This window comes from Glycine max, chromosome 20 (genome assembly GCF_000004515.6).
Source record: "Glycine max cultivar Williams 82 chromosome 20, Glycine_max_v4.0, whole genome shotgun sequence".
NCBI lineage: Eukaryota > Viridiplantae > Streptophyta > Magnoliopsida > Fabales > Fabaceae > Glycine > Glycine max.
The window spans coordinates 44,895,765-45,019,552 of NC_038256.2; the positions used below are offsets into that span (position 1 = coordinate 44,895,765).

Consider the following 123,788-nt stretch of genomic DNA (forward strand, 5'->3'; position numbering starts at 1 on the left):
AACTTCAAGTATTATATATTTTTTAAGTAAAAATACTGAAGTTGTGTTTTAAATCAAAACTTCAAGCATTTTATATTAAAAAAAATGCTGAAGTTGTGGTCCACGTTAAAAAATATTGAAGTCGTGTCTTGGAAAAGTATAAACTCTTATTTTAATTTTTTTTTTATATAAAATCATATTTTAAAATATGACTTACTCATAATTTGTACCCATTCTTGTAATTTGTTTTAAAAATTAACCCACTCCTGTAAATTTGCCAAAAAATTAGCTTTGATGATTACTCAAGCTACTAATGAAGGAACTTGGAAGCCTGTTAAAATTTATGCTCAGGTGCCTCATATTACTCATCTGTTCTATGCAGATGATGTTCTTCTCTTCACTAAAGCAAAGGCTTCTCAGGTTAGAAATGTTGTTTCTGTTCTGGATAATTTTTGTAAAATGTCTGGTCTGAAAGTTAACATTCCAAATCTCGAGCTTGTTGTTCTATAGGGGTTCCAACCTCCAAAAGAAGAATTATGATGTCAATTTCTGGTATTCAATTTGTTAGTGATATAGGAAAATATTTGGACTTTCCAATGTTTATTGGTAGAGTGTTTTATCATTCAAAAGTTTGAAAACAGACTTGCTGCCTCTTTGAAAGGTCGTTTGCTTAATAAGCCAAAGAGGATTACTCTTGCTCAAATTTGTTCTCTATTCTCTTCCCCTTTATGCTATGAGTATTTATAAATGCCTGAATGGCTCTGTTCTAAATTGGATTCTATTATTAGTAATTTCATTTGGAAAGGTGGAACTGGTAGAGGTTGTCATCTTATCAGCTAGAAGAAAATCGCTAGGCCTAAACGATTTGGGGGGCTTGGGTTGAGAACGATGAGAGGAAGTAACACTGCCATGTTAGGTAAATTGATTTGGAGTCTCATTAATCATGGCCAGAAACTATGGCATTGTGTTTTAGTCCAAAAATATTGTCCTAATCAATTCCAGTCTCCATCCTTTGTTGCTCCTGTGGGTAGATTTTCCCATATTTGGTGAGCTGTTTATAAAACCTTTAAGGTGTTTCAAGCTGGCTTTACAATCAGGATAGGGAATGGTGCTTCCAGAGTCTGGTATGATAATTGGTCAGGAAAAGGTCCCTTATGTTTGAAAGTGTCGCATGTGGACATCCAGGACAGGGATCTTCGGATTATTGATCTGATCCAAGATGGAAAATGGAATCTAAATTTATTAGCTACTCCTCTAAATGATGAAATTAACAGATTGTTCCTTCAACCTCCCCTATAACTCATCCAGAGGTCCCTAATTCCTTTGGTTGGGCTGGCAGTAGGAATGCTCTTTTCTCTGTTCACTCTGCTTATGTTTGGCTACCAATACAGATGTTTCAATATACTTCCTCCAGCTGAACTTCAATTGGATTTGGAAGTTGAAGATTCCTCAGAGTGTGAAAGTTTTTTTATGGCAGATTTGACATCGATCTTTACCTGTCCTTTCTGAGCTGAACTATAGAAATAATATTTCTTCTTATACCAATCCGAGATGCTTACTGCACCAGGAAGATGTGATTCATTGCTTGCTATTATGTCTAGGGTTGAATTAAGTTTTTTATCTCCTTAAACTGAGCTTTCAACTTCCTAATTCTCATAATCGATTCAGAACTTATATTATGGTGTTCTTTTCCTTGTAAACTATCTAGAAAACTAGATGTAAGTTTATCTTTGAAGGTGCACCTTTTAGTCCGCATGCCATAGCCTCATCATCAGTAGCTCTAGCACTAACCATTTAAAAAGCCTTTTCTTTAGAGGCATTTCACTCTCATTCTTAGCATTTAGTTTGTTGGAGACCTCCTATTCAGGGTTCAGTGGCTATAAATGTGGATGAGAGTGTTTGTGGTGATCTTAAAAGAGTTTGATTTGGTTGTCTTATACGTGATTCTTTGGGTAATTGGCCTCATGGATTTGCAGGTCATATTCATGGAGATGAGGTAGTTCAAGCTAAACTAATGGGTATTTTCAAAGGTCTTCAGCTGGTTTGGGAGATGGGATTTCGGAATGTGATTCTATATTCTGATTCCACTTATGTTTTGTTCTTGATAAATAAAACCAATGCTCTCATTTTCAGCTTCAAGCTGTCTTTGCATTATACTGTTAAGAGAAGGAAATTCGTCATTTAGCCAAGTTTACCTTTGCTTATTGCGGATGCTATAACTTCATTCGTGATTAATTCTTTTTTGTTTCTTTTCTTTGTTTCCACTGTACCAAAAAAAAAAAAACTATCTATTTTCAATTAATAACAAATTTATCCACGTGAAAATATTTTATTGTTATCCCTAAATTAAGTTATATTTCAAGTCTCTTGTATTTATAATTATTCCCTAAGACGCTAAATTAGATATTTGATATATCTACATATATAAATAAAGGGATGACCCAAAAATATCATGCTGGTGGATATGGAGAATGAATCAAATCAAATTATTTTACTTTAATTAAATCTTTATTTTTAATGTTTTCCATCTCAATCATACAGATTGAAAGAAAAAAAGAAAAAAAAAATCATTCACAGCCGCTAGTAAAAGAACCTTGGAAAAGTTAAGGATTAGTGATAAGATAATAAGCATAAATGTTTGCAAGACTTATATGAATGAGATCAATCTTGCAGCCCAAACAAGAATTTATCCAAGGCCGGAGACGAAATGGTGGTTGCGAGCTGTTGGTGTTCATCTTCATCTTCATGGCTGCCACTGTCATTGCCACTGCATTCGAACTTGAAGGCAGCATCAACGTCACTGTCCCCGAAATGGAAATATCACGCATTTTCTGAAGCCTCCTCCTCCTCGTGTTCTCTCGTTCACAACAACCAAGACGACGACCTTCAAGCTCTCTTACAGATCCTTCCATCTGATTTGCATCACAATCTCCTCAATCAACCTAACCGCCCTCAACTTCTAGAGGTTCATCACTTCTCAATTTCATCGCCTACTTATTTATTTACTTACCGCTTCTCTTTCTACTCAACCTTTCCTTAATCGTTATCCATTAGGTTATTTTGGATTTGGGGCGTTTTCCAGAAGCGCGTTATCTAGGAAAACACGGAGGCCATTCTTTAAGGAACACTGAGGTAAAAGTATACCATGCACTTGCACTTCTCATTCAATTGTATTATTTATGTGAATGTGATGTCCAGAAATGTGTTGTATTGTATTGTGTATTTGTGTAGCTTAGGTAACAGTGAAGGAGTTGGAATATGCTGAACAAGCTGTTGGTGAATTTGGGAAGGACAATAGAGCTGGCATTGAGGGTACGTTACACCGAATATCTGCAATTAGGAGTAGGAATGGTCACATAGTTGGTTTGACCTGTCGAGTTGGGAGAGCTGTCACTGGCCAGATTGATATGGTTTATGATCTGCTTCAGTATGGGAAGAGCATTTTATTTGTTGGAAGGTATATAACACACTGTTCCCTGCTTGGTAACTCTTTCTTACTGATGTTTTAAGATACTATACTAGTTGAAATGTTGACAACAGGAACCCCTGAAATGAAATTAGTTTGATTCATTCATTATATTCGATAAGAAATAGTTCTGATATGTTTCTTTATCCTTGTCTTACTTTTGGTCTAAATGTCATGTCATTTGGTATTCTCTTAAAATGTAAAATACTTGATGTAATCCGTGTGCGTGTGTGTGGCATTGTTAATTATAATAAATAATCTAAGTTGTTCGTTTGGACGTTTTTTTAAAGTTATGTTAGGCATCAATCTAATAAATGCTAACTTAAAAGTCACTAATCATGGTGTGTTGGTTCATTAATCCAACAACATAGTAGAATGTTCAACTCAAAGATTCACTGTGCACAGTTTCTCAACAAAGATTTGATGTTTTTTTTTTCTTTTTCTCTTTTATCTCCTATAATTCGGATTCTCTCAGGCCTGGGGTTGGCAAAACTACTGTTATGCGAGAGATTGCTCGTGTACTGTCTGATGAGCTTCACAAAAGAGTGGTATGCCAATTTTTCAGCATCTTGCAGTATTCTTTCTTCCTCAAAGTACTTTTGTAGACTGGCTCATGTTTCAATAAATTCTTGCAAATTGGGTAGGTGATTGTTGATACCAGCAATGAAATTGGAGGTGATGGCAATATTCCACATGCAGCAATAGGTGGTGCACGAAGAATGCAGGTGCCTGAGCCATCAATGCAACATAGAGTGATGATTGAGGCAGTAGAAAATCACATGCCTGAGGTGATTGTAGTAGATGAGATTGGCACAGAAGCTGAAGCTCATGCTTGCCGATCAATTGCCGAGCGAGGAATCATGCTTATTGGGACTGCTCATGGACAGCAGCTTGAAAATATCATCAAGAATCCTACACTGTCTGATCTGGTTTGTTTTTATTTTTATATGGTTGTGCCAATAACATCTGGTTATGCCAATAACATCTAAGGGTGTGTTGGGAAAATGTTGGGTTGAACGTAGCCCACATTTTTTCCAATCCACTGATATACTTCTCCCTTTTGAGCTTTGGAATGCGTAAATGGACGTTTGGTGCCTTGCAAACTGCAAACCAAACAAACACTAAGACTTTTTAGTTTTTGCTTTCAAAGTCTATCTATTGCTTTCTTGGGTGTAAAAGGCCTTTAAGAGAAAAAAAAAAAAACTTATGATAGTTCACTGTTTGCTCTTATTTAACTGTTCCGTTAGTTTAATTTTAGTATTTTCATGTGAACATTAATGCATCATTATTGACCTGCAAGCTTTAGGGGGGAGGGGCAATCAAGTCATTATTGAGCATGACAAGTGTGCACTGAATTCTATTATGTATTTAAACTAATATTTGTAACTGTCTGTCTCTTTTAACCTTGCTTTATGGTCTGCATAAGTAGTTCTGTAGAAAAGGCTTGAAACTGAATCCTATTTTATGGTGTAAAAGAGTTTTCATTGACGTTTTAATTTTCAAAAGTATCCTGAAAAATTATATCACCCATTCAGTTCAATAAGCATTTAGTAGATTAATATTTGATGTTAAAGATTTAAAGATTTACTTGATTTGTGGAGCCATGAATCATTGTGCAATATAATCAACAGTAATATTCAAGATTCACCTCCATTTGCTTTATTAGATTGGCGGAATAGAAAGTGTTACTCTGGGAGATGCAGAAGCCAGAGCCAGAAATTCTCAGAAGACAATTCTTGAGAGGAAAGCACCTCCAACATTTGATTTCTTAATTGAGATGAGAGATAGACACTACTGGCTTACACATCAGGTATGTTAATTGAGCATATATTACTATGATAGTAACAATAGTCTTACTTATCCCACTAGGTGCAATTAGTTATATGGATCACGCGACCACATCAAACACCGTAAAAAACTAAATTATTAGGGATATTTATTATTCAACATGAGTCCCCTTCTAATAATTTCTTCCATTTTTTTTTCACACACACACACACATGTATATCTCCTGCTGATAAAAAAAAAAAAAAACACATGTATATCTCCCTCAACAGTTCCTTTTATGGCCTTATTACACATGCCCAAACTATGTTAACCAATTTTCTATCATTTTTTCTTTGGAGCCTTTTTTTTTCACTTTATACCTAGCCTGTATCTTGTGCATGCCATCTTCATTAATTTTCCATCGTTTATAATTTTGATCATAGATACTTGAGCCTAGAAATCTGTGGCTTAAAATCTTCTCTAATTTTTACTTTTAAGTCATTTTTCTCTTGTTTTTCATTAAAATCATAATGCATATATCTTGTCTTATTCCTACTCAAGCGAAAACCCTTTGATTCCAATGTTTGTCTCCAAAGCTCAAGTTTAGAGTTAACCTCTTTTGATTTCTCAATCAAAATTATATCATCTACAAAAGAGTATGCATTTGTGGATAATCTCTTATATTCTCCTGGTAATGTTGGAAATACTATCACTAGTACTTGAAAAATGTTGCGCAAGTGATTTATCTGAGAGACAAAATGGGTTCACTCCTTCCTATTACACCTTCCATTGCTACAAGATCCCAGCAATTGTGTGATAGATCACAGATGACATATTCCTTTACATTTTAGTGGCAAGTTATTTCAAAATCATGTTTTAAAACAATTTTATTTGAAGCTTTTCTTTCTTCGTACTAGTTTATATAAAGTCATTTTTGTTATTCATTTTAACTTTTCAGAATACATTACTATATTATCCAGCCATTTGAATATGAAATTTACATAACACAATAAATGTACTAAAATTCATGAGGGGAATCACTCAACTTAGAAGGTGGTATAGATGTTCTTGGTTCAAAGCTCAATGTGAATTTGAATCCCGTGCCTCATGATTTAGTGTTGAAGTTTTATTGATATTTTTTTTTGTTAATGACAATTACTCGAGCAGAATTATATGGGCCAATTAAAGGGCCAGGGAGGCTAGTTTCTGTTAATCATTAAAGGCATTGATAAGCTAAAATGTGAGTTGGTTTTAATTATGACTTCTTTATATCTTGTTTTCCTTTTGCAGACTGACAAAAGTGTAGATATGTTGCTTCGAGGAATAAGTCCACAGGTTGAGGTAATTCTTTAGTCTTGTAAAGCTTTTCTATTATTGTTGTTGTTTCGGCCTATACTCCGTAACACTTCTCATTTGTAATGGTTGCAAGTGATCATTATGCCTGATCTATTACTAACAAATTCCTGGATTAAAATGACCATTAGCTTTTTGGTTGAGGCCAGATGAAAAAGCTTTAAATTTTAATATTCAGTTTCCTCACTATTTTCTGAAACTATTTAATAAAGAGCAAAAGTCATTATTAGCCTTCTGAGACTGGACAAACTTAAGTAACTATTTTCATAGAAATATAGGTTCGCGCCTGGCTTGTTCTTTTCTTCTTTGGTTTCTTCCCCAGTAAGTTTATATAAGTGTGAGCCAGAGTGAATGTCCATTCATACTTTCCAGAAGCCCAAATTTGCAATAATTACATGAATTTTGTCTTTGAACCTTTCTCTCCAAATTAATAGAAGCTACAGATACATCACTCTTTTCTAGATAAAAATTACACGGATATTATGAATGCCGCCTTCAACTTAACTTTAGGTTCCAAATATTTGGACTCTGGAGTAACATTCTGTAATTTGAAGAATTCTGTTCAAAGTTAATTTGGCGCATGCTTAAGTTGTCATATGGATGTTATTTTTCTTTTAAATTTGGTTCGTAGGCTCTGGTGCAATAATGTCTGACCAGTGTATAAGGAGCTTCTTATGGATCTTTTATATCATCTTTCCAGAATATTCATATTATGACTGATGATATCTCTAACTTTTTTTGCAGGTAAGAAAAAGAGATGAAAAATGTAAGGTCGTGATAGAAAAGTCTAAAGCATATGATAAATGCCAAATTTGATTTTCCCCTTGCCTATAATATAATTCATTTTGAAGCAGTGTAGGATTGTTAAATTGTTTAAAAACCAATTCATGTTTAAAGCTATAAAGGTGCTCAGGATTATGTAAATTATGTATTTTTTTTTTCATTGACATTACAATGTATATGTTTATATCTTCGCTTTGAAGTTACATCCATGTGTTCTTCTTTCTTTACCTTATTGTTCCGGATATAAACAATTTAGAACATTACATCCGATTATACCATGAGGGGAATCACTCAACTTTTTTGCTTCTGCCAAGATCTTCCCAGCCTGTTCCATCTCAACAGCATTTGAATAAGCACTAGCAAGAACAGTATACGTGTAGCCATCCGGTCTAAAACCCCTCATCATCTCTATAGGTGGCAAAACGGTCTACCTGTCCAATGTATAATGGATTGGGTCAAAATAGCCAGGGTTTAATTTGGACCTAAATAATAAAACCCAAGTCCCGTAAAAGTCCCTTTTTTGTGGGCTTTTAACATGTTTTGCAGAAGGAAAGTATCAATTCATTGAGAATCTTATTCTCTCTAATCTCCTTAACCAAGTCCCACATCAAGTAAACCACATTGTTTTATGAAAAATCCAGTGTGAGGGTAAGGGTTAGAGTGAAGAATTGGTAAGTGAATGTTGGCAACAAAAATGGCACGTGAGGCTCGTGCGAGTATCCACCTCCTCATTCTTCTACTAAAAAGCATGTTGATGCAGGCGATGTTTCTTCTGCCTTCTACTTCTTTCCCACTGTACGGTGTAACCTAAATCCCACCTTTAATGACACCTTCTTCTTCCTCCTCACTGTAAAGTGCAACTTAAATCCCACAATGAAATCGTTTTCTACCTTTGGGAGGTAATTTGGACTGGGAATGCACTTGCTTTCCATGTTTGGATGAGCATTAGCAAAAGTGACTTTGAATTAAATTGATTTTGGTTGAGATTGATTTTGAAGTGATGTAATTTATGTTTGGATGTTTCTATTATAAAATTAAGTTAGAAATAAATTTATTATAAAATTTTCAATCTAGTGTGAAAGCTATGCAAAATTGTTTTAATTCATAATCAATTTTAAACCTCTAAAATCTTCTCTCAAATATGTGAAAATTCATCTAAAATTAATTTTGAACTTTGGAATTAAATTTTGTAATGTGAAATCAAACACACACTAGTTGCTTTCTATTATCCTAGTTATTTCCTCTTGCAACAACATTGATTGATTGCAGCCTTTTAAAACATTTTGTGCAAAATAAAAATAAAAGTTAAATTAATAAGAAAGTTCTAAATTATTTAAGAATTTTTAATTAGATTTTCAAATTATAAAAAAATTGTAATTGGGCTTCTAATTTTTTAGTTATTATTAATCGAGACTTTAAGTTTTATATACCACAAATTGTCATTTTCTCACAGCTTCAAATCGTGTAAACTAACCCATGGAGTTGAGGTAGTGGTGTAAAATTCCTTCATATGTCATGAAAAAATTCTAAATTAATTATTGTTACCTAATATGACTACGTTAGAATTAAGGTCCAATTAGACTAAAATAAAACAAATAAATATATGTGAAATTTAAGATTAAACCAAAATTATTAATTTTCAAAATTTGGAAAATATAAATACTAGGTTTTAATTATTTTATTATTAAGTATTGAATATTTTTCATTTATTTAATAATTATATGGTAGGTTTGTTTTTATTTATTTAATAAATTTCACTTACATGGCTTTATTTCATTGTCAGTTTTTATTGCATATTTTTTTTAGTTTTTATTTTGTTAATTTGTAGGTATTGGGAGAATTATAATAGGTTTTAATGATTTTTTATTATTTTTTATCGGAAAATTTTAATGATTTCATTATTGACCATTAAAATCCTTGTATTTATTTATTTTTATTTAGTAATTCTCTTCCTTTTTATTTGTTTTTTAAGATTGTTTTATAGAAATCAATAAATGCTACAACAGTTTTTATTCTAATAAAATAGTCGTAGAATTTTCTATTTTATCCATTTCTCTTTTCACTCTACAATATATGTGTAAATTAATTACAAATAAGAAAATAAAAAAGAGTGTAATTAATAAAATACTAATTAATGTACTATTGAATTTTGTAAGCGAAAGATAAATATGAACAAAAATTCTCTAAAAATTTCAACAACTAAAAGAGAATAGAGGGAGCATTTAATAAATTATATTAATTACTATGAAATTTAATACATAGTGGGTTTTTAATTATACTTTTTAAAATATTTTTTTCATTTTTAAATCTCTTATATAATTTAGTTCTTACATAATAAAGAAATGAAGTTTTGGTACAATGTTTCCCACTCAAATTAGGGGCACTTTAGACGATTCATTCTTAAATATTTCATTTTTATTTATTTAATAAACTGTATTAACTACTATCAGATTTAATACATAGCGGGATTTTAATGTATAACTTTTTTAATTACCGTATTAGGTAATGGGATAAATGTACTGCTCTGTATTTTTTTTATATCTATTTTTAAAGATTTTTACATAGAAATTAATGTAATAAATTTTCTTAATTCTAATAAAATAATTGTTAAGTATCTTATTTATTTATACTCCATAATAAATACACATGTATCAACTAAAATCTCTCTCTCTCTCTCTCTCTATATATATATATATATATATATATATATATAGATTGTGTGAATATATATGGTGGTAGCTTAGTTTGATTATGTTGTTGGATGATGAAGTTTGTGGATTGTTGAAGTTTTGATTAATAACGCAACACTTGCGTCACCGATGCTATAGGCTCATATATATTATTAGCATTAGGTTTGAGGATAATTTCTTTCTTTGTTTACAGAGGGATATGTGCATCTTTCAGAATGATGTATTACTTTTATTCTTTTGTGTTTTTATTTTATTTTTCCTGTGATGCAGATTTTTTGTTCTTGGATGGACGGATAAATAGATTGTGAATACTTTTGGTCATGCCTTAAATTGACCATTTTGCTAATGATTGGACAATGTATTGATTGGATGAAGTTGTTTTGATTCTTGTTTTTATTGAAAGCTAGATTGTTTTCTTTTGATAGCATACTAGAGTGTTTTTAAAACATTTCAGGTTGAAGCATGCAGTTTTAGCTTAACTCAATTTCTCCCTTGGTCATAGTTTAAAACTTAGCTTTTTATGTATATTAAAAGCTTAAAGATGCTTTTGCAAATTTCAAGTAAGAAATGCTTCAACGATTTTTTTTTCTTAAATTATATGTCACAAATTGACATAAGGAGATTTTTATTTTTAATTTATAGTTTAATTGGCCTGGTCTTTTGAAGTTAAAATATGCATGCAATAAATACGAAGTATTTTTCAGTTTTTGGTCCTTGACCTAGTGGAACTTATGGTTAGTTTGTTTGCACCTGTCCGAGCACTTCCATTGAGGTATGGAAGCAAGAATTGGATCAGTGCTTTCTACTTCAATACCCCGTAACAGTGAGATGCTTTCGTCATCTATGCTATATTGAAGCTAATTTCTGGCTTTGTTAACAGAGGGATAGGTGCATCTTTGAGCATGATGTATTTATTTATTTTCCTTTGTGGTTTAGTTTTATTTTTCCTGTGTTGCAGTTTTTGATGTTCTTGGTTAATATTCCATTCAGTTATAAATTCTACTTTCTCGTGAAATAGAATCTTATATCCCTTTGAATAAAATATTAGTTGGGAGTTATTTGACGTACGTGTGCCCAAACTCAACTTTGAAAAGGCATATGTTGTGTAAATGTTGGATCTCTCCAATCTAGTATCTCAGTGTTTAAAATTTAATTTCTCTGTATTCAATCTTGCCTTTCTAAATTATACCCATCTAATACGTTGACAGTTAAAAAAACAGGGTTCTTTCTTTCTATAGATACGCAACCGGCTTCAAACACAACATGGATTATGGTAGGAAGACAAGAAGAAGCGGAAGAAGGGGCATATTATAGGAACACATTTTTCTTGATTTCTGAACTTCTCTTCAGTAAAAGACATTCAGGTTCTCTGGGTCAAAATAGTAGTAGCAACTAGTGTAATGATAAGAAAAAGATTTTGTAAGTAATTAGTTGCAGTTTTGCAGCCCCATTTAGGTATATTAACATTGGTGTAAATTGCGCCATGATCTTTCTTAACATTATATTTATAATACATGGTTGAATGGATTTCTTTTGATGACTCCTTTTTAGGTTCTTTTGAAAAACAAATGTAGCAACTTGTGTAATGATAATCATAAGGTTTAAGCTCAATATTTGATTAATTGATTGAGATGAGAGAGGTAGACACTACTGGCTTCGACACCATGTATGTTAATTCAACATTTATTACTACAGCATTAACAATAAACCATTAGTCTTATTCCACTATATGTGTAGTAAGATATAAGGATCACATAACCACATTGGACTCAATAAAATCTAATTTCTTAGGGATATATGTGTGTATCCCTCTTCCCCTTTTCATAGGATTAAAAATCATGCAATCTCATGAGCATTAAACAAATTCCTAAAGTGATTCACAAAAGTAAGGGCAATTTAATCTTGGAAGGAAGTGTTATGCCATCCTCTAGCCTTATGGCAGTAATAAATCGGCTGTGTCTGTTGCGCTTGATTAAAGCATGAAAAAATTTGGAGCATTTATCAGCCTGCAGGAGATATCTGTTTTTGATGAGCTGAGTAAATTTCATAGACTCCGCTTTTCTAAGCATATAGTGGAACAGGGGTCCTAAGGTTCCATTTCGATCTGCAACAGGGGTCCTAAGGTTCTCACTAATTGCTTTGCGGCCTTACTTTGTCCTACTTCTAAGCAAGAGGTTTGGAACGTTATTTCTGTGATGGATAACAATAAAGCTCTTGGGCCAGATGGTTTCAATGTTTTATTCTTCAAGAAGGCTTGAAATATCATTGGTGATGATATCTTTGCGGCGGTTAATAAAATCTTTACAACTGGAAAAATTCTAAAACAGATCAACCATGCTATTATTGCGCTTATTCCTAAGCATGATCAAGCCTCCCAGGTTAACCATTTTAGACCCATATCTTGCTATAATTTGTTATACAAGATTGTGTCTAAAATTCTGGCCAACCGCATAGCCCTAGTGCTTGAGATTATTATCGGGGAAACTCAAACTGTCTTCATTAAGAACAGAAAGATGATTGACAACATCTTCCTAGTTCAAGAGATTTTGCGCAAATATGCTCGGAAAATATCCTCTCCGAGATGCCTCCTGAAAATTGACTTGCATAAAGCTTATGATTCCATTTCTTGGGAATTATTGGATTAGATGCTTAAGTCCATTGGCTTCCCAGCCCAGTTCTGTACTTGAATCATGGAATGTGTTTCTTCCACTTCTTTTAGTGTGACAGCCAATGGATCCATTTATGGTCACTTCAAAGGGCAGCGGGATCTTAGACAAGGGGATCCTCTCTCCCCTTATCTGTTTGTGTTCTGTTTAGAGTACTTTTCCAGAGATATGAGCAGCCTCAAGGATGATGCCAATTTTAAATTTCATCCCAACTGTGCAGGTATTCAGCTATCTCATTTGGCTTTTACAGATGATATTATGCTTCTATCTAGAGGAGATATCCCTTCTGTGTCAACTATGTTTGCCAAGCTTCAGCACTTCTGTAAGGTTTCAGGGCTTTCCATCAGCTCTGATAAATCTGCCATATACTTAGCCGGTATTAGGCCTCATGAGCTTTCTCATATTCAACAGCTTATTGGATTTAGCTTGGGTGACTTCCCTTTTAGATACTTGGGTGTTCCCCTTTTATCATCTAGATTAAATGTATGTCATTATGCTCCCTTGCTTTCCAAGATTACTGGCCTGATTCAGGGATGGAGCAGAAAGTCTTTATCTTATGCAGGTAAGCTAGAGTTGATCAGAGCAGTTATTCAAGAAATTGTGAATTTCTGGATGGGGATTTTTCCTTTGCCGCAATCTGTTCTGGATCGGATCAACGCTTCGTGCTGTAATTTTCTGTGGGGCAAAGCGAATATTGGCAAAAACAAGTCCTTGGTTGCTTGGTCAGTAGTTTGTTCTCCGAAAAAAGAAGGGGGTTTAGTCCTTTTTAATCTCAAGGACTGGAACCTTGCGCTTCTTTCCCGTATCCTGTGGGACTTTCATTGTAAGAAAGATTCTCTATGGGTTCGGTGGGTTCACCATTACTATTTCAGAGGGAGCGATGTGTGGAATTACAATACTTCTTCATCAGATTCAGTTTTGATAAAGAAAATCATTCAAATAATGGACTTTATTATCTCTAAAGAGCTAAGTACGGAAGAGGCCAAAAAGAGGATTCAATCTTGGAGCACCAATGAACAATTGCTTGTTGGCAAAGTCTATGAATACATTAGAGGTGTCAAGCCTACTGTTAGTTGGTGTTCTATTATATGGAACCCAACAATCCCCCCTAAGATGTCTTTCATTCTATGGCTTGCTAAAATGAACCGACTGCTTACTCTTGACAAAGTTGTTTTTTTGAACAAGGATTCTCTCTGTCCTTTATAGGCTGACTGGCTGAGTCAAATGCTCATTTATTCTTTTCATGTAGGAAATCTCTTCAAGTTTGGGCTCCCATTCGTGATTTGACTCCTTTTCGCAGGCGTTTCACTTCTTTGCAGCGCATTACTGACTCTTTAATTAGGGGCAGATCCACATCAGGTGTTCAAGGAAAATTACGTTGTCTGGCTATAACAATTACAATCTACTACATCTGGCTGTCTAGAAACAAGCTGATTTTTGAAGATTATCAATTTTCTGTAATAGAGGTTATTAGTAAGATTAAGTTTCTTATGTATAGACAAGCGGACCTGTTGCATTTGTTTTAGCATCTTGATATAGGTCTTCTTGTATTAGGGAGACTTTTGATTTTCTCTAGCTGCGGAGTATGCCCTGTTTATTGTTGTATCATTTTGCGTTTAATATAATTTATATTTTTTCCAAAAATCATGCAATCTACCTTTTTTATGATTTTTTTATACATATCTAAATTATCTTTATCGATTTTCTATCATCTTTTCTCCAATAATGTCACACCAATATCTCCTCTTATATGATTATTTTGGTAGTGATTGAAGTTAATTAATGTTGTCTCCTCTTAGTTTTATTATTGTCAAAAGGCATATCATGGTATTGTACAGCTGCCCGGAGAAAAAATGTATTGATGAGATTTTCAGTAATATAGATTTTAAGTTGTACTCTTGTGGGTGCATTATCTCTTCTTCGTTCTAACATCAGTTTTCTTCTGTCTCTTTTTTTTGTTATAACAGTAATAATGTAGTTTGAGCTTATGATCTCATTTTAACTACTCAAAGCCGCTCCCCAGTATACCAATCCTAATGGCTATCTCTACTTTATGAATTCAAATCCATCTCCCTTAATCAATTTGAAAAAGATATACCACCAATATAATGCTATTTTTTTGGCTAGTTATAAGGCCTAATCGATATATGTAGCGGACGGTTGTTTCCATAAAGATGCCAATGAGATGGCATATGCCAATAACATTAACGTGTGGGAAATATCCTAAGTTTCAAACCACGCAATTTTGTTGGCTTCTAGCACCATCGACGGAAATTGACAATTATATTTTGGCTTGTGTCAAAATCAAGGTATTGTATACAAAGCAGTTAAAAATGTTTTTTGGATTGGGATTACCTTTTGCATGACATGAAAATTATGATATTTGCACTTCTGTATCTTGCATCTATTTTTTTGGCACATAATTTTGCATCTAATTTATTCTTGCAAAGGATTCAAGCTGACCTATTCTGTTTCATTTTCTTATTTCTATGGCTCTACCAAGTCTGAACAGTGAAGGTCTCTGAACATGAAAAATCTCCATTTTTACTCTTTTTCCAACGTTGGGGTTACCTGTTATATTCATTGCAATTTTTCTATAGCTTCCTGATATTTTTGTTTTATGAAAACTTTTGTTTTGTAAAATAGACAAACTTAACATTTTGTTGTATTTATAAGTAACAGCCAAACTTTATTATTTTTTATGTAATTTTAACTGTTTTTAATGAATGTTTATACTTACATTTATATCACTATTCAATGGTATATTTTTAAAAGCCTTCTGCATTGATAAATGAAGTAAAGACAAATGTATAATTTGTTTGCATAGGATTTCAACAAATAGCATGCATATAATGATAAAATTCAATGCGTGGATTGTCGCAGGCCTTGGTTAACAGAGCTAAAAATAACACAAATTTGAGTTTACATTAATGTTATTAAAAAATCAATTAGATAAATAGCTAACATGGCAGGCCATGGCAATTTGTGTTCTTTACTCAGCCGGCAAACTCTTTTGTCTGTTAGTTAGTCATCCTAGTATGTAGCCACTCTCTCACGCAAACCACCTACACTTCAGTTTTATTTCTCAGATGTTCCCATTAGTATTCTTGATGTTATTCTGTTTTTTTTTTTTGTTTTTGTCTGCTTTCAATGATAAAGTGATTCTATAGCAGTGTTCATGTTCACTCTGCCACTTCCAAATTCCAATATTAAACTATGGCCGGCCACAACATATGCATGGTTGCTACGTTTCTCCATCCTTTTGTCTTAAACTATCATAGCCATTCTCCAATGGCCATAAACTTAAACTAGTTCTACTCCAATTACAGACCACCTTGCTTCTAGTTCTAGCAATCAAAAGCTTAAACCATGTTCTACTTCCTCAAAAGATTGTGCCTTCTATGCTTCCTCTTGTTATCCTTTGCTGTTTCACTGTTTTCATGTGCTTCACTCAGAGGCTTGGCTTCTTGCTTGGATAATCACAATATCAAAAACTTTACCACGTTCCCTTACAAAGAACATGATCATTCCTCTGCCTATAGTTACTTCAAAATTCTCAATTTTTCCATCCAAAACCTTCGGTTTGCAGAACCCGTGATTCCTAAGCCAATAGCCATTGTACTGCCAGAGAGTTTGGAGCAGCTGCAGAAAAGTGTAGCATGCTGTAGAGAAGGCTCCATGGAAATAAGAGTAAGATGTGGTGGACACAGCTATGAAGGGACTTCATATGTTGCTGATGATGGCACTCCTTTTGTCATCATTGATATGATGAATTTGAACCATGTTTGGGTGGACATGGAGACAGAAACAGCATGGGTTGAAGGTGGTGCAACATTGGGAGAGACTTACTATGCAATCTCTCAGGAAAGCAATGAACATGGATTCTCAGGTGGGTCATGTCCAACTGTTGGAGTTGGAGGGCACATTGGTGGTGGTGGATTTGGTTTGTTGTCTAGAAAGTATGGTCTTGCGGCAGATAACGTGGTGGATGCCCTTCTTGTCGATGCTAACGGAAAATTGTTCGACCGCGAAACCATGGGAGAAGATGTGTTTTGGGCCATTAGAGGAGGAGGAGGTGGTCTTTGGGGGATCATTTATGCCTGGAAAATCCAGGTGTTGAAAGTGCCTCAAGTTGTAACTAGTTTCACTGTATCAAGAACTGGCACAAAAAGTCATGTTGCCAATCTAGTGCACAAATGGCAATATGTGGCACCAAACTTGGAAGATGACTTCTACTTGTCATGCTTGGTTGGTGCTGGTCTGCCCCAAGCTAAAACCACAGGGTTATCAACAACATTTAATGGCTTCTATCTCGGTCCTAGGGCCAGTGCCACATCCATCCTAAACCAGGCTTTTCCTGAGTTGAGTATTGCAGAAGAAGAATGCATAGAAATGAGTTGGATTCAGTCAATTGTTTTCTTCTCTGGCCTAAGCGATGGAGCCTCGGTCTCTGACTTGAAGAACAGGTATCTGCAAGAAAAAGAATATTTCAAGGCCAAATCAGATTATGTAAAGAAAAATGTTCCTCTTGTGGGCATAGAAACTGCACTAGACATCCTAGAAAAGGAGCCTAAGGGATATGTTGTTCTGGACCCTTATGGTGGCATGATGCATAATATAAGCAGTGAGTCCATTGCTTTTCCCCACAGAAGAGGAAACCTGTTTACAATTCAGTACCTGATCTATTGGAAAGAAGCTGACAATGACAAAAGCAGCGATTATGTTGATTGGATAAGAGGGTTCTATGCTGCTATGACTCCCTTTGTTTCATGGGGTCCAAGGGCTGCATATATTAATTACATGGACTTTGACCTTGGAGTGATGGAGGGGATTGGTAATGGTGCTAATATGAAAGATGCTGTGGAACATGCAAGGGTTTGGGGTGAAAAGTACTTCTTGAGTAACTATGACAGATTGGTGAGGGCCAAAACTCTGATTGATCCTAACAATGTTTTCACCAATGATCAGGGCATTCCTCCCATATCTTTGACCAGTCCCTATGCCAAAGCGCAGAGCAAATAAATGATAACATATGTAAAAGGGATCATCATATTCATTTGAATTGTGTGATATCACTGTGATCCTGTGCATTTGTGTGGAAAATGCATTTCATTTTAGTTGAGCTTCAATCAATGGCAGTAACTACATCAAATCTAGCACTAGTCAGTTAGAAGTTGAATTGCATATGGACCACGTGCAAACTCTAGATTGGTTGAAACATGAAATGAAATATCTCCCACTGTCCTTCTTATAGTGATGTTATCTCTACAACAAATTTTTTACAACAATATCTACACAAAAGAGGGGAAAAAAAGAGAGAAAAATGTAATAAAATTAGTGATGTAGCAGAGATATTAAAAGAAAGTGTGTAGAAATAGAAGTAAAAATATGGGATTCAAATTATCTCTTTCCAAATTGTGTCTCTATCTCCGACTAATTCATAAAAAAAAATTGACATGCCATTTAAAATATTAACTTGTATTTTTTAGTTTTACTATATTGTCCTTAAACAATTATTTTAGATAACATATAACTTTTTTGTCGGTGGGACAAAAATAATAATACAATTAGAACACGTGATTTGAGTCATAAATATATAACAATAAATATCTATTTTGGTTTTTGAAGGTAAAACGATAATAAATTAATCCTTAAAAGATGAAAATTTAAATTTAACTTCTGAATGTAAAAAAAGAAACTGACAAAATAATCCTACGAACAATCTAATAACCAACTAGTCGCTAAACTTTATTGTTACTCACTAGGATTGGCGTGCTGGTAGGGCTTTTGGGTGAGATATTGTAAAATGTACCAAAATTAAAATTTTGAGTTGTATGATTCAAAAAAAAAATCAGATGATAAAATTTATCAAAATAAATTGGATAGTAAAATGTATAAAAATTTAAAAAAATTGATGTAAAATTTGAAAAAAAAAAGATGGTGAACTTTGTAAAATCATGATAGTTGAATGGTAAAATATATAGTTAAATTTTTATTTTTTTTTACTTTTATTTTACACGATAGTTTTAAATTATATTAATATTTTTTTTCTTAACTCTTCTCTTTATAAGAAAAAGAAATCTTATTTGATTGGAAAATAAGTAAAATTTAATAAAAAATTATTTTTAACAAGGATTGAACTCAAATATTATTTAAAAATTCAAATTTAACTTCAATATATTAATCACTTATATCTATCCCTTGTTTAAAGTGAAATATAAATACAATAAGCATATGGTGTTATCAAATAATGAAATTGCTCTATTTAGTTTCCTTCTAGAATTTTGGATTGCCTAGAAAACGCAGAAGATAAAAAATGAGTGAAGGAAAACAAAAGACAAATTTATAGAAATGGTGAGGAATCTAACTAAACTGGTGTTCCCACAAAGCAAGGTATAGCTCAATGGCATCATCATTTGTGGGTACTTTATTACCCAACCACTTCACACAAACCAAACACTCAGCTGTTCCTGCAAGTAGATCAGGTGCTCCAAGAAGGAGGAGAGTGCACTTAGCAACAACAAGAGCAGAGACCATGACTACTGTCATAGAAAAACTGGGCATTAAGATTGAGAGGAACCCTCCTGAGTCCAAGCTCACTCAACTGGGTGTTAGGCAATGGCCCAAGTAATATACTACTTCTTTTCTTTACTATATAATAATATTTCTCTTTTTAGTTTCCTTGTAATTTCTTTTTTCCATTTGATTTCAATTATTCTAGTGGTATTTATTTAGTTTCTCCTTTTATTATGCCTATGAGGTTAGGATTTTTTTTTCTTTCATTTTTTATGAATTAATCATGCTATGTGCCTAGGTTTTTATGGGAAGTGGATCGTCTCCCATCCAAAATAATTGGAGAGTCTCCAATTAGAAAAGGACAGACCTTCCAATTAAGTGTGTGACTGAAATCAAATTGAAGAATTACCCCTCAACTCACCTTCACTTACACACTCTCAAACGTGACTGCTTCTCTTTTTTTCTCTTCCCCTGAACCTTGTGTTTTTACCCGCGAATTCAACGCGCCGACTGTGATAGCTGAGAAACAGATGATAAAAAAAATGAACAAAGTTTAAGATCTGCCACAAGCAATAACAATCACCAAACCAAATCAGAGTCAACCTATGAATGCTTTGTACCATAACAGAATTAACAAGCCTGAAATTTTCGCCGCCACAGATAGCTGGTTTGGTGATGTGAAAGTAAATAGCCGTCACCGTCGCCACCGCCACCACCGCCACCGCCACCGATACTGGTGTATTGATTTGGAAAGGGGGAAGCTGGACTCGCTGGAATGAATTGGGGAAATTAGGGTTGAGAGTGGCTGTAAGTGAAACGGTGAGTTTAGGGGTAACTTTCTAATTTAATCTCAACCACACATTTAATCCGACGGTCTGTCTTTCTCTAATTTAAACTCTCCAATTATTTTGGATGGGAGAGGATCCAAATCCGTTTTTATGGCCTTTTCTCTGAGTTATACTTATGCCATGGAATTGAGATTGATTTTGTTGTGTTGTTTGTATCGTAGGAAAGGAAGTTGTTAAGAAATTTAAGAGGTTCTTACTTCTTAGCCATTTAACAAAATTAAGTGGACATGAAAGAATGTAGCTATCTTTCTGATTGACTCTACAGAAGTTGCAATATACAGGCTTTTTATCTTGGAAGTAAATGTTCCCAATCAAATATATGTTTTATTTTCTCCTTGCAAATGTGTTTGATCTCTCTCTCACTTGGTGTGACATCCATTTGATGTTATAACAGATGGGGTTGCCCTCCAAGTAAGTTCCCATGGACATATGAAGCCAAAGAGACTTGCTATCTTCTGGAAGGAAAAGTGAAGGTCTTTCCTAGTGGGTCGAATGAGTCAGTTGAAATTGCTGCTGGTGACTTGGTTGTGTTTCCCAAAGGGATGAGTTGCACTTGGGATGTGTCTGTTGGTGTTGACAAGCACTATAATTTTGAATAAATCCTACAAGGGGTGCCTAATGAATGAAGAAGAAACAGAACTTCCATGAATTGATGATTTTGTTGGATATAATAAAAGAACTTTGGAGGTGTTTCTCTTTGCTTCTGTTTCTCTCGTGCCTTTTGCTCCATTTCACTTGGTTCCCTTTAAAATCATTAGTGATACAGCATTAACAATAGTTTGGGTTGGTTTCAAGTCTTTTTAGGCTCCAACCCCATTCAACTTTTCGTCAATATTGATGACCAAACATGTTCAGTTGGACAAGAGTCTCCTTGGATTAGAATTCTTAGTAGCTCAAACAGCTTCCTCCATGGAAGCAATATTTTGACATTCCATGGATATTTAAAGAAGGGTGAGTATTTTGAGAAGTCAAAAGAAGCATCTGCTATACAAATGGGTCGAGTTCTATGAACCCAAATTTAACGGATTATGGCTATTTGATAAGTTTGTGTGGTGGTTTTTAATTGTTCCCTTTCAAAAGCATTCATTCTCGGGCTTTTTTTAAAAAAAAAAAAAAAAAATTACCTCTTTGCCTTCCTTGTTGATACGAGTGAGTGACGAGTTTGGGTTAAGCACCAAGTGTCATCTTTGGTTTGTTACCATGTTTTCTGGTATCACCTAACAAAATGGCAAAATTTACTACTGACTTTGTCAAACTTTTTTTTTTTTTTTTACTAAATCTAAATCTGTTTTAGTGGACCTATAGTTCTATTGGCAAATTCCTTGTATTCAAACCCTCACTACAAAATAATTTTTTGGTATTTGAAGAGAACAAGGTTTATTTTAGTCAGCAATCTATGTGGAACTTAATTAGCAACCTTAAATTCTTACAAACCTACTTTATAAAAGACTCGGTTTCATTTACTCGGGACTAATTAAGAGCCTGTAATCGCATGAAAATAGAAATGAAACCATATTAAAATTATAAGAAATAAAGATTGAGTTTAACTTTGACACATGGATAGATATTGTGAAGATTTATAGTAATAATTATTATAAAAGTCAATAATTATATCATATGCAACAGTTCAAAAATTAAATGACTAATTTTGTTTAAAGTATTGGTACATATATTCTAACTAAATTTATAAGGATATACTTATGATAATCCAACTTGGATAAATCTAAACAAATACACTACCTAAAAAAACAAAACAGAAATACTAACAGTCCTAATCCTACGTTGAATCATACATATGCCACCTGCTGTAGCATTGTTAAGATTTGGCCCTCAAATTATTTTGCTACAATTCAACTACAGAAGCAGTGACAGAAAGAGGAGGAGATGACAGGCTCAGCAGATCCATTAGTGATATCATTTGGTGAGATGCTCATCGACTTTGTTCCTGACACATCTGGTGTCTCCTTGGCTGAGTCTTGTGCCTTTATCAAAGCCCCTGGAGGTGCTCCTGCCAATGTTGCTTGTGCCATATCCAAACTTGGTGGTAACGCTGCCTTCATTGGCAAGGTTTTTAATTTCTTCAAACAAACACTCCCCATTTTGCATTGAGATTATTGATTATCAATCAAGGTTTTAAATTACAGTCACGGTCAAGGTTTCATTGTGTTTCTTGATATTGTGGGTAAATGTAGTCTGATGTGGTCACAATTGCAATTGCAGACACCCCAAAAAACTTAAGATTGCGGCCAAAATCGTAGTAGCAGACTGTTTTTTAAAACCTTGTTGATTATTTTCTTTTATCCTTAAAAATAAAAATAATGATTTTAATGTGACAGGTGGGAGATGATGAGTTTGGAAGGATGCTAGTAGACATTTTGAGGGAAAATGGGGTGAACACAGATGGTGTTTGCTTTGATATGGAGGCAAGAACTGCATTGGCTTTTGTGACATTGAGGAAGGATGGAGAGAGGGAGTTCATGTTTTATAGAAACCCCAGTGCAGATATGTTGCTGAAAGAGTCTGAATTGAATATGGGTTTGATTAAGCTGGCTAAGGTATTCCATTATGGTTCTATTAGCCTGATAGCAGAGCCATGCAGATCAGCTCACTTGGCTGCCATGAAAGTTGCTAGAGAAGGTGGTGCTTTGCTGTCCTATGATCCAAATGTGAGGCTCCCTTTATGGCCTTCTGAAGAGGCTGCTAGGTCTGGGATCAAGAGCATTTGGTTTGATGCTGACTTCATCAAGGTACATACAGCTTTTTAAAGTTTATTACCTTTTCTGGAAGCCTAGAACATAACGAATTGCAGGGTGTGACAGAATAAAGGAATTTAGTTCTTGAACTTGTTATATTCTTTTGTTGAGTGATGGGCCATTTGTAATTGTTAGCAAATCAATAGAATAAGCGGATTCCCTACTCTCAAAGCTTGCATTTTTCTCGATTGTACAAAACAATTGATCATTGCCTATGTAGGTGAGTGATGACGAAGTACATTTTCTAACACAAGGTGATCCTGAGAAGGAAGATGTTGTGATGTCCCTGTGGCACGACAAGTTGAAGATGCTTCTTGTGACTGATGGAGAGAAGGGTTGCAGATATTTCACCAAGGTACTATCCACCCATGTTTTGAAAATAGAGCTTGTTTGACTAAATTGATTTAATGAAGATTTTATGAAGGAAACTGAGATAATACCTTTGATCATTAACTGGTTGGTTACGTTTATGTAATAACTAATGATCTTTGGCTTGAGGTTTGTTTTACCATTCAAGGTGGTTTTTATTTTTTTATACACATTTGAGCTGGATGTCTTTTTATGGTGTGGTACTGTAATCTAAACTTTACACCTTTGGATGTTTTGGTTTACTGTAGAACTTCAAAGGAAGGGTTACTGGATTCTCAGCCAAGGTAGTTGACACAACTGGTGCTGGTGATTCTTTTGTTGGTGCACTCCTCACTGCTGTGGCCAGGGACCCTAACATATTTGATGTATCTCTCTCTCTCTCTCTCTCTCTCACACACACACACACACACACACCAACATTAGTTTTCAAGACTAGGTTTCATTATCTTCTCATTTGGCTGATACCTTTGCTTTACTGAATCTAAATATGAAGAACGAACCAAAAATGAGAGAGGCTTTGACATTTGCAAATGCTTGTGGAGCAATGTGTACAACACAGAAGGGAGCAATTCCTGCACTTCCAACCGCTGCAGAGGCTGAGAAGTTTATTTCTAACTCTAAGGCCGAATAGACTCTCCTTCCAAATTTGATAGTCTTCAGGAGACTAGCCATTCATTCTCATTTTAGAGTTTCGTTTTATAAGCCTTTGATAACCAATGACTTAAAATTGTTGTTTCTGTTTATGAATAATAACCAACTTGTTTTTCCTTCTTTGTACAATGGGTGCTTGTAGCATCCTAGAAACGAAACTTATCCAATCAAAATATAACAAACCGGCTTAACACAAAAGATTAATAGATCATCAAACTAATTTATCAACTCTCAGGATGCCATACGAATATAACATACTGGTTTTGTCGCACGATGTTGTTGAGCACCTATTATAAATGATAAGAAATCACCTCCTGATATATATATATATATATATGTTGTGGTATGTTTGTATGGTATCCCAAACTTCAATCCTACCCTCATCAAATCTTCGCCTATATAAACGACTAAACTTTTCATAATCCACTTGGATAGATTTTTCATATTTGTATTGAGAAACAACTTTTCATGTGAAACATAATGAATTTCAACATTCGTCCAAATAAAAAGGGGGAGGTGAGCAATGATACTTCATAGTCATTGTCTGTATTTTTAGTTTTTAAACCTTCGAGAAATGTTAACACATTTTCTAAAACTCTTTTTAACACATTCTCCTGCAAGGTGAAAATTATGTAGATCTTACTAAATATGTAAATTCCATTCTCCATTTCGTAGATTTCATTTCCAAACTAATGACACCCATGTATATTTCATCCAATAAAAAAACATGTTAAAAAGAGAGTTAAAAAGTATTTTGCTAGCACTCCTCCCCTTAATATTAGTGGGGCAGCAAAAGAGAAAATCGTCTCAAAATAGAGTTTCATCAAAATCAATTGAAATTTTGGATGACGTGATGCCTAAATTAGCAATGCTACATCCTTCAATTTTCTATATCCTTCCTATCCAATGTACATAAAACAGAAGCTACACCGTTATACAAGGGATAATTACAGCAGATTATGAATGTGATTTTTACAGATAACAACAATGATATATTATACACCTTGATTGTGGTAAATATAATATATAATATTACATGCTCACGGCTCTTGATGAAATCTCTGATTCCCCTTCTTGTAAGTCTGGCTCAGCTACGGCACCGTTAGCCTACAATACATGAAGCAAATCGGGTCAAAATCACCTACCACATTCTCATAGTTCATCACTGTTGCAAATGAATGAAAAACATCTGTATGAAATCCTCTATTAGCAGGGATTTCACAAGGCAACTTGGACAGGCAGCCAGCACAGAAAAATAAATCTAAAGCATCAACAAACAAGTATTTAGACACTATCATACCACTGAACCCTCCATCTTAGCTAGGTACAGTTCCAAAGCACCATCTCCACAAAGAATTTTTCCTCCACAACCAGGGGCATTTACTGATCCTACTGACTCCTCATCAACAACAACTGCACCAATGAGTTCATTTCCTGCTTTAACATCTGGAATCTGATGCATACAAGCACTCAATGTATTAGTTGAAGATCGGAGGGACCACTGATAGTCATAGATGCTTGAGGACAGCAATATATTTTAAAAATAAAAAAGACTTTTTCGTACCTCAAACATGGCTTCAGTTAAAATGCTTTCCAGTAGTGCTCTTAAACCCCTGGCACCAGTATTTTTGGCCATTGCTTTCTTTGCAATCAATCTCAGAGCTTTCTCTGTGAAGTGTAGCTTTACCTGAAGTTTAGGGGTAAAGTTTCAGACAAATTTACATACCTCTTACCGTCCACACTCCCCATCACTTGCTTGCACTCATAAGTCATAACAAGTACAGTAAACACTCATACAACTCAAAATTGGTGGAAGGGTAGAAGGGAGTAGCTTGAATGATTCTGAAACATGCTGATCATTTAGTTGATTGGGACGATCCAGATAATAGTGATAACTGCTTGAGTTTTCATACCACATACAAGCAAACAAACTCACAAAATGTATGTATTTGAGATAGAGAGAATAAGGAAGAACTGCTTACATTATTCATGTTAAATAATTTCTTGTACTGCTTAGCAAGAGCATTTTTTGGTTCTGTGAGGACCTGTAAAAGCAACATTTCAATAGTCATATGACCAAATATCAGTGCAAAATCTAGAAATTTAATCTGAATTCTAAAATAGGCTTATCAATTTTCATTTAAAATTAAATATATGACAAGACAAAAATCAAGAATTTTAAATTAATAGACACCAATGCAAGCAGCATATCCAGAAAACATCAGATTTCTCAATGCCAGTCACACTTCTTTTTTATTCAATTAAAACGATAAAAAGAATATATGGATGACAAATTATAGGTCCAGTGGAGAGAATCTCGTACTTCTTTTGTATATGAGGAAATCTTAAGTTCTAAACAAATCAATACCCCAAAGTTACAAATCCATTTTGAACTGTCATATCCTTAACCTAACTTCTTGTTTCTTTTGCAACCCATAAACTAAATGTGAACCAAGCGCTTGCACATGTCAGATGGCCATATTGTCAATTTGTCACTCATTATATTATTTATTAAATCCAAAAGGCAACGACCAGATTAACATCCAGCTTTTTGAGAAAATATATTGTTTGAAAAAAAATCCCTTATACAATTGGAGATATTCATAGAGATTTAATGCCTTTAGAAGGCTAAAAGACCATAAGGTTTCTTGGTCTTGTATATATGTGTGTATCAACAATGACTGAGAAAACAGAATGATCATCATAAAAAGACAAACAGAACTAGACCTTGGTGCAATAAACTGCTAGAAAAGGCAGGAAAAGCTACAATAAAATCAAAGATATAAACAATGAGTATAATACCTGCATAAGTTGGTCTTCGGTTAGAGCTGACAAGCTAATTAAGATTGGAAATCGTCCTATAAATTCGGGTATGAGACCATATGCAATAAGATCAGCACTTTCCACCTGAAAATTACTAATGCTACTTTTAGATGCATTTGGAAGGGTATTGGCAATAATAATTTTAACTCTAACTTTTGTGTTTTTCTCTACTGATGTAGAAGTAGGGGAAGTGCACAACATAATAGCTAAGTTCATGATTTATTAGGTTTAATTGCACAAAGTATCTACCTATCTAGTTTTACAGGAAGGAGAATAAAAAAGTTTTAGTCAGACAATCATAGTTAATTCTCACCGACTCAAGTAAAGATGATGTGACTGCAGCATTTGTAACTCCACCAGTTCTCATATTGGAACGGACTGGTGATCCAAAACCAATTGAAGAATCTTGTCGTCTGGTTTATTTCACAAATAATCAAAATATGATGAAAAAACAAAGACATAAAAAGAAAAACAAAATACCTCTCTGAAATGGTTTTCTCAAGATCAATAAATGCTCCACCACATATAAAAAGAATATTCTTTGTGTCAATCTGCATATCATAAACAAATGAGTGGACAGTAATGCAAAAAAAAAAAAAAAAGACTAAATGATTCCAGAATCATATGCGTACTGCACTAGGTGATCATTGAAGGTAACTGACATTGACAAAATTTTGACAAATACTTGCTAAGGGGATGAAAGACTTCCTAAAGAAAGAATCCATCTTGTATTTTCATCCTTCTAATTATCCTTGAACCACCTATATAGCCTCTGATGTGTCAATGCATTAGTGCTCTTCAGTTAATTAGATGATCGTAAGGTCTTTAAAAATGATAACCAAATAAAAATAAATGCATAATTCTAAAGTGTTTCAGGATACAAAGACAGCCCCCAAAAACATACCAGACAAGAAATTTTAAAACCATATCATATCATATCATATCCAACTACAAACAAGAAAACAAGTGACAAATATTGCACTTTCCAAAACAACATACCTGTATGTTATCACCCCGTGGATGCTTCCTTGCTCCTCTCTCAGGAACGTTTACCATCTAGACAAAAAGAAATCATTCCAAGTTAAGGATACAATTAGATGGCACTAACTCTCCTACAAAGAATTATTTGTTCAGAAACCTTTAGTGATTTGTAAAAAATGACAATGTTGCAAGAAACAGACAGGTGATGTCACAAGAATTTTATCCACTGATAGATACTGGATTAGAAACTAGAAAAGAAATTTTTATTGAATATTTAGGGTATTAAAGAGATCTAGTCTTCTCCCCACTCTAAGAGTATAATCCTTTTTCAAAATGCTGAATAGATCTCTCTCTCAACCTCTTGTCTTATTTATAGGCACACTATTGCCTTGTTCAAATTATTTCAGCACACTAACCTAAATAACTAGCTAATGTAACTAATTAATTAATGACTATGGGTATCTGACAATACTCACCCCCGAAAAGTTTCACCTTGCCCTCATGGTGAAGGGCTAGAATAAGGAACCGAACATATCACGGAGTCCCAAATGAATCCTCTTGAAAATATATGCCTAAATATCTGTAATTTGAAAATAGATAATTTAGTTTTTAGAAATTTTGGTTATGTTTCAAATTCTTAGGACATTGTTTATAGATAAAAGTAAGGATATTATTATTATCTTTTAGATTTTGGATATTAGCAGTTTGATTTTAAGATTAGGATGACGCTAGTATTTGAATTTAAGTTACACTTTTGAGCCCATGAATAAGAGTTCAATAAGCTCCTCCACATAATACATCTCCCCTTCTTTTAAAAATATATTTTCTACATAAAAAAGCAACAACTCCCACTGAGGTACCATTTCCTGAAACTTAAGGATATAATTCCCAAGTCACTGAAAACCTCCTTTGCAATACTAACAACAGCAGGGTCAAGAAGCACGGGATTGATCATTGCAACAGTATACTTCTCTAATTGCCCTCCCATAACTGAAAGATTTGCTGCTAACAACCATTAATCCCATGTTCAACCAACAATTTGTAAATACTACCTCAAGAATTTTAATTTCTCATGATTAATACTCAAATTCTACCCAGTATGTATGTCTGCAGCATAAGTTTGTCGTATGAGTTTGCAATAGAAATCTCAAAGATCAGACGGCCTTACTAAGAGAACATATGCAAGGAAATTACTTATCATGTTGAAGAATTTAGGCGTAGAATATACAGGATATTACCTTCTTATGGTCATTATTTAGGGTTATTAAACAGGAGATAAGTACTCAACGAGTTCACTTAGAACTTCATTTACATAGAAGCAAACCAATTATCAACAATTACATTTTGGAATTATTTTACTTACAGTTCCTTCCAGCATTTTTAATAATGCCTGCTGAACACCCTCACCAGAAACATCCCGGCTAATATTCAAGCTCTCAGCCTGTAATATTTAACAGTTAAAAATTAAAAGCCATAGCGGACACATGTTTATGAACTTAGCCAATTAAATTAGCAAAGAACCTTCTTAGTTATCTTGTCCACTTCATCAATGTAAACAATCCCTTGTTGAGCAGCTTGGACATTGAACTCTGCTGCCTATATGAGAAAAATAAAAGTCATAACAAGAGATGGCAAGTAGAACTAGTAACAACATAAGATATCTTCTGAGAAGTATAAAAACAAATTTGACAAAGATAAATCTAGAATTATATGTAAGTAGAGTTTAATAACAAAAAGTATTCCAACCATCACAGATCGAAAAGAAAGCAAATGTAATATGTACATAACAGTAATTATGACCAAAAAATATTTGTACTAAATGCATTTGTATAGCAACACATCTTGAAAAAAGACCATGGACAGTCCTTTGTCACAGTTGATGAGGAGCTTAAGTAAAACTATCACTAGCTTCCAGACATCTACATGCAGATTATCTGCTAGAAACAAGGAAAAACACCAAATATAGGGAACATCATCATTACATAAATTAGCCCAGAAACAAATATGGGGGAAACATGGCAAAGTTCATAAAAGAAGTGCTGAAAGTGTGATATATGTTTGTAAATGCTACGTATTCTTAGGCAGGTAAGTGGACATTTTTAATGAACAAGAGAAACTTGTTCATTTCAATTTGTTCAAACAACATTATACTTGTTCACATACCGCAAGTAGTTTATACAATATTGATTCGACATCTTCCCCAACATAACCAGCCTGCAAATTAGAACATTTCCCATTTTAGATCAATACCACAAAAAATTTTGTCCAAAGACAATGAAACCTTGAGTGAACCACGGAACCAAATCAGAAATAGCTAATACTATCTGAACATCCACATTATAGAAGAAAAACTTGTATTCCGATTAGCATAACATCTTATAACTCAATAACTCGAAAGAATTCACATATTAGGCAAAAAAAATCACATATTATCATTTGACATGATCCTGCTCAACTCTCAACCTCGTGAACGAATACATACATACTTGCCTGTGTTAGGGTAGTAGCATCAGCAATGACAAAGGGAACATTCACAAAACGAGCCAGTGTTTTCGCAAGTAACGTCTTCCCTATTTGATAGCACAGCAGTCATATAGTAACTTGAGAACTGGTAAGAAAAGGGAAAACAATGTATATGCAATTCTCAGTCGTATAATAAGTAAAAGCCCATACCTGAACCGGTTGGACCCATCAAGAGAACATTACTCTTTTCCAGCTCCACATCATCCCCATCATCCAATCCTTGAGAGAGTCCTTCATCTGCCTCTGACCTAGTATTATATTAAGCAATTGAGTCATAGAAAACAATTACAAAATGAATAAAGAAAGTATGATAGCGAAAGAAGAAAGAAAGAGACCCCTGGTATATTCTTTGATAGTGGTTATAAACAGCTACAGAGAGCACCTTCTTGGCCCTGTGCTGGCCAATAACAAACTTGTCGAGTCCCTTGCAGATTTCCTTCGGAGTAGGAAAATCCCTACCCAAATTGGACCCTCCGACCCACCCGTCCCTGGGCCCAGAGGCCCGAATGAAATTAACACTAATAGGAGTTTGCGTAGCAGCGTAGTGATCGTGAGGCCAATCCTCTGGTGGCTCCCCATTGCTGCTGCTACTACTACTACTGTAGAGCCTCAAACTGGGCCGGAGAAGCCCACTATTGGCGGCAGCGAGAGCGTCGAAGTGAGTGTGGGAAGAAGAAAAAATAGTGGGGATTAAGTTGAGATGAAGGTGCAGCTTCTTCTTGTTCCATGCGGAGAAGATTCGAGACATAGAGACCAGATGAGAGTGTTAGGATAAGGAAATCAGCTTTGGGATCCGTTTCTTGGTCTTAATTCCATTTATTTATGCAATAGCTTGCCAGGAGATTCACATCAAACATAGATTCATCCTTTTCTTTACTGAATGTCACTCTAAAAATAAAAATAAAACTTTGATATATAACTTTTACTTAAATTTTATATATAACTTTTCTTTTCTTTTTTTTAGTAAATTTATGCATTAAAAGAAAAGTTGTGCCTTCCTCCATCCATCTACTTCATCCGATATCTATTTTTGTGTAAGAAAAATTTGGCAATGCTAATATTTTTCTTTTTAAAAATATATTATTCAATTTTAAATTATATTTTTAAAATATACAAAACTGATAAAATTAGATTTCAATCTGTCACTGTAACCAATTCAATTTTATTTGCTAGGATTGTACCAAAAGAACATTTGTTGTTAGGATGATCTGATCTATCTTTATTCCCATTATAGTGTTTGAATTAACAATTCGTCTCTTTAATTTTAAGGATTTTTTTTAAAAAAAATATTTTCATTTTTTGTTGTAAAATATCATTTGATTTCCTTTTTTATTTTGAAAAAAAAAATTAAGAAACAGAAAAAACATTATATTCTATTTATATCCTATTTATACAAACTTTTGAAATAAACAAAAAAAAAAACTATATTTTTTTATATTAAAATTAGAAGAGTTTAATGACTCCAATTTTTTTTCTCTCTTAGCTCAAAATTAAACATAGATCCAAGACATTAAAAGAGGTGAAACTGAAATATACTATTGTAACCGAAGACAAAATTTGGTCCAAATTTTAGAAGGAAGATATTATATTCTCTTTTATACCTTTTTATACAAACTTTTGATATAAAATAAAAAAGTTATAATTTTACATTCAAACAGGGGTGTGTGTTTATGGGTATAAGTAACCTATAATCTTGAATTGACCTAAATTGATTCGAACAATTTGAATTGGGCCATCTATGTATTTGGGTTAAAATCGAACCGAATCGAATCGATGAAAATTATTCATGTAGTTGGGTCACCCCTACATTCAAGTTTATAAGTCCAATCAAAAAAATATTACTAATATTGTGACTCCAAATGTTGGAACGACAAGTTTTAGAATTACTAGTGTTAAAACTTTTTAAGATATTACTTTGAGATACATTGTTATTTGTTTCACCTTTTTTCATATTTATTTTTTCTGTCATGTTTATAATATTAATTGGATCATATTTTATTCATTTGTTTCAGCAGTTGTAACAAATTTAAGGGTAGCAAATATTATTACTATAAATTAATTTGTAGGAAATAATTGTAATTCATACTATTATAGTAAACCTCGTTTGTAGAATATTTTGTTTTAATTGATATTAGTTTATTTTAGAATATTATGTTGATGATATTAAATGAATCAATTTTATTATTTTCAGACATTTGATAATATTGTGTTAATTGTATTAGATATTTGAATGGATTATGATATAAAATAATAATAGTTCTAAGAAAAAAAATCAAATTTAAATGGATAACTCGTTGGTCCGAACCGAACAAAATTATTTATGAATAGGTTGTGTTGGATTTCAAAAAAAATTATGAAAATCAAACCAATCAAATTTGATTATACTAAATTTTAAATTTGATCAAAATTAATCTGAACTAGTCCGTCAATACCCTTACCTTCAAAGTAAAAGACTTTAAAAGACTCTTATTTTTTTCCCTCTTAGCTCAAAACTAAACATAAATCCAAGACACTAAAAGAGGTGAATCGAAATATGTTAATGTAGCCGAAGACAAAACTTGGCCCAGAATTTAGAAGGAAGTAAATGATAATTACACGCCTAAATCAAATAGGTGACCAAAGAGGATATACACATGACTCATGCTTAATTTTTTACAAGTGTTTATACTTTTTGTGCGATGCGCAAAGAATAATTGATAAAATACTAATAATTTGAGGGTAGTGAAAGTAGAGTCACATAGGCACAATATCAAAGAGTTATAAATTAAAAAAATTGAAAGTTACCAGTAAAAAAAAATTGTCCACATAACATGTATTCAAAAAACATACGCAAGTAAAAATATTTATATTTTAATTTTTTTAATTTTGAGACACTAATTAGCATTTGTATAATGTATATAAATAAATTAAAACGAAAAGGATGGGGAAAAAATAATAAAGTGATGCGGATAAGTGGATAACCTAAAACTTGTTAGCTCCGCCGTTCCGCACCAGCAAGCGTCGCTGCTCTAGACTGCACCATGGCTCCGTCATCATTCCCAACTCGAAGCACTTTATATAATTCTTCTTTTTCAATATCCAATAGCATTCTCTGAAGACACCATTGTTTAGATGATAGTTTCAGATTTGATACGTGATTAATTGATTACGGTGTGATCGTGCTCTACTCTTAAATAAGCAAACTAAATGGGTCCCTCTACGAGTACTCCAGGAGTAATTAACAGAAGAAGAAATTAGAAATCACAGAACAAAAACAAAAATCTCAATTACAGATGCATAAGATAACCAAACATCTCTTGCGCCAATCGATCAATCAATAGAAATTAAAGATATGTAAAATTTATAATAACTCACGCACTTTGTTGAACTAGTTAGCTGAATTAATCTTAGTTGAAAGCAAAAAGGATTAAGGCATGAGCATCTCTACTAAGGGTGTCTTTGCTGCTACAGGGACTTTTGTTGAATGAATATTCAACATTCTTCCCTTCAATTAAGGATTTTTAGGGTGTTCAAAATACCCCTTACACGGATATGAACTTATAATGGATATCCAAATCCATCTCAGTTGTCCAAACATCCCCGAAATCAACACTCAACTCAGGCTGGGGTCCTTCTTCTTCCTTCTTACAAATTCATCTAAGTTAGTTCTTGCTCTGTATATTTTTGTTCTGCCTTGATGATGGTTTAATTATATATATAACAAATCTTGTATAGATATATAAGTAGCGGATCTAAGACTGAGGTAAGTGGGAACAAGGACAATGTATTTAAAAAAATCTAATAAAAAAATCTAAAGATAAAACAAATGTTAAAATCATAAATTTCAATAAAAAGTTGTCTATCGATCGCTTAATTAAGATATTTTTATGCAAGAAAAAAGATAATTATATCAACAAGTCACAAGTCGTGAATCAAACTACTTAGTTGCATAATGTAAAATATGATCACAATATCATAAAAAAAAAGAAAGTCATAAAAAAAAAAGAAATGTGTGAGAAGAAAATAGAGAGAGTGATAGATGAAACAATAATCTAACAACTAATTTTGTTTTAAAAAAAAACTACTAACTTTATTGGAAAAAAGATAAAAATAAACTTTCAAACCAAAACTATAAATAAAATAATGATAAACATATAATAAAAGTGAAAAAAAGAAATAATATATCCAAACACATAAAGAAATAAAAGGTATAAATATTAAAATAAAAGAATGAAGTTATTTATCTTCACATGAAAATAAATAAGAAAGTAGCATATAAAATCTAAAATGAGGAATTACATCGACCCTCAAATATATATGGGTCCCTCTGTATATTGATGGGAAATGGCTTGTGCTTAGGAGATCAAGCTCGAGCAACGTGAATATACCAGATTGTTTACTTTCTTTAGTTAATTTGCATTTGTTACGGTGCAACTTTGTTATAGTTTGTTATTCGGTCTCTGTAGTTGCATTATTAAATGTTTTAGAGTAGGAAGAAAGGGTTGTTACTGCTAGGTGGAGAATAATCTAGTTTGTCTTTGATTTTATTTTTGGGTTTCATTTCAGGGAAATAATATTAATTAAGAAATAAATTTTTCTGTAGTTCGGAAAGTCACTTTTCCTTTTTATATAAAAAAATTAAATATATTTTTAATCCTTTAAATATAAAAATTTTCTTATTTTAATCCCTCAAATTAAAAATTATTTTTATTAGTCCTTCAAATTTGATAAATAATTTTTTAACCCCTAGTTGACTACATAACGCATAAGATTGGTCATATAAAGAATATATATATATATATATATATATATATATATAAAATTTGTGATAATTTTTTATCTTTAATACGATTTTTAGAGGTTAAAAACTATCATAAATTATAAAAAAAAATTGTAAGAATCATATTCACTATCCAAAACCTCAATCAAAGCCCATACATGTGGATCATCTTTGTCATCTCTTGAACCCATATCCATTGTTATGAGATTTGCAATAAAGAAAGGACCCCAAAAATGAGAGATTTCCATATCCAACATAAATTAGAAAAAAAAATATCAATTTTTATCACATCATAAACCCAAGTGAAGTCACTGATAGCAATTTTTTATCACCAGACATAGAAGCTATAGTGTTTCACTCCAAAAAGCAATGAAGCTCTTTGAGGGTCAATCCCTTTTGTACATGCAACTATATGACCACCTAAGACCTACGTGTCTTACGTGGGCTGTTCAACTAGGTATTCCAGACATAATACAAAATCATGTCAAACCCATTACTTTTTCTGACTTGGTCTCTACTTTTCAAATTCCACCACCAAAGAGGCTCATTTTGTGCAGTAGTTCATGTCACTACTAAAAAATGCATTTTTAATGACGCCTATTTAAAGACGGTTGTCTAAAAACTGTCAACGTTTGGGTAACGATGACAATTTTGTAAATACCACTAATATTTCAAAAACGTTTTTTAGAAAACGTCTTTAAAACCTTAAAACGACATCGATTTTTTAGGAAAATCGTCGTAATGGAATGTGAGTACAAAGACGCGTCTTTTCCTTATCGGGTAGCACAAATGACATAAACTTCTTCTCTTGTCTCTTTCTCTCCCTCTCCCTATCTTGATTTTTGGCTTGAGGGCTAGGGTTTTGTAGAGGGACTGGTGACGGAAGGGGACGAAACCCAACCCAATTTGGAGCAGCCAGAAGCAGTAGTGTTGTTGGTGAAGAGCCTTCGCTCGCGAGACACGCTCGAACTCCTCGACGCATGAGGTCACGTACGTGAGGTATGGCAAGACGAGCGCATGGCGGTGGTGCTTTATGAGGCGGAGTGTGAAGCTGTGCCTCTCCTCGAGCGAGTCCTGCACAGTTTCCATGTGGTGCATCCACATGATGCAGTGGCCGCGGAAGGCATCGTGGACGGTGTGGTTCAACGCAACGGTGAAGGAGATGCAGTTCAGCGACGGCGAGCGGGAGAGTTAATCGGCGGCATGCGGCGACGGGGGAGTAGTTCGTGGCATTGAGGTAAAGGTCCTTGAGGTCGACGCCGCAGTAGTCGTTGAACTTAGGAATCTCAAAATACGAATACGAAGAAAGTAAATCTTGCAAGGATTTGTATAAAGAATGAGACACTGCGATGGAAGAGCGTTCTGGAGAACTTATTCTGGAGAACGGTAAGTAACCCTAACAGAGACCACATTTGTGATAATATCTCCATTTCTATGTGTTTTAGTGTTTTGGTTTGGTTGATAATTTGTTCGTGGAATTGGAATTGAAGGGTTTGGGTTTTTAGGGTTCTTATACGATGAGTAAAAGGAGGAAGATGGTTCTGATCCAAAAAAAAAAACACTGGGTTGTGCATATGATATGGTAGAACAAGCAAAAGTTAAAGGTAAAGATGATGATGAAGCTGACCACTTTGCTTTATGCTTTTTTGCCTTTGAGGTTATACATAAATTTCCATGGGTATAGAATATCAGATAAATGCAGATTTTTATTTGCCAAAGGTCATGTCTTTTATTTACCATACTATTCGGTCCATCGTGTTTAATTTTAAGGTTAAAGATAGGTAAAATTGCAAATTTGGTCCCCTAGTTTATCTCTAGTTTCGGATTTGGTCCCTTAGTAATTTAATTCACGAATTTGGTCATCCTATTTTGTAAAATCGTGCAATGTTGGTCCCCCATGCCACAATTAAACGTTGACCGTTAACAAGTGATGTTGACTGTCACGTGTCATGTTCTTATTTGATTATGATTGTCATGTGTCATGTTCTGATTGGATGTCAACTCCATGAAAGATGAAATGCATTGTTGTTTTCATTGACCAATCAGAACATGACACATGACAGTTATCATCTAATAAGAACGTGACACATGACAGTCAACATCACTTTGTTAATGGTCAACGTCCATTTGTGGTCTGGGGGACCAACATTGCACTATTTTATAAAATAGGAGGACTAAATTCGTGAATTAAATTATTGGGGGACCAAATCCAAAAATAAACATAAACTGGGGGAACAAAAATACAATTTTACCGCTAAAGATATGGCTTGTTGCTCATGTAAGTTCAATTGTTCAAAGGGAAGATTGAACCAGATAAGCTATATAAAAGATATGGCTTGTTACGCTTGTAGCTCATGAATGTTCAAGTGTTCAATTAATCTTATATTAGGTGTACAGTCCTTAAAAATTATGTTAAGAAGAATGGAATGAAATAAAATGAAATAGAAAAAAAATGTTCATTAGTTTATATGTTATGGTGAAAATGAACAAAATCTTATTGTTTGGGTTATAATCTTAATTTTAAAATTTAGTGTGTAAGTGCTAATATCTATTGGTGGGTTGTGTGCTTTTACTCTTTTCCTTTCAATTTTATTTGGTTAATCCCCTCTTATTGTCCAAATTAAAGGCTTGGTGGGCTTGTACTAATGGTAATGTAAATTTATTTGTAAATAGGAGTATTAGTTTGTTAGTTTATGTTATGGTATTGCTACAATGATTTTCTAAATCTCTCACATGGTTCTTTTCCTTTCAGACTTTAATCATTTCACCGGATTCAACCGCTTGCCATCACACTGTCTAGGTACCGCAACCGCAATGCATTTCAGAATTATTTCTTTTTTAAATTATTATTTTATGTTAGATTTGGCGGAGAAGATCGGCGGCGACATTGGCGATTTTTAAGAAGCGATGTTTGGCGATCGGAAGTTTTCATATCCAATAATATTCGATTTGTTTTTATTAAAATTAACGTTGTACATAGACATAAACAAATTAAATAGATAATAACTACCCCGGCAACGCCGGATTTGCACACCAGTACTTTTTCAAAGATCACATGCAGATCGATGAGGCCAATTTGTTAGATCATAATATAATATATAAAAAAATCAATTTGCATGTGAGAGAGAGAAAAGCTCGCTAGGTTCTATTTGCATGGAATAAAATTCATATATACAAGTCGAGGGATTCAGATTAAAACATTATATATATAAGTCAAGCTGATTGAGCTGTATCCTTAAATATTTTTATCACGTGTATCATACTCAACGTGTTATTTGCATTGTGTGTGAACATCCTTAGACATCGCTCTAATACATTATGTTCCTCACCGCCATGTGGTTCACTGTTGTGTGTATCGATTTCTCATTCCTATTTGGCCAAAATAAATTGAGCCAACTGAACATGTAATGGATTTAATAATTATGCAATGTTTTACTATGGCTTTACATCTTTCCGTGGCTTTTGTTTCTCGTCTTTTCTCTAGGGATGGATTCACATTAATTAACACTATAAGAACCAAAGTAAATAGTTATGGAAAATTAGCTTTGGCCTCCACACGGACATTAAGATGGTTTATTTTATCTTTTAGCATATTTTTTTAAGTGTTTTTCAATAGTTTGAGTCATGACGGACACTGTTAATTTTTGTTACAAATATTTTTTCACAGGACAAAACTTACATACATACTATAGCTATTTTGTGTATTATTATTCAATTAGAATTGGAGTTTCTTATTGATAATAAGCAAAAAAAAGATTTGTATTAAAGGATTATGAATATTAACGAGATAAAACTTTAATTATAATTGGACGACCTCACATATAGCAGCTACAAAACTATATGCAAGTTTTGTCTCTCATGAACTACTTGCTTTCCAAATTTCAAATAAAAAATTCTATTATTTAAAAAATTAGAGGAATTAAAAACAAACAATTTTTTTTAGAGTGAATAAAAATGAATTTTCAAATTTTAGAGGAAACACATTTTATCCAATTATTAATGTAAACATTTAAAACTTATATTTTTTTGAAAGAAAATCTGGCCAAAATAAATAGACAATCTTCATAAACAAGTATACATATATTAAATAGTCAATAAAAAAAAGGCTGCTAAAACATTAGAGACCCTTATGAAACACGTAGAAAGAGAGCGCAAAAAATACATGTATAGTAAAGTTCATGATGCCATAAGAAAAAAAAATGAAAAGTATTAGTAAAATATTTAAAATAAGAATTTTATTAATATCTTAAAAATATTGATAAAGAACTTAAAAGAAAAAAGTTTCTAATATATAAATCATAAAAGAACGAAAAATACAATTCTGTGCCTTACAATAAAAATAATTTTATTCTTAATTTTTTAATTAGTATCCACACTTATTATCATCAACCTTAAAATAGTAAAATGTATATCATTACTCAACATTCATTATATAAAGCAAACCGATGCTACTCATGGAAACAAAGCAAACTTGTTGAAATAAACAAATATCGATTGCAGCTATGGGTTCAATGAATAACCAAAATGCAATGGAGCTCTTTGAGGGTCAAGCTCTTTTGTACATGCAGCTACAAGGCCACCTAAGAACTACGTGTCTTAAGTGGGCTGTCCAACTTGGTATTCCAGACATAATACAGAACCATTCCAAACCCATTACTCTTTCTAACTTAGTCTCTACTCTCCAAATTCCACCATCTAAGGCTTGTTTTGTGCAGCGGTTCATGCGCTTTTTGGCACACAATGGAATATTTGATATCCATGAGAGACAAGAAGATCATGAACCAACATATGCTCTCACCTCTGCTTCAAAGCTTCTTGTCAGTGGCAGTGATCACTGTTTATCTCCAATGGTTCTGTTGAAAACTGATCAACTTCTGACGAGTACATTCCATCAGTTGGGGGAATGGACTCGTGGGGAGGACGCCACATTATATGAGACAGCCTTCGGAACAAACATTTGGGAATTTTTTGAGAAAACACCTGCATATTTTAGTCTCTTCAATGAGGCTATGGCAAGTGATTCCCGAATGGTAGACTTGGCACTCAAAAATTGCACTTCAGTTTTTGAGGGGCTCGATTCCATGGTGGATGTTGGTGGTGGAACTGGAACCACAGCCAGAATTATCTGTGACGCATTTCCTAAGTTGAAATGTGTTGTGTTCGACCTTCCTCACGTTGTAGCAAACTTGCTAGGAACCAATCATTTAAGTTTTATTGGTGGTGACATGTTCAACTCTATCCCTCAAGCTGATGCAGTGCTACTAAAGGTGCAAATATATCTTAATGTTCATTTGCTGATTTGATTTTGAAAAGAATATTGCAATCATAGAGACTTAATTCTTAGTTGTTTTTTTTTTCTTTTGTACTTTCGTTGCAGTGGATTTTACATAACTGGAATGATGAAAATTGCATAAAGATCCTGGAAAAGTGTAGAGATTCTATTTCAAGCAAAGGCAACAAAGGAAAAGTGATCATCATAGATGCAGTAATAAATGAAAAGCTAGACGACCCGGATGTGACTCAAGCAAAGCTTGGTTTGGATATAATTATGTCTGCTATGAATGGGAAAGAGCGAAGTGAAAAAGAATGGAAACAAGTGTTCATGGAAGCAGGATTCAAACACTACAAAATATTTCCCATCTTTGGTTTCAGATCTCTGATTGAGCTTTATGCTTAAATATGTTTATCATGTGTGTATCGTACTAAACGTGTTATATATATGTTTTTACATGCATCCTTAGACATTGTTGTAATGCATTTAATAGCTTGCATGTTGTGAGTTGGATAAAACTAAGATGGTATTGTCAACTTCTGGTGGAATTATATTATGTTCCTCACCTGTTAAACTTAAATATTTTGTGTATCGATTTCTCATTATTATTTGGTCAAAATAAATTGAATGAACATGTAATGGATTTAAAAGTATACAATGTTCTGGTTTGGTTTATTTTATTTTATTATTTTTCAAGTCTTTTCAATAATGTGAGTCACGGACACTAATTAACAATTTTCATTAAGCAAACTCTATTCCCATGAGAGAAGAGGTTGGTATATGATATTTTGAGGGGAATATATGTTGTTTTCTATAATAATTACCTATTTTCATTATCTTCTATTATATTTCGATTTTTCTTTTACTTTTTGAATTTTTTAATTAAATAAATTTGAAAATTTTCTATAATTACTGAATACCAATCAAATATGTTTATGTAAATAATATTCTTAGGCATAATATTTTCAGAAATATGATTCCGGAAAATACAAAATTATGTTGTGAAACAGAGACCTCCAAGAGTTATATATATGAAGATCCTTAGACATCGTTGTAATATGTATTTAACAGTTTGCGTGTTGTGAGCTGAATAAAGCTATATGATGGCATAACATTGGTCAACTTCTTCTGGAACTACATTATGTTCATCGCGCTGGGTGGTTAAATGTTTTGTGTAAGGATTAATTCTCATTCCTATTTGGCCAAAATAAATTGAATAAACATACAATGGATATACAATGCTTTAATATAGCTTTACATTTTTACCTGGCTTTTGTTTCTCGTATTTTCTAAAGATTTGGCTAACTTTTAAAAATAAATCTATGGTTAAAATTTTACTTTTTTACCTTATTAAATTAAATTTTTATTCTTGTAATAAACTGATTATTGTTGTAGATATTTATGAAATTTTCCAGCACATATGGGTTCCCGTGAATGACCGAAAAAAAAATCAAAGAATTAAACTAACTTTTATTTATATTAATTATTATAATATTTTCTTAAATTTTTAATTTAAAAAAACTCAGTATTTTCTACTTAAATATTTAATGATAAATATTATTTTACTATGTGTATAAATCTAGTCCACTATTTTTCCATAAATATTATTCATATTTATGATGTATATTTTACTTATTATTATTATCATTATTTTATTGAAGTAAATTAATTTAAATTTTAAATTTTTGGTATTATCCTTTTAATTAGATATTTTGTCCAGATTTTTAATTTATTTTATTTTTATCACTTAAGGGAAATTTTGGTCTTAATTTGACCAAGTTTTCAATTTAAATGTATGGTTAAAAATAATTTTCCTAAACTATTAAAAATAAAACTTAACTTGATAATTATCTAAAAAAGAATAGTAAAAATAGATAAAGGTAGCACTTACTTTAGCATAAATTTTGGTGCCTAAAGTGAAAGTTAATATATGTTTTCATTTACTAAATTTAAATTTTACTTCATTCGTACTAAAAATAAGTATCATATTAAAAAAATGGATCCCAATATAAGTGTTAGGTAGCTTTTCAATGTAATATTAATTATATTTTTATTCATAATATTTCTAATAATTATAACTTTAGTTTTTCAATATAATATTAATAATAAGATTAGTTTTATAAATTTTTTACTCTTTTTTATTTATTTATTAAGTTTTTTAAGTTTATGTAAAACAATATACAACGACACTTATTTTTAAGAAAAAAAATAATTAAAATTCTTGACATTACATCCAAAAGAGTTGGTCACCAAATTACAATAAATGCAGTAGAGTAAGCCAAGTATTCCTAAAAAATGTGGCTATCGAGATTATTAAATTTTATCTTAAAATAATTACTAATCAAATCAAATACTAATAAAAAGGTTGGTGTGGAATTTCAGCACTAGGGGAGTCTTACCTAAAAAAACTAACGGGTGATGCAAGTTTTTTTTTTAATATCAATCTTTATCTATCTTTGTGAATGTTTCTCCTAATAGTATTAATTATCTTGTAAGAGTAATTTGCTCATTTTTGTAATTATTTAACCCAGTACTCATTATTCTAATTGTATCTATCTGCTTTTGGAGAAAACTATTAGTGGTTCTAAAATAAGTACACAATAAATAAAGAAACATACAATAAAAAAATGTTTAATGACACTTTTTGCTTTTAACTTTTTATTCTTTGACAAATTATACCTTTAACAAATTAAAATTAATTTGATGTATTTTAAAAAATTTAAATTTTATATATAAAAATATGTTTTATTACTTAAGATCCTCTTAAAAATTAGTTTATAAGGGGTGACCTATCCAACTATATAAACAATTATTATTCCATGTTTATACATGTGGGACTCATAACCGTTGATACATGTGAAATTTGCACCAAATGCACTCCATTCAAGATGTAGTATCAGGAGGTGTCATTGTGTATGGCATATCTTGTATGACATATTTTATTGTTTTTAAAGCTTTGATAAGTCGTTGTCACTTTCAAGAGATGAACAGATGTCATCTAAGATGACGTATCTTGAGTAATTTTTTGAAAAATAAATGATTTGATTTGTCTCTAGATGATGCATGGACTCAAATTTCTCAAAATTTGTTTTTTTTTTTTTTTTTACAATCATACTAAATTAGCACCCCAAAAAGAAAAGACAAAGAAAAAAAATAAATTAATCCAAGGGTTTTAAAACATTATATAAGCCAAACCGATCGATTGAAGTTCATTATGTCTTCCATGGATAACCAAAAAGCAATGGAACTCTTTGAGGGCCAATCTCTTTTGTACATGCAGCTATACGGGCACCTAAGACCTATGTGTCTTAAGTGGGCTGTTCAACTAGGTAAAAAAAAACTTCGTACCCCATTGCTCAGAGACTCTTCGCTATGCGAGGTATGGGAGAGGGATGTTGTACGCAGCCTTACCCGTGCATATGCAAAGAGACTGTTTCCGGATTCGAACCCATGACCAATAAGTCACTAAGGCACAACTTTACCGCTACACCAGGGCTCGCCCTCGGGCTGTTCAACTAGGTATTCCAGACATAATACAGAACCATGCCAAACCCATTACAGTTTCTGACTTGGTTTCTACTCTTCAAATTTCACCATCTAAGGCTGGTTTTGTGCAGCAGTTCATGCGCTTTTTGGCACACGATGGAATCTTTGATATCCGTGAGAGCCAAGATGATCATGAATTAGCATATGCTCTAACCCCTGCATCAAAGCTTCTAGTTAGTTGCAGTGACCACTGTTTATCTCCAATGGTTCGGATGAATACTGATCCACTTCTGATGACTACATACCATCACTTTGGGGAATGGATTCGTGGGGAAGACCCCACAGTACATGAGACAGCCTTCGGAACAAGCTTTTGGGGACTTCTTGAGAAAAACCCTACACAAATGAGTCTCTTCAATGAGGCTATGGCAAGTGATTCCCGAATGGTAGACTTGGCACTCAAAAATTGCACTTCAGTTTTTGAAGGGCTAGATTCCATGGTGGATGTTGGTGGTGGAACTGGAACCACAGCCAAAATTATCTGTGAGGCATTTCCGAAGTTGAAATGTGTTGTGCTTGACCTTCCTCATGTTGTAGAAAACTTGACAGGAACCAATAATTTGAGTTTTGTCGGTGGTGATATGTTCAACTCTTTCCCTCAAACTGATGCAGTTCTACTAAAGGTACAAATATATATTAATGTCCATTTGCTGATTTGATTTGGAAAATAATATTGCAATCGTAGAGACATTATTGTTAGTTTTTTTTTTTTTTTACTTTTTGATATTCTTGAATTGCAGTGGGTTTTACATAATTGGAATGACGAAAATTGCATAAAGATCCTGAAAAAGTGTAAAGATTCTATTTCAAGCAAAGGCAACAAAGGAAAAGTGATTATCATAGATATAATAATAAATGAGAAGCTAGATGATCCGGATATGACTCGAACAAAGCTTAGTTTGGATATAGTTATGTCGACTATGAATGGAAGAGAGCGAAGTGAAAAAGAATGGAAACAAATGTTCATTGAAGCGGGATTCAAACACTGCAAAATATTTCCCATCTTTGGTTTCAGATCTCTAATTGAGCTCTATCCTTAGACATATATCCTAGCTTGTTATGCATTTTATAGTTTGCGCATGTTGTGATGAGCTGAATAAAGCTATGATGGCATAGCATTGTCAACTTCTGGTGGAATTACAATATGTTCCTTACCACTAGCTATAGGTGGTTAAATGTTCAGTGTACGGATTTCTCATTCCTATTTGGCCAAAATAAATTGAATGAACATGTAATGGATTTAGTAAATATCCAAAGTTTTGGTATGGCTTTTATTTCTCGTGTTTTCTCTCGGGATGGATTTACAATATTAGTTAACATCATAAGAATGAGAGCAAATAGCAATGGAGTTTAGCTTTGGCCTCCATACTCGGACATTAAGATTAATTTGTTTTTAAGTCTTTTCAATAGCGTGAGTCATGAAAGTAAATAACAATGGATTTCTCATGGTCTTGTATTCTAATCTCTATTTAAGCTGATTTCAGAGAAGCATGAAGATTAATTACTATCAAATAAGGTTTAAAGGGTAACATATATGATCGATGATAAATGCAAAGGCATTGACAATTTTGCCAAGACTATGTGTCTCTAGTACAAGTATTGATCTGAAGGGACTGCTAAAGAACATGCAGCTTCAACCTCTCTGCCCATGAGTCAACAAAACCAATTAAAATACACTTCGGACTGTTTGTCATCAATGCAAAGTGTAGTATATATAATCACTTAAGAATATATCTTAACCTTTAATTAAACTCTTGTGCCAAAACTGCTGGGCGTATTTGGCTGTAGAAATTGCTTCACCAGTGAGTGATCTTTTAGAGGTGCGATAGCATGCAACTGGTTGATGTATGGATGTTAGACTAGTTGACGGGAATTACAAAATATAATTTTAAATATTTTTCATTATTAAAATTTTGTATATATTAAATTGCAAATACATTTATAAAAATGTATGTTTTTATATAAAATAATATTTTTATAAAATAATATCTTTTTAAAATACATTTTTGTATAAAAATAATATATTTTTAAAATATGTGTAAATATAATATATATATATATATATATATATATATATTAACATTCATATTTTTTAAAATATCATTTTTGGTGAATTATTATGATAATTTGTCGTCTTTAATTAAGAAAAATGTTTGTGACACTCTTTTCAGTATTTTCTCTGTGAGTGACTGAAATTTATCACTAATGTTGGTGGATCCTTCATCCAAAATATGAGAAATAATCATTAAATGATAATTAAGATCTATTAAGATTAATAAATTTTAATCAATCATAAAAAAAATACATGTAACATTTTGTAAAGTTAAAGACTAAAGTGATATACTTCTAATAAAAATTGTGATTAATTGACACCTTAACTCGGTTACTAGCGGCAAGCTAGGTTATGTATCTTTTTTTGATAGGATAGATTTTGAGTTATACTAATTAACTAGGTTCTATAACTTAATATATTAATCATTGATATCGATTTTGAGCTTTAGAAAATACAATTACATTAAAACTCACTTGGAATAGATTTGTTATCATAGTGGTTGTAATCGGTTCTAACTGCTAGATTAATATTTAGTCAAATGTTTAAAGTAATGTGTTGTTTTATATATGCCTAAGAAAACTATCAGAAAATTTATAATAATTTATACACATTATTTAATTAATTGAGATAGACTTTCTTTATATTTAAAATAATGTTTAAATACTGAAATTTGTATGGGGAAAAATAAATTTCAAAAAAGAAAGATAAGCCTGAGACAACAAAAAATAGAGGAATATATTTTTAATTATAATAAAAAAAAAAATTTAAAGGAGGTGGCAAACTCCCTAAAACCCGAAAACTAATATCTAACTACCCTATACCAGTATTAATTACAAGAATCGTACATAATCCCAATTAAGAGGCAAAGCGTCAAAACATAAAATAGGAAAATAAGTACTAATTTTAACCAATTATGACAGTTATAACTTATATGTACCACATCAGTTTTAATGCTATGACTTTGCATTGAACCAATATGAGAGAGATCGGCCATCAACCTCAACGTCAGTACGTAATTTATGACCATAGTGTGAGGATTAATTAAACGATTTATGTCCAAATATTTCCCATATATCTTTGGTTTTAGATCTGTGATCGAGGTCTATCCTTAAATGTTTTTATGATGTGTGTGTATTACACTTACGTCTTATATAAATTAACATCCTAAAACATCGTTGTAATGTACTCCATTTAATAGTTTGCGTTGTTGAATAAAGCTTTGATGGCATAGCATTGTCAACTCTTGGTGGTTGTTTTGTATACAGATTTCTCATTCCTATTTGGCCAAAATAATTGAATGGAAATGGACATCTGAAAAACGATGAGAGAAAAACGATGTTGTTCACGTACGTAAAGTGACTAAATGACTGCATGTTTTTTATTATAGTATACGTGAAATATTTATACACTTGAAGGAAAGAGAAAGCACCGTTAAACTAGTTGTTATACCAGAAAACTAATTGCTAACCATTTGTAACAGCTGAGCCTAACTAACTTAAGATACAGACTCACTAACTCGTGCTACTCACTCACTAATATTCGCTAAGAGCCCCCCTCAAGCTGGGAATGGATATTCATCATTCCTAGCTTGGAACAGAGACCTTGAAATAGAGATGACGAGAGTGGCTTCATGAGAATATCAGCTAACTGCATGTGCGAAGAAATGGGAAGCAGTTCGAGTAGTCCTTGATTGACCTTGTCGCGCACGATATGACAATCGATTTCGATGTGTTTAGTTCGTTCATGGAAGACGGGGTTAGAACCTATCTGAATAGTGGATTGGTTGTCGCAGTAAAGGGTTGCAGGCTGGATGAAGGATACCCGAAAATCGTGGAGAAGATACGTGAGCCATTGAAGTTCGCATGTGGTAGATGCTAAGGCTCGATATTTTGCCTCATAAGAGCTTCGAGAAACTGTGGGTTGTTTCTTTGAACGCCAGGGAATGAAGGAGGGACCGAAATATACCGAGAATCTTGTGATGGAACGTCGTGTATCGCGACAACCCGCCCAATCGGAGTCGCTGAAAGCCTTGAGCTGTAGGGTACCGTGAGCAACGAGGAATATGCCAGAACCAGGTGATCCCTTGAGGTATCGCAAGATACGAAAGGTTGCTTGTGAATGAGCAAAGGTTGGGTGAGCCATATATTGACTAAGTTGTTGAACATCATGTGTGATGTCGGGACGAGTATTGGTGAGGTAAATGAGTCGTCCAATCAAACGTTGATATGAGGAGGAAGAAGTCTCTGATAAAGGAGTGCCCATCGAAGCCGTTAATCGTGTGGAATAGTCCATAGGAGTGGAAGCTGGTCGAGAAGCAAGCATGCCTGAGTCAGATAATATGTCCAGAACGTACTTGTGTTGAGATAAATGGATACCCTGGCTAGTGCGAGCAACTTCAAGACCGAGAAAGAATTTCAACGTGCCAAGATCTTTGATGCTGAAAGCTTAATCAAGGAGCTTGGTGATATGCGCAATAGTGTCAAGATTGTTACCTGCTAAGATGATGTCATCAGCATAAACAAGAACAATAGTGATATCATTATTATGGAAGTGTAGAAAAAGGGAATGATCAGCTGAAGATTGTCGAAAGTCGTGAGAGATGAGGAAAGAAGAGAGCCGAGTGAACCATTGACGGCTAGCTTGTTTGAGTCCATATAATGAACGTTAAAGACGGCAACCAAGGTTAGAATCAGGCACAACAAGACCTGGGGGAAGAGTCATGTAGACCTCTTCATCAAGATCCCCATGAAGAAAGGCGTTGTTTACGTCGAGTTGCTTGAGGTGCCAATTGTGAAGAGCAACAAGAGCAAGAAGTAATCTTACAGTAGTGAGCTTAGCCACGGGAGAAAATGTATCGAGGAAGTCCAACCCTTCTAATTGTGTGTACCCTTTTGCTACGAGGCGTGCCTTGTATCGTTCAACAGTGCCGTCAGCTTTGTATTTGATCTTGTATACCCATCGACAACCAATAGCTATCTTATGTGGTGGTAGCGGTGTAAGAGTCCAGGTTTGGTTCTGTTGAAGAGCTTGTATTTCAGCCTGCATTGCCTTAATCCAACAATCAAATTTAGAAGCCTCAGCATAAGAGTTGGGTTCAGTGTTTACCGATATTGACATAACAAATTGTCGATGTGAGCGAGAAAGGCGGGAATAAGAGAGGACCGAGTGTAGAGGATACTGAACATTACTCGCAGTGATATCAGCTTGAGAAGTGAGTGCACGGTGGTAATCTTGGAGGTAGGTGGGTGCTTGTTTTGGTTTCGTGGAGCGTCGTAAAGGAGGGTAAGTGGTGTGAGGAGATGATGGATTGACACTGGGTGGGATGGGAGAGTCAAATTTATCGGGGTTACTTGAGAAAGGAATTGGTGATATAGAAGTATGAAGGGTGGGTAAAGTTTGGTTATCAGGAAAGAGGGGAAAATGGTCTTCATAGAAGACAATGTTACGAGATGTAGTGATGCTATGGGAATGAAGGTCATATACGAGATATCCTTTGGTGTGTGGTTTGAAACCAATGAAGATGCATGGGTGGGCACGAGGGTCAAGCTTTTGTCTGTGGGATTTGAGGGTACTCATGTAACACAGGCAACTAAAGACTCGAAGATTCGAGATATCACAAGGATGCGCATATAACTTCTCGTAAGGAGATTTGTTATTTAAGAAGGGAGTAGGAATGCAATTGATCAAGTATGCTGCATGAGGTAATGCAAAACACCAAAAATTAAGGGGAAGATTTGCTTGAAATAAGAGAGATCATGTAACATTCAAGAGATGTTGATGCTTACGTTCAACAATGCCATTTTGCTCGGGAGTCTCAACACAAGTGGTTTGATGGATGATTCCCTTTTGAGCATAAAAATCATTTATAAGAAATTCAGCACCATTATCACTACGTATAACTTTTATGTTTTTATTAAATTGTGTTTCAACATATGTAACAAAGTTAATAATGATCTTTCAAGCCTCAGCTTTTGTTTGCATTAAGTAAATCCATGTAAAACGAGAGTGATCGTTCACGATAGTTAAAAAATAGCGATGCCCATGCATAGTAACTTTTGAACATGGTCCCCATATGTCTACATGTATGAGATCAAAATTGTTTAATGCGTGTGAAGTGCTTGAAGAAAAGGATGATCGTTTATGCTTTGCATAGTGACATGTAGTACATACGAAATTCTTATTATTATGCAAAGAGGGATAATAGGATTGCATAACTTGCAGTCTTTCTAAAGAGGGATGACCTACACGAAAATGCCATAAGTCTATAGGAATGACATTACATTTTGGATGAACAATGGTGGAACATATGGTTCGTGAGTTGGGTAGTTTTAAGATGAACTGATAAAGGCCATGACTCACTTCAACTGTACCAATCTTCGCTTTGGTGTTGGTATCCTGCAAAACACAAGTATTAGAAGAAAAAATTAGTTCGTAATTGGTTGAAGACACGAGTTTGGATATGGAGATGAGGTTAAAGGTAAAGGATGGTATGTATAGAACATCATTCAAGATAATAGAAGGGGTAAGGTGTACTGTTCCTGAGTGGGTAGCGTGAACGTGGTGGCCGTTTGGTAGTTTAACCATGATGGGACTGACTTGGTGATATGAGTGAAAATTGGTCAAGGAAGAGGAGACATGGTCAGTGGCTCCTGAATCTAATATCCAGGAGATGGAATCTGCTGTTTCGAAAGAGAGAAGTGTACCTGGTAAGGTGTTATTGGAACATGAAGAGATGGAGGCAACCAGGGATTGGGTAGAGGCTGAGCTTCCTGAAGATGGCTGTTGTATTAAAGCGAGCAATGCTTGATACTGCTCTAGTGAAAAGCGAACCAAATCTTGAGACTCATGGCGCTGCATTTGGTCACTCGTGGCTTTTCCTTCTACCGCCACAATGTTATTTTCTATCACTTTGCCATTGCCAAACTTGTATCCCGGAGGAAATCCGTGCTTCTTATAACATACATCTATGGTATGTCCTACTTTCCCGCAATGAGTACAGGTTTTTCCGTTTCTTGTATTATAACTTTTGCTTCTTCCTTCATAGCTTGAAGGCACATCGTGTTTCTTGTAACAAACACTCTCGGTATGGCCAATTCGTCCGCAAAATTCGTAAACAATCTTGACAGCATTGATTGAAGCGTTTTCTTTTGATTCAAGGTTGAAGTTTGGGAGGGGATTAGTACTTGATAGCTGACGTTCTTGTTGAGCTACATAAGAGAAAATCTTTGATATTGTGAGCATGGGTTCCATGAGCAACACATGAGATCGTACGTTGCTGTATTGCTCGTTTAATCCTCGTAAAAATTGCATGGCTCAATCTTCTAACTTTCGTTGGGCAATGATAGTGAGGATTGAGCAGGTACATTTAATGGTGCAAGAACAAGTGGGATCGGGTTTGAAATTTTCAATTTCATCCCATATGATGCGGAGCTTTGTGAAATACTCTGTGACAGAGAGGGTACCTTGTTTCATTGATGAAGCTTCCTGTTGAAGATTAGAGATTCTCAAGAGATCTCCTTGTGCGTATCAGGATTTCAGATCATTCCATATTTCCTCAGCTTTGTTCATCAACAAAATGCTTTGCCTAATCGGAATTGATACTGAATGCATTATCCACGATACCACCATGTTGTTGCAGCGGCTCCATGCTCCATAGGTCCTATCGGTTTTCAGCGGTTCTGGTGCATTCCCATTTATAAATTCCACTTTATTTTTGGCACTCAGTGCTGTTACCATGGACCTGCTCCATGAATGATAGCTGCTCGAATCTAAAGTTGGCGAGACAAGGGCTACAGCTGGGTTTTCGCTTGGATGAAGGTAGAGATAGCTCTCTGTGTTTGGTGTTAATTCGTTCATGGTGAATGGTGCAAAGAAAAAGAGAAGGTGAAATGTGGATATGAGTGCGCAGCAAAACTCTTCATGAGAAGAGCTCTGATACCATATGAAATAATTTAATGGCCATAAAGAAGAGAGAGAAAACAATGTTGTTCACGTACGTAAAGTGACCAAATGACTGCATGCTTTTTATTATAGTCTACGTGAAATATTTATACACTTGAAGGAAAGAGAAAGCAGTGTTAAGCTAGTTGTTATACCAGAAAACTAATTGTTAACCGTTTGTAACAGCTAAGCCTAACTAACTCGTGCTACTCACTCACTAATATTCGCTAAGAGGACATGCAATGTATTTAATAAGCATACAATATTTTGGTATGGCTTTACAATTTGGTGGATTTTGTATTTTTTTTTAGTAAAAAAGGTGAAGAAAAGGCATTCTGGATTTGGGGTTTTGCACAAACAGGGCAACCTCTCTTTTTTTGCTGATTGGTTACTGTTTTTGTTTTGTGGCTTTACTCCTTTTGATATCATCTGATGTGGCTATTTTTCTTTATTATTATTTGGCTTTTATTTTTGTGTGCTTTTAGTCTCTATTTTTCTTAGGCTTGTATTGTGATATATTACAGTGACATGGTGTGAGGATGTGAGCTCATGGTTTTGATATTGCAGGCAGGTGGTGTTCGTGGCGTGGGTGAACAAAAAGGGAAGCTAATCATGATCCAAGACAAGAGGGAGGGTGAGTGAGTGAATGGGGAAGAGGATAAAATAAAATAAAATAAAGTAGGCATGAAAATAAAAATAAAATATTAGCGTCAACTCTTCTTAACTAAGGCATAGAGCATCGACTTGGCTGAAGTTAACTAGTGTCAACCTTTTTTTTTTTTGGCTAACACTGACTTAGAATCTGACGCTTGGCTACAATGAATTAGTCATTAGTGTTGACTTTTCGTGATGAGTGTAATTTTTTTTACCACTACTAATATGCATTTTTCTTGTACTGATAACAAGCATTGGTCAAATGTTCATAGACATTTTATAAAAGCCAATTTTGTATAACTTAATATAAGATGACATTATAAAAAAATATTTATATACTGGATAAAATATTCGATCAAGTCAAAAGAACGCTGGACACATCTAAATCGAATATATTCTTTAGGCGTAGGTTATATCTCGGGAACAACTATTCTGAACCCCTCTTTTCAGGATTCAACATCAAAATTCAACAGTTGACCGATAAATTAATTCTACGTCAAGAACCTTTTGACACGGCACCGACATCAATATAATTGTGAAACCGTATATCAAACTCCAAAATTTCATAAACTTTTACGCATTCATTTTCTTCTTACAAGCACGTACTTAAGTCGTCGGAGATAAAATATTACCGGAGTTTAGCTCGTTTCACTTGAATTGATGTTGAATACATACACAAAAGAATTGTCTTAAGAAATATTCTAACTTTTGATCTCTTACTTTTTTGTAGTATATCAATGGAAAATAAACCAATTAAAAAGTAATTAAGGACCATTTTTAAATCATAGATTAAAGCTGACATTCAAGACCTTGTTTCTTTTATTTTTCCTAATAAAAGATATATCCTGTGGTACCATTGTATACTTTACCATTAAATTAATTAAAATCTATGTCAAGCTCCAGTGAATTTCTTCTGCCAATTAATAAATGCCGTCGACCATTGAGTGTTATATATTAGTTTTTTTAGTCTTCATCTATGACTATTAATTATTTTTCTGTATATATATTTGCTGGCAAGCATTGACTTAGGCAGATGCTGGAATAATGTAGACCAATTCAACATATAAGCAGCATTGCAGTAAGTTCCTGTAAATGAAATTCCATCTATCCTTTTGTAATTCTTCAGTGCAAGTAACTAATTTTTATGTTAGATATCTGAACAAACTTTTCTATATATATATATATATATATATATATATATATCCTTAAAGCAGTGCAAAAAAAATTGATCCAATCCCCCCTATAATATATATGCAGAGCTTTTCTATAAGATGTAACTGAGGAATTTATCTAATAACTAATTTTTCATATGGGTCGTATGATATAAGACTTTCTAGTACTCCTCGAACACACATTTTATAGTACTCTCGTCATTCAGTGAAACCACCTCCACCAAGCAGAAGCTACTCATATTACGGGATGCAGACGTGAAGGGAAAACAAACATATATATGCCAATAATAAATCAAAGCGCAGCCCCAGTTACATAAGACAGAGAAAAACTAGCTAGACTCTTTTTGCATGCAATCAAATTCATTATAGTGTTACGGTAGTATCTTAATTAATTAAAATTCAGATATTAGAGTTATGCCATCGCTTTCTCCTTAGTCAAACAATTATTTTCTAGTGGTGGGGCAATTTTAGTTGACAATGTCAAAGGATTTAATTATTCAGCTTCACACGTCTGTGTAACGTGGCTGATTAATCAAAACATTATATAAGCCAAGCCGATGCTATGGAAACAAAGCAAACGAGTTTAAGCAAACATAACTTGCAGTAATGGCTTCAATGAATAACCAAAAAGAAATTGAGCTCTTTGAGGGCCAATCTCTTCTGTACATGCAGCTATATGGGCACCTAAGACCTATGTGTCTTAAGTGGGCTGTTCAACTAGGTATTCCAGACATAATACAGAACCATGCCAAACCCATTTCTCTTTCTGACTTGGTCTCTACTCTTCAAATTCCACCAGCTAACGCTGCTTTTGTGCAGCGGTTCATGCGCTTCTTGGCACACAATGGAATCTTTGAGATCCATGAGAGCCAAGAAGATCATGAACTAACATATGCTCTAACCCCTGCATCAAAGCTTCTTGTCAATAGTAGTGATCATTGTCTATCTCCAATGGTTCTAGCGTTTACCGATCCACTTCGGAACGTTAAATACCATCACTTGGGGGAATGGATTCGTGGGGAGGACCCCTCAGTATTTGAGACAGCCCACGGAACAAGCGCTTGGGGACTTCTTGAGAAAAATCCTGAATATTTTAGTCTCTTCAATGAGGCTATGGCAAGTGATTCCCGAATAGTAGACTTGGCACTCAAAAATTGCACTTCAGTTTTTGAGGGGCTAGATTCCATGGTGGATGTTGGTGGTGGAACTGGAACCACGGCCAGAATTATCTGTGACGCATTTCCTAAGTTGAAATGTGTTGTGCTTGACCTTCCTCATGTTGTAGAGAACTTGACAGGGACCAATAATTTGAGTTTTGTTGGTGGTGACATGTTCAACTCTATCCCTCAAGCTGATGCAGTGCTACTAAAGGTACAAATATATCTTAATGCCAATTTGCTGATTTGATTTTGAAAGAATATTGCCATCATACATAATTCTTAATTTTTTTTTTTTCTTTTTTACTTTCTTTGCAGTGGGTTTTACATAATTGGACCGACGAAAATTGCATAAAGATCCTGCAAAAGTGTAGAGATTCTATTTCAAGCAAAGGCAACAGTGGAAAAGTGATTATCATAGATGCCGTAATAAATGAGAAGCTAGATGACCCGGATATGACACAAACAAAGCTTAGTTTGGACATTATTATGTTGACGATGAATGGAAGAGAGAGAACGGAAAAAGAATGGAAACAACTCTTCATCGAAGCAGGATTCAAACACTACAAAATATTTCCCATCTTTGGTTTTAGATCTCTGATTGAGGTCTATCCTTGAACATTTTTATGATGTGTATGTCACACTTAACGTTTATATTTATGAACATCCTCAGACATCGTTGTAATTGTATTTAGTGGTTTGCGTGTTGTTTGCTGAATAAAGCTATGATGACATAGCATTATCAACTTCTGGTGGAATTACATTATGTTCCTCCCCGCTATGTTGTTAAATGTTCTGTGTACGGATTTCTCATTCCTATTTGGCCAAAATAAATTGAATAAACATGTAATGGATGCAATCAATATACAATGTTTTGGTATGGCTTTACGTCTTTACCTGGCTTTTGTTTCTCTTGTTCGCTTCTGATCTCTATTTCATTGGCCTGGTCTAGTATTGTGATATTACAAAGACATGGTGTGAGCATTTAAACTGATTTCAGAGGCATGAAGATTACTATCAAATAAGGCTGAAAGCGTAACATGATAAGATAAATTCATAAGCATGTTAACAATTTTGCCAAGACTAGTGCCTCTAGTTCAAGTTATTTGACTGCCTAAGAACTGTTTCTTAATTGGACTGTCCAACTTGGTATTCCAGACATAATACAGAACCATGCCAAACCCATTACTCTTTCTAACTTAGTCTCTACTCTCCAAATTCCACCATCTAAGGCTTGTTTTGTGCAGCGGTTCATGCGCTTTTTGGCACACAATGGAATATTTGATATCCATGAGAGACAAGAAGATCATGAACCAACATATGCTCTCACCTCTGCTTCAAAGCTTCTTGTCAGTGGCAGTGATCACTGTTTATCTCCAATGGTTCTGTTGAATACTGATCAACTTCTGACGAGTACATACCATCAGTTGGGGGAGTGGATTCGAGGGGAGGACCTTTCAGTATTTGAGACAGCCTACGGAACAAGCGGTTGGAGATTTTTTTTTGAGAAAAACCCTGAATATTTTAGGCTTTTCAATGAGGCTATGGCAAGTGATTCCCGAATAGTAGACTTGGCACTCAAAAATTGCACTTCAGTTTTTGAGGGGCTAGATCCCATCGTGGATGTTGGTGGTGGAACTGGAACCACGGCCAGAATTATCTGTGACGCATTTCCTAAGTTGAAAAATGATTGTGTGATGCAGATCTACTAAGTGTCCATTTGCTGATTTGTTTTGGAAAAGAATATTGCTATAATAGAGACATAATTCTTAATTGTTTTTCCAGTTTTACTTTCTTTCCAGTGGATTTTACACGACTGGAATGAGGAAAATTGCATAAAGATCCTGGAAAAGTGTAAATATTCTATTTCAAGCAAAGGCAACAGAGGGAAAGTGATTATCATAGATACAATAATAAATGAGAAGCTAGATGACCCGGATATGACTCTAACAAAGCTTAGTTTGGATATAGCTATGTGGACCATCTTTAATGGAAAAGAGCGAACTGAAGAAGAATGGAAACAAGTCTTCACTGAAGCAGGATTCAAACACTACAAAATACTTCCCATCTTTGGTTTTAGATCTCTGATTTAGCTCTATCCTTAATGCATTTTTATGATGTCTGTATCACACTCAACGTGTGTTATATACATGAACATCCTTAGACATCGTTGTTATGTATTTAACAGTTTGCTTGTCGTGAATTGAATAAAGCTAAGATGCCATATTGGAGGGGTTGTTTGTGGGTCTACACAGTTACATGATTCTAGCTCTTCTTTTTTATTATCTCAGGTGGCTAATTTTTTTTCATTTGGCTTTTATTTTTGTGTGCCTTCTAATATCTATTTCTTTTGCCAGGTCTTGTATTGTGATATTGCAGAGACATGGTGTGAGGATGTGAGCTCAGGGTTTTGGCCTTTAGCTCCATAAGAAAATAAAACTACAAGACATCATATAGAATATAGAACAAGAAAACTCCTCATTCATTAGGATATAGGAAAGCCTGTACATTACTGGACACACACACACTCATCACCAGCAAAGATCAATAAGTAACCCCTTCCACCAGAAATGTCTTGGTGGAACGCTTTTATTCACAAATTAAACATACTCACAGATCATTTGGTGATAGTACTCAGAAGGACTAACATAACATGATCATTTTAACAGCAATTCAAAGCTCCTGCTTGGCCCCATCATTGTTGAGATTACCTTGTTGGTGATCCTCCCCAGCAATGCTGACCACCCTGGGACCTTTGATCTTACCAGGTGACAACTTGTCAAGTGTCAAAGTGAGCACCCCATTCTCCAGCTTGGCCTTGACAGAATCCAAGTCTACATTTTGTGGCAACCTGAACTGCCTCCAGAACTTGCCATAGGATCTCTCCACTCTGTGCCAGTGATCCCCCTTCTTCTCCTCCTCCTTCTTCCTTTCACCACTCACTCTCAGCACCCTATTCTCTTCCACCTCTACCTTTATCTCTTCTCTCTTCAGCCCCGGCACGTCCAGCATTATAACATGCCCCTCTGGGGTCTCCTTCCAGTCCACTCTAGCAGGTGACATGGCCATGGATGCTTCATCTTTGTCAACCCCAAACGGAATATGTTCCAGCACGCGAAACGGGTCTGGGAAGCGATCGGACCAGAGATCAGCCAAGAGAGTGATGGGAGGATCCATGAATGGGAGCAGAGACCCGTTTGCTTTGGCAACACAAAGCAACAGAAAGAACAAGTTGAGTTGTTGTAGCCTCATTTCTAGTACTAAGGGAAGATGTGGCAGACAATGATGGATAGTAGAATAGACTTGGTTGGACTATGGTACTGAAATTTTGTGTCTTCAAGCAAGCGATGACGCCATAAATGCAAGTCTGTCATATATAAAGCATGTTGAGAGACAAATGTGGCCAAAAGTTTGCCTGGTTCTTGAAGAATCCATGCCATATGGATGCTACAGAATGAAATGAATGTGTTTTCAGTGTAGAGAGATGAAGAAAGTTCTACGTTAATTTGGAATATGATTTGGGAACCGTAAAGAGGGTGCAAGAGTTTCCAACATGTTCCAGAGGCTTCATGTGTTAATTTTGTTATCATAAGAAGAATCCTCCAGTATATTTTCTAACACACTCCACCTTGTATCACAGACTCTCCTTTTATTCGGATGAAATTTTTTGAAAATCACAAAATCAAAGAGGATTCATTAAATGAGATATGTAATCACACAAATTTATATTTTTTTTTATAAATTTTAACCAATAAAAAAATATATTTAAAAGAATATATAACATTTTTCACATAATAATGATTCCCTAATACTTTCTTTGATCAGATTATTTTTGTAATTTTTTTAACACATTCACACTGTTGGACTTTACTCCAATATCACCAATAGTTCAATACCATACCTAATACTAGTAAGGCGACCATGAAAGATTAAAGTTGAATTTGATTAAACTTAAAAGAAATAATTTTAAAATAAGTATTTTTTTAAAAATAGTGTTTTTCAACAATAGTTCAATACTCTACTTACTACTATGGTTTTTTTTTTATGAAGCAAATAGAAAAATGTTTATTTTAAGTAAAAGTAATTTAGACAAACACATAAAAAAATTATTTATTTTATTAAAAATATTTATTTTAAAAAATTAATGCAAAGATGATTGACATTACTCGGTCAACAAAGTATTTTTCATATGAGAAATGCTCAATGTTACGAAAGCATTATGCACGAAACATTGTGCGAAAGAGGAGTGATTGATTTGTGCACCGCTCCATAAGTACTATTTTTAATCTATTTTATTTAAAAACTTCTCCCGTTGAATTTCGTCTCATTCGTAGAATAATATTTCGTAGTATATAACATTCCTCTTTTCATATACATGATAAGGAATAAATTCTTGTCAACACTCCAAAACAAAAAAAATATATTGTGAGCATGCTTAAGGTACTCAAATATTTATTAATTGCGCCAAACTTTGTTTATATTCCTAATTTTTGTTTGAATATAGGTTATATAACATTACCTTCCGATTTGTATTGTTGTGGTAGCACTTAATAAGGTCGAGCGCATAAAATGGATGAGGTAAACTTTACATATAAACGGCGTTACGGATCTGAGAAGAGTCTAAGATCAATGAACAAAATGAAGAAACTTATCAAGGTGAAGACAATGTTATAACCATGTATTTTGAACATAATCTATCTTCGAAGACTATTTGTAGTGTAAATATAAATACAAATAAAATTATGAACATAATAATCAATACAGATGGTATATAAGGGGCTGATAGAGTCACCGATTAATGGATGAAAGGTTTCAACAACTGTTGCAGCTAGTGAGTACTTGAGACTTTACTCTGAATTTGAAATACTGGCCAACCAGGGAAGCAATTTTTCATGTACTAAGTCAGGCCTGTCATCATGGGGACAATGTCCAACCCCTTCAAGCAAGAAAAGTTTAACATTTTCTTTTTGAGAAGGCAATGAAGAAAAGTACTTGCCAACAGGTCCATCAATTGGAGTAAAGGGATCATTATCTCCCCATAAAAGTAAAACAGGCAAGGAGATTTTTGGCATCAACAACACCGGATTGGGCCCCGGCGGGCCCGTTACAATGGAAACAAATGCATCTAAGGCCCCTGGAGCATTAGCTGGTTCCCTAATGATCTACATATGGAATCAAAATGCAAACTCTTAAGTAAATGTTGTCTAAGAAAGGGAGATTAAGAACAAAACAACTAGTACCTCCACCAGTTCTTCATCCACAGACTCCTTGTTTCCATACACTGAACTCAAAACATTTCTTAAATTCTCTCTGCATATTAGCATTACAATTTTAGATTTCCTCTTTAAACATTTGAGGGAAATTATGGCCAAACCTGACGAGAATACCTTTGTTTAACGCGCCCAAAAATTGCTGAGGCAATTCCCTTTTGCTTTAATAAAAAATCAATCAGCCAAAGCAAGGGTAATAGTAACTTGATCCTCCAGTCATCAACAATTGCTTTGTTATTCATGCCACCAGCACAATTTAACAGCACAATGCCTCTAACAAGAGTTTGACTTGAATCTGGTTGGAGACTATAATTCACAGATAAGGCAAAAAAGAAGTTTCGGATGCAAACTCTCTATATGTTTAACTGTTTGACAGAAATTTAGGTTACATCTCCATTAACTAGGGGACGAATCAAACATACCTGAGGCAGCAATGACACAAGCAAGGCTTCCAACAGAGTTTCCTATTAGTACAGTTGGCTTCTGAACAACTTCATTCAAGAAATCCAAGATCAACTGTTTACGGTGAATACCGGGTACAAGTTGAGTTTGTAATGCTGGAAATTTCACACACACACAAAAAAGCTGGAGAGTTTATCTCCAATTAAAACCTCAATAAATAAATACCTGAGCCCATGTTTCCATGGTATATTGAAAGCCTGGAGGCTTATCTGAAGCCCCAAAACCAAGAAGATCAATAGCATAAACAGTATAATTCTGGGCCAGTGTGCTGATATTCCTGAAGAAGAAAAACAACAAAAAATACTTACCTACTGGTTCAATTCGATGACTACATTGTTAGAGAGTAAATGAGAAGAAAAAAAAGGTGACTTTTGAGGATTTGTTATGTTGAAAAAGTTTTATGTTGATTATGGAATTTATATCATATGAGGAAAAAGAAAAAGAAAAACTACAATAGTAACCAAAAAATGCTTGATTAGAATCTCACATTAACTGAGTAAGAAAATTCATTTAGTTGGAATTGAATATGCTTGAGGGTCAACTGTCAAGAACTCAAAACCAGAGTTCAATATATGGTCAGATAGATCACTACCAACTTAACAAGTACAAGCATTCCAGCATTTTTTTCCATCAGTCCTAGTTTAACCGAGATAGTGGATACTCAGATTCCCTATAGATTCTAATGAATCCTGATAGGATTTAAGGTCTGGAAATTGAAATCGGAATATCCTGCCAAAAATTTCCTAAAGCAATTTAATGCAAGCTCAATGAGAACTTATAATTAACATGGTCAGTGGTCACAATACTAAAGTTTCTTCTTTTCTTCGTCAACCCTTTCTGCCTTTCAGATACTTGAAGCTGGTGATTGCCAGTGGAATTGGAAAAGGGAGGAACTTGAACACAGGGAGGGGATTCTTCACCGTTGCTAAGAAAAGGGAGATTGACAATTCCGATATATTAGGTTCTAAATTTGAACAAATTTTAATTTGGCTCATAAATCGATGTTATGGGATATAATTTAAGGGAAGGGGGTGATATTATCAGCTTCTTCTTGATGCAGTAATCCATTGCGCCTATCCAATTACTAATCACAGAGTATTATTTTTTATCATCCCTTTTTTATGTGGCTACCAACGTACCATATGAAAGTGATAAGCAAGGATAAATAATATCTAAAAAAGAAAAAAGCAAAAATGGGTGGATGAGAACACAGCAACATGAGAAGTGATAAGACTTGGAGATATGAACAAGTTATGGTGGCAAATTACCTGCGCCAGTGAGGAATGGAGGCACCGAAGCCATGAACAAGTAAGAGAGGAGGGTGGCTGCCATGCAACTGCTGAGGAGAATCAGAAGAAACAAAGTAGTTGATGGAATATTGACCCTTCCACTGCCATGTAAGGCACTTCTGCTTTATCTTTTCCACTTCAGAGAGGGACCCCGCAGCAGAAGAAGTTGTGGAAGTAACAGAAGTGGAGTTGAGTATAACACTTGTTCTATCACTGCAAGCACCAATACCGTTGGTATTGCTTAAGTGGTTTAGATGATGATGGTGATGACAAGGAAGATGAACCTTCACTTTTCTTGGTCTTGTGGAGAGGAAGAAAGCTCTACCGTTGAGCCTTTCAACGTGTGTCTGTAAATGCAGAAACCCAACTGAGTGAAGGTGAACAGCACTTGTCACTTCCATCACTTTGCTGTGTTTTTTGTTAATGGGAAATTTGAGCGTCTTCAATAAACTGGCCCATATGGGCTTATATAGTTATATTATGCTTTGTCACACAAAGATATGTGTGGACGTGGAACGTAAGGATATAGAAGTCACACAAAAAAAGGATAAAATTGATAATCATGCAAGTTTAAAAATCGATGAACAAATGTACTTAATATTTGTTAAGGTTTTAAGTTAAGATATTGTAATTAGACTCATTAGCATGGTTGCTTACCCCGTTTGGTGCAAATCTTTCCTTCCCGGTAATTCCTATGTTCTTGTTTCTTTACGAGTCTAAATTTTCAGAGTTCTACATATGATGTCTCAAAATTATATGTGATGCATCTGTTAAGGTTGTCCTTTGCTGTACCTAGTCCGTCAATATATCACATACTTATACTTAATTCAAGATCATTAATTAAGATAAACTAATCCCGAACTAGTTGAATCATACCTTTCTCTTAGTGGTAGTATTAGAATTTTTTTATTTTATTCCTGCTTTTTTTTGTTAATGTCGTTTTGGCTAATGTAAATCCTACTGAGTTTCTGATCGATTTTTTGTTTCTTGCTTGAGATTTTTGCGCTTACATTTACAAGAAAGAAAAATTGATCCACGCCCTCAATAATACTTCTTTTGTGGTATGAGACAATAATCAAGATACTGATATTATTATATTTAATAAATATTTACTTCTTTTATATTTATTTTTCTAAATTCAATAATTTATTTACTTGAAATATAAATTAGGATAATAAACATACTCAAAGACATTTAATAATAAAATCTTATATTATATATTTGAAATTTGATTATTGCACATAAGTAGAGTTGTGTATATATGGACAAACTCACCCGTTTAAGAGCACACTCGCATAAGCCCACAAATCGTATGACCTGCCCATTAAGCCTGTAAAATAAATGGTCTTCATTTTGTGTAACTACTCACAACAGCACCGATCACATGGTGTTGCTAGGTGCACTAGTTTTATTGTTTGTGCACCCAGTATTTTTTGTTAATTCTAAAATTATCTTATATTAAAAGTACATGAGTTTGTGATTGATCTATATGTTTAAATTAAACTTACAGATTACATGATCCGTATAAAATATATGAATTATGTAATGCGTAAGTATAATTTAAATATACGGATCAAATTAATCCGTATGATTTGTACAAATAAACATAATCCGTATGACTCATACAGATTAACTTGAGTGAATGACATTTTTGTTCATTTACTTAAAAGGTTAGATGCATCAATAATAATGATGGTGTATCTAGCATCACCATCGACAAACTAATAGGCTGGCTAGCAATCAACTTTAGAAACACATAAAAAAAAAATTAAGACAAATTTATGCATTGTCGAATTTTATTGATGATTTTCTTTTTCTCACAAAAGAAACATAGCCCAACAGTGTTAGAACTTTTCACCCCCCCCCCCCCCCCCCATTATTTCGTTAATTCACTACAACTGTGCTGGCAAAAGAAATGGACTCCCTCCCACTATGTTAAATATCATATATTACTACAATAGAAAACCTATAAATTTTTAACGTGTAAATATTAATATTATTCATACTAAAACTAGATTCTAACTCTAAATCATTATTATCTCCAACATATTTTTAAAAAAAATTAACTTATTATAAAAGCTTGTGGTAGGCCAATAGAGACTACGGGCAAACCCTTTTAATAAGTGAATTAAACGCCTTAAATGATCTACTAATGTTTTGGTATGTGACACGTGTAAACGGGAGGTTAAATGAGTTGCCCACGTGCCAAAGACCAAATGTCTAATTCTACACACAAATAAGTCCATTGGACTCTAATTATTTTTTTTGCTATTTTTTTCCTCCTCACAATACCTATTTTGAGTATTTTATGGTCGCAATAAAAATTTGATCATCATATATGAAAATGATTTTATATCAATATCATCATCATCAGCAAAAAAAAAAAACTTCCATTTTTTATATTTTTATATTTTGAATTATTAATTATTTTCATTTTTTCCCTTTCTCATTTCTTAATTGAAAATGGACATTGACAGTGATTATGTGAACAGTGTGAAAAAAAATAATAACTGGGAAATAAAATGTTTTTAATGATGCATCACTTTTTAGTAAAAATGAAAAAAATAAAGACAAACAATTTCAATTCTTGCATGCATGAACACATAATGTTTAAAAGATAAGTTTACAAATAAAGAAAAAATATAAAATGTTATCTCAAATTCAATAAAAGAAAGATATGCATTTTATCAATTTTTATTTCTAAAAATGCAATGCATCTAGTCATTTTTTAAACAAGCTCTCTTGGGATATAAACCTTCTAACAATAGTAAAAGTTTGCCCTTTTTTTTCACTTTCAAGAAAGAAAAAAAACTTGGTCTAATATGCATGACCTATGATGGCGGTAAAGTCGGTTTTAACGGCTAAGATTTCCGATCCCTGAAATTCTCTCTCTCTTCCAATTTTCCAAAACAGAGTCTGTTTTCTCGCGATTGCCCAGAACGAATATTTCTTTTCCCCCCTTTTCCTCTTTCCAAAGACTGTAAGAATAATTTAATGTGTTGTGTGTATAAATAAATACAAAAAATACTGATCCCAGATTAATCCAACGACGACCATCAAATCTCACCATCCAAACCCTAATCTGAAACCATCGTTCCCTCTATTTCTCTCTCTACAACCTCCAAATTCCGATCTCATATTCCTCTCCTCGCTACCCGATCCAGAGGCTTCAGACCTTTCTCCTTCGAGATCTCGCCCCACGCGCCTGTTTCCGCCTCCATCATGGTCGTGAGCGGAGGGAAGGGCCTCAAACGCGCCGCGAAGAAGAGAGTCACCGCCGACTTCTACGACTTCCTAACGTTCCCCACGCCGGCGCTCGCCGAGTCGGAGAACTTCGCCGGCGGACCGTTCCGCTCCAACGTGCGCGCCTTTCTGACGAAGCACGCGCTGCTTCCGCCACCGTCGGCGCTCTTTCCGCACCTGCTGACGTGGCAGATCGTCTTCCGCGTCGGCGAACTCACCGAGGGCCCCGACGCGCCGGCGGTGTGCCTCGACGTCGTCGAGGAGGATGTCGCCAGATCCAGATCCGTTTACTGCGATCAGTGCCGAGTTTTCGGTGAGTTGACTCGCCAGTACTTCAGCCGGTTCTCTTTTTTGCATGAATCGCTTTGGTTTTATCGCTTTTTTCAGCTTTCTCTTCGGCTCCCGGTTCCCGATCATGAACTTACTTGAAAACATGCAAAATGAAAAGAAGGAATCTATTCCCCGAAATTATCGTGTTCATTTCGCGATATGACCTTTATTATTTATTTTTATTTTTATTTTTATTTTTATTTATTATATTATTTCCATTACTTCAATTGCCAACCTAATCATCATCATAAATATAATGAAGTTTATAACTATGATTAATATTCAGTTATTGAATTATTATTAGAAGGAAAGTGATTAATGACTAATAAATAACTCGAAGTGGAACGTGTAATGTATCGTTGATTTGGTGACGATAAGATCCAGAGGAGATATATTGGAAGATCAGAAGAAAAGAAGGGGTAGGTGGCTGGTGGGGCCCATAAGAAGTGGGACAGGTGGCACGGATGTAGACTGCCACGTGTCTGTCATAATTTTGTGGGACATGTTCTTGGCTGTCTCTGTTGCGTGACTGCTATGATTATGTCGTCATCTTGTTAATATTAGTATTTAATATATTTAAGATTTAAGATATTTAGCCATTGTTGTGGTCCAACTTTGCTTAGTTAGTACTGACGTGCTTCTCAAGACATGCGCCACACATACGAATCTGGATGCATACTGTTCTTTTTGATAAATCATAATAATTCTCATAATTCGTAATCATGCTCTTCCCTAGTTTACTGTTCATGATTTTTATTTCTTACTTATTTATTTCCTATAATTCATATTTATGAGGACATTCGCGTGGATTGTCAATTTTTTTGGTTAAATATTAGTACTATTTATTATTACATTGATTTGAAACTTACGGATTTATTATTTAGGTTGGAGCGGCCATCCAGTGTGCGGGAAACGTTACCATTTTATAATCAAAGCCGATGGGAGCTCCATTGGTGGGTACCACAAGCCGTGTATGTGCTGTGGAGACATCTTGCATTTGTCAGAATCCAAGTGAGTAACTTTGTGCTACCCAAGCAGCAGTTTTTTTTTAAATCTGTTTCATGGTAACCTTTGTCGTCTCTTGGATATTTTTTGCTTTTCAATTGTTGTCTAGAGTAATTGATACCCGAATAAATTTATGTCTCTGCTTTTCTTATTTCTGTCAATGTTTTGCTGGCCATTTACTACTAATTCGCATACTGTTTCTTTGATTGTAGATTCAAATTTGGGAATCAAAGTCTTGAAAATTAGCCGTTCTCTAAATGAAAACATTATAGCTACCGAGTTATTTTTCTAAGTTAATGTGGTTGATTGCTGAAATGGAATCCCCATTTCTTGTTGGCGCTTTGTGTCTTTGATCATCCTTCAGTTAATTTCAATTTAGTACGAGTGAAGTAGTTCTGTTAGTATGAAATTTCACCGTATGCTGAAGGAGAGGGTAGTTTCCTTTCGATTGAGGATCAATGCATGTTTGGATTGCCTTAGTATGAAATTTCACCTTATGCTGAAGGAGATGGTAGTTTCCTTTCGTTTGAGGCACAGTGCATGTTTGGATTTGCCTTGTTATTGTTGTTTGAGAGAGATTATCACCAAAATGATGTTAAGCAACGCTTATTTTTGGATCAATGCAATGCTGCCGTCCTTGATCTTACATTTTGGGTAATGCTTTCTTTCTATCTTCAGATGCAAGTCATGCAACCATGTGACCACCACTGATGACGTCGAAGACTGGGTGTACCACCAATTAGAAAACACAACTCATCTTTTACATGGAGTAGTCCATGCCAATGGATATGGGCACCTTCTTCGGGTTAATGGAAGAGAAGGGGGCTCTAGATTTCTTTCTGGTATTCATATTATGGATTTCTGGGATCGTCTATGCAAGACTCTTGGAGTCAGGTTAGGATTCTTGATTGTAATTGCTAATTTCTATTATTTTCTGACTTATACAAAAATTGTCCTGGAGCTTATTCTTTCTATCATATCTTATTTTATATGACACTCCTATTACCTAGTTAGCAGTGAGGTGGGGAAGAATGATGCAGAAGCATTTCTTAAAAAATTAATGATTGTTCAAATTAAACTTCATGTCACATAAGAATCTACCCTGTTTTAAAGATGAGAGATGTCTTACAGTACTTAACTTTTGGATGTCTTGAAATAACTTTTGAAATCGGAGAATATTGGTTTGGTTATATATAATTTATATGGATATGGATATGGATATAGCTGAGTTAACTCTTTTTTTTCTTCATTTTTGTTGTGGGCAGAAAAGTTAGTGTGATGGATGTTTCAAAGAAATATGGGATAGAGTATCGCATGCTCCATGCCATTATGAAGGGACATCCGTGGTATGGTGACTGGGGTTATAAATTTGGCTCTGGTAGCTATTGTCTTACTCATGAAGCATACAAGTCTGCTGTTGAAAGCCTATCCAATCTACCCTTGTCCACCTTTTCCCACGGACGGATGCCCAACTCTCGTGTGGAGGACATGATTAAATATTACCAGTCTTTGTCAGAGCACGAGCTTGTAAATATAAGGGACCTCTTTTGTTTCATAATGGGTTTGATTGGTGATGCTCACAAGACTGCATCAAATGTTGATGAGACAACCTGCAAGAAGCGTTGTTTTAATGCTTCTGGACTGTCAATGTCATGGGATAAGAGTGGCATTGAACGTGTGGAGCAAGCCATGATCAGAGTGCTGTGTGCAGTGTCTGAGTCCAAGTGGGTGAGCTGGCGTGCTCTTAGGGGTGCAGCCTCCAAGTTGGGCTCTCCAGAGCTGCTTGATTATTGCCTTGGAGAACTGGGAGGAAAAATGGTCTATGGTGGAATGGTTGTTAATAGCCAATGCAATCCTCAAACTGGAGTTTATGAGTTCAGGTTAGACTTCAATCTAATAATAATAACTGCTTGTCTTGAAGTATGGATGTTCTTTTCAAAGCATTGATGCTATAAGCTATATATTTGTATTATTTGCAAGATTCTCTTCTGCTTTATGTGATGTGATCATGTGAATCGGTTCTGATATTGTGGATTTGTGGTATTTTATTTGCTTTAGACTTGAGGCTGCAACTGGTGCTTGCTATGGAATTTTAGCAAAGAATAATTCTCTGGGCTCGAAGTATCCATCTGAAGAAAACCTCCTACAATGCTTGAGATATTTATACGACTCTTTGCTTCATCCTCAGATGATGGTAAACTATGAAGCAGGGACAAGGACTCTTGCAATGAACTCAGCTCAGAAGCTTTTTGACTGCAAGCAGTTTGTAAAAGATTATAATCCTGAGATGTGGCCATTGTCAGATTCGCAGATGTTTCGCCTCTCATGTCATGTTGAACTTGTAGATGAATTTGAAGATTCAGAAGCTATAACTCCACCAGAATTAGTTGTGCTGCCCCTGAATGCCACGGTGGCTGAGCTTAAGAATCAAGCAGCAAATGCTTTTCAAGATGTATATCTAAGGTTCAGAAGACTTCAAGTTGATGGGCTACATGGTTATAGCGGTGTCGACGATTCCACCCAGGTCAAGCTCTTGTTAGGATCGAGAGATGTAGTTTGTGTCCGAGGAAGATGCATCGGGAAGAATGGGTTGAGCAAGTTCCGAATGGAAAGGGGACTTGAGAGGTGGACTGTAGATTGCAGCTGCGGGGCCAAGGACGATGATGGAGAGAGAATGTTGGCGTGTGATATATGTGGAGTGTGGCGACACACCAGGTGTTCTGACATCCATGATACTGATCCTGTTCCAGCTCGTTTTGTTTGCCTGAAATGCCAAAACTGTGAATCAAAACTCAAATGTAGTGGGCACTGCAAAGATGAGACCGTGACTAACGTTAGTGGTAGTAGTTGCTTCAGAAACGGCTTGCCAGTGCCATCTGATGTTATTTGATTAGTCAGATTAGATGTGTATGAAAAGCTCCTTTTTTTTTTGCTTTGGCCTGAAAGAACATGTACATAACACAGATAGGCCTTAGAGGTAGTAGGTTCAGGGATGGGGCATGTCTTGTTCATATTTCAGCAGGTTCTACCTTCGGTTGTTTATTGTGTGTATATATAGTACTAACTGAAAGATGTGGACGGGGGTAGTGAGAGTATTCAACTTTCTTTTCTTCTGTTCAAAAGGAGCTTCTTGGTAAATTTAGAGCGAATTCTAATGATTATGGGTCTTCTTTTTATGCTAAAAGTGATTATGGTCTTCTGACAACACATTTCTATTTCAATAATTTTTCTTTATTACGGTGTAATTTTGGAAAGTTGGTTAAATAGGTTTTACAAGGCATCTCTTCATTTTCTTTTATTGTTGATAATCTTTGTATTTTATACCTTGTGATCAAGGACATTAAAACTGAATGGGCTATTGAAATGATAAAGATTTTAATTTTTTTAAACATAATATTAAGTAATCTGAAATAATAAATAATAAAATATAATAAATATATGTTGTTTAGTATTTAAATTAAAATGTGAATATCATTTAGGTTAGTGGTTTTTTCTAACATGACACTTATTAGAATGTTAATGTGTTGGTGATATGGTTTTGTGATGTGACAATAACATAAGAACATAAATTTTCTAAATAGTAAAGATGAGATTGTTATTCTTAACTCTAACATCAACACAAATGACTTAACTACTAGATTAATGGATTTCTTTGATAACTTAAATGAAAGTGATAATCTAATGCTTATTTAAATAGCAACTCTTATAAAATTATTTTTTATTCTTATTATTTATTTTTTTTAAATCTAATCGGTGTAATAAGTAATTAAAATATATGATATAAATATAGATTCCAATGACAAAAATTGTAAATTAAATACTCAATATTTATATCATATTTTCAATTGACCTTATTTTAACATATTTATGTTCATATTCAATACTATTACTTGTTTAAGTATTAATTTGTCAATAAAATTATTAATACTAATAATGCATATATTACTCTGCTCGTTCCTATTGTATAAGACATAAACATGTCTTTTATTATAAGATTTTTTTTTCTAATTATTCCTTACGATAACTATTTTTTGACAAAAATATTCTTAATCTATGTAGTCCATAAATGACAAGAAATGTAATTAATATATTATATTTCATAAAATATATCATGTAACTCTTTAATATAATCTTTATCTCACTAATTAATTATTTAGTAACAACTATTTCCACTTAGGGTATTTCATGGAAAAATAATTAATATTTCATTGATTTCATTGATTTTGTAAAACGTCATATAAAGTGAAATATATATATATATATATATATATATATATATATATATATATATATTGCTAAAACATCATTTAAAGTGAAACATAGAGAGTAATTACTAAGAATTGTTTCTTTCTTTCTCTCTTACGAGGATTGAAAAATGATTTAAAAAATAAAATTTCACTCCTATTATTCTCTTTTTGAACATTAATTATTTAAGGATAATTTTTAAAAAATATTATAATTACAAATAAATTTAATTTAATAATTAAATTTCTCAACTCTCTTAATATGCATAAACTAATTAATAATGTCTTATAATTAAAGATGAAGGGAGTATAATTTTTTTATTATTTAGTTGTAGTAAAAATATGTGCAGTGTTTGGTTCCATTGTAGTTTATATATTATAACTTCATTAATGCATTAAAGAAACCTATTAATCTAGTCGTTAAGTGTTATCAATGAATTTTAGGAAGAGATTTTAATATCATCTTTAACATTTTGATAATTTATTTTCATATTCCACGTCATCCAATTATATCATTAACACATCAAGATATGTGACATTCCCTGCATCAGCGTCATATCATTTATCATTTCATTGTTAGCACCACATCAATGAAAATCATTAGACTTAGATCTAATTTGGTTCTTATATAATTTTTTCAGTTTAGCAATTTTGGTCTCCAATTTTTTTTAATACACATTTGATTTCAATGTTTTTGAAATTGAGCAATATGGGTTCACCATTAAATTAGACTCTAATTTTTTTAACAAAAATTATTCATATAACATGTTAGCAATAACATGATCCTAACACACTGATGTGATAGATGTCACAACATATTACACATGTGCTAACATGTTGGTAGTATTAGAAGATCAAAATTACACAATGGTGATATTTTAAGGACTAATTAAATTGTACAAATATAATATTTTAGAGACTAAAATTACACACTTAACTTTATCTTACTTTATTTTATTTTATTTTCTTTATCTTTTTTTAAAAAGATTTCAAATTAAAAATTTTAAAATTTAAAATGATTTTCATAGATAAATTATGTAAAATTCAAAAAGAAAAGGGAGAAAAACAAAACAAAACGATAAGGAAAACGAAAAATATTAAAAATCCCAAAAAGAAAGAAAATGAAAGTATTAACGATTTAAAGCAAAACAAATTATCATAAAAAAGTATACATTTTATGAAAAACATAAAATTTATTTAATATTTTATTTTAAAGAAATCAAAATATTTAATAAAATGTAATTGATGTTCCTTAATAATATTTTAGTAGGAATTTAAAATAGTAATATTAATATTTAATCTTTTATATATATAAATTATAATATTTATCTTGAACAAAAACGTTTTTAGCTGCCATTCTTCAACAAAAATATTTATAAGAATTTTTCTTAACTTCTAATATCTTTCCATCTATCATTTTTAATTCTATGTTAAATTTCAAATATTTTTTTAGAAAAATGATCAATAATTAAAATAACATTATATCACTTTTCTTATAAATGTAAAATATAATTTATATTTTAAAATTATTTATTGCATATTTGAGTTTTATATAAAATATTTTATGCAATTCACGTGTTAAAATACTAGAATAATTGAAAATTCAAGATGGCATTATAATGACCACAGCCTACCAAGCTCAAGCTCTGCTTTGCACGTAAGCAAATTAATGCTTTGCAAAGTAAGCAGCAGGCTTGGAGTGAGAGCACTAACATAACAAACGTGCCTACAGCACTTGCAAACACAAGGATGCAAAATACTAAAAAAGTCTTGCTTCATGTTGGATAATATTCCCTTCTTTTTCATTATGAAGTTTCGTCCCACTTTCGCACAAAAATTGGACGACATTCATATTTTGTACTCTTTCTCTCTCAGAAATCTCAATGGCAACCAGCTAGCTGCATGAACCTTCTTAATTAACGACCCCACTTAGTCAGATTTAGTTTTGACTAAATTACGTTAGACCCAATTCCAGCTAATTAATTTATCACATAATGGACAAATAATCAGATGATAATACACATGAGTTGATGAACTTTCAAGCATAAAATTTGGAAATAAGTTCAGAAAGTTCAACGTATATAGGCGGTCCTGTAATGTCAATTAAAATACATTTTAGGTTTAGGGTCCAGGGACACTACTCTCGATCAGTTTAGTTTCACACCTAAAAAATGAGAAGATGAAAAACCTTGTAATAGATAGCATTTGAAATAGCTATGTATGTATTGTTAGCTTAATAGATTTTTATAAAAGTTAATAAATTTTTTATTAAATAACACTATTGTTGTGTAATCGAAGAGGTAAATTAACATAAATTTTTTTACTAATGAATCATGAATAATTATATAAATAAATTTGACATCATATTTTAATTTAATCTTAAGATTCAGGTTTATAATTTTTTATTTATTTATATGGTATTTAATCTTTTTATTCTTTTTAAATGTGAAACTTTACCTTATATTTATACTCTAAACATAACATATATGATATTTTAAAATAATGTAAACTATTTTCTATTAATTGAGAGTATAAGTTTCTTTTTTTTAAAGGAAATATAATTAGGACTTTTCATTCCTAATCAAAGATTCAATACAAATAGGAATATTATCAAAGTACTGACTATACAAGCGTAAAACATGATGCCTTTGCTAGAGTATGAATAATATTATTGGTTTGTCTTCTCTCAAAACTCACCCTATAGACAACATTAATAGAGTATAAGTTTTTTTTTTTATGTATAAGGAAATTAAACTCATAATTATATGGGTGTGAGTCCCTCAAAAACAAAATTATATGGGTGTGAAGAAGGCTGTTGGTGCTTATACATTTCAGCACATGTTTGACATATTAAATTATGGGTGTCCTTATGCTGCTAGGTGCTTTCCAAGTCAAAACACAACTTCTTTGACATATTAAATTTTAATATTTAAGTTTTTGAGTTGTTTACGTCTTTTTCTTTCACTATACCGTACACGTCCCTAAACAAACATTACTAGTTTACTTAGTTTAATAGAATAAGTAAACTTATAAATGAATGCTCGAGATTGTGTATAATTAAGGTATTTTAGTTAATAAATTTTAAACAACTTTAATTTGTCTTTGACTTTACAAAAAACCATTCATTTTAGTTCTTTTTTCTTTAATTTGTTTTGTACTGTTATTTTACACATATAATCCTTAAAAAAAACTGTTGTTTTACATTAAAAAAGAGAGTAAAGAGAGTAAAGTGAACAACATATTGTGTAAAGTTAAGATTAACATTTAAATCTTAAGGACTAAAATGCCTGACTCATATTCAAAAACTCATTCATAGTCGTCTATTCTTAATATAAACTTAATTTGTCACTATCGAAAAAGAATTACCAAAAAAGATATATATAGATCTAATAATTTATTATTGAAAAAGTATAAAAACTTAACAATTATTATCTCGTGTCATCAGTCAATTTCGACTCCACCATTCTAATATCAAGTTGACTTGCAATACTCTATTGATGTGCATTCACAGTGCTCCTACGAATCTAGATAAAACATATCTCAATTTTGGTTATGACTCTTATCTCTTTTCTACTCGTCAATTTTTTCCTCCTTATCTTATGTTGTTTCTGAGTTTCAACGTCGTCTTTCAAAGGTTTTCATCATTAATTTTACGGATCGAATTCGAGGTTCTTCAATATTATTGTAACTACATGAGTGCGTCGTCTTGTCGATCTGGCTCATGCACATTCGACAGTCACCGAATGTGAAATTCCTTACGTGTCAACTTACATGCAATCAACTTTCATATAGTTTTATTAATTAATTTCACAACATTTTATTGACCAATGTGTGATTAGGTATAGGATTCGAGAAATTAAAAGCATTATTGTTCCGGGCTAAATATTAAATAATAATTAAAGGGCAAACCACTATCTTGATCAACTTTCTATTTCCTTTTAAATTTTTCTTTCTAAATTTTGGCCAACTCCTTTTTCAATCATTTTTTGCATTTTCATGTGTACACTATCCCATCCCCCACTATGTAGTTTGCCAACTATTCCCCACTATATAAGGCTCTTAATTTTTGGGTATTACATATCACAAACCCAACTTCAGTATTCCTCTCACTACGTACACAACCTATATATAAGTGTCTGTGTTTTTTCAAAATGTTGTACAAATCATCTGTGAGGCCTTTAAAGGTGGTCATGGCTAATTTGCTTACAGTGTTTTTGCTAATTGAGGTGTTTGCATATGGCTACAGTTACGGACAATATGGCTTAAACACGAATTACTACTTGATGAGCTCTTGTCCTTTTGTTGAACCTGTTGTTAAGAACATTGTCAACAGAGCTTTGCAGGATGATCCCACCCTAGCAGCTGGTCTGATTAGAATGCACTTTCACGACTGCTTCATTGAGGTTTCTTCTCTCTCTCTCTCTCACACACTCACTCAGTACAGAAAGTTCACTCACATATGGATGTACTAGCACACTTTGCATGTTTTAAAGGGAAAAGAGATTTTGTCATTTTTAATTGTAGTTGCATTTTTAAATAGTGTATGGTTTCTTTTAAAAAGGGAATAAATTGCATATGAAAAGGTTGAAATCGAGTTGCTAATCCTATTGGATATAAAATTGATGTGTGTAAAAAAGGAAACAAAAATCATAAATTAAAAAACTTATATATGTCATGTAAAAATTAATTGAAATCAATAAATAAGTAAACGATAATTCTAGACCACTTAATAATTTCTCATAAGAAAAAATAAATAAAAAAATAACTAATATTTGATTGTATTTACAGCTGCGGTTAATATATAGCAATACGAAAAATACTAAATATACACCCGTTTTCTCTTCCACTCCATTTTTACCTCATTTTCATCTCATTTATTTTTTTATTTGTCTCTCTATTATTATAACTATAAAAAAAATCTATATCTTTCTTTTACTCATACACCCAAAAAAAAAGAAGTATCATTATTCTAGCAATATAATTTGAAAAATATAGCCTCCAATCTGCCTTCTACGTCATACTCTCTTAATAATATTTTATTATCACAAGTTTTAGTGTAAGTCATTAAATAACAGTATAGCACTTTAGTTTCACTATAATTTTTAAATAATTCAAACGAGTCTGCAACAGAGTTTCTAAAGATATAGTGCAAATATAATTAATCTTTGAGAACTACATACGTACACTATATTATTTCTTAGAATATATGAGTGGCCAATACGTGAAAGTGGTTACTCAACTATTTCTTGTCGCTACAATGTTCACCACTGAAAGATGTAGTGTTGTGCATGTGTTTCAACAAAGGACAAACCGGATTAAATAGTTGCATATCCACATTATTATATAGTACTTCAGAGTATTGACACATGCATCAAAATTGCTTATTATTTTGGTATTAGGGATGCGATGGCTCTGTTCTGATTGACTCCACTAAGGATAATACAGCAGAAAAGGATTCTCCAGGGAATTTGAGCCTGAGAGGCTTTGAAGTCATAGATGCCATCAAAGAAGAGCTTGAAAGACAATGCCCTGGGGTGGTTTCATGCGCTGATATTCTTGCCATGGCTGCTAGAGATGCAGTTTTCTTTGTAAGATATTCAACTTAAATAATACATTACTGTTTTCTTTGTAACTAATTTCCCTTTTTCTCTTTTGTGGTGCAATGAAGTAGTTTATTGATGTAACGTGGCTTGAAATTGATTATGATTATGAAATATGAACAGGCTGGAGGCCCAGTGTATGACATACCTAAAGGAAGAAAGGATGGAAGAAGATCCAAAATTGAGGATACTATCAATTTGCCATTCCCTACTTTCAATGCCTCTGAGCTCATTAAGTCGTTTGGTCAACGTGGTTTTTCTGCACAAGAGATGGTTGCCCTCTCTGGTAAGCACTCGCCTATATATTTATAAGTTTTGCTATCTTTTTATGTTGAATAATTTCATTGTAAACTTATTTCAAAATCAATAAAGCTTTCAGTACCGGCTTTGGTTAGCCTTATATATGTTTAATTCTTTTCCTATTTTATTAAATATGTATAGGTTTAATTTGATAGAATCTCGTTACATCATCTGTTAACTATGTAACCAGTTGATGGAAAAAAAGTTTAAAGACTTTAATAATGTCACTAATTTGGGATGATAAATGAATCCTTTTAGCCAATTGAAAGTTGAATTTTAATGAATCAGCACATTTAGGATTCGGATTAAAATTTATCCGATCCATTCATTTTGTCACCCTTTGGCCTTATCACTAATATATGGCTAAAGGTTTGTCAAAATTTCAATTGGTAACATCAAACATGCATGGTTACTAAAAACCAGCTTGTATAACTTGTAGACTTGTACGGTTGTACCCATATCCAGGATGCATGGAAATGATAGAAACCCATGTAACAAGCACTTTACCAATTCACTAGCTAGAAAGTAGAAACATGTCATTATTTAATCACATATACAGTCTAAAAACAAATTAACTAATGAGATGTTGGGCACTTGGCTCACATATGCAGGGGCTCATACACTAGGAGTGGCAAGGTGTGCTTCTTTCAAGAACCGATTGAAACAAGTGGATCCAACTTTGGATGCACAATTTGCCAAGACACTAGCGAGAACATGCAGTTCCGGCGACAACGCACCGCAGCCATTCGATGCCACGAGCAACGATTTTGACAACGTTTACTTCAACGCTTTGTTGAGGAGAAATGGGGTTCTTACATCAGACCAAACACTCTACAATAGCCCCAGAACCAGGAACTTTGTGAATGCTTATGCATTCAACCAAGCCATGTTCTTCTTTGATTTCCAACAAGCTATGGTCAAGATGGGCCTGCTTGATGTCAAAGACAATTCCAACGGTGAAGTAAGAGAAAATTGCCGCAAAATAAACTGAATCAATTGAGGGTTTGTGATGGTTTTAGCTTTAAGGCAAACTCCAAACACTAGTTAAAAGTACATTGCATGCATAGTATATGTATAAATGTGTATGCTTAACTAGTACCTAGCTCTATTTTGTATCCGTTGGGTGTATTAACATTTCTAGTTGTAATCCTTAATCATCAATATATTTCCTATATATGTGGTGTGGAAGTAACTCATCAATGGCTTTCAAGATCTCATTAGTATAAAGATAAAATAACTAAAGTTTTAGATCCACACAAAAAAATATTTATTAGTTTGGTAAGTAAAAAAGTTTGACAAATAACTTTTTTATTTAAAATAAAAAAAATTACTCAATTTTATTTTGGATCTCACTTTCTATTTGTCAGCCCTGACTAGATTGATTTATTTTCAAAAGTTATTTTTTTTTTGGTGTGTGTGAAAAAATTAAAGAATGCTTGAGTTAAATAACTAAGTATATAATATCCCCATAAACAAATTCATATAAAAATTTAATTAGTCTCTTCAATTTTGCTGCTGGGATATATGAAGATATGGATTTCTTCCGTAAGAATGATATATTCATTCATTTGGGTGGACATAATTTGAGTGATGTTTCTCAATTTGAAAATCTGTCAAATATGGTGTCCCTAAGTGTTTCTTTGAGCCCTTTTATGATTCTATCATACAAAGCGATTCAGAACTTGACAAATGACTAGCAATCCAAAAAATGTCTTGTTAAAGCGTCTCTTTCGAAAAATTTCGAGAATCTCGCACTTATCTTAATCAAATGTCTATATTGCTAAAACTATATATCCAATTGCCGTTGCTGTCAATAAAGATGTATATATAGTATAGACATGGAGAGACGGCCTCCGTAAGGATTTTGGCATTGGGCTTGAAAATAACATTTTGGACTTTAAAAAGAGTTTTTGGGCTTCGGCTTGCATGGAGACTGGCTTTTGTTTCCTGCACCTCCAATTCCATTTCCAAAAGTCTATGCCAAAATAAAAATTTGCATTTTAAAACAAATTTTCCAAAATACAATAGGAGGAGGTGCAAAATATAATAGTGAAAGTGGAGGATGCAATAGCCATGAAGGCTTTGTACCTAAGTTGAAAGATAATTACTTAACGTGTCAACATATTTGCTTTGGTGCACTCCAATTGCATTATGGATTGGACAATTGTAATACAATTGGGATGCATCAAATCAAATAAATTAATGCACTAAGTAATTATTGAGTTGGAATCATTTGAACTATAAGACTTAGGTTGTTGCTTATTGCACCTCTAATTATTATAGGTACAGGAAGTAATGATCTAAGACTTGAATTGTATATTTTGACCAAAATAAAAACACTTTAGGTTTATATACTTTGACCAATTGGTTTTAATTAATCATTTGCAAAGTTAAAGAATAATCAACATTTATTAGTCATTTTCTATATTACCGTGGGCTAGTTAGAGGAAAGAAGGTAAAAATAAATTAAAAAATTGCAGATGTTTTGGCTTGCAGCAATTTGGTGGAGTATTTCGTTGTCTTGTAATATATTTTATCTAGTAATGATAAGTTTTGATTTCTTATCTATTATGGGTCTCATTAGGATTAGAACTTATTCTTGGATTTCTTGTCAATGTTGGTACATCTAGTACATGTTTTTCATATTGGTGTATGTATGCTATAGAATGTATTAGATCATTATATTAATTATGTATAATTAGATGAGTTGATTATCCCCGGAACTAATTAAGGTTAGAATAAGTTTCAAGACTCAATAAATATTTATTGATTATTCACTAATAAGATCTTCACCATAATGAAAATTAAACACATTCACTTTCTTGTGAGATATAATTTAATTTCTTACCAATTACACCGTCCTAGATTGAAAAAAAAAAAAAACTAAACATTATTAATTTTTCATTATCTTTTTCTCTCACCTTTTATCTTTGGTAAGAAGTTTAAGATAATTGTCTTGATGCGAATCTTATTCTAAACTGTTTTAATAATGCATTGATCATATCATGGTATGCCGAAAATAAAGGAAAGAAATCAAGATCTGCTGTCAAGAAAAACCACCAGCCACCTTATATAATAATGAACTTTCAAGGTTTTTTTTTTCTTTCGTAATTTTTGGAAACTAAAGATATTTATCTACAGTCAAAGATCAATCCTCTTTAAGTATAGAGATAACTGAAGTATCCTTTGTTCGTCTTAAAAGTATTGTTCATACAAATTACTAAAAATTGAACCTTAATTTTGCATATATACTTAAGAAATCTAACTATATGTGTCAAATATATTTTGTTAATCAGTAATGAAATTCTTAGTTATCAAATGTTGTTGCTTTTCTATATCATACTACATGGATCATGGAAACATCAATTAATGCCTATGATTATCATAATTAAAACCTAATTGTATTTTAATCCCCCTCTTTTTTATACTATTGGTATCCTAAGCTTTAAGCTTAACATTAATCTTACCGGTGATATCTGCATTCCATTTATGGGGCTCAAATTACGGAAGTTAATTTCTTTCTGCGCATGCGCCCCCCTTCAAAGTTTTTTTTTTATCAATTCCACTCAGCAAGATTTAGCAATTCTTTTCTTCACGTCTGGAACTATTAGTCAATGAAGTGTAACAAAAATCTCAAGTATTATAAGGCCTTATGCACGCGTAGTTTCATAAATAAAAAACAAATTTTTATATATTTATTTTTAAAACTTGTTTTAGTAGAAATGCTTCATACTTATATTAAAAAAAGTACAATATACTCCCTTCGGACCTAAACATAAGTAACAAAAAAAATAATTTTAGATTTAAATATAAATAAATCCTAATTAACTTTTATCTATTATATCTTTCATTTAATAAAATCTTATTTCTGTAAATCATCTATTCTATTTTACAAATATTACTATAAAGAATATTTAAAAAAAATAAATTAAATGTTATTATCTAAAATTTTTAATTTATGCGTATGATATATACTTATATTTAGATAGGGGAGTATATGTTTACGAGAAGTAATAATCACAAATACTGCTTGCCAGTACTATTTCAATAACGAAGGCTATTGCAAGTTAACAACTAATATAATTAAGACACATAGCACAAAATTGAAAGGAAAAAAAATAAAAAAAGAGTTATCAAAGTATGCAACGAAATAAGATCAGCCCAATAGATGACTCAGCTGGGTGTTGTTTAATGAAGCGTGAGAGTTTATTTAGGGATTGTTGAACATCGGTCCAAGAGAAAGAATATTCTAAGGTAAATTTTCGATCTCCGGCGGTTTTCTGCAAACCATATTTTGTGTAATCAATTGCAAAGATTTTGAACTTCAAGTGAATATTTATATGAGATGGTGAAGCAAATGAGATAGAATATGTACTTGGTATTTTGCTATATTCTTACCTATATATACTTTCTGCGTGCGTTATGGTGTGCGAGAAACACTTATGTATCAAATCCTTAATTAAGGGTCGTAAGTCAGTGTTAATTTTGAAACGAACGAAATCCTATATACACAATCTCTCTTCAAATATATAAGATAAATCTATAACTATATATATTAAGGGAATATAAATGTTTGGTGTACATCTTTTTATCTTATTTTATTCTTATAACTACTTATCTAAAGGACTATTTCTCTCTCACTATTTTATTTTCCTTTTCCTCTCTTGTCTTTTTTTTTTTTTTTGCACGCTCTAAATCATCCGTTATTATTTAACTTTCATATATCTCTTCTATTTTATTTTATTTTTTATCTTTTAAAAAATGTAAAGAGACATGGAGTGATTCTTTTTTCCTAGTGTATAATTAAATTAATTAAAATATATATGCATAAAATAGCCACATAAATCAATTTTTATTTTATTCATTATATTTGGGTATTGTCACATAATATTTAGAGAAATAACAAATAATATATAAAATGTTTTTTAAATCATTATTTTGCTCTCAGTGTTCATGTGACCATTTAGTGACTTTATGATTCAAATGCTCATTAGAAGAGACACACTCACATTTAATATCTGTGTTTAGAAATAATTAAATGTGAGAAATTAAAAAAAAAATTAAATAATAGTTATTCTTTCACTGCTATAGGCCAAAATACCTTTTGAACGAAGGTATTTTGGAGAACGGCCGAAGTATATTAAGACAAAGGTAAGGCCCATGGGCCTAATAGTCCTATAAAATGAACAACGGGAGACGAAGAATACACACTAAGACAGAGGAAGAATACACTACTGTACCCTCGAATAGTACACCTTTTGTAATAAATAACAGTACATTTCAATTATTCTATTGTAAAGGATTATATATTATATATTTGGAAAATAATGATGATTATATATTATATATTTGTTTCCAAATTAGAAATTTCTCAACAATTAGTTAATGTTCAAATGAGCACTTCTATATAGGGAATAAATAACAGAAATTCTTCTACTTTTTTGGTTTGTGAGATTGTCACATAAATACAATTACCTGTAGATAGTGGTAGATGAATGGAAATGTCCAAGTGTACATGGATCATGACTTCATTGATCAACGTCATGTAATCAGTTTTTAATCGTATCCAAATTTACAACATTAATAGTTTCAGATTTATTCTTTTGTGTTATATATATACTTTCTTGATACATACATACATATATCTTTTGCAAGATCCACTTAATTAAAGCTATGCTGAATCTGAACATTAAGCTGAATGAACGGCAAATATTTTCTTTCAATTGATAACAATCAAGAAACATAAGATTGTGTGAACATAACCAACCGTACGTTTTGCAACCAATTATTGAATATCAGACCCTCTAAACCACATGACATCATGTTCTAAAAAATTAAACAAAGAAAGACCAACGACACATAGACCCAAAAATTAATATTCAAAATGTTACATTTCCTCTTCGAAAGTAAAATAAACGGGAAAAAAATAGGAAGGATAGTTAGCAAAACACAGGAAAAAATAAATGTTAAACAAATGGCTATAATAACAAGACAAAGAAAAGATACTGCCTCGTGCTAATTAGCTAGCTAGTTGAGGGATTTCTCTTGGCGAAAGTGTTCTTGTTATTGTGCATCCACACTTTGAGGACTCTTCTTTTGATTCCAATCTCTTGGCAAAACTTCTGCACCAATGATTCATCTAGCTTCTGTATCCTCCACCCTGCTCTTTCTGCAAAAGCCAACATCTTCTCCTTCTGTTCTTGTGTGAACTTGGTTCTGAACCTCTTCTTCACCTTCTCATTTGGATTTTCCACCTCCTTAATCATCATCCCATCTTCGTTTTCCTTCTCATCAGACAAATCAGAAGGACTAATTGAGCCACTTTTGTTGGGAGATAAATGAGCCAAAATTGGTCTTATTATCTGAGTAGTGTCAGGAATAATCATCAAAGGAATGGCATTAGAATCAGAAGACTCTATCTCTTTTCTGTGAAAGTTTCTGTGGCAATTGCAAGCTGAGCACTTGAGAGCTTCAAGGGTGCCTTCTTCTCCAGCAGCCATGAACTCACCACAGCCATCAGTTGCATTGCCACCAATTGCAGCTGCATGGTTCTTCAGACATTCCTTGTATCTTATAATTATCTTTTTATCTTCCATTTTGTCAGCATGAAAATTGCTAGACTCCATTTTGTAGAAGCTTCAACAATATGGAATACTGTTGTTAAAAGAATGAACAAAAGGAAAATTTTCTATGATTAGGAAGACTGATGAGAATTAGTAAAAGGTTACTGCCAATATATACACATATATATGTGCGCGCGCCAAGAGAAATAGTGGGGAGGAGAGATATTGAAAGGAAATTGGAGTTTTGATGGAAAAAAGTACACGAGGTCTTGATTGTGAATTTTGCAAGTGAAGCAACAAATGGTATTGCATACTATATATAACATAGAGGGGTGTGACTGTTGAGAGAGAATTAAAGAAGGGGAGGATGGGATGGAAATAGAAATATAGGATATTTAGGGTATTCTAACTACTCCCACTATCTCACTATATATAATTATTGTGTAAAATCGAATTTTTTCTCAAAATAATTATTATTTTAATTTTTAATATAAGATTAATTATTTTTTATTTATATTTTTTATATATTAATGATAAATTATAAAATCTAAAAATGAATTAATGATAACATAATGTTAATTTTATAAAATTATTATTCTTTTTTATTTATGTAAAATAATTTAAGACTATAATTATTTTGAAACAAGATATACTATTGTGTTGATCACTTTAATTATGGTTTAGATTTGTCTCTATGTGTAAGTGTACGAGAGAGATGAAGAGAGAGAGGCTTTAATTACAATCAAATAAAGAAAGCATAAATGTCATTAGACTAGAGAATATGTAGAGACAATTAAAAAGTTGAGTGCATGCCATTGCTTTGCTTTGCATACACTGTTAGACATCAAGCTTACGCTATTGAAAAGAGTGGTCCTTTAACAAATATTTAGATTAAATTAATAAAAGGATTACCAAACAAAAATTAAACAGGAAGCCGAAAGATTAATATTTGTGAAGAACTGTCCACTTAGAAGAAAAGCCTGTCCATTGCTTTGCAAATTGCAATAAGTACTGCATTACTTTAAAGAGGGTTGGACTGTCCTAGATTTGGACTTTGGTTGGTTGTCCCCACTCCCCATTTGTATACCAACGTTAACGTTCTATTAAGTACAAGTTACTATAAAAGGTAGAGATCATTTTCAATTGCAAAGTACAGGCAAGCTTAATAGAAAAGTCTTGATTTGTCAATGTAAGTTTTTCTACCTTACTTTTACTTTATCTTTATAAAAATTGGTCCTATTTTGTAAAAGAAACAAGATGGAATATAAAAGTTAATGATTTTGGTTCCTTCTTTTTTAATTAGTTTCATGATTTTAGTCTCTTATTTGTATTGGATAATTTTGATTTAGATGTTGGGTGATGAAAAGAAAATCTTAATAGAAATACAAAAATAGAAAATTTATATTTTTTTAAAGATTAATATTAGTTGTTAATTTGTTATTATTTATTAGTTGAAAGGATTCGAATCAACGATCTGTTATTTCCTTTTTTTTCTTTTAATCATTAAGTCAACCTTATAACTTAGAACTTTAAGTGATAAAATATATACAATAGATAATATAAAATTAAGGGTTATATTTAATTTTTTTCTATAACATATCTTTTTTTAAAAAAATAATTCTGATCGAAATACCATTCAACTTTAAATATAAACATTTGTTTGGATCAAATATTAGTGCATCATAAGAAAAATTGTTGTTTTCCTAGACCTAAGATGAGTCTATTTGTTTATCTATCTATCAATCTTAATATTTTTCATTTCTTGCTACTAATTAAATGATTATATCCGTATTAACATTTAACACTGTAAAACGAAACAAAATTAAGAAAATAAAAATCAATAAAAAGGTTTGAAGGAAAGAAACCGGGGGCGTGAGGTTAGTTCTCACTAATTAATAAGTATATATACAGTCTTGACACCAAGTGCACCGTGAATTCGATCATTAGCATATAAGCAAATGAGTAACAGTTGTAACAAGTCGTGCATATTTACTGTCAATAAATGTATACCTTTTGAATAACAATAATCACTATGACCAACAAGAAGCTGCTAAGTCATGTACCATATTATTGCTTCCCAAATGATTAAGCCCTAAGCACAAGTGACAATTATAGGCTGCTGATAATAAGTCCTCTCTATACAGCCGCTAGATCCAACACCTCCAATAATCATAGCCTATGTTCATGATAAATTCATCAGTAAATTGTTTATGAGCAATTGTATATAGCTACTTATATATAATTTGAGTTTTAATTATATCTGTTGGTGTCAAGATTTGACCTTATAATGAAAAATGGCTGATGATGGTATTGGTATAGAATCGAAGATGAAGCAATTGATTCTGAATTCAAATTTGAAAATGTGCTGCTTACTAGTATAGAAAATTAAATTCGTACTTAATAATAATTTAATTTTATGCAATTAATAATGTGATAAAATTTAATAAATAAAGTGTTAGAACGAGGATGAAATAAAGTATGAAAGGTTTTTACTTATAAATCAAAATTAAACTCATTAATTTTAAAGAAAAAACCTCTATTGAAGTTATTTGCCCTGGCTTATATATTGAAGAGGAACTGTTTTTGGCGTGATGCCAAGTGTTCTGGTTACGTGGAGTTCTCATAGGCAGTCCAAGTGGTAACAAGCTTTTGATTTGTGAGGGGCCCTGAGTAGTCCAACGCATTACTTGCATAATTAGGAACGCCACTCAACAAAATTAAACTAAGTTCTTACTAGTATTTGATTATTATCAATGATTTAATGTTAACATAGGGATGCTGACCCTATTGTAGGGTTCATAATATGTGCATATGCCTTACCACTAATTGATCCGTGAAGTCAATGAAGATTATTAATAGCAAACGACTCTAAATGTTATGTTGCATTGACTCATTATCATCAAGCAAATTAAGAATCTCTTCACCTTCTTGAACTTACATATTTATTTAATAACATTTAATAAAAAAAATCTTCTTAAAATACCCTTCATAATAGTGTTTATAGAATATAAATAAATGATTAATGAGAAACAATATTTTATTACATGAAAAATATAATAGAAATTTTATTATTAAATAAGATAAAAGTCAATTAGCATTTACTTATATTTAGGTCTAATTAGCATTTACTTATATTTAGGTCTAAATTTTTTTTTGTTGCTTATATTTAGATCTGAAGAGAGTACATTATATCTTTTTTATATTTTACTGATTAATATATGTAGAGACAATAATATTTTATTAGAACAATTTTTATATATATAATACTAAAATATTTATATTAATAATTTAATTCTTTATTTCGTAGGCATGAATATTATAATATTATTTACTATTATGTTGTAATATATTATAATGTATATAGTCATACTATTATAATATATATAAATATATATGATATGATATTATTTTAATAAATAATTAAGCTCTGCAATAGTCTCCCCTTCTGAATCATTCTATTTAAACTGCAATTTCGTATTAGGCTAACAGTGTCAATTGGGATCTACAATTAATGCCAAGTTACCAACTATGAATCACAAAAGACAACAATTACAAAACTAAATTAATAAAGGCTCATGCACAGTACATGTTCTTGTTTGTAGATTATACAACAATATCACCGTAATTTTATTTTAGTACATGAAACACAGGAGAACAGATAAGCTATACATAGTGTATCAACTAGTAGCTGCTGTAAAACCAAAAGAGGCACAAGAAATAGAACCAGCATCCCAACTATGATGGACAATTTTGGCCTTTGAGTTTTCACCAGCAGCCCCCATAGCCACATGCAATGGGAAGAAGTGATCAGGCCAGGGATGAGCCAGTTTTGCATATGGGGCCTTCTCATCGAATTTATTTACTTCCTCGTATCTACAAGAGCCATATATAAATTAACATTAGCATTAGAATACGTATCACATGAATAGTACTTCTGTCTTTTCAATCAAATCTATGCCAATGATCCTACTAATTAATCATTAGATGTATCACATGAATATATGGTTAAGCCTATGCATATGAATATCAGAATATGTATATAGGGAATGAAAAATTACTCCTTTAGCTAGGTTAATTTTATTTTTTTAATCTTTATACTTAAAAATTACTATTTTTAGTTGTTTTACAAGTATTTTCATATTTTTTTATTCTTGTTGTTACAAAGTGACAAAAACTAAAAAGTAAAGGTTGTATAACCAAATACACTAAAACGAATCTGAAAACGTTAATATGAAAACTAAAAGGACTGATTTTTAAATGTTAGAATTAAAAGATAAAATTTATATAAGTATAGGAATTAAATAAATAATATTTTCTGTAGAAAAAAAAAGAAGCCAACATATACTACCTTCCTTCAATAAGAGAGTTTTTTAACCAGGAATCAAATGCCAGAGCCCATGGAGCAGTAGGGCTATTGCGAGGCCCAATTGCTCTCAAGTTATGGAGAGCACTCCCTGACCTAATTATAAGAACATCCTGATCCTTAAGAGGAGCCAATACCTTTCCCAAGTTGTAGTGGTAAGTACCATCTCTGTGATGAAATTGAGAGCTGGCACACTGGATACATCAACATCAGAGGCACCCATGCACCATGATCATGCCCACCTTTTCTATCCTCATCCACTTTACTGAAGCCCGATGCTTCTAGTAGTTCCTTCACCCTCTTTGCCACGTGTGGAGCCCCCCGGGTGCTGGATACTTTAGCTGCCAATAAAAGGGAACAACTTAATTAAAGATACACATAATTTTTATTGATTTTGGAGATATAAAATTGACTGTTCAAAAAGAGTAAAGGAAGAAAAAATAAGAAAAAGATTTCATGAATTTGAATCCCAACTCACTTTTCTAACAAAACTAATAAATTAACATTTTTTAATAAAAAAAAAAACATTTTTATTGACTTCACATCACATTGACTTTGTCATTATCATCTATAACTAAAATTATGAAAGCAAGGACATGACATAAAAATGCAACACAAATATTAATTAATGTCTTTAGGATATTGATTAAGAAATTGAAAATAAAAATATTTTTGTTGGGAGGTAAAAAATTATACTGTTTATGATTATTTTTGTATTCTCTTATTATTTTCAAACTAAATGATTTTTTTTAGTTTCTTAATTAATATTTTAAGAGTACTAATTAGCAAGACTAAAAATGTAATTTGAAAGTATGACATTAATGCATGTTTAGATTTTGGTTAGGAGAGTTTAAAACTACTTACTCCTAAAACAATAAATTCTTCTATCTTCATTTTGTGTGTTGAAATTCATATTGTACATTGGATTTTACAAAAAATATATTTTATTTTAATCTAGACAGTCTTAAACTCTTATGGCATTCAAACGTTCCATTCAATATGATGGACTTTTTTCAAAAGCAACACCTTGTTACTTCCACGTTCATGTCTAAGAAAGTGTGTTTTTCAACGGATTCCCAATCAGGCATTTAGTAATGGTGAACAATAAAAAAGGCAACAAAAGGGTACTTGGTACAAAACATGACATGAGACAAAGTGCTAAATTACGAACCTTGTACATGACTTTGGGGAAACCATAGTAGTCATAGATGGTCTTGTTGTGATCAACAACATTGACAGTGGGAACATCGGTATCCCAGTGACCAGAAATGACAAGAATGGAAGAGAATCTCTGAGGAAGCACCTCCTTCCACGATGTCAAGAACTCCCATGCTGGAATTGAATCATCTATGGAAATTGTTGATGATCCATGTGATATGAAAAATGTGTCCTTCAATGCCATCTTCCCTTCCTATTCAATTTTATTGCCAATACAATTCACAATTTCTCTTCTCTTTTCGTTCCTTAGCGTACAATGAACACTGCTATGACCAAATCTGAATAAGATATTCATTTATATATAACTTTAATATAATTAGAGGGAAGAGAGAGATATGATTAAGCAGAGACAAAGATAGAAGAATGAACGAAAGTGACAAATGAACTATTATGCACTATATGGCTTACGCGTTAAGTTTTTGAAATTTGGGCACTGGCTTTATTGATTCATTCTTTTTCTCTATTGGCTATTCCCATTGTCCAAGTCTAATATTCAAAATAATAGGAAAATTCATGGGATCAGATTCCATTGTGTTACTGTTATCATGGGTGACGTTCATAATCCTTTAATTTACTAGGAAAAAAAATATTTGAACACCGAATGTCAAATGACACTTAGAGACAGATACACCAAAAAGAGAGCGAAATCTAGATATAATGGATTTTAGGTAAATATTAATATTAGAAGATAAAAAAACCTGTTCTCCTTTAATTTTTAAATATGTTCTCGAATGGTTACTGATAAAAACTTTCATCTTTTCATCCTTTCATCTTTTAATTCTTTAATTTGTCAATAAAATTCTAGATAATATGATGTAATAAGAAGAACATTAATAAAATATTCATTACTTAGAAGTGTATAAATATCATTACTAATTATCCTATTTACAAATCTCTATTTTTTCTTTTACATATAACAAGTTATTGTTGATTTTGTAGATGTGTATACCATGAGTTTCATATTATTATTTTTTTAAAACTTTTTTGTTTTAAGTCAGGAAACACATTTATTCTCAATAAAATAATTTTACTTGGGTGTGTGATTACTGTTAGTTCAATATTCATTCTTTAAATTAAAATATTTGACATATATGGTTAATTTTTTATAGTTTAATTTTATTTTAAATTAAAATATCAAAAAAACAAACAAAGATATATAATTGAAGTGAAGCTAAGTGGGATTTTTTTCCAGTAAAATAAAGAAGGAATTTTCTCATCACGTTATAGAAGTAGGATAAAAAATAATTTCTATTCAATTAATAATATAAAAAATTAAAATAACGGTATATTAGAATTAAATTATAATAATATCTTCCTTTCCTATCAATTTTCTGTGATGATGAGGTCAAAATGTCTAATTTATATTTTGAATAGTATCCTTGCCTTTTCAAAGTGAAACCAAGTAATTGAAAACTATTTGATTTTGAATTCTTACGGATGCAGTCGTATCTTAAGGATATTTCCGTTGACCTCTGAATCGAATGATCTCGAGACTAGAGAGGTTTTGACATCATTGCTTATTTGATTTGTTGAAGCAACATAAATGGAGAAGTAATCTAGAGAGGTCTTTTCATTAATGGAATTCACATTTATAAACTTTTATGCACATAATTCTCATAAATAATTGTTTACTTTTTCAAAATAAAATCCGAAAAAACTAATAAAAATAAATAAGCATTTCTTGAAATTAAACTTTTCCTAATGGATAAGTTTAATTTTCTTATTTTTTTTCTTTCTAGAAAATTTTTCTACTTAATCTTTTTTTTTTCATTGACACCTTCAACAGTATTCTTCTTTCAAGAACAAACGATTATACAAAAGCTCATCTTAACATGTTTTTTACGTGAAACATCATCTCAACATCTTTACTGCATTTTTTAATTTGTATAGCCACTTCAGTATCCAACATTAACTACCACATGTAGAAACGAGTTTAGATCCTCTCCATTTCCTTTTCTTCTATTTCTTTCATTTTATAAGCTTTTTGATAAATAAACGAAATGGAAATGATGCACACTTTATAAAGAGTAACATTCATTTCCTTAAAAGCTTGAAAATGAAAAAAATGAAGAGAAAAGAAAACGGAGAGATCCTAACCCACAGAAACATGCATCAAACCTCCTGTACTTGATTTTAAACAAAATGTCAATTCTCATAAAAAAAACATGTTAACTAATATAAAAAAAAGCTAAAAACAAAATCAACCACTAATAGGACATTTTCTTTTCTCTTGAAATTGTTTGTAAAATTTGATCCAAACTAGTACTCCTTTGATTTCTTTTTATGTCTATTTTATAAAAATAAATTATATGCAACTATCTTATTTATATAAAATAATAAATATGTCACTTAATTGAACTAAACGCCTACAAATAATCTAATTATCATAATTTAAAATATTCTTCATTTTGTTAATCATGTCAACATTAAACTAACTAGAATTCATGGTAAAGAGTAAAACAGAACACTAATAAAATGTCAAAGATCTAAAAATAACAAATTTTACAAAGACTAAAATCATATAATTATATTTCCATAAAACATATTTAAGTCATTGCAAATTAATTTACATTATTCAAACTCATTATATATTCCCTCATTTTGTCATCTCACATAAGGTTTTCCTCAATCATTTGATACATCATAACTGTACAAGAGGAAAATATATCAACATAAGAGCATGAGATGAAAGATCATGACATAAATGATAGAAACACAAATGGTACATTATAGAACTAATAAAAGAAAAACGATACATCATGTTTTATTGCTGACCAAAAACCAAATGCGACAAATGAGAGAGACGGCTTTGCTACTTTGCATAGGCCAATGACTTGGTGCGCCAAAATATAAGTTAGCATCTCATGGAAAAATAAATAAAGTAAACACTAAAAGAATCAACTCGTTTTCTTTGTTGTTCTTTTCAACTTCTTCCTCGGAGAACTATGGTTAGTGATTTTATTTTTAAATGGCTGTGAAGCATAATTTCTGAGCCTCTGGAGGATCTTCCTTTCATTGATGCGCAGCATCAAAGAATGATACAGCTTTCTCTCTCTAACTAAACTACACCTTCCCAATGCCTCAATATCATCTTCAATTGATTTCAAGCCATAGAGACTCTCCCTCATATCAGCAAGTGACGACAGGACATCACAAACTTTTTTAGGCAGCAAGGATTTCTTGCTCATATTAAATGCTTTACTAGGAAAGATATTACCATTCAGAAAGGTGGTTCCACTTGATTCATCACAATTTCCAGCAACCGATAGGTCTAACTTATGGTAGGCATTATCTGGTAATAACATGATGTGCAATAAAACGAGGAGTTCAATCTGTGGTTCTCCATCAAATGAGATCTCAAAATATTCAGAGTTTTGGCTGCCACATGCAGAATAGCCTAACTTTCTCCAAAGGGAAACTCTTGCTCTACTGTGGCGGTCAGAAAACACAGAAGTACACCATTGAAGTACCAGTTCCATATCTATGTTTACAATATCATAGGAATTATCTTGCTCAGTAAATCCATATCTATGAAGCAAAGCAGCATTACCCAATAGCCCATAAGTATTAAATACCTGTTACACAAGAGGAATTCTTAAGTATTAAAGTTATCTTTAAGGGAAGAATAAGAGGTGTCACACTTTGGCCAAGTATCCTACAAAGAGACTCCCGAGAGCCAGAAGTATTAAAGGAATGGCCATAGGAATGGGCGCATCATGACATCGTAAGATGTTTCGCCCGAATGAATTAGTTGGTACTAGAAATGTTAGAAAAAGTGAACGAAAAGAGAAATAAGAAGTGAAAAGGACAGATTCCCAACCAGAAAGCAAAATTCCATCTTATGGTATACTTAGTGTAAGCGAGCTCTAATATCACATGTTTGGAATAAAATCCAGTTAGAAAAGGAAATCCAATTAGAGATAAGCTGCCCATGAGCATCATGGCATAGGTAAAAGGGAACGAGGAGGCAAGCCCCCCATCTTTCGCATATCTTGCTCATCCAACATGGCATGAATCACCGTTAGATCAAGAGTAGCATAGTGACATTGGAGGTTATTGAACGTTTCAAATTGAAATGAAAAACATATTTTTCCAAAACTATGAGCGATAAACAAGCATGTAGTACTCTGAGGTTCAATTCTATGCTACGCACAACTGATCACTTATTCATGGAAGTTACGAAAATAACATAACTGAAAGGAAAATTCTCACCTCAGTTCCACTGCTGACATCTTTTATCATAATCATCTCCAGCATAGAAGTATCACCATCACTAACTGAAGAACTATCCGAGTCACTAACATTGCAGTTCCCATTATTTAACACGGTCATATCTATAGAGGAATTTTGAGCCAATGTTTCTTCCTTGACAATGCCCTCATCATCGTTACAGCCATCAACATCAGTATCAGACTCATCATTAGAGGACATAGCAGTGAAATGCACATCCTCGGCACCTGTTTTATGATTGAATCTAGAGCAGAAGACAGCATATACATATACATTATTAGAATAGGAAAATCTTCAGATCTGGATCTTATACATAAACAAGGAAGCATGGACACTTCAAAATTACAGTTGTGTCATGTTGGACATGGATACTTCAAATACTCTTAAGTTACATTTTATATTTTTAACCTTTATTTTTTAAACTTTTATAGCAATACCAATGGGAATATCACAATAATTAGAACACAACCACCACCACAACAACAACAACAAAGTCTTATATGTATACAATGATTCATTCAAAAATAAAACATCAATTTATGAATTAAACTTGTATTTTGTGTTAATTTTATATATTGTATTATAGTGTTGGGAAATCGAGAGGGATAAATATGGAAGAGATTCATACCAATGGACCACGAGCAACCATACAAGTGAACCGGACACTATACCTTAAGACTCAAGTTTATGGGTCTTCTCTTCACTTACATATGGTGTTCAACTTTTTTATTTCTACTCTATGTTGGACTTCACCTCACACTTGTACTTCAACAATCTCCCCTCAAGTGTGAATCTCTGTCACATGGTAGTCTCTCCATCGAGCGGAAGCCTATTATCATCGGCTCTAATATCAATTGTTGGAAAATCGAGGGGAGTAAATATCAGAGATATTTACACCAATGGATCATGAGCAATCATGTAAGTAAATCTAACACTACACCTTAACCCAAAACCTTAAGGCTCAGATTTATGGATTTTCTCCTCACTTATATGATGTACAACTTTTCCATTTCTACTTGATGTGGGACTTCACCTCACACTTGTACTCCAACATATAATCTGTGGTGTCCTACTATTTTTAAAATTATCTATTGCCCATGTCATATTGTATATGTATCATGTGTTGTATTTGTGTTTTCTAGCACAGAAATCACTTTATGAAAATTACACATACTCTCAGTCTCTTTGGAAAGGTTTTTTTATTATTGTTTATCTAAAATAAAAACATAATGGGATATTGATACTAAAGCAGTTCTTGAATAGTATAGTATACAAACACAAACACACATTATTTTCTACATAGAATAAATTTCTCAGCATCTTCTAAACTTGAAAAGGCTTTAAAGCAAGACCTCAAAATTATCACTCAACTGAGATTGAAGAAATGCATGCATCCCTGAAACCACTTACAAATTTGAGTTCGAGCAAAGTTAAAATGTAATAAATGGGTGTACACTAAGACTAGAAAAGAAAAACATGTTAATGACCAGAGGCTTTACTTACAGATCTGCCAAGGGAACCATGCCAAAACCATGGTAATCATCAATCTCAAAAGATCGTGAAGATATAAGACTTTTTGCTGCAAAGTATTGTTCTACGCCAAAGAACTTTGGATTTAGTTTTAAAGGTGCTAAATCCAATAGGGGTAGAATATTCTCTTTCCAGTCATCATAAATCAGAGCCTTGTCTTCTTGCACTGTCTGCCTAAAATTGTAAGAGATCAGAAAATGTTCATGAAATGTAGAGCACATAATGTTATGTTGTATTCCAAAATTCAAAGTACTAGTTTAATGCCAAGGCAAAGACTGAAAGAACGGTCATAAATTATCTTAGAAGTTTTCAATGTTGTGCCAATCACAATTTCTCAGATATTATTTAAGTCTATTTCCCTCATATGTTCAGAGTTCCAAGCAATCAGCAATATAAACTAAGTAATGTGTATCCCTTTCTCTTGTTCAACATTTAATCTCACTTTCAACGGATATAATTGTGAAAAATAAGTATAATGTAGATTTTAATGAACCCCCTGCCCTAGCAAATAAAGAACAGCAAAAAAACTATAAAACCGATTGACATAGTTCAGAATATGAAAATTTCAATGGGATTCTGATTCTAGAATCCAAAGTCGAAAGTTAAAAAAGTTAACTATACTCGAAAGACAATCTAATAAGCAAAAATTCAACCAAGAAACAAACAGCATCCTCTTGCAATTTTCACAAAAATATAAGAAATAGCAATCAAAAAACGAAAGCATGTATTGACATGGCTCTATATGGTCAATTATAATCCATCCTCTATGAATGATTAAGCTGAACAATACAAGGTATACCTGATGAAGCTCAGTACCACACAAAAGCTCGTTTACTTCATCGAGGGTCCAAACAATTGGCACACACTCTTGGTGAGGCAAGAGTTGAAGGTAGCCAGCAAAAGGAGAGTCCCCATCCAAGCTTCTCTCATACATGATAGCAAATGCAAGCCCCAAATGACCATCCAAACCAGCCTCTTCAATGATCTTACGTGCCCCACTGGTCTTTGTGGTGAGGCAAGCTTCCTTTGGCATCTTGGCCACAACATCACCTTCCTTCAACTGGCACAATGCTCTCACTTCAACTCCTTCTTCTGGGGTGTCCACAAACTCCAGTGCATCGCTCCATTCGAGCCCCTTCGACTTCATCCACCGCTTGAATGCCCTCAAACGCCTGTGCAGAAAAAAGATAGAGCGAGTTGTTCAGACACAGAAACAAACACGTTGTGTGCAATGAAAGATTTTAACTTGCAGCGTGTATGGAAAATGGGTAAATCTAGAGTTAGAGTGTTTTTTTTTTTTTTGTTTTGTCTTGTCGTGGTTCGGCAACAATGACAGAAAGTTAATGATTTTAACGGGTGAGGGTGGGAAAGCTTCGATTTTTGGCATACCCTTTGGGTAATTTCGTTCAGTTTTCAATGAAAATGGGGGAGAAAAGGAGAGAGAGAAGGGAGATAATAGTCGTACCTGGAAGCCATAGGTGGAGGGAAGGAGTGGGAGAGGTTGGCTGTGGAAAGGGTTTAAAGTTGCAAGTTGCCACCACCAACGCTGCAGTGCAGTTTCTGCCTTTCTGGGTTTGGGCTTTAGTTGTTGAATAGAAATGCTAATTGCCCAAAAGGCCTAGTTTCTTTCTCATTTTCTCTCTTTTTTATATAAAAAAAAAAAGTAAAAAAACCAAGAACGATGTAGGATACTTTTATAAACTATAATTGTATGATTAAATTTTTAAAAAATTGAAAATGAACCGGATCCGTTTTTTTTTTTATAGTTGAGATGTGTTATTTTTATCAATCTAACTTAACTTAAACTCGCGATAGATCAGATTTACGCGCAGGTTCCAACTTATTTTGACAAGTCTATACCAGGACATATGATAAAATAAAAAAAGGGGTTTAAACATTATAAGAATGATTTTTAACCCTCAAGTTAGCATGAATTTCTACAAAATGTTACATAATCCTTGCCGAGCTTCCCTCTAATTTTGAGAAGAAGAAAAAACACCTTCTAAAAATAAAATAAAAAAAGGTGAAAGATTCAAGGGTGGAAAAAGGAAAGTTTATTGTCACTTCTCGTTGATAAAGTATAAGAGGTCACACAATGCATGATTAATATAAGTGTTATTGTTGGGAACCCAAATTCCCGAACACAAGTTTGCAAGTAGGTCCAATTAGTATGACCATACGATTTCTCCAAATCAATCTTATAAGTTACACCCTTTTTTTTTTTTCTTGGACTTGCACATGCTGTGGATAATTTCATGAAGAGTTATGGCATTATATGTAATGTCTCTACCTAAAATGAAATTACTTTGACGGAGACTAATAAGATCATTCAGCAATGGTCGCAATCTATTTATCAATTTATTTGTGATTATCTTATCATGAATGTTATGGAGACTAACAGATAAAAAAAAATCCTTCAATATGCAAGGATTATTATTCACCTTTAGATTTGAAGCTAATTAAAGTTTTTTCAACAAGAAAGGGTCAAAATAATTTGAAACAAAGGTCTTATGCATAAAATTTTAAATGTCATCTCCAATAACATGGTTAAGGGAATTTAGTTTAATAGATTAAATAAGAGTGAGTGAATTATTATAAATTTTTTGACACTAATATTGTATTTGATTTTCATCAATAAAAAAAATATTGTTTAAAAAATATTACCAATAAACCATAGTGACCAGAGACCTTATAAGGTAATTAAATTATCAAATGTAGCAACAAAAAAAAAAGAAAGAAAGACTTCCATTGTTAAGGAGGAATTGAAATAAAAAAGAATTAGTCAACAAACTTCCTTTTAGGGATTTAATCAACAAACTGTGTTTAATTCTCCACTATAAACATAACATATCGGAAACTAATACTACTACTAATGTGCATGTCTAACAAGTCAAAGAAAAACAGAACTCACTCCTAGTCCACTGTAGCACACATCTTGGCAATGACACGATGTAACAATTTTAACTATGGTCGTGTCGTGGTTTGCCTGTGTTTCGTAACTTCTGGGTGGATTGCAAGCATCACGAGACACAACATTACATGATTTTTTTTTTATCTCACAATCTTCTGTTAGTTGATTAATTATGAGATTAATACTTGATTCTGAAGACACATTTAAAGTTTATCCTATCTCTTAACATTTTATTCTGTGGAAATCAAATTAGTGTTTTTTCCTACAAACTCAACCTATGCCAACTGATGTATATTTATTGGGTGCAACATTAACATAATTAAATAAGTGAAGTTAGATACACAATAGTACATTCATTCATACATTTATGCTTAAACGACAGCAAGAGAGAGTTTCTCACGCAGCCTCCTCAAACATTAGCAGAGGGAGTCAGACACAAACGTAGCACAAAGGAAAAAAAAAAAAGAGAGGGTCTCACTCGCGCTCCTAAGGTGAAACAATCCACAACTTCTAGGGTTTTCTTTTCCAATTTCCACAGTTGTTCCTTCGATCACACTTTTCTCATTTCTCTCTTTCTGTTCCGAGTAATGTTACCACTCGGAGTAGGGCTGTTTCATCTTTTCATTTTCATTTCATTGCTTAGTATACAACGTTGAATTGGGTTCCACATTTTTCTCGTTGTAGGAAACACTTGTTTCTGTTCTCCGAGTTGGGTATCCGTATTTCTCTGTGTATGCTTTACTTGTATTTTAATTATTTTCGAGATCTGCTCTTTTTTAGTTTTCACTCATCGTTAATTGTTATTCTTCACTTTTTCTTTTGCTTAGTTCATAAGCTTATTATAGCGTTGTATGTAACCGAACTTGAACAGTATGCATGCAACCAGGGATGGATCCAGAAACCTTATAAAGGGGCCCTGAATTTTTTTTTCTTCCTTTATAATTGTTTTATGTCTAACTTTTAATAAATAATAGTTTTTTTAAAAAAATTACTATTTTTTGCACATAAAATTAAAACTAATTTTTATATTAAATGATAATAACATTAATTTCATAATAGCAACAAACACATAATTAGTTTTACACTAGTTATCACTTTAATCATTGCAATAAAACAACTAACACCATTAATTTTACACAATTTTCTACTAATTAACATTAATCATCATTATAATAACAACATACAAAATTAATTTTATATAATTTTATACTAATTAACTTTAAAATATATATCTATATACATGAAAAGTTCCAAGGGAGGGGGGCTCGAGCAGGGATCCATCCCTGTATGAAACTGCGGTGTCTAAGAAGCAATTGAAAACTTTTCAAATTGGATTTTGTATTTGGTTTTATATACTGTTAATTTGATTTGGTGCTGACTATATCCAGATGTTGCTGCATGATGCCTCAATTATTGTGTCCTTCATCTCTCTGTCTTCGTCTTTGTGTTAGGTTTGAATGTTGCTGTTGTGTGTTTCAATGTTGGTGATGCATTTGTTGTTCAATGATTTTGAATGCTTGTGAAAATTGTTGTGGCCTTGTGTGGTTTCCTAAACTTTTTTTTTTTTTTGGCTGGCTTGCAGTTATTGAATTTCACATAACAAACAGGCTGCAGAGGTAGGGATTCTGTTAGCTGCCACTGCCAGATTACTTGCTTCTGAGTTTTATGACTCTGTTGGGTTTTCATTATGAGTGGTGCACCTAAGAGATCTCATGAAGAGTCTGTTCATTCATCTTCAAAGCACTCAAATGAAGATTCGGGTACTTATTCCAAGTTGGTTTCATTGCCAGTCTCAAATGAGTACCATATGCCTTATGATATAAGTCAGGACTCCCGGGTGGCAAAAGTGCCTCGAACTGAATTTCGTGATGCAGATAGAAGATCCCCTCTTAATCCAGTGTATCGGATGTCGTCACCTTTGAATGATTCTCGTGCAGATAATCCTATTGGTCCTGAGAATAGGATAGAATCAAGGGATTCGAAGGACAGTAGAGATCCCCGGTTTGAGAATCGTGATACAAAGACAGAGAAGGAGTTGTATGGTGAAGCAAGAAGGGATCCTCCAAATGCTAAAAGTGAAAAGGATATGCGCGTAGAAGGTAGAGGAGATGACAACAAGGATGTTTGGCATGATCGGGATAGTCATAATGATCCGAAAGGTGACACCAAGACAGAGAAAGATGGTTATAATGTGGCTAGCAGCCACTTGAATTGGAAAGATTCAAAAGAGTACCATAGAGGAAAAAGATATTCTGATGCTCCTGGTGGAAGTTTGGACACATGGCATATGTTACGTGGAAATACACAAGGCTCGGTTGAGGTTGGGAAGGAGAGTTCCGCAGCAGGAGAGAGAGATTATGTTGAAGCTCATGAAGCTGTTAGTGAGAACAAAGTTGATCCTAAAGGTGATGATAGATCCAAAGAGAAAGATAGAAAGAGGAAAGATGTGAAGCATAGGGAATGGGGAGATAGGGAAAAAGAAAGAAGTGATCGTAGAAACAGTCCACAAGTTAGCAATAGTACCGGTGACTGCAAAGAATCTACCAAGGAAGATAGAGATGTAGAAAGGTTGGAGAGGGAGAAAAAAGATCTTCCAGAAGAGAAAGAAAATATAAAAGAGAGGGAAAAGGATCAGATGAAGAGGGAATCATGGAATGGAATGGAGAAAGAGGTCTCAATTAACGAGAAGGAACCTGTTGATGCATCAGCTAAACTTCCTGAACAAGAACCTGTGTTACCAGAGCAGAAGAAACAAAAAGAAGTTGATAGCTGGAAAAATGTAGATAGAGAAGCTAGAGAGAAGAGAAAAGAAAGGGATGCTGATTTAGAAGGAGATAGGTCTGATAAGCATAGCAAATGTCTTGACAAGGAATCAAACGATGGGTGTGCTGATGGAGAAGGGATGATGGAGAAGGAGAGGGAGGTCTATAATTATAGCAGTCAGCACCGTAAGAGGATACAACGATCTAGAGGGAGCCCTCAGGTGCCTAACCGGGAGCCTCGTTTCAGATCCCGTGCCCAAGATAATGATGGGTACTTTCCTCCTCTACCTTTCTTGGTTTTCTGATCGTTTGCAAATTTGATGATCCAGCAAGTATCTTTTCATTATCTTTTGCATATCTCTTCATTTTAAAAGTTGAAGCTTCATAATTCTATTTGTTAGAGGTTATTAGAGACTCTAATAGAGGTTTCTTTGTCTCGATTGATTGAATCTTACTCTATGGTATTTTTAGTTAAGGTCCATCATTTTTATTAATTATATCTGGCTATATATTTTGCAGGTCTCAAGGTATGCTGTCATTTTATTTCACTGGCTTGATTGAATGTAAGACTACTGAATTTGTACCTTCATGAAATAATGCAGGTTTTAGCAGAGATTGTTATTACTGACCCGTTGCTTTATACGATATGTTTTATTCTTTTCTTTCATATTTATGCATCTCATTTACACTTCCTTCTTAATGTGTTGTTTGTTGTGATTTTGTTATCATTTGCTAATCTATTGTTGGTACTTGGTACTACTTGTCGATGGAAGAGAGAAAATTAAAGCTTGATGTTTCTGCTACCCTTTCCTTTGCTTGTCCACTATATATAATTTCTGGTCTTTCAGGTAAAGTAGAAGTTTCTTCTGTTGTTTATAAAGTTGGCGAAAGCATGCAAGAACTGATAAAGTTGTGGAAGGAATATGAATCATCTCAATCTCAAATGGAAAAAAATGGTGAAAGCTCTAATAATGGTCCCACTCTGGAAATTCGTATACCATCTGAGCATATCACAGCTACAAACCGCCAAGTAAGTTTATTTTTGTTTGTTATTATTATAAAATTGAAGAATCTGTGTGACTTCATTTTTTTTGGAAGGGGGGAGGGGAATAGAGACTGTGTTTGTGGCTTTCTTTTCTTATTTACATTGACTATTTGTCTTCCTGTTTATTCGATGCTAATTAAATTTTACGTCTTTTGTTGCTTTTTTTGTTTTCTCAAGTTTTTTTTGGCATTTTCTGATGTTTTGTATACTTGTACTTGCACATTACACCACGAAAGGAAGTGTAGTGTATTTTTGTTAATGGTCAAAGTCAAGTCAAAAAGGTGTGAGGATTGTGATCCACAGTTGCAGATAATCATGCTCTTTAAATTTTTTTATTTTATTATTCTTTTTTTCTTGGCTTATTTCCCCTATTTTTTTCCGTAATGGCCATATCCCCTTTGCTTTATCTTGTGCTTGTTGATGTGGTAAATATAATGTCGATATATATTGTTAAAGAAACAATACAAATAAGTGCTTTGCCATTGAGATGGTCAAGATGTTGACCTGAAACCAATTGCTGTTCACTATGGTATTGGGCATCATTATTATATTGTATATCTTTAAACTGATTGCTTTTTGCAAAGTGATTCCTTTTATTTGAAAAGTGCTGTGAGAGCCATCTCCCCTTTTAAATGAAATGATGTATGTTTTGCTGTTTGTAAATTAAATTATAGGTGTGGTAATTCTCTGGTCTTTTTAGACTTAAAAACTTAATCGTAGCTGTGATAAATCCCCTCATCTACATAGCTATTTGGGCCATTATTTTGGTGTTTTGAAGCCTTGGTTTAATTTAGTTCTGAAATTGGGTTTGAGTCCTCTAAGTACCCTAAGGTTGAAACATTATTAATTGTGCTTTTTCACAAATTTAGTTGTCAATTTTGTTAAATAACATTGATTCTAATTCTTTCATGATCTGATCTAGCCTCTATTAACCTTCAGAGTTGAAAAATTTTAAAATGTTGTTTGTCTATTCATCCAGGATGCTCTGAGACATCAATATCCATATTCTGCCAATTATCTGGTACCTCTTGATTTATTCAAATCTTCTGCTTCTTCCATAGTTCCACCTGTATGTGAGACTGCGTGATTTTTTTTTGGGTCAAGTGATGCCCTATCATATAGAAGTCCTTAAAAGATTAAGAGTCAATAGCCTTGCTTGCTAGAGTGTTTTAACAACCAAACAACTACAAGTCTAAACTTTTCTATTGATTTTGAATTGTTTTCAATATGTAAGCCTTCTTATACTTCTGTCCTACAGCATGTTTTTTACATTGAGCAGTTGAAAGGTTGGTGGTGATTAGGATTAGGATACCTGATTTTTCAACTGCACTACTTTATTCATAGCCTTGAGATAAAAATTAAGCTTCCTTGTTGGAGAAAGAAATTATTAAGAAGGCATTGATTTTACCTGATTTTTCAATGTTCAGGAAAAAAATGTTTGATTTTCTCTGTTTCTTTAGAAAATCAAGAAGGCATTGATTATCTTTTCTTCAACTTGATCCTTGGCTCTAGATACGAGGGCAAGCCTTGGCACAATGGTAAGGGTGTGGGTTCAAATCCTGACACCAATCGCTCTGTTTGTGGGGATAAGGCTACATACATCTACCCTCCCTAAAACCCACTAGGTTGGAGCCTCATTCATTGGGTCAACCTTTTATTCTTGTCTCTTGATATATCCACTATGTGGAAGGAGAGGGAGCATCAATGGAGTGAGGGTAATTTAGTCAAATGTAGCATTGGGGTATTTGAGAGATTTTTAATCCTCATGCAAAAACCTTAAATGACAGACATTTTGAAATATAGACCATATTTAATTTACCATTTTGATAAAATAAAAAATGTACATGACTAATTTGTATTTTAGACATGGAAGAAAAGTCATGTCTGGAGCATTAGACTAAAGAATGTGGGTAGTGGGTAGCATTTTGTTTGATGTTAATGTTTTGATGAAATGAAAGTTTTTCTTTTCATCTTTGCCTTGTTCTCTTAATAATTTCAAATTCTAAAACAGAATAATATTTATGATTTTCCTATTGATGTTGCTATCCATGTCTTGAGAGTTACGTTATTATATTCAGGTCAGAGGTGGCCAGCTTTGGGGGACCGATGTGTACACATACGATTCAGATCTTGTTGCTGGTATATGTCTTTACAAAAAGATGCATTTGCCTTTTCTTATAAATGACAGGTCATATATTTGGCGATAGTATGGATAATTGCAATTTTGTTGCACCTGCACAGTTCTCATGCATACAGGTTACTGTCGCCCAACAGCGTCTCCACCCCATGCAGCCATACAAGAATTGCGTGCAACCGTTCGTGTACTACCTCCTCAAGATTGTATGTCCTTACAGCCTTTAATTTTATCTCAAAACCATTGTGTTCTGTCAAAAATATGTTTTCAGAAAAGCTATTTAGATCTCGGTTGCTTCTTGACAAGTTTTGCTTACATAATGAGTATTTAAAATCTCCCAGTTAACTTTAGTTTACCATTAAACTATTCTATAAGGTTTATGATTGAGTTGTTCTTTTCAAATAATTAAATATTGGTCTAGAACAATCAAGATGAAATGTCTCCTACATCCCCTCAAATTTTGCTCAGATGCACTGTTGAGAACTGTTTAATCTCCAATTTAAATCTGGAATTTTTCTGGGATTTTATTGGGGCAGGACTTGACTCTTATTAACTGAAATCTACTCCATGTACCATTACCAAATGAAGATATGGCTACTTTTATCACTGTCATGCCTACTGCACCAAACACCCTCTTGAAACTTATTTACTTACAATTGAATAATTATTTTATTGGAATTTTATATATTCATTTATCTTCTTATATCAAGTAATTTATAGCCAATTGTTAATTTTGTTGGTTTCCTTTCTGCTTTTGTGGTTACAGATGTATTCTGTTGAAGCTTCATTTGGATAATCTAATGATGGTAATTATGTATGTAATATCAGGCTATATTTCTACACTGAGAAACAATGTCCGTTCCCGTGCTTGGGGTGCAGCAATTGGTTGTAGTTATAGAGTGGAGCGGTGTTGCATTGTGAAGGTAGTATCAGAACCCCTGCAAAGTCTCCTATTGTCCTTTTGCAATTTTCAGCCCATGAAATTATCTGATTCATTGCAGCTTCATATGCTTTAAATGTGATATAATCTACTTCTTTATTTTCCATAACAAAGATAAGATCCTTTTATTCATTTTGATATCTTCTGTTTTTAGAGAAGTTACTTTACATAACAAAGATTATATCCTTTTATTCATTTTTTATATTTTCTGTTATAGAGAAGTTGCTGAGTTTTGCTTGAATGCTTTAGTTCCGGACCTCTGTTTTCATAACATGTTAAACTTCCTAATGAGGATATTATCTTTGGGGCGGAAGTGCTTGGGCATAAAATGGGTCTGTACATCTACCATTAACACCTACATCTGTGCCAAACATTTACATGGACATATGTATAAATTTATTATTGGTTGAACCTGGCACCTATCAACATTAAAAACTTAATATTTAACTTCTCATTTTGTTGATCTTCAGAAAGGAGGTGGAACTATTGATCTTGAACCTTGCCTTACACATACATCAACTATTGAGCCCACCCTTGCTCCAGTGACTGTTGAGCGAACTATGACTACCAGGGCTGCAGCTTCGGTTTGTCCAGCATCTTATAATAAACAAAACTTTGACTGCAAATTTTAATGATAGTAATAGCTTTAGATTATGATCCATACCTCTACTTTATTTACGTTGGTTAATTTTACTTAAATTTTTGTTTGCTTAACATTTTACTTATGCTGTTCCATATATGGAACTTGCTGGTTCCTACATTTTTGCTTTCCAATAATTCAAGCATGTATTTTATTGATTTCTTTTTCTTTGTTCCCCTTTTTTTTTAGTTAAGGTTTTTGATTAATTACTGTTTGTTATTGGGCTATTCTATACTTTAATTGATTAAATTTTTTTTTCTGGCTTAAGAATTGTGCATTGCTATGCTTTCTAAAATTGATATATTGTTTTTTCCTCCAAGAAGCTGGGGGGAACGGGGAACTGGGGGAGACACAAACTGCCTTTTGTTTTTGCACTAGATCTGTTTTCTGTTGCACCTTTCTGGAGTTATATATATATATATATATATATATATTATGTTATTAATATCTATAATTATTCATTAAAAAAAAACTATTGTATTCGAGAATTTTATTTTTCACACATGCTGAACTCTGGGATTTGTGTTGCTATATCTATAAATTACCATGCTGTGTTATTTTCAGAATGCATTGCGGCAACAAAGATTTGTTCGAGAAGTCACAATACAGTACAATCTCTGCAATGAGCCTTGGTATGCAAGTTTTTTTTTTCCGGGAAAAGTGACTAAATCTAATATTGTAATATGTGTTTGTGCAAAAATAATAGAAACTAATTTGTTATTTTGGTAATATTTGAAAATATCTCAGCTTTTGGTAATGTAATGTGGATTATGTTGCAGTATTTCTTTCCCTAAATTAGATACCTGGCATGCAACACATATTTTTCAGCTTACTGTGATTAGTTTATAAACCTATCATCTATACTCATGATTATAATACTTTTTATTTGTCAGGATAAAGTATAGTATAAGCACTGTTGCTGACAAGGGTTTAAAAAAGCCACTTTACACATCTGCACGTTTGAAGAAGGGGGAAGTTTTGTATTTGGAGACACATTTGTCCAGGTACTTTTTATATGGAAGTTCTTGTTCTAAATCAACGATCTGTATTTCAACTGTCACTGAATTAATTGTTAAATGTCACATGTAAGTGCAACAGGAATGTGCTTATAAATGCTACTATATATTGAATAAAATTTCATTGTTATCAGTGTTATTTTCATGTATTTTTTAATCAGTCTGCCTTTTAATTTGTGGAATTTGAAGAATCCATGTTGATGATCTTGAAAAGTATTAGTCTGTTCCATGATCTTCTTGAAAGTCTGAGGTCTTGTTGAAGTTGTAAAGAAACTTCTTACTGCTGTTCTTTTAATAATGTGTCATTTCTTTGTAGATATGAACTTTGTTTTACTGGAGAGAAGATGCTCAAGGTTACACCAGCAGCCCCGTTGCATGACCCTGCCACAGAAAAGTCTCAAAATCACCACCCACATTCTGCAAATGGTGAAAAAAATGATTGTGAGAATGTCATGATTGACGCATTCCGGTGGTCTCGTTGTAAGAAGCCTCTGCCACAGAAACTGATGCGTACAATTGGCATCCCTTTGCCTCTTGAACATATAGAGGTATTTTTAAATCACTTCTCATTTATTTTCAACTTGCATGTTAAATAATGTCTCTTGAATTTTCTCCCCGATTTATTATTGCAATGTTTACTCAAATTACGTGCAGAATGCATATTTAAACTTTTCAATTGTATCAATAATTTACAATCTGCACTTGTTGTCCAGGTACTGGAGGAAAATTTGGACTGGGAAGATGTGCAATGGTCGCAAGCTGGTGTTTGGATTGCTGGAAAGGAATATACCCTGGCACGGGTGCATTTCTTGTCAATGAATTAATTTATTGTTATTTTGGGGGATGGAGTAGTTAGTTAATATAACTCTTGGTTTTTTTTAGGCAAGATGGGGGAATAATATACGTATTTGGAAAGATATTGTCTCATGTAACAACAGATAGTTTATGGGGCATGGATATTGGTCTCTAATAAACAATAAACAATTATTTACATTGTGTAATTTTTCTCTCAATTCATGACTGCTGATTGCAATTGTTGCTCTTGCTGTGTCTAAGTTCAAGGGTTTTATGACACCACAGAAATCGGGTGCATACATTAATAATTGGAGGAAGGTATCATGGTCGTAGCCCAGTGGAATCTGTCGAATGACAATGTTAGCTACATAATCCAATAAGTTTATAAACTAGTAGAATGACAGATTGAATTGCTAGCTGAGCCTCTTTTGTTTGAATGGTATGTCTTTATGGATGGATAGAGAAAAGCCACACGAGGCTCAAATTTGAACAACGAAAATCACGACAGAAACCGAACAAAAGCCCCACTAGGCCATTGTGCTTCCTGAGTCCTGAGACAACCAGTTGCTTTTGGAAGGCATTGCATGGCACCATTGCAAGGTAGTGCTGATACAAAAAAGACATCAACGACAATACTAATCAATCATCATCTAGTTCAATATAAATTTAACCTAACCATCTTTTCTAATTACATAGATTTAAATGTAGCCTGATGCAGAACCTTCCCAAGATAGGTTGAGTTTGGTTCTGCATCTAAAAGGTCTGCGTTACTGTAAAATTCACGTCAAACTTCATAATAGAAACACTGGTAGTAACGCGCATCCACTGTTGTCTAACGTCCATCTAAACCAATGGATACATCCACTGTTGTGTAACGTCCATCTAAACCCATGGATAAGTGCATGTTTATTTGCAGTTGGAAATGCTGCGACATGCATTCCAATGCAAATTCCAACGAATAAAAACAAAATGAATGCAAAAGCAAGTATCCTAATCCGTGGGTAAAATTACTTTCGCTTCAAATATAATTTTGCAATTGATTCCCAAACATGCTCTAAATGATACATAAACTTCAGCTCAAATGTGTAATTTGCCAACATAAGCTGGAGTGAGTTCCATATGATGAAATTGCAGGTCAATGCCATCCATCCTGATATATCTATAAAGATAAACTTAAGAACACGAATGTTGCGAAAATTGTATGTCATTCTGATATATCTGCTTTATAGTTTTGGAAATCATTTCAAAATTTCCCATCATGCATAAAACAGCAATCCCAGCAATAAATTTGAAACTATGGGAATGGGGATTTAGCATTCAAAATTTCAAATCTATATACATCCCCTCTTCAACCTACTTGACTGTACAATATAATCCAAGCATTTCCACAAGCAAACTCAACCAGAGGAAACACTCAACTTGCACTGCAACCATGGCAACCTCTTCTCACCCTTGAGAGAGATGAAAATCTCACAGGCACACGAGTTGTTCTCAAACAAATCCAAAGCAAGAAAGTAGAGCCGCTCATCAACACCTTGTAACTCATCCAACACCTTAATGCACTTGCTTATGGAGAACCTATCCTCGTTCTTCAAAATGGCAGTGGCCCTCATCTTTGAAGCAGCAGCAATCTCCAGCATGGCATCCACGATGGCATCGCCGTTAGCCTTGCGGCTTTGCTTCCGGCCACGGGAACCAGACGGCACAACAACAGGGTGACGCTTATGTCCATCCAACATATGCACATCTTCACCAGAGCCAGAAGTACCATCCTCATCCACATAAGCCATTGCCACTGTAAATGATACAATGATAGCATCATTCAACATTACAACCATGCCAATTGCACCGAATTCTCAATGTACAATACAATTCACCAACAATGGGGGCAATCATCACACGGAAAATTCAGAACCGTAGAAAACAAGGAACCCTAAAACTAAATCTCACTTTGCGTGCAAAATTAAACAGACCCAGAATGAAAAGACAGCATTTTCAAGGTTCAGTTAGGCTTGCAATGCGATTGAGGGAAAGGAACGAAAAATCGTACCTCTGTCGGAAGATGATGTCAATTCCGCTAGTTAGGGTAACGAAGCGTTGGGGGAATCGCGATCTTCTTCCAGACTTGGTTACTGAAAACTCATTAATCGAAGTTCGTTTGATGCGCGAAATCACTGCAACTTTGAAAACCCTAACATGAAGAGGATGGAGGATGAAGACAGTAACAGGAGTATCTTGAACGCATAGTTGGACAATGGTATATGGCTATATGCCATGTTCCTTTCTTTATCATTAAACCAAGTTATACCACATTTATGTTTTCTTCCCTCTCATTTAGAGTAATGTTTTATTTATGAAAAGGTTAATTAAACTTTTATTTATTTATTCATTTCTTTTTTTATTAACAACAATTTCTGTGCGAATATAATATTTATAAATAAAAATAATTTAAATCTAAAAAAATAATTAAATAAACTTAGAGAATTTATTTTTCCTTTTTTGAAAATAATTATTTTTATAATTTTAAAAATGAACAAATTTAATTAACAAAATGATAGATTTATAAAATTTAAATATGTTTTATTTTAATTATCAAATAAGATTTTAAAATTCTAAAAAGTGAAATTTAATTTTTAATTTCAGTAAATGAAAATAATAAATAAAATTAAAATATAATATTTTAATAATGCAAATTTACTCCCGGTCAACAAATAGTGTGTATGCATTTTGTAATGGACTTGTGATAATACGCAAGGGATATAAGATCATCATTGTTTGTTGTGTAATTAAGAATATTTTAAGATTGATAATAACAAAGGATGAAATTGATGTATAAGAAAATCTTGAAAAAACATTAAAAATATATACACGGAAAGATATGTGAGGATTATACCATACACTAAGAAAATATATAGTTAAGAAATTGAAAAAAAAAAATAAGGATGTAGGTAATATAATAACACTAGAAAAAAAAACTATACCAAACACCTATTTTATGATCCATCAAACAACCGAAGTTACATCGGATCCAATATGAAGTGGATCAGTTCAAAAATGTCAATTGTGCAATAATTGCATAGGTAGTTTATGGTGTGAAATGAAAATTACAAAAGTTAAAAAGAAATTGGGAATGAGAACAAGAGAGAATAACATCAATGAAGACAATTGAAATATCAAGTAGGTTGCAGAATTGAGGATACTTGAGAATCAAAGATTATGGATAGTTATGCCTGATTAAATAAAAAGTGAAATTTAATTTTTTTTTGTATTTTTTTTAATTTATATCATTTTATTATGGTTGGACTTGAAAGATAATAATAAGAAATTTCAAAAATAATTAAGAGATAAAAATATCTATGTAAGAATAAAAATTAAAAATAATTTTTAAATGAGATATTTTCTTTATTGATTGTTATAGATATATATATTATAGAGTTAAAAAAGAGGAAAAAGCAGTTAGGTATGCAAAGGTGTTTTTTCTTATTATTCTAAGGGTAAATATTCTCTCTTTAACTTTTGTTTTTCACCTTACTAAAATAGTCTATGTGACACAGAGGAATGAATTTGTCACTCAAATAATTATCAATGTGACTATGTTGACTAGATTGGACAAAAATGTCAGTAAAAACATAAATGTTAATAATTTTTTTGTTGGAAAAAAATGTCAATATTTTTTTTATTGGAGAAAAATGTCAATAATTTTTTTTTTATCTAAATGTCAGTATGTTCCCTTGAACCAAAATATCAATAAGTTATTATTATTGGATGATGTCAATAATTTTTTATTAGACCTAAATATCAGTATGTTTCTATTGATTTACTAAAATAAACATTGTAACAGTACCAATTAATACAAATTTTTTCAAATTATAATAATTAGTCACAATCTACTATAAATAAGAGATAAATATATCACATATTTCACTTGTTCGAATCTTGACTATTTTATTAACAATGACAACGAAATTTAACAACAGGATATATTTGTTACATTTTTTATACTTTCGGGGATTAAATTTTGTATTTTTATCTTTTAAGAACGTATTTATTATTTGTCAGCGAATTACACGTTCAGGGGATAAAAGTGACTATTTACCCATTCAAGTGGAAAGACGAAAAGTTAAGAAAATATTATATGATAAATATGTCAATTCGATCTTCTAGAGATACCACGTTGGCATCATTGATAACTACGTCCTTCTGTGTCATATAAGTTATTCTATTAACGATGACGGATAAAAATTAACGGCCAGATAAATCTATTGCACTTTTACACGGGAATTAAATTTTATATTTTCATCTTTTATATATATTTGTGATCGAATTACACGTTCAAAGACAAAAGTGACTATTTATCCTTATTCTAATTTACTATGTAAGAGTTGCCGGTGATATGAAGTTTCTGCTTAAAGGATCCAACTTGGTGGGAATGGAGAAGGTTTCGTTGGTTTGTAGAATTTTGAATGTTCATGGGACTATGAGGGAGCATGTGAAATTGGTGCACTCTGTGGTGAGGGTTGAGTTGAATGAATTGGAGGGAGATGAGTTTGGTGTGTGTACTGTACTTTTGCCGTTGGTGGCAGCGCTGCGAGGACTTGGTGAGTGTAGTTATGCTCGTGGTCGAAATAATTTGGAGTCCATAGGGAGCGATGATCTGAGATTGAGTCTTGGGGGAATTTTTGGAAGGGAATGCCCAACTGATGCTTATTTGAGCAGTGGCTACTATGCTGTTTTGAACTTGACTTTTGGAAAGAATTACGATGAAAGCTAATGCTTTTAAATGTGGTAGTCTAAATACACAATGAAATGAACTGAAGGATAATGGTTCTTTTTTTCCCCCCTCTCTTGTTAAACAAAGGAGAAGCTTTAACACTCTTTTTAAATAGGTTAAAAAGAGCTGAATTATATGAAAGATCTTTTTTCAATTTTATTGTTAAAATTTAAATCTAAATCATAACCAGACAATAGAACACTGTAGATTTGTTTAGTCCGAGAAATTAACTTACAGGATGAATTTGGATTGGAAGATAGTGGATTGAAACATTGTTAGTGGTTTGAAAGGACAAGATGCTTATTAGGCAAGACAATGGTTTTAAGGTCAAATTCTAGGCTATTTGGGATCCTTAAAGATTACCTGCTAATTTGGGATTTCAGATTTTATAGTTTCTTGGGTGAATCTATTTTATGCTATAGGATTTAAATCTGGACAGACTAAAGTTTCATTTTTTCTGGGGCAATATTTTTGTTGACTTCTATGTGGATTTCAACCTATATATGTATTTTTCGAGAGGGGTATGTTGCAGGTATACAGAGAGATTCGAGAGTGCTTTTGAGATGATAATGTTCACTTCAACCACCTAGGCATCACATAACCCACAGAGTAGTGCTGCATCAATAATTGTGTTCTTTGATGGCTTGATATTACTTACATGAGATTGCTAGTTAAACTTTGGCAACTTGGTTGTCCAAAAGTCCAAGTCAAATAACCAAACACCTTTTTAAATAAAGAACACAGAAATGACAAGCAATTTAAGGAAATCTTTTCATCAAGCTGATGGCTTCGGGATGTTACAGCTTCCTGCATCACCAAAACTTTAGTAACACTTTTTTTTTTGTTTGGCATATCATGCATAATTTACTTCTTATGTTTGGAAACATGTTATGTTGGATATGCAATGGTGAAACTTCCTTTCCTCTGTCTGGGTACTGAATGAATAACATAATGCAAAGAAGTCCTTTTTGGATGGCTGTAACAGTATCATCACAAGTTCAGCTCATATTTTATTGTATATAAAGTTCAGTTGATCAGCACCAAATTTAATTTGAAATCATGGGGTGAGATGGAGATCAACTTGATTTTCTCATTATTTTTCTGTAATAATTTTTAGGTTTAATTACTCACTTAGTTTCTATAGTTATAAAGACTTTTCCTATAAGTCCCTATACTTAAAAAAACCCGTTTTAGTCCCTGCAATACCATTTATAATTAAAATCTAATTCTTATTCAAGAAACCTATGGACGATATATGAAAAAGTATATCGAAAATCCATGAATCTTGAAAGTGGCTTACCTCTTTGTAGGTTTATGATAGACATATTTGTGCATATACTCTTTTCTGTCTGTTTCATTTTCATAGTTTTTATCGAAATCTTCTGCTTATAATTAGGGATTGATTTATGGTTTTTACACAGGTTGGTTCAATTGCTACTGGTGGCCGATATGATAACCTGATAGAGATGTTTGGTTCAAAGAAATTTACAGCAGTTGGTGTAAGTCTGGGAATAGAGAGAGTTTTTGAAATAATGGAGCAACGTCAGAAGGATCAGAACCAGGTGATCATAATGTTTGATAACTATGTTAGTTGTTTATGTCAAAAAAATAAATATTCTTTGATTTTTCTGGATATCAGATCCCATCTCAACACCGATTTTGCTACAAAATTTAGTTAACTTACCATGCTTTTTGACTATTGAGTAATAAAAGGCTCAAAATAGAAAACACTATTTGCATACAGGCTAGATATAGATAATTTTCCTTATGCGTTGGATGAGTAGACATTTGTGGAAATTAATGTAAATAACATTGCAGCTGCAGTTGATTCACTTTGCTAAATTTAACCTCATCTTTTTTTACAATGAATCTGAACCAGCCCAATTTTTGAACCCAGGGAGGATGCATCTCATCACTAGAGATGTTTGCAGCAGAGTTTTGACTGACTTTCACCTACAATTAATTTTGCTGTTTTGGTGTGGAAATTTTGATAAAACTTTTGTTTCTAATTTCCACAAAAAAAATTATATGCCCTTATTCAGTTTAGAACTTCCGGGTTATTTTCTGGGCTAGAAAGTTGGAATGAATGGTACCACTGTTTTGCCAGTATTAACAATATTATATATTATTTGTTTTCCCTTTTATCCCTTCTTATAAATTTTTGTTAGATGGCTCGACCAACAAAAGCATACAACTTAAAGCACTTTGAGTATGAAAACAAATCAAGGATCCCTTGGATGGTACTTGGTGAGCGGGAAGTAAAAGTGCAATTGAAACACCTCGAGGGCAGTAATACATGTAAACATTCCTAGGCAAAACTTTTGGAGCAACTGCGGAGACGGTTGTACCCATGAGAGGTTTTACAAATACAAAACATTTTATGTTTCATATTCATTTGCAAAGTTTATTTCTTTTGCTGACAATTGTTATTTTTTCTTTCAAATTGTAATTGTGACAATAGAAATTACTACGTTGTGAAAGAAAATTTGATGCTTTCAGTTTATCATACCCATTTATGTAATTTTAAATGAATAGTTTTACTTTTATTTTGACGTGTATATCACAGCATAAATGTTTCCCTGTGTGCAATTGTTCTACGTTGACCATGAGAAACTTAAGTTTTTTTATTCCTCAGTCTGGCATCGGCAAGAAAACATACATAAAGATTGCACTCTCAAGTGCCACTAATCTTACCAAAACCACCGTAATAACCATAAGTATCGCCTCATGCTAAATCATTATTTTCTCGGATATTATGATACAATATCCCTTTTGTTCTAAAATTGCCAAACATGTCACAGCTTCATGTGAATTTGTTTCCCAAAGGTGTACCCAAACATGAGATTACATGATGAATATGGTAATCACAAAGGTGGCAGACAACTATGAAAATATGATTTTTAACCAATTTAGCCAGTGCCAATATAGTGAAAGATAATATATTTATATACAACCTCCAAACATTTTGTACAGAAAAAGAATAAATCTAAATGCCTTTACTACAATGAGTAACTGAAAGAAAATTTACATGAAAATGGTCGAGTGGTGCTGTAGCGACAAAAAGTCTAAAAAAAACTAGTCTAAGAAATTCTTTTTCGGAGCTGCATTACAAGAGCTTCCATGTGGGGTCTTATTCTCGAAATCTTTACATATTACTTTATTAAAATTTTCTAATTTAATCATAAATTGGCCTATTAGCTCAGTTGGTTAGAGCGTCGTGCTAATAACGCGAAGGTCGCAGGTTCGAGACCTGCATGGGCCATTTTTGTTTGATTTTTCTCCTTTTAAAGGTATGATGTGCTTATTAGCTCACGCGCTCAATTTTTCCCCTCAAGGATTCTAGAAATTACGAAGTTATGTATTTCCCGAAACTACTTCATAACAATTATACAACTCTTTTCCACACAAATTTAAGGAATCTATACGCAGTTTTGACAGCACTTAGTTGTAGCAGTCAGTGAACCTGATTCCAGGATATATATGCTTAAAAGTTCATTAATTTCCCTCTCGCTGCAGTGTGGTCACAACTCACAATGGATGCTCCACTCTCTAGCAATCACATTCATTGGGAATATGGGTCCATGTGGACTTCATATGGAACGAATGTCTTTAATTCTCTCAAGGGATATATGCTTTGATAAGTTAAAACTTTTCTTAAAAGAACCATGACTGTTTGTATCTTGTCTCATTCGTTATTTCTTTTGTGGTAATGAAAGGAAGAATAAACTTTATTTCATCACTCACCAAGCAACAGACAAATGCACAAATTAAGCGGCTTCAATTTTAATAATTTATTTATATTTAGATGGATGTATATATATATTCACATTTTGAGTAGTACTCTTCAATTCGAACAAATTGAACTTTACAAGAATCTTATGAAGTTCAATTAACCAATCAAATCTAGGAACATATATATTGGCGACTTGGCGTCTCCTTTTCATGTAGAATAGTTGCTTAGTTGGAGTTTCTGTCCCTCTAACCAAAATGATGAATATCAATCAATCACTTAACACCTATAAATGAGTGAAAGGAGAAGAAAAAATAGTTTTGTCGCTTCTATACAAAAGGGGATTTTGTCCCCTCTTTTTATAATTGTTTTCCTTCTCTATTTGACATCTTTCATTTTCCTATATTCTTTTCAATTAAGTACATATGGTTTACGGTTGGAAAATGTAAAACACTAAAAAGGTTTAGATTCAATGAACTACACAAGTAACACCCAATTAGCTTAACACCATGTTTTAATTTCAAATCATAAATCTAGCATTAAGTTATAAATTCTTTTACTTGTATAATCCGTACATGTTCATTTCTTATTAAGTATAAATTCTTTTACTTATATAATCCGTATCAGTTCATTTCTTATTAATGTAATTTGTTTTTAATTAATAACCTGCAACTCTCTCACATTTGAATTTCAAATGTTAGTTCTAACATGGGGTATATATATGGTCATTCACTTAATTATAGTAATATATATAAGAGTGTCTCTAATAAAAATTGCTTATGAGAATCTTAGAGTCAATTGCAACTTTTTTTTTGGTGAATTCTCATGCAACTTTATTATTGGAATAATTGATATGACAACTATTATATAAGAACAGTTGCTTATAAACAACAATTTTTAACAGTTCTTAAGAATTATGAGATGTTGTAAAAAAAAGAATTATGAGATAATTGTAGAACTCATTTTAAGTTCATTAGGAGAATGCACCCATTGGAGAGAAAATGGTTAAAATTCTTAAATCTTATGCAACATCAATTGTATGACCTACTATAAAAATGAGTTAAGTAATTCTATGCTCTAAGGTTTTGGTTATATGATCGATGGGTTAAGAGTCATTAACACTACCGGTAGTTAATGATTAATCAAGCGTGTAATTAAAAACTAATTGGGTTTAAACATTCTAAATTTGGCAAAAAAAAATATAATACAGGTTTATATAGCATTAACCACGTCATCTCCATCTAATACATATAATAAGTAGCTGTATACATTAAGGAGATGGATCATCTCAAAAAGTAAAAGAAAACACAACTATAGATAAAACCAATAAATTGTAGAGATATATTAATTAATTACATTGTGAATACATATATCAGATAAATCAATCTAACTGTCAGCAGCAAAGTGGCATCATCATTCCAGAAGTGAGTTAGCATTTCTAATCAGATCTAAACACTGTAGTAGGCTGGGAAAGAATCCCCAACAAAGTCATCCTAAAATCAATCAAACTTTTATACAAAATTTTCACTCTTTCCTCAACAATCTCAACCCCATGCTCCAGTTCCCTGCAACATATCTTTAGTCTCTCAACAGAATACTTCATCTCCTTTTCCCTTTTTCCCTTCATCTGCTCCTTCAATTCTCTAGCTGCAGCCACTGTCTGCATCAACAAAGATGACCAACATCTCCTTCTCTGCACCTTTTTCTTCTCAGCCTGATTTACCAACTCCTGCAACAATCTCAACCAAGAAGAACTCATCATATGCTGAGAAAATTTCATCAAGGGCAATCCACGTTTTGGATCAAACGATAGACCAAGCTCAAGAAACCTACAACACAACAAGGCCATGGCCTTAGAGCCACACATAACCTCACTGAGTTCAGTTTCATGACACAGCTTTTGCCGCAACATTTTCTTCAAACAAGAGCCACGGTAGAAGTTCTCCATTGATTTGCATCTCTTTTCCATGCTTTGACATGACTCCAAAAGCTCCAAAGCACGAGTTATAGGCTTTGCAGCACCACCACCCTTATCAACCAAATGCACAACCACTCTCAATGAGTCCACGTACTTGTTGATGTGATCCATTTTGTCCATTAAATAATTGCACGCATCAAGCATCTCAACGTTGTCTTCGAGGTACTTATCAACAGCACCACGATCGGCATAGTCTTTGTATGAAACGTTCACAAGAGAATCTGAGGCAATTTTCTGTGTGGTGATGGCAGCATCAAGCAACTGAGCCAACCCTAATTCGCCCTGTGATCGGAGGGTATCGAGCTCCGCCGTGAGTTCCCAGTCGAATCGGCTTTTCTCCGGCAAAGGGGACACCACCGCCGGTGCTCTTGGCTGAAGCTGCCGCATGGGGAGGCTCCTTAGGATGGTTGGTGCTCTCATAATTGGTGTGTTACAATATTGTATAGACTTGCTTTGCTTAATTTGCTGGGCAATGTGTTAATTTAAGGTACACGGATGCATGTATATAACTTGACCAATTGATAATGTGGTGTCATATATTTATAGAGAGAAGAAAGGCATATCTAAAAGGACATGTGTCAATATTACTTGGAATATATACAAATGTGATAAAATATGTATGACACTCATAAGGTGGCTTCTGGCTGCAATTGGTATGTAGAAAAAGGGTAAAGGTAGGGACCAAAGTTAATAGAAGTTTATAGCTTGGATGCCGTAGAAGGGGTCACTGAAATTCTCTTTTTAATTTGCGGTGAAACAAATAATTGGATGACAACCGTGGTGTGTTGGAAGTGAGCTAGCTGTAGTGAGAGTGCGTACTGCACTGTTGAGTGTGATGGACCCAACTGGCTTCACTAATGTGGGATTGCTTCCAATTATTGGGACACACTCTTGCACCATATATAATAACAATAAGAGTAAGCTTATACACAAACTAATTAAACCAACCGGCAACAAATTATTACTGTCATATCTGACTATTATATATCCTCCTAATATTATCAGTCTCATTCAAATGGTTAAATGATGAAATATTGTACATTATTAATATTTATTTTTTATAGATAAAAGTAAGAGTCTAACTCAAATGATTGAAACATTATTTATATATTCTTGATATTTATCTTTGATCGATAAAAGAAAAATATAACAACTTACATAATAAATAGTATTTTTTTATTTATTTTTCCCTATTATTTTGTTTATTATATTTCATATTCTTTTTTCTTCTTTTTTCTCTTAATTATAAAAATTATTATATGAATTATTATAGAAATAATATTTCTCATCTCTATATATGACATGATATAATTGAGTCTTATTAATTAATTTTTTTATCCAAACAAACATGTGAATTTAAATCATTTAATAATTTCTTATATTTGATATAAATATTCTATTATATTTTCTTATTTGTCTCTGTTTTTTCACTTTTGTCACGTTATATCACCCCTTATACTTATATATATATATATATATATTCTTAATTTATTTTTTCTCTTTCTTTCTCAAGATGTAAACTATAAGGATTCAAATATCATTTTTGTAATAATAATAATAAAAAAAGAGTATTATTAGTTGGGGCAAGGCAACGTAGGCATCTGTATTTATAGGATATATGTTAAAAATAAAATAGATATATTAAATATTTTAAAAATATTTAATATCTTTCTTTAAATAATTAATTGATTAAAATTTATATAATGAGTTAAATTTATTCTATAACATGTGCCCTTGACAGATATATCCTATAAATACACATAACCTTTGTATTCCAATACCAACTATAATTTTATTCAAATATATCTCAAGTAACTTGATATAATTTCTTCATTAAAAAAAAAGTAACTTAACATCAAATGGCTCATATATATTAAAGATCTTCAACTAAAAATATCTTTCATATGTATAGCGACTGCATTATCTTCAAATAATTAGAAACTTGGATCTACAATGACTTGCTGAGTTAACTCACTGAATTCTAGAGGAATACGTTGAGCCGCATAGAATATACTTTCAGAATGGTAGGCGCATAACAAACTTTCAGTACAGATGAATATTAATAAATAGCTGAAGGATCCAGTTTGCAGAATTTGGTTAAGACATATAATGGACTCAGTCTTTAAGAAAGAGATTTATATATGGATAATAAAGTCATACTATATGCTGCAAGGATGATCACGAATATAAAGGTGCTTTTTAAAATGTAAGTGAATTTAAAAATCAAAACTTAAAATCTTAATTAATTATGGATTCACAGTGATGCCAAATAAAATAATTTTTTGAATATTTTTTATACAAATATTAAGGTTTTAAAAAAAATAATAAGATAAGATTTCGATAATGAAATCAACCCTAAAAAGTTGGACGTAGTTTCACGAAGTTGGTTGTTAACAACAAGGGCTACTCACTCAAACGATGTCACTACTGGAAGTCTGGAACCCTCCACATCACATCTCACACGGCATGCACCACGAATCTAACATTTGTTTAGATTGTCTCTCTGTTGGCCACGTTTGAGATTGACCTATATTTTATGTATAATCTTGAGGGAATATTCAGAGTTGATAAAAAATTAAAAATTGGTTATTGGAAATGCCCATAAAAATTACACCAAAAAAATTACTGTAAATAAGCTTTAGGTGGTTTGGTAGGAGGAAAAAAAAGAGATTTTTTTTCTCTTATTTGGTTGTGTAGAAAGTAAAAAAAAAAAAAAAAAACTATGTAAACTAAGATAAATGTCCTAAATAAAAAGTAAAACGGGATAATGTTAAGAAAATTATGTATGTCTTTATATATAAAAAAAAATACATCTTTCCCTAATTTCTTTTTCGTCTAAAGGTGGTCGAAACCTGAAAATGTGTCAAAAGCTCATCACTTGCAGATCTCGTTCTTTCCGTCGTCTCCTTTCACCAAATTAATGGAGGAACAAGTAATTAAAATGTTTGGGTTTTTTCTTCCCTCTTCAATCGGTTCTCTTCTTCTTGTGAAACAAATTAAATAAAACCTTAAGTGTAAATTGTCTTATTTACAAACAAAACTATCGAAATCTAGAACAACATATGCAAGGCACTTTCACAATTGATCATGAACATATATTTGCACGAGATTATAAAAATCAATAAATGTAAAACAAAAGGTCGGTGCTTTCTTTTTTTAGAAAAATAAAAAGCAAGAAAACTGAAACAATTAGCGAAAGATGTTGAAGGAAATCCTTATGCATAATTAATGTGTGTAGTGACAAGTAGCTAGGAGTAATAAAAAGCGAACAAACCCGTTCCATATCAGTATCAATGTATCATATAATTGAAGCTACAAGGTCTTCGAAGTACAACAATTTGTACAACAGCCTTTACAAGGGACTAATGCATGCATATGAATTTTAAAAATAGATTCTCAACATTTTGGATCTGAATTAAGATCCGAAAATCCATCTGCATGATATATACAACTATTGGCAAATCTTCTGAACACCAATCCTGTAACCTTTTGTTTCAGTTTTGCTTTCGTGCCTTGCAGAACAACACACATGTGCATAGCAGCTGGTGCAAGATTCCTACTAATTCTATATATAATTTCTCTTTGTTGCTTAATCAAGTTTTTTATTTTTATTATAAAAATTATAGTGAGGATAAGCTCATTATGAATAATATATCATATATCACAAGTTAATAAAAAATAAAAAACGAGAGCCAAACCTACACATCAAAAAACGAGTGATTCAATTAATCTTTTGCCAGTTGAATGAACTTTCATTAATTAACAATTTTCTTTTGGGGGTACAAGGTTTTCTTAAAACACTTTACATTCCCTTTTACTTGTATCTTGATGGAATATCCAGCTTTGACCGTATATGGAAATTTTCCAACATGGAGATTTTTTACAATAAAAAAAATTAATTACTCATTTAAATTTTATAGTTTTAAATTTATTGTTTTAGTCTAAGGGGATTTTTTAATCCATAAACTTTAATAAATAATTTTTTAGTTACTAAGTTTATATTTTAATTCTCTAAAGGTATTTATCGTTAAAAAATTTTAACTCTATTAATTAAAGAATTTTGATAATAAAGATTTTTTAAAAATTAAAATGTAAAATTAATGAACTAAAAAATTTATTTATTAATTATAGGAAGTAAAAAGGATAAATTTAAAAACTATAGAGAATAAAATCAACAATAATTATGAAGAGATTAACAATTTTCAATAAGTGTAAGTCATTATTGCAACTTAGAATATTGTAATCGAACAAGTGTATATATGCTAATACTATTAAAATTCCAATTGATTCAATGGATCTATTGTACAACAATACGTACAAAAAAAATTATGAATTGGTACTAACGGGATGATGCATGTATGTGAAAAAATTTAATTTGGCTCATTAATGACAATTAATAATGCACCACATCATTTACCTGATCTATGCTAGCGCTCAATGGTTACTAAAATTCAAAATAACTATAAGTTGAATTAAGCTTTCATAGTTTCTCTGATATAAGGTTAGCATATACACTATTAAAACACTATCAACTTTACAACAACAATTTATGAACCTACTTGAATGAAAAGAACAATGTAAAAAAAGTTATTCTAGATCACTTTATAAACTAACAAGTGTTGAGATGATTATTTCGCTTTTTGATATGTAACTTCTCGACTCGAGTTGTGTATAATTACATATTAAATTTTGGTTCAATTTGTTTGTTTAAACTCACTTTGAAGCTCAAGTTAGTGTCGGTACGTACTAGAGAGAAAAAATTGATTCAGAATTAGTGTGTATCTCTCAGCAATATTGCAATTACTACTTTATAAATATGTCATTTGATGTCAGCAACATTTTTTGTAACATTTATAACCAAACCCAATCTTTTAAACTGCTTCCTTGAGCTTTCACCCTAATGCAAATGCCTGAGAAGGGAACAACATTACCAATTGATCTGCTGGTGTTTTGTGTATGATGTTACCTGCGAATTGGTACCTATCTGGGAAGCTAGCTAGCTAGCCCTGCATTTGTTTATAGTTAAAAAGGATGTTAAGCAAAGTTTACTTTGAATCAGATGATATCTGGCTGTTTCAAAAGTAAGCTACTGCTTTGAATTAAGTATTATGGCAGAGTTTATCTTTGTAACTAGTTTATTTCTTTTTTTGCTGAATCTTTGTAACTAAAAATTATCAAATACAACGTTCATAATTATATGCATTCTTTAAAAGTTAGAACTGTTGTATGTGAACTGAGACTTGAAATTGTCATCTACCTGCTGAGACAAATAAGGCACACTTTGAAACGGAGCCACGCATCTCGAAGCAAGGTGCTTCAGATTAATAAGCAACTAAGATATTTTGAACTTTTTTTCCAACTTGTCATTCTCATCATTTGTTCATAGAAGACAAATTAATGTTAGCTACTGATGAAAAATTCAAAATGAAAAATTTTCATTGAAAATTGATATATATATATATATATATATATATATATATATATATATATATATATATATATATATATATATATATATATATATATATTGATTTTCAGTAAAAATCTTCTATTTTGAATTTCATTATTAGACACCGGTTAGCAAATTAACAACCGTCGATAAAAGTGATAATAATTTGTATCTCTTAATCAAGTCGCTCAAAATTTAAATCTTAACTTTGAGTATAGAATAGATCATGTTGGGAGAGGATTATTCACTTTGTATGTGATTATGATCTCTAACGGAGATAAGTCATTACTTCCGACAATGGATACTTCGTATTAATACCATGGTAAAAAAAACACTTATTAGTAAAATCATTTCTAGAGAAGGATATTGATTGTGGCTAATTTTGAAAACAATCAGGATGGTTAATTACATGTGATTAGCTAAAATAACTCCAGTTAAAAACTTAATTACTTGAACTTGGGTACATTCACAAACTGGTAGAATATGCTTATCATCTTCAAATGGCATCATATTTTGCATGGCCCCATAACGATGTGCTCATTTAGTCATTTGTATCCTACACCTCCCAAAAAGTCTCAATGGTCAAAAATACCCTGGGCCCTAACACCTCCTCTCTCTCTCTCTTCCCTATGCCGCCCAAGCACCCTCTCCTCTGGAAATGAACATGTCGTTGCCCAAGGTTCAGGCATCCAATTCTTGCATTGTCATCCTCTTTTACCATCTAATATGAACATGGTGTTGTCGTCCTCTTGGTGACGATGTTGCAGTTGCCGATGGTGGTGATTGGGCTTGTTGAGAATAGACTTAAGAGAGGGACAATAATGAAGGAAAGGGGTTCTTAAAAATTATCTTAGAACAGTGATGATGGTGGTTGGGCTTGGTGAGAAGATGGTGCACGATAGTGTGAAGGTGTAGAAATGGCACAATTTGGAACGATAGCACGGTTCGAGTTTGAAAAAGGGAAGGGGGTATCACCGCCTATTTCAAAATAGTTATTATAGAGTAGCAAAACCTACATTTTGGAACAACTATTCCAAAATACGAAAAATTATATTCCAAAATAGTTATTTCGAAAACATATCCTATTCTAGAATAGTCGTTCTTGAATAATATACTCTTTCGAAATAACTATTATGGAATATTATTTTTCATATTCTAGAATAACTATTTCGGAATAGAATAAATACTTTAGCAACCTACTCCATAATAGGTATTTTGTATATTCTGTAATAGTCATTCTAGATTGGGG

At 32.9% G+C, this 123,788-nt stretch overlaps 17 protein-coding genes, 1 long non-coding RNA gene, 1 other non-coding gene and 1 pseudogene across 24 annotated transcripts; 13 read left to right on the forward strand and 7 right to left on the reverse strand.

Moving 5' to 3' along the window:
- Positions 1 to 280: 280 nt before the first annotated feature.
- Positions 281 to 7,655, forward strand: LOC100817880 (uncharacterized protein ycf45). The gene is made up of 9 exons (XM_003556355.4): positions 281 to 399; positions 2,653 to 2,944; positions 3,034 to 3,111; positions 3,216 to 3,436; positions 3,921 to 3,993; positions 4,090 to 4,374; positions 5,112 to 5,255; positions 6,503 to 6,553; positions 7,310 to 7,655. Exons 1-9 carry the CDS (start codon positions 293 to 295, stop codon positions 7,379 to 7,381), a joined length of 1,323 nt encoding a protein of 440 aa, XP_003556403.2. The 5' UTR covers positions 281 to 292; the 3' UTR covers positions 7,382 to 7,655.
- A 7,861-nt stretch (positions 7,656 to 15,516) lies between these two features.
- On the forward strand, positions 15,517 to 18,124 carry LOC100790761 (reticuline oxidase). The gene has a single exon (XM_003555485.4). It carries the CDS (start codon positions 16,074 to 16,076, stop codon positions 17,724 to 17,726), a length of 1,653 nt encoding a protein of 550 aa, XP_003555533.1. The 5' UTR covers positions 15,517 to 16,073; the 3' UTR covers positions 17,727 to 18,124.
- A 957-nt stretch (positions 18,125 to 19,081) lies between these two features.
- On the forward strand, positions 19,082 to 20,764 carry LOC100499968 (uncharacterized). Its single transcript, NM_001248015.2, has 2 exons — positions 19,082 to 19,331; positions 20,463 to 20,764. Exons 1-2 carry the CDS (start codon positions 19,108 to 19,110, stop codon positions 20,665 to 20,667), a joined length of 429 nt encoding a protein of 142 aa, NP_001234944.1. The 5' UTR covers positions 19,082 to 19,107; the 3' UTR covers positions 20,668 to 20,764.
- A 38-nt stretch (positions 20,765 to 20,802) lies between these two features.
- On the forward strand, positions 20,803 to 23,956 carry LOC100791294 (probable fructokinase-5). 2 transcript variants are annotated; one of them, XM_003555486.5, is made up of 5 exons: positions 20,803 to 22,135; positions 22,405 to 22,815; positions 23,042 to 23,176; positions 23,439 to 23,555; positions 23,684 to 23,956. In XM_003555486.5, the coding sequence occupies exons 1-5, from the start codon at positions 21,953 to 21,955 to the stop codon at positions 23,819 to 23,821; spliced, it is 984 nt and encodes a 327-aa protein (XP_003555534.1). In that variant the 5' UTR covers positions 20,803 to 21,952; the 3' UTR covers positions 23,822 to 23,956. The 2 variants fall into 2 exon arrangements, with proteins under 2 accessions (XP_003555534.1, XP_040869391.1); XM_041013457.1 differs by having other exon boundaries at positions 21,938 to 22,112.
- An 820-nt stretch (positions 23,957 to 24,776) lies between these two features.
- Positions 24,777 to 31,063, reverse strand: LOC100818418 (CLP protease regulatory subunit CLPX3, mitochondrial). Its single transcript, XM_003556356.5, has 14 exons — positions 30,504 to 31,063; positions 30,319 to 30,416; positions 30,136 to 30,215; positions 29,809 to 29,859; positions 29,167 to 29,241; positions 29,009 to 29,086; positions 27,664 to 27,720; positions 27,145 to 27,215; positions 26,978 to 27,077; positions 26,644 to 26,748; positions 25,824 to 25,886; positions 25,406 to 25,528; positions 25,142 to 25,294; positions 24,777 to 24,948 (listed from the first exon to the last, which is right to left on the reverse strand). Exons 1-14 carry the CDS (start codon positions 30,914 to 30,916, stop codon positions 24,874 to 24,876), a joined length of 1,542 nt encoding a protein of 513 aa, XP_003556404.1. The 5' UTR covers positions 30,917 to 31,063; the 3' UTR covers positions 24,777 to 24,873.
- Positions 31,064 to 39,391: 8,328 nt separating this feature from the next.
- Positions 39,392 to 40,850, forward strand: LOC100791825 (isoflavone-7-O-methyltransferase 6). Its single transcript, XM_003555487.4, has 2 exons — positions 39,392 to 40,194; positions 40,305 to 40,850. The coding sequence occupies exons 1-2, from the start codon at positions 39,430 to 39,432 to the stop codon at positions 40,602 to 40,604; spliced, it is 1,065 nt and encodes a 354-aa protein (XP_003555535.3). The 5' UTR covers positions 39,392 to 39,429; the 3' UTR covers positions 40,605 to 40,850.
- Positions 40,851 to 43,368: 2,518 nt separating this feature from the next.
- LOC100818947 (isoflavone-7-O-methyltransferase 6) lies at positions 43,369 to 44,993 on the forward strand. The gene is made up of 3 exons (XM_003556357.5): positions 43,369 to 43,528; positions 43,719 to 44,368; positions 44,486 to 44,993. Exons 1-3 carry the CDS (start codon positions 43,414 to 43,416, stop codon positions 44,783 to 44,785), a joined length of 1,065 nt encoding a protein of 354 aa, XP_003556405.1. The 5' UTR covers positions 43,369 to 43,413; the 3' UTR covers positions 44,786 to 44,993.
- A 9,144-nt stretch (positions 44,994 to 54,137) lies between these two features.
- On the forward strand, positions 54,138 to 55,616 carry LOC100819853 (isoflavone-7-O-methyltransferase 6-like). Its single transcript, NM_001317574.2, has 2 exons — positions 54,138 to 54,935; positions 55,040 to 55,616. The coding sequence occupies exons 1-2, from the start codon at positions 54,171 to 54,173 to the stop codon at positions 55,337 to 55,339; spliced, it is 1,065 nt and encodes a 354-aa protein (NP_001304503.2). The 5' UTR covers positions 54,138 to 54,170; the 3' UTR covers positions 55,340 to 55,616.
- Positions 55,617 to 55,767: 151 nt separating this feature from the next.
- On the forward strand, positions 55,768 to 57,175 carry LOC100792875 (isoflavone-7-O-methyltransferase 6). The gene has a single exon (XM_014773016.2). The coding sequence runs from the start codon at positions 55,975 to 55,977 to the stop codon at positions 56,431 to 56,433; it is 459 nt and encodes a 152-aa protein (XP_014628502.1). The 5' UTR covers positions 55,768 to 55,974; the 3' UTR covers positions 56,434 to 57,175.
- Positions 57,176 to 57,182: 7 nt separating this feature from the next.
- Positions 57,183 to 62,370, reverse strand: LOC100775473 (pheophytinase, chloroplastic). Its single transcript, XM_003556361.5, has 7 exons — positions 61,722 to 62,370; positions 60,619 to 60,730; positions 60,414 to 60,507; positions 60,109 to 60,286; positions 59,962 to 60,031; positions 59,241 to 59,883; positions 57,183 to 58,168 (listed from the first exon to the last, which is right to left on the reverse strand). Exons 1-6 carry the CDS (start codon positions 62,141 to 62,143, stop codon positions 59,569 to 59,571), a joined length of 1,191 nt encoding a protein of 396 aa, XP_003556409.1. The 5' UTR covers positions 62,144 to 62,370; the 3' UTR covers positions 57,183 to 58,168; positions 59,241 to 59,568.
- On the reverse strand, positions 57,278 to 58,070 carry HSP22.0 (22.0 kDa class IV heat shock protein). The gene has a single exon (NM_001249657.3). It carries the CDS (start codon positions 57,971 to 57,973, stop codon positions 57,395 to 57,397), a length of 579 nt encoding a protein of 192 aa, NP_001236586.2. The 5' UTR covers positions 57,974 to 58,070; the 3' UTR covers positions 57,278 to 57,394.
- Positions 62,371 to 64,506: 2,136 nt separating the features above from the next.
- On the forward strand, positions 64,507 to 69,504 carry LOC100793400 (PHD finger protein At1g33420). The gene is made up of 5 exons (XM_006606339.4): positions 64,507 to 65,298; positions 66,200 to 66,326; positions 66,999 to 67,214; positions 67,586 to 68,200; positions 68,379 to 69,504. Exons 1-5 carry the CDS (start codon positions 64,965 to 64,967, stop codon positions 69,208 to 69,210), a joined length of 2,124 nt encoding a protein of 707 aa, XP_006606402.1. The 5' UTR covers positions 64,507 to 64,964; the 3' UTR covers positions 69,211 to 69,504.
- Positions 69,505 to 74,641: 5,137 nt separating this feature from the next.
- LOC100776019 (peroxidase superfamily protein) lies at positions 74,642 to 77,657 on the forward strand. Its single transcript, NM_001354788.1, has 4 exons — positions 74,642 to 74,967; positions 75,964 to 76,152; positions 76,288 to 76,450; positions 77,076 to 77,657. Exons 1-4 carry the CDS (start codon positions 74,716 to 74,718, stop codon positions 77,453 to 77,455), a joined length of 984 nt encoding a protein of 327 aa, NP_001341717.1. The 5' UTR covers positions 74,642 to 74,715; the 3' UTR covers positions 77,456 to 77,657.
- A 4,562-nt stretch (positions 77,658 to 82,219) lies between these two features.
- Positions 82,220 to 83,305, reverse strand: LOC100793926 (zinc-finger homeodomain protein 4). The gene has a single exon (XM_003555490.4). It carries the CDS (start codon positions 83,088 to 83,090, stop codon positions 82,488 to 82,490), a length of 603 nt encoding a protein of 200 aa, XP_003555538.1. The 5' UTR covers positions 83,091 to 83,305; the 3' UTR covers positions 82,220 to 82,487.
- A 3,230-nt stretch (positions 83,306 to 86,535) lies between these two features.
- Positions 86,536 to 88,854, reverse strand: LOC100776557 (4,5-DOPA dioxygenase extradiol-like; annotated as a pseudogene).
- A 2,271-nt stretch (positions 88,855 to 91,125) lies between these two features.
- On the reverse strand, positions 91,126 to 95,994 carry LOC100794971 (ribosomal lysine N-methyltransferase 3). Its single transcript, XM_003555492.4, has 5 exons — positions 95,834 to 95,994; positions 95,168 to 95,540; positions 94,342 to 94,538; positions 92,821 to 93,082; positions 91,126 to 92,183 (listed from the first exon to the last, which is right to left on the reverse strand). Exons 1-5 carry the CDS (start codon positions 95,842 to 95,844, stop codon positions 91,506 to 91,508), a joined length of 1,521 nt encoding a protein of 506 aa, XP_003555540.1. The 5' UTR covers positions 95,845 to 95,994; the 3' UTR covers positions 91,126 to 91,505.
- A 1,607-nt stretch (positions 95,995 to 97,601) lies between these two features.
- On the forward strand, positions 97,602 to 106,817 carry LOC100795503 (uncharacterized). Of its 5 annotated transcripts, none has more exons than XM_014772731.3 (13): positions 97,602 to 97,770; positions 98,862 to 100,312; positions 100,561 to 100,604; positions 100,890 to 101,071; positions 102,066 to 102,107; positions 103,165 to 103,225; positions 103,328 to 103,426; positions 104,049 to 104,143; positions 104,631 to 104,744; positions 105,365 to 105,432; positions 105,694 to 105,804; positions 106,133 to 106,364; positions 106,530 to 106,817. In XM_014772731.3, the coding sequence occupies exons 2-13, from the start codon at positions 98,967 to 98,969 to the stop codon at positions 106,638 to 106,640; spliced, it is 2,505 nt and encodes an 834-aa protein (XP_014628217.1). In that variant the 5' UTR covers positions 97,602 to 97,770; positions 98,862 to 98,966; the 3' UTR covers positions 106,641 to 106,817. The 5 variants fall into 5 exon arrangements, with proteins under 5 accessions (XP_014628217.1, XP_014628219.1, XP_006606405.1 ...); XM_006606342.4 differs by having other exon boundaries at positions 97,605 to 97,770; positions 100,561 to 100,568; XM_014772732.3 differs by lacking the exon at positions 97,602 to 97,770 and adding an exon at positions 98,552 to 98,730.
- A 982-nt stretch (positions 106,818 to 107,799) lies between these two features.
- Positions 107,800 to 108,903, reverse strand: LOC100777086 (uncharacterized). The gene is made up of 2 exons (XM_003556364.5): positions 108,662 to 108,903; positions 107,800 to 108,406 (listed from the first exon to the last, which is right to left on the reverse strand). Exon 2 carries the CDS (start codon positions 108,399 to 108,401, stop codon positions 108,009 to 108,011), a length of 393 nt encoding a protein of 130 aa, XP_003556412.1. The 5' UTR covers positions 108,402 to 108,406; positions 108,662 to 108,903; the 3' UTR covers positions 107,800 to 108,008.
- A 3,714-nt stretch (positions 108,904 to 112,617) lies between these two features.
- LOC121174321 (uncharacterized) lies at positions 112,618 to 113,922 on the forward strand. The gene is made up of 3 exons (XR_005890359.1): positions 112,618 to 112,688; positions 112,804 to 112,944; positions 113,551 to 113,922. It is a non-coding gene; the product is annotated as an uncharacterized lncRNA (long non-coding RNA).
- Positions 113,923 to 114,570: 648 nt separating this feature from the next.
- Positions 114,571 to 114,644, forward strand: TRNAI-AAU (transfer RNA isoleucine (anticodon AAU)). The gene has a single exon. It is a non-coding gene; the product is annotated as a tRNA-Ile (tRNA).
- Positions 114,645 to 123,788: the final 9,144 nt, after the last annotated feature.

Excerpts from the sequence above, each read along its gene's own strand:
- LOC100817880 (XM_003556355.4), top strand. The coding sequence starts at position 293 with ATGAAGGAACTTGGAAGCCTGTTAAAATTTATGCTCAGGTGCCTCATA. Across the intron at positions 3,112-3,215 it reads ATTCTTTAAGGAACACTGAG|GTAACAGTGAAGGAGTTGGA; the intron begins GTAAAAGTATAC and ends TGTGTAGCTTAG. Across the intron at positions 3,994-4,089 it reads ATGAGCTTCACAAAAGAGTG|GTGATTGTTGATACCAGCAA; the intron begins GTATGCCAATTT and ends CAAATTGGGTAG.
- LOC100790761 (XM_003555485.4), top strand. The coding sequence starts at position 16,074 with ATGTTCTACTTCCTCAAAAGATTGTGCCTTCTATGCTTCCTCTTGTTA.
- LOC100499968 (NM_001248015.2), top strand. The coding sequence starts at position 19,108 with ATGGCATCATCATTTGTGGGTACTTTATTACCCAACCACTTCACACAA. Across the intron at positions 19,332-20,462 it reads GGTGTTAGGCAATGGCCCAA|ATGGGGTTGCCCTCCAAGTA; the intron begins GTAATATACTAC and ends ATGTTATAACAG.
- LOC100791294 (XM_003555486.5), top strand. The coding sequence starts at position 21,953 with ATGACAGGCTCAGCAGATCCATTAGTGATATCATTTGGTGAGATGCTC. Across the intron at positions 22,816-23,041 it reads TTGATGCTGACTTCATCAAG|GTGAGTGATGACGAAGTACA; the intron begins GTACATACAGCT and ends TTGCCTATGTAG. Across the intron at positions 23,177-23,438 it reads GTTGCAGATATTTCACCAAG|AACTTCAAAGGAAGGGTTAC; the intron begins GTACTATCCACC and ends GGTTTACTGTAG.
- LOC100818418 (XM_003556356.5), bottom strand. The coding sequence starts at position 30,916 with ATGTCTCGAATCTTCTCCGCATGGAACAAGAAGAAGCTGCACCTTCAT. Across the intron at positions 30,216-30,318 it reads GATGGGTCCAACCGGTTCAG|GGAAGACGTTACTTGCGAAA; the intron begins GTATGGGCTTTT and ends GCTATCAAATAG. Across the intron at positions 24,949-25,141 it reads CTAAGATGGAGGGTTCAGTG|GCTAACGGTGCCGTAGCTGA; the intron begins GTATGATAGTGT and ends CATGTATTGTAG.
- LOC100791825 (XM_003555487.4), top strand. The coding sequence starts at position 39,430 with ATGGGTTCAATGAATAACCAAAATGCAATGGAGCTCTTTGAGGGTCAA. Across the intron at positions 40,195-40,304 it reads CTGATGCAGTGCTACTAAAG|TGGATTTTACATAACTGGAA; the intron begins GTGCAAATATAT and ends CTTTCGTTGCAG.
- LOC100818947 (XM_003556357.5), top strand. The coding sequence starts at position 43,414 with ATGTCTTCCATGGATAACCAAAAAGCAATGGAACTCTTTGAGGGCCAA. Across the intron at positions 43,529-43,718 it reads TAAGTGGGCTGTTCAACTAG|GTATTCCAGACATAATACAG; the intron begins GTAAAAAAAAAC and ends CTGTTCAACTAG. Across the intron at positions 44,369-44,485 it reads CTGATGCAGTTCTACTAAAG|TGGGTTTTACATAATTGGAA; the intron begins GTACAAATATAT and ends CTTGAATTGCAG.
- LOC100819853 (NM_001317574.2), top strand. The coding sequence starts at position 54,171 with ATGGCTTCAATGAATAACCAAAAAGAAATTGAGCTCTTTGAGGGCCAA. Across the intron at positions 54,936-55,039 it reads CTGATGCAGTGCTACTAAAG|TGGGTTTTACATAATTGGAC; the intron begins GTACAAATATAT and ends CTTTCTTTGCAG.
- LOC100792875 (XM_014773016.2), top strand. The coding sequence starts at position 55,975 with ATGCGCTTTTTGGCACACAATGGAATATTTGATATCCATGAGAGACAA.
- HSP22.0 (NM_001249657.3), bottom strand. The coding sequence starts at position 57,973 with ATGAGGCTACAACAACTCAACTTGTTCTTTCTGTTGCTTTGTGTTGCC.
- LOC100775473 (XM_003556361.5), bottom strand. The coding sequence starts at position 62,143 with ATGGAAGTGACAAGTGCTGTTCACCTTCACTCAGTTGGGTTTCTGCAT. Across the intron at positions 60,731-61,721 it reads TCCATTCCTCACTGGCGCAG|GAATATCAGCACACTGGCCC; the intron begins GTAATTTGCCAC and ends TTTCTTCTTCAG. Across the intron at positions 60,032-60,108 it reads TTTGGGCGCGTTAAACAAAG|AGAGAATTTAAGAAATGTTT; the intron begins GTATTCTCGTCA and ends GCTAATATGCAG.
- LOC100793400 (XM_006606339.4), top strand. The coding sequence starts at position 64,965 with ATGGTCGTGAGCGGAGGGAAGGGCCTCAAACGCGCCGCGAAGAAGAGA. Across the intron at positions 65,299-66,199 it reads CGATCAGTGCCGAGTTTTCG|GTTGGAGCGGCCATCCAGTG; the intron begins GTGAGTTGACTC and ends TTTATTATTTAG. Across the intron at positions 67,215-67,585 it reads TGCAAGACTCTTGGAGTCAG|AAAAGTTAGTGTGATGGATG; the intron begins GTTAGGATTCTT and ends TGTTGTGGGCAG.
- LOC100776019 (NM_001354788.1), top strand. The coding sequence starts at position 74,716 with ATGTTGTACAAATCATCTGTGAGGCCTTTAAAGGTGGTCATGGCTAAT. Across the intron at positions 76,153-76,287 it reads CTAGAGATGCAGTTTTCTTT|GCTGGAGGCCCAGTGTATGA; the intron begins GTAAGATATTCA and ends AAATATGAACAG. Across the intron at positions 76,451-77,075 it reads AGAGATGGTTGCCCTCTCTG|GGGCTCATACACTAGGAGTG; the intron begins GTAAGCACTCGC and ends TCACATATGCAG.
- LOC100793926 (XM_003555490.4), bottom strand. The coding sequence starts at position 83,090 with ATGGAGTCTAGCAATTTTCATGCTGACAAAATGGAAGATAAAAAGATA.
- LOC100794971 (XM_003555492.4), bottom strand. Across the intron at positions 94,539-95,167 it reads GTGGTACTGAGCTTCATCAG|ACAGTGCAAGAAGACAAGGC; the intron begins GTATACCTTGTA and ends AATTTTAGGCAG. Across the intron at positions 93,083-94,341 it reads ATGGTTCCCTTGGCAGATCT|ATTCAATCATAAAACAGGTG; the intron begins GTAAGTAAAGCC and ends CTTCTGCTCTAG.
- LOC100795503 (XM_014772731.3), top strand. The coding sequence starts at position 98,967 with ATGAGTGGTGCACCTAAGAGATCTCATGAAGAGTCTGTTCATTCATCT. Across the intron at positions 103,226-103,327 it reads CGATTCAGATCTTGTTGCTG|TTCTCATGCATACAGGTTAC; the intron begins GTATATGTCTTT and ends GCACCTGCACAG. Across the intron at positions 104,144-104,630 it reads AGCGGTGTTGCATTGTGAAG|AAAGGAGGTGGAACTATTGA; the intron begins GTAGTATCAGAA and ends GTTGATCTTCAG.
- LOC100777086 (XM_003556364.5), bottom strand. The coding sequence starts at position 108,401 with ATGGCTTATGTGGATGAGGATGGTACTTCTGGCTCTGGTGAAGATGTG.